We start from the raw sequence: 144,179 nt of genomic DNA, 5'->3' as shown, positions 1-144,179 counted from the left end.
TGTCTACTCTACAATGAAAGATAAAAACATGTTTGGAATAGTTTCAGCCCAGTAGTTCATGTAAGTGGACTAAATTAAATAAAAATTTAATTTATGCATTTAGCAGACCCTTTAACCCAAAGCGACTTACAGTGCATTCAGGCTATAAATTTGTACATATCATGTGTTCCCGGGGAATCAAACCCAAATGTTAAAACCCATATATTTAGGCTGAATATCGATATACGATATATATAGCAAAATCAAATGAATAAATAGTAAACAGGTTTCTTCACCTGGTTCATAATTAAATGCTCAGCTGTTCAAATAACAATAAAATGTAAAAAAAAAAAAAAAATACTGTATAACAATAGGACAGGAGTACCTTTTTTTTAAAATCAAAGCTCCATAAGGTGCACATTTAAATAACTAAAAATATCTAAAAAATAGCCTATTAAATAAAATAGGCCAATCATTTTCCGAAATAAATACATTTATGAGAAAAAAGTACAATATCAAATTTTTTTAGTTTTACAACTATAAATGGCTTATTAAAATCCAATAAAAGATTTTATTCTCCTTTCTAACAAATCCACAGATGCAAATAACGAACATTACAAAAGAATATGACAAACCCTAGTAAAGGGCAGCATTTACATATAAAGAAAGAACAAAATAAAGTGCTCAGTTTAAGAAAATTTTTTTTAAACATCAGCTTGAGATTACCTTTTCCTTTTTGTTACTCAATTTCTTATCTGAACAGTCTCAACCAGTTGCACAAGAAACAGATTATCAATTCAATAAACATTGAACAGTAATGCTGTCTTGAGGTAGACATTAGAAGACAGACAAGCGTATCCTCCTTCGTTTAAAGATTTTGTGCGAGAAACACCAGCCTGTCAACAGCATCCGGCTTCAGAGATGCTCTGTGGCAGGTCACGATATTGCCACTACAGCTGAAAACCCTTTCGGAGGGTGAACTGGTAGCTGGTACCAAGAGATACTTTTTTGCCAGGTGGCTCAGAGATGGACCACCTTCCACCACTTGAGAGGATCAGTGTCACTCTCCACACTTGCGGACTGAAAGTAACTTGACAGTTCATTTTCAATAGCCCCCCTCTTGGTTGGAGCAGTGGTGGTGGCTGTGTGCTTCTTGAAGAAGCTTGCCAGTCTCTTAGCTTTTGGTGCTACTGCTGCTTCTCCATCTGCAGGCTCAGGCACAGTGGGCACACATAGGCAAGGCGGTTGACAGCTGCTCTGATCAGCCAGTAGCGTCTCCACCTCCAAGACAGCTCTGTGCTTCAATGCATCGACTTTTTGACTTGGGATGTAGGTGGCCCTAAACCGAGGATCCACAAATGAAGCCATCTCCAAAAGGTCAGTAGTGGCTGGGTCAAAATTTTTTCCTGTTGAGGTACTCAACAATGCTGGTCTTGATCGATTTACAAAGCTCGCTATCACCCTCTTCACATGCCAGGAGACTTTCGTTAAAAAGGTGCAGCACAGGTTTCACATATGATAGAGTGACGTACTCCTCACCTGATAAAGCATCAGTAAAGTCCTGGAGAGGTTTCAGGACCTTTTGGACTGCTTCTAGGACCTCTAATGCTGTGTTCACACCAAACGCGAATAGAGCGTCTGGCGCGAATGATTTCAATGACGTCAATTCGCGCCGCGTTAACCAATCAGGAGCCTGCTAGAAGTCACTCATTCAACAGTATGTTCCTGCAGCCTCCGGTTGTGCAGGAATACCCTTCTCCACTCATTCAACAAGAGGAACGACTGATGTTGTCAGTGAGCAGTCAATCGGAGCTATATGACAAAAGTTCATTTTTCTATAGAGACAGGAATAAAAAGGACCTATATATATAAAAAAACATATTAATATATAAATTGAATAAAGGCCAAAGATAAGAAACGTTTCATTTTACCCCAATCAAATTATATTTTATCTTGAACCACTAAAGAGACATCAGAGCCAGCGCCAAATGTCAGAAGATCTAGCCAAGGTAAGGCTGCTCTCGGCGGATACATGATGACGGAGCTCCCACTGATCGCATGGAGCTCATCTCCGAGATCGGCGAAACACATTTTTTAAATAGACGCTGTCATTATAAATAAACCGCATATTTGAGTTTAAAACATCTACATTCTCGCCTGAAATACTTTTAAAACTACATTTCATGACACAATAACAGTAATATTTAGAAAATTATCCGAATAAAAATGGCGGTTGAAAATGCTGCGTGAACTCAGCTGGCAGAAGCCCCCCCATGACGCGAATTCGCATCTGTTGTGAAGTTAATTTCACGCGCGAATGAAGCGAATTACTTGCGCGAATGAAGCGAATAACCTCAAAATGGTCAAGCGGCAAACTAGACGCGGTAGACGCGAATTCTGTGTTCACACCAAACGCGAATAGAGCGTCAAATTCGCGTCTACCGCGTCTAGTTTTCCGCTTGACCATTTTGAGGTCATTCGCGCGAGTAATTCGCTTCATTCACGCGTGAAATTAACTTCACAACAGACGCGAATTCGCGTCATGGGGGGGCTTCTGCCAGCTGAGTTCACGCAGCATTTTCAACCGCCATTTTTATTCGGATAATTTTCTAAATATTACTGTTATTGTTTCATGAAATGTAGTTTTAAAAGTATTTCAGGCGAGAATGTAGTTGTTTTAAACTCAAATATGCGGTTTATTTATAATGACAGCGTCTATTTAAAAAATTTGTTTCGCCGATCTCGGAGATGAGCTCCATGCGATCAGTGGGAGCTCCGTCATCATGTATCCGCCGAGAGCAGCCTCACCTCGGCTAGATCTTCTGACATTTGCCGCTGGCTCTGATGTCTCTTTATTCAATTCAATTCAATTCAAGTTTACTTGTATAGCGCTTTTTACAATACAAATCGTTACAAAGCAACTTTACAGAAAATTATGTTTCTACAATATTTAGTAGTAGCTAGTAGTTTGTGCACGTTTGACAGGATTTTAGAAAAAATTAAAAATAATAATAATACAAGACGTAGTCAGCTAGATGATGAACTATCAATATTATTAATTAATAGTGATTATATGATGCAGTCACACATGTAGCAATAATTGTTAGTTCTGTTTGTTGTTTCAGGGTTAGCATCATCTGAGGTCCTCTGAGGGTCAGCATCATCTCTTCTCAGGTGTTCTGGATCCAGACTGGAGCTTGATGTAAATCCCGTGGCAAAACATAGAAAAAAATAGAGACATCATTAGCATAGCTGCTGATCCAACAAAGTAAAATTAGTTTAACCCAAGCTAAAGAATAAAAATGCAAATGCAACTACACTCACAATTTAAGAGATACATTATTCGAATGCTTGGCGAAAGAGATGCGTTTTTAATCTAGATTTAAACAGAGAGAGTGTGTCTGAACCCCGAACATTATCAGGAAGGCTATTCCAGAGTTTGGGAGCCAAATGTGAAAAAGCTCTACCTCCTTTAGTGGACTTTGCTATCCTAGGAACTACCAAAAGTCCAGCGTTTTGTGACCTTAGGGTGCGTGATGGGTTGTAGCGTGGTAGAAGGCTAGTTAGCTACGCAGGAGCTAAACCATTTAGGGCCTTATAGGTAAGTAATGATCATTTGTAACTGTGACGAGTGGGGCGGGGCCTCGAGACCGGTGGGACGAACAGGTGTAGTTCATCTCCAATCACTCCCCCGGCCTCGCTCCCATGTCCCTCGGCCCCGCCCCACTCGTCACAGTAACTGATACAGAACTTAATAGGTAGCCAGTGCAGAGACTGTAAAATTGGGGTAATATGATCATATTTTCTTGACCTCGTAAGGACTCTAGCTGCTGCATTTTGGACTACCTGTAGCTTGTTAATTGCAGAAGCAGGACAACCACCTAGAAGTCCATTACAATAGTCCAGTCTAGAGGTCATGAATGCATGAACTAGCTTTTCTGCATCAGAAACAGATAACATGTTTCGTAGCTTGGCAATGTTTCTAAGATGGAAGAATGCAGTTTTTGTAACATTGGAAATATGATTTTCAAAAGACAAATTGCTGTCCAATATAACACCCAGATTTCTGACTGTAGATGAAGTAACAGTACATCCGTCTAGCTGCAGATTGTAATCTACAAGATTCTGTGTGGTGTTTTTTGGTCCAATAATTAATATCTCTGTCTTATCCGAATTTAATTGGAGAAAATTATTTGTCATCCAATCTTTTACATTTTTAACACACTCTGTTAGCTTAGATAATTGGGAAGTTTCATCTGGTCTCGTTGAGATATATAGCTGAGTATCATCAGCATAACAGTGGAAGCTAATTCCGTATTTTCTAATAATATTACCAAGGGGCAACATGTATATTGAAAATAGAAGGGGACCTAGGACGGATCCTTGTGGCACTCCATGTTTTACTGATGATAAATGAGATGACACCCCATTTAAGTAAACAAAATGGTAGCGATCGGACAGGTAGGATCTAAACCATCTTAGAGCCTGCTCTTGAATACCTGTATAGTTTTGTAATCGATCTATCAGTATGTCATGATCTATGGTGTCGAACGCAGCACTAAGATCAAGTAAGACTAGAAATGAGATGCAGCCTTGATCTGACACAAGGAGCAGGTCATTTGTAATTTTAACAAGTGCAGTTTCTGTGCTATGGTGGGGCCTAAAACCTGACTGAAATTCTTCATACAGATCATTTTTATGCAGGAAGGTGCTCAATTGAGCAGACACAACTTTTTCTAAAATTTTAGACATAAATGGAAGATTTGAAATAGGCCTATAATTTGCCAGTACACTAGGATCTAGTTTTGGTTTCTTAATAAGAGGCTTGATAACCGCCAGCTTGAATGGTTTTGGGACGTGACCTAAAGATAACGACGAGTTAATGATATTGAGAAGCGGTTCTTCGGCTACAGGTAACAGCTCTTTTAGTAATTTAGTGGGTACAGGATCTAATAAACATGTTGTTGGTTTAGATACAGTGATAAGTTTATTAAGCTCTTCCTGTCCTATATTTGTAAAGCACTGCAGTTTATCTTTGGGTGCGATGGATGAAACTGAAGTGTTAGACGCTGTAGAATCTACATTCGCTATTGTATTTCTAATGTTATCTATTTTATCAGTGAAGAAATTCATAAAAGTCATTACTATTAAACGTTGATGGAATATTTGAATCAGGTGGCGTCTGGTAATTTGTTAATTTAGCCACTGTGCTAAATAAAAACCTTGGATTGTTGGTTATTTTCAATGAGTTTGTGGATATGCTCTGCCCTAGCAGTTTTTAGAGCCTGTCTATAGCTGGACATACTGTTTTTCCATGCAATTCTAAAAACTTCCAAGTTAGTTTTTCTCCATTTGCATTCAAGACTACGAGTTACTTTCTTGAGAGAGTGAGTATTACTGTTATACCATGGCACAGTAAGTTTTTCTCTAACCTTTTTCAATTTGATGGGGGCAACAGCTTCTAATGTATTAGAGAAAATAGTGCCCATGTTGTCAGTAATTTCATCTAATTCATGTGTATTTTTGGGTACAAATAGCAGTTGAGATAGATCAGGCAGGTTATTTGCGAATCTGTCTTTGGTGGCTGGAACAATAGTTCTGCCCAGACGGTAACGCTGAGACATATAGTTAATATCAGTTATACGCAGCATGCACGATACAAGGAAATGGTCTGTAATATCATCACTTTGCGGTACAATATCTATAGCAGTAAGATCGATTCCATGCGATATAATTAAATCTAGTGTATGATTAAAACGATGAGTGGGCCTGGTGACATTTTGCTTGACTCCAAAGGAATTCTGTATACGGCCCTGGTGGTCTATACACAGTAGCCAGAGCAAGAGATACATTAGATTTCTTTTGCATGTCTGACAGTGTAACATTTAGCAGAAGTATTTCAAAAGAGTTAAACCTGTATCCTGTTTTCTGGGTAACATTGAGAATATCACTATATATTGTTGCGACACCTCCGCCACGACCAGTCTGACGGGGCTCATGCTTATAACAGTAGTTTGGTGGAGTAGACTCATTTAGACCAAAATAATCATTTGGTTTTAGCCAGGTTTCAGTCAAGCATCAAAACTATTTTCTGTGATCATTTCATTTACAATAACTGCTTTGGGTGTGAGTGATCAAATATTTATGAGCCCAAAATTTAAAAATTGTTTTTGTTCATTTACTTTACATTTTTCTGGTTTAATTACGATAAGATTTTTTCTAGATCCTACATTATATTTTGACCTCACTATTCGGGGAACAGACACAGTCTTAATAGTTTTTACAGCGCAAGTACTTTTATCATTTAAGCGGGTGGAACAAAACTCATCATAATAGTTATTAGAGAATTGTCTTAATAGTCACATGGAGCGAAGTGTCCTGGAGATGTTGTCAGAGAGCAGCTCCGCTCCGATTCTGCTGGGGTGTAAGCCATCAGCACGAAACAGCCTAGGACGCTCCCAGAAAAGATTCCAGTTATTAACAAATAGCAGTTTCTGTTCTTTACACCATGACAACAACCATTCATTTAAAGCAAAAAGTCTACTGAACCTTTCGTGTCCTCGTCGATACGTGGGCAGTGGTCCTGACACGACGATCGTCGCCGCGGGCGGCGTGCTGCGAACCATCTCGATCAGGCTCCTGAAGTCCCTCTTCAGGGTCTCCGTCTGCCGCAGCGTGGTGTCGTTAACCCCGGCGTGAAGCACGACCGCTCTGGGGCTCTCGTCGGCCTTCAGGATCGCGGGTATCTGCGCAGAAACATCGAGAACACGAGCACCAGGCAAACAATGAGTGTGCACTTTACCTTCGGCTAACGTAGCACTTACGTGTTGGACGATGGAGTCCCCGATGATCACAGCGTCGCGTCCTGTCTCGCGAAGGGGAGCGAAGCGGTTCCGGATGGAGATGTCGAAGGCAGGAGGGGGAGAAGTCGTCGCCCGGGACCCGGCTCGCGTCCTCCGCTGTGGATGCACCCAGGGTCCGTGGTGTCCCGGCGTCGCAGTGAAGGACATCTGGGAAGATCGCGTCCTGGGTGCACCGGGCCTGTGCAGAGAAACACACGGAGTAGACGTGGTGGGACTGTTAGCAGCACGCTGCATACTTACCCCGGACTTGTGAGCGTCAGCCCGGGATGATTCCAGCGCGGCTCACCGCTCTCTCAGCTGGGCCTGCCTCACCTCCAGGTCGCGAATCTGCTTTCCCACGGCCTCGAGCTCGAGCTGCACAGAGTGGAGACATTCATCCGCCATTAAAGCAAGTAACAGTGAGTACAGCAGTGGTAATGTGTGTGAATAGAGTATTAGCAATGTAAGCGCAGTTAGCTGCAACCACGCTTGGTGATGCTAACGGGCTAAAAGCTAATAGCAGTTAATAAATAAAAAATAAATAAAACTAGTGATAGCGAGGCGCTCTGATTGTTTTTGTTGTAGAATACAATAGAGGATATATTCACACATTATATAAACGGAAACGATGATGTATAAAATTGATTTTTGAGTTAAAAATATTCAATGAAAACAATATAGTGATGGAGCTCGAAACGCAGTACAGCCGCCAACAATATTTTATCTTTGTTCAAGATAAAATATAATTCGTTTGGGGAAAAAATGAAACGTTTCTTATCTTTGGCCTTTATTCAATTTATCTATTAATATGTTTTTATATATATAGGTCCTTTTTATTCCTGTCTCTATAGAAAAATGAACTTTTGTCATATAGCTCTGGTTGACTGCTCACTGACAACATCAGTCGTTCCTCCTTGTTGAATGAGTGGAGAAGGGTATTCCTGCACAACCGGAGGCTGCAGGAACATACTGTTGAATGAATGACTCCTAGCAGGCTCCTGATTGGTTAACGCGGCGCGAATTGACGCCAAAGTTCAAATTTTTCAACTCAGGCGGCAGACGCGCCTTTGCATTGACTTAACATTGAAATCATTCGCGCCAGACGCTCTATTCGCGTTTGGTGTGAACACAGCATTAGACAGGACTTTGGCCAGTGCTCCTTCCTGCTCCAGGACTCTCTCTATCATCTGCTGCCTGGATCCCCAGCGTGTGGCAGACTCGGTTATGAGTTGGTGACTTGGCAGACCCAGCTGAATCTGGACTTCAGCAAGATTTCTCCTTTTCTTCCAGCTGTACGAAAAACAGCTTACAATTCTTTTGCACAAAGAAATGGCCCGGGTGACACGCTTGTCATTCATGCCATGTCCTGTCAGAATCATAAAAAACTATTAAACAAATGTGCTTATGTGAGAAATTTGACTCTGGTTTCACTTTAACACATTCATACAACTAATCCAAAATCAAGCTTTAGAAATATTCTACATTAATATTATTTTCTCGTTTCATAGTTTATTTTTTTTATCAACACCAGTACTAATCATAAATATCAAATATTATATTATTTTTTTCTGAATTTTAATCATGTAAGTGATTTTTTATGTATTATTTTTGTATAATTTATAAATGATGACTATACTGTATGTACATTTACTCATGTTCCGTTCTTGTTGTTCTTAGTATTTAATATTTATGCTATTGTTTAATGCTACTTAACATTTCTACTCCACTAAAAACTCCATAATGTTTAGGCATATGTGTCAACATTAGTTTCTAGTTACTTTGCAGTTTGCTATTTTTAATCCAGAGAAAAAACTAGAGTCTATCATAATAGCTAAATATATGTTACCTTGATGATAACAACAGGCTAACCAGCATTTTAAAGTCATAATTACCTCACCTTTACCAGCTGTAACATTAAAGTGGTAAATACATCAATGCATCACTAATTCTTCTCCAATAACGGAAACCTAATAAATATGGTTCTGAAATCTACCATTCTGTATTGTAAATGATTTTACATTTAGCACTTTAAGTTTTGTGTTTTATTAATTTATTTAACCTATATTTAACAATACATACTGCATTTCAATGGACACCTGGCCAAGACAGCAGCATAAAACACAAAGTTGCAGACAGACACACAAAGGAAAATAAGGAAAAACTAAAATTTTAATATGTTTTTGATTAAAGTAAAATATCTGAATACTCCTTACATCACTGCACTCACCAATAGCCAAGTGCAGTCTGTGACCGAAGCACTGCATCCTCAGCCACACGTTCAGCTCAACCACTTTGACGATGTTGCTCCCGTTGTCGGTTGTTATAGCAACCAGATACTTTTCTTGGAGTTTCCAGCTTGCAATTGCGTCCTGTTGGGCCTCAGCTATGTGCTCACCGGTGTGATCCTGGGGGAAATAACTTGTTTGCAGACATGCTGTTTTCATCTCCCAGTCTTGGATGAAGTGAACTGTCACACTCATGTAAGGCTCACACGTCCTGCTCGACCACATATCGCTGGTCAATGCAAAATGGGTCAGGTTAGCGAGCCGGTCACACACACACACACACAAAAGTGAAAGGGACGTGACATTCAGCCAAGTATGGTGACCCATACTCAGAATTCGTGCTTTGCATTTAACCCATCCGAAGTGCACACACACACAGCAGTGAACACACACACACACACACTGTGAACACTCGCCCGGAGCATTGGGCAGCCATTTATGCTGCGGCGCCCGGGGAGCAGTTGGGGATTCGATGCCTTGCTCAAGGGCACCTAAGTCGTGGTATTGAAGGTGGATAGAGAACTGTACATGCACTCCCCCCACCCACAATTCCTGCCGGCCCAAGACTCGAACTCACAACCCTTTGATAGGGAGTCCGACTCTCTAACCATTAGGCCACGACTTACCCTACGACACACACACACACACACACACACACACACACACACACACACACACACACACACACACACACACACACACACACACACACACACACACACACACACACACACACAAATATTTAGAATAAATACTGTTATTTATACTTTTTATTTATCAAAGAATCCTTAAATAATATCACAGGTCCAAAAAAGCAGCACAACTGTTTCCAACATTGATAATAAATCTGCATTATTTAATGATTTATGAAGGATCATAATGATGCTGAAAATTTAGCATGGCTTTACAGGAATAAATTATATTTTAAAGTATATTAAAATATAAAACTGTTATGTTAAATTGCAATAATAGGCTATATCACAAAATGATCGTTTTTTCTTTATTTTATAAAAAAAATTTATTATCTGTTCACATCTTATTTTTTATTATCTGTGTGTTGTTGTTTTCTCCGTGTTCTGGAAGCTTGTGACACTAAAACAAATTCCTTGTATGTGCAAACATACTTGACAATAAAGCTCTTTCTGACTCTGATTTGTGTAATAGCGATACAGTAGTCCTACTACAGTACAAATGGAAATGGTTACTTTTCAATTAAAGATAACTTAAGAGTTAATGGACTGCTTTGGGTGCTTGACACTTCATTTGTCATTTTTTGTTTTAAGAATGATATTCAAGGTTAAGAGTACGCTGTAATTTATTTAAATTGTTTCATCTAGGTATTTAACAACATTATCTACATTAAAGAAAGACGACTTTCCTTATTGATTATGTCTTCCCTCACGTAAAATGCACGTTTTCTTCCATGGCTGGATGTTGGAATCACGTTGTTTGCATTCTCCCAAACTGATTAGCTGAAGTCGAAACGCGGACGTTAAAAACCTAACTCCGTTAACGCGAGTCCAGCTCGCAGAACCGGGAGCGAGAGACCAGCCGGTGTTCTAACGGAACACCATAACGGCTAAGCTCACAAATCAAACACTTGTCAAAAAAAGAACAAATGATTCTCAGCTTAGAGTTTGATATTCGTATGGACTAGGTGGTCATATGGCATATGCCTTAAATACGGGACAAACTGCGTTCTGTATAGCTTTCATAATGCTTGATGCCTTAAATACACGGACGATTCCATATTATACAGAATGGTTGGCAAGCCTAAACAGTGCATACTTTTAGGTTAAATTAATTAGCTTTTTTAATTCATCCATTAACAAATTGCCAGCAAAACATTTACAAAGCTATAAAAAAAACTCATCTACACATAATATGTGATTAAAATCCCAAACTTTCATAAAGAAGAGCTCAAATTTATAGCTAGCTTACCTCTTATAGTTAGCCTCTGTTAGCTCACGGTTGTGATGATAATGGACTTATTCCCGTGACACTGAACCATTTCTGTAAAGTAAATATTTAACAGAAGCATGTCAATTACATGTAAGAAAGTGTCAGTAAAAGTTGTATTTATTATTTGTGTAATTTTAGGGATTAAACTTACCTGAAAGCAGTAAAAACAACCGTGAGAGAGGAGGAAGTTTGCTACTTGTCAGTTGAGCTGCCGCCCCGTTTCCATGGTAACTCCCTCCACACAGTTTAAATGCGCCTCGAACGCGCGCAAATCAAACACATTACACAGCGTTTACATATTAACTTGTCCTGACACTTGATAACATATTGTTTAAGTTGATAGTAGGCCTAAACTGAATTAGAACATAGGATCTATATAATATAATATAATATAATATATAATATTATAATAGCTTTAAAAATGGTAAACAGTGTAGAAACTAAATGCATTGCTGCACTACAAAAACATATTGATTCAAAGTTATTTGAGGCATGAATATAATTTCACAAGTAGCCTATGTAAACACACACGCAGCCTATGTATTTTTAAAATATATTTTCAAAATATATTTCAATATATTTAACATTGCTTCACATATATGTGAATATATTACCTTTCCGTATGGGATATCCTTTCAAATTGCACATCAATTCATTAAATTAAATTTTTTTACGTCCATTGCGGTGTTAATTAGGTTTAATTTCCTTTTCTGTCTTGTTGTTTTACAGGGAGCAGTAACGTTAGGCCTAACGTACATAAGGTAGTCTAATGGAGTTACGTTAAGTAAGTATAATGTCTCTTATAAAGTCCTAAATAGCAACATAAACAAAGATTAATATAGCATAAATACAATACCTCGGCTACACACGCTTATCAAATCTCGTTATCGTTAATGTATGGCTGTTCATAACTGATGGATTTCGGTATAGGCCTACTCCACGCTGACAGGTAACGTTACGTTACGAGACCGCTTCGCAAACAATATACATTCGCTTATAGATTATTACAAAGATACAGTCATTCTTCTGTCATGTTAATGTTACTTGAAAAGAATAGATTATATATATATTTAGGAAGAGTTGCGCGTCTCACACACGAGCGGCGCGAGCACACAGAGAGAGAGAGAGAGTAGGGTAGCCTACTCTATAGTATGTATCCATAAAGATGATGACACTGTCAGATGTAATCAGACATCAATAGTTTAGCAATTAATTATGAAAATTTATAGTGAATGTAACAATATAGCCTAGAAAATATTAAGGTAACTTATTTGTGTAATTATGTTTTCTCTTGACTGTATAGTTAATTTGTATAAACATTAATTCATACAAACCTATGTAATATTTAAGTGATAATTTCTTTTTTCTCCCTTTTCCATTCTCAGATATTAAACCATATACTACATTTTTTTTAAACTTTAGTTTTAATCCATTAACATAATGTTTGTCTTCTCTCTTTTGAGTATTGATTGCCATCTAGTCCTGATCGCAGAGTTAAGCTCCAGTCTCAATCCTGTGCTGCTGAAGCAGCTGATCGAGGTCTTCAGGATCACCACACACTTCAGACAGGTGTGTGGACAGACCGGAGATAAACTCTGCAGGATGCTGGTCCTCTGTTGTAAGTGATCAACCTAGCAGTCATCCTGCGTCTCTTCTCAAAGGTGTCAAAATAAAAATACATTTTAATTTATATTGATATATGCAATATTTCACTGATATTCATTGATGTTTCCTCTTTTTCTCCATTTAGTTTGTGTCAGATGCAGATACAGAGTCACTAGGAACAGGTCACTGCATCTTTTGTCATGTAAGAACACTTTAATTTATTTAAAGCTGCATATTCATGCATCAAGTTAAAGTCATTAGTTAATTTTTAAAGCGCTCCTTTTTCCAAAAATGAAAGGTCTATCATTTATTTATACCTGTATTACTTACTGTATTACAATAATAAGCTATTTTTATCTGTGACTCAGACATCCTGTTGGGATAAAGTCTCAAACCCAGCGAACACCGTAGCGTTAGTTTATAAAAGTGGTAATATTTAGGGGTGTACTCGACTAAGGATTTTCATAGTCGAATTGGAATTTTATAATCTTGCCGATAATCGATACAATACTTTTTTTAAATAATTGTGCTCTCATTATAACGTCATGTATATGACAGTAAGTATTAATGTTCTGCATGTTTTAATGTTATTTAATGTTCTGCATTTTTGCATTCACCGTACCATGAAGCGCTTTACTGCAGCGCGACTCAACCGAATGCATCTTATACGAGATAAATAATATATACACTATATATTTAACTGGCTGAAATGTTTTGAAATCACTTGTACCCTACCCGAGTGTAAGAAATCCAGTCTTTTACTCTGTCTGTGTCAATTTGAGTCTTGTTAAAGTTTTAAATCCCTGCCGCCAAGATGCTTCTCTGTTGGTCTCGGATTATAGAAAGTGAAACTCAAATCTGTAGGGGTGGTTGGATTTGTTCATGCACGTTAAAATATTTAACGCTTCTTTTTCAGATTTGTATTTACAGCATTATCTTAATAGGCTGAATATAAAGTTATTGGGTGAACACTGGTAGTTTTATGTGAAATCAGACATTTGAGCATTTATAGCCAAAATGGCATGATCATAACAGCCGTGAATATTCAACTGTGAGATTGGCAGTGTTGGGAAGGTTACTTTGGAAATGTAATAGGTTACAGATTACAAGTTACCCTGTTTAAAATGTAATAGTAGTGTAACTTTTTCAATTACTTTATTAAAGTAATGTAACTAATTACTTTTGAGTACTTTTTGATTACTTTTCTAAATTTGTGAAAATTAAAGAATAATAAATAAAAGCATATACATCAACTTAAATACAGTTATCTAATAAGCATGTGACGTATTCTGTGTACTAAACTCCTGAAACATTGGTGTTTCTTTTAAACTGCTGTCTCTCTGTATATGATGATAGTTTTCTCAAAATAAGTAAAATGGACATGAAGTGACACAAAGCAGTTCTAGAAATGATGTTTATGTGCTCGTGTACTCCTATATTGAGGCAGCAGAGGTTGAAAACACTGCGAGCTTCAGTAGGCCTATGTGTAGTAAATCAAACCATGTCTTTGCCATTCATTTACAGGAGGGGCGGACTGGGAAAAAAATTCAGACTGGAAAATTCAAACTCATACAAACAAATTCATGAACAAAACTATTTTTTGTATGGACCTGACATAAAAAAGGTTTAAATCTTTAATTTGGGGACATGCAAAATAATTAAAAGTTCTCTCCTGAACTGCACCTTCACTTCCATTTTTCTCTTCAGTCTCTTTATTTTGCCCTGTTATCCATCTCTCTCGTGACTTTAATACTCAAGATTGAACAAAACTATACTTTACAATACTCTACAATACTACAATATTTTTATAGAAAAATCCTAATACTGTACACGAGTCATGTTTTTCCCTTACAAAAAATTACCATGCTTTTATTAGCCTATATAAAAGTAAAATAACCTTTTTTTTTTTTTTTGCAAATGGATTTGTATTTATTTTTAAATAAATACATTTGTAAAATAATTTTACATTTTTGGTTATCACAGTTAAACAATAGTAACCATTTTCTCTGGATTTATAGTTAAATATTAAAATGTTAATTTTCGTAAGGGTTGTGTTGTTGTCTATCGTAGCTCCCCCTAAACCTATAAAAAAAAATCTGATTATTTTTCAGCTAAATTACTAGCCTACTGTAACATTACAACAGATAATAATGATGTCCTTTATATAGTATTTTGAGTGATGACTGATGAGCAACGTGCTGCTGCTTGATTAATTAAATAAAAAAACAAAGACAAAAAAGCATCTTTACAGATGAAACTGACCTAAAACCCTGAACAGAAGTTCTGCTTCTTTGCTCCAGCACTCCACTCCACTCCACTCTATTCTCTCTCTCTCTCTCTCTCTCTCTCTCTCTCTCTCTCTCTCTCTCTCTCTCGCATTGATTACTCTGAGTCTGATCCAAACCGTTTGGCGGAGGCGCGGAGAGCGCGCGAGTCATGGCTTACAATTCATGACTTATTAGAGATTTAATTATCAAATGGCGGATTCGCAAATGATCGCTTTAGTACATTCGGCAGGCAATTATACAATAATTATATTAAATAGTGGGGCAAAATCGGCTGCCAGGCCATCGGGAATTGTCCCGGTTCTCCCGGTGTCCAGTCCGCGCCTGATTTCCACAGACACGCAGAATGTGCAAGTCATATATCGCATTTTTGGGGCTTAATATTCACAGACACTAGTCCATGTCATGTTTTGATTCAAGTGTACTGACTTACTTTTGATTTAGTCATCCAAAATGTGGGATGTTCCGTCCGCGTTAGGCATTCCGTTTTTATGACTGGATTCTACGAACCAGACTGTATTTCCGCATCCCGGAAATTATTAGGGCGGTATGTCTCATAATAGTCAGTGCAATTTGGGAAAGAAATCAGTTAAATCTGTATGTGGATGTGTGTAAATATTCAAATGTAATCCCCTTTGTAATCGTAAAAAATTTCATAAGTAACTGTAATTTAATTACTCATTTTTTCTTAGTAATTGTAACTAATTACAGTTACAATAATTTTGTAATTAAATTACGTAACGCCGTTACATGTAACTAGTTACTCCCCAACACTGGAGATTGGTGGTCGAATCGGGCTCCTTCTATCGAATCATTGAATCGTTGACTATTCAAGGTCACCCCAGTAATATCGCAGTGTTTTGCCAGAATATAATTCAACCTTGTGTTAAAACAAATTTTAATTATGTACTCAATAATGCCTTCTGTTGTTGAAGTGGGAAAAAAATTAACACAACACACGCATATTGGATATGGGTATGTAAGTGAGTCAAAGTCTTCAGAACTGAAATTTGAAAATGTTGTAAATTAATTATTTTAGTCTTTCATTCAGTTTTCCCTTAATCTCAATCTCAATCGACCACTGCTCTCTCATTGTCTCATTTACCGTAGTCATTCTAACTCTGTCACTCTCTGTGTATCTCTGCTATCAGTAAAGCATACATTTATTTATTATTAACATTAAAAAATGTTCCACAAAAAAAACTATAAGTGCCCTGGGAGACTTCCCCAGGAAGGTTTATATATGTATATGTATATATATGTATAAAGAAAACAACAATTAAAATGTAAACATGTGTGGATATATATATATATATATATATATATACACTGATTCATTTGAATCAGTTCGTAGCGGGTTCGCGAATCATTTGAGTCAGTTTTGGGATCGCAAATCATTTGGATCAGCTCGGGAGCTCGCAGCGGGATCGCGAATCATTTGAGTCAGTTTGGGAGTTCAAAGCGGGTTCGCGAATCACTTGAATCAGTTCGGGAGTTCGTAGCGGGTTCGCGAATCATTTGAGTCAGTATTGGGATCGCAAATCATTTGAATCAGTTCGGGAGTTCGGAGCGGGATCGCGAATCTTTTGAATCAGTTCTGGAGTTCGTAGCGGGTTCGCGAATCATTTGAATCAGTTCGGGAGTTCGTAGCGGGTTTGCGAATCATTTGAGTCAGTTTGAGAGTTCGGAGCGGGATCGCGAATCATTTGACTCCGTTTGGGGATTGCAAATCATTTGAATCAGTTCGGGAGTTCGTAGCGGGTTCGCGAATCATTTGAATCAGTTCGGGAGTTCGTAGCGGGTTCGCGAATCATTTGAGTCAGTTTGGGGAACGCAAATCATTTGAATCAATTCTGGAGTTCGGAGTGGGATCGCGAATCGTTTGAATCAGTTCGGCAGTTCGTAGCGGGTTCGCGAATCATTTGAGTAAGTTCGGGAGTTCAAAGTGGGTTCGCGAATTATTTGAGTCAGTTTGGGATTTCTTTTTTTTTTTATTATTTTTATTTTTTATTAAACAATACAAGCATTAAAACATTAATACAGTAGCCTACACTTAAAATAATAAAGACAAAAAACAAAAACAACAATACACACAGATTTGTTTGTTATGCCAGGGTAACAACAAGAAAAACGAGGTAATAAAACTACATCTTAAGAAGACACAAAGGACGAATATAAAGAGACTGTTTTCATAGCTTTCAAATTAACAGAACTTCGGATAGTTTCCACATACTTGTCCAAGTCCAATTTGAATAAAGAAAAAAGAGGTTTAGAGCCAGTAAACTTTTGTTTATGAATGTGAAATTTAGCTAACAGGAAACATAAATTAATTATGTAATATTTTCCAGTATTCTCTTTTGAATAGTCAAACAATCCAAAGAAAGCATCATGAAAACAAAAAGAGAAGTCACTTACAAAATAACACTGAATGAATGCCAAAAAGTCTGACCAAAATTTTTCAGTGAGCATTGCCAAAATAAATGAATAAAGTCTTCTTCAGGAGAATGACAAAAACAGCAACTCACGTCAATGTCTGACTTATATCTCCTAAGAAAGGCTTTAGTTGGGTAACATTTGTGAATTAACTTAAATGTTATTTCTTTAACTTTTTTTATAAGCAGATATCTATGAGGCAAGGTCCATACTTCCTCCCAAGGTATATTCTCCACAATGCCATTCCAATAAGGTATTATGTAAGGAATTGTTATTATCTCTCTCTGAAAGAGAGCTCTAATTTTATAGTTATTTTTTTGTTGATCTGCAGAAAAGCAAACATTTCCGATCATTGTGTCAGTTAAATTCAGAGTGTAAGTACATGGCCATGGAAATGTAGTACCTTGGAACAGAAAAGACACACCAGATGGAATGGCATTGAAAACAACAGCATATTCATCAGCAGATACAGTAATATTATATTTCTGTGAGAAATCTGAGTAGTTGTAAAGTCTGCCTTGTGAATTAAACAGCTGTCCAACTAAAAGAAGATTGTTTTCAAACCAGTTGTCAAAGAAAAGTGATTTATTCTTGTAAAGAATATCCTTATTGTTCCATAAATAATATCTGTGCGGAGAAAAGTTATGTTTGTATATTAAGGACCAGGCCAAGAGCATCTGCTTATGGAAATTAGAAAGTTTGAAATTTGATTTTTAAAACATTATAATTACAAAGTAAAAGGAAATTCAGGCCACCAACTTTAGAGAAAATATAATAAGGGATAATATTCCAAAGTGAGCAGGGATTTTTAAGAAAATTCTTCAGCCAATTAATTTTAAAAGTATTATTTAGGGTAGTAAAATCTACAAAATCCAGTCCCCCCCATTTAGTTTGGTTCATTATTACAGATTTCCTAATATAGTGAGTTTTATTTTTCCAAACAAAATTGTTTAACATGCTATCAATTTTTCAATGTTCCTTTATCAACCTCCAAGGAAAGAGCAGCATAAGTCAGTCGAGACAAACCTTCGGCTTTAGAGAGTAAAATTCTTCCTCTTATTGATAAATCTCTCTGCAGCCATGAGTTGAATTTTCTTTGGGTTTTCACTAGTAAAGGGTCGAAATTTATTTTGCATCTTGTTTTTTGGTCTTTATTAATTAAAATTCCTAAGTATGTAACTTGATCTTTCACAGGAATGTTACAAATAGAGGGAAGATCACAGCGTTTGATTGACATTAACTCACACTTGTTGATATTTAAGCAGAGACCTGACGCTCTGGAAAAGGACTCGATCAATCTCAAAGCTAAAGGGATCTGAGAGGCGTCTTTCAGAAACTAAGTAGTGTCATCAGCCAGCTGGCTAATAATGATTTGTCTATCGTCAATTGTGATACCTTGCAAATTATTAGTAGAGATATGCAGAGCTAAAAACTGAGAGGCAAGTAAGAATAAATATGGAGATATAGGACAGCCTTGTCTTACTCCACGTGACAAATTGAATCTTGGTGAGGTTCCAAATTGTAACTTAATAACAATATTATTATTTCTGTATAATGTCCTGATGGCTTTGCAGAAATGATCTCCAAACCCAAATTTGTCAAGAGCTTGAAATATGAACTTGTGCTCAAGCGAATCAAAGGCTTTGTAGAAGTCTAAGAAACGCATGAAACTGTTATTAGGAATGAGATTCTCGTAATCTAGAAGATCTAAGATTAATCTTATGTTATTTGTAATATGACGTTTCTCCATAAAACCTGATTGTGATTCATCAATAATAGAGTTAAGGACGTCTTTAATTCTTCTTGCTAAAACTGAAGCTAAAATTTTGTAATCATTATTTAAGAGGGTGATTGGCCTCCAGTTTTCTAGACACTCTTTATCTTTGTTGGGTTTGGGTATCAGGGTGATGACTCCTTGTGTCATGGTTGGTGGAAGTGCTTCCAATTCAAGACTTTCTTCGAAAACTTTTAATAAGAAAGGGGATACATTTTTAACAAACATCTTATATAGTTCAGCGGTTAGACCATCACTGCCTGGACTTTTATTATTTTTTAAATTCTTAATTGCCTGTTCAATTTCTGATTGAGCTATATCACCATCACAAGCTTCTTTTTCTTCTAATGAAATAACTTTAATTTGATTGACAGAATCAAAAAACAATTTGGCTGAATTATCACAATATCTTGATGTATATAATTTATTATAGAATTTGGAACAATAAGTAGCTATTTCTTTAGGCTTATCAAGAACTCTATCATTTGTTTGGAGACGATCTATAGAGACATTCATAGCATTGGATCTTTCCAACCTAAAGAAATCGGCTGAGTTCTGTTCTCCTTCTTCCAGCCATTTTTTCCTGGATCTAACATATGCTCCCTTAGCTTTGGATCTGTACAGGTCATCTCATTTATTCTGTAGATTAGAGTATTCAGTGTTTTGAGTCTCTGTCAATGGTTCCCCAACTGATAAAGAAGAAAGCTGTGAAAGAACTTCATCTTCAATTAATCTGTTTTGTTTTGCTATATTACTTCCAAATTTTCTTAAGAATTTCCCTAATTCATATTTTAGAAGCTCCCAATTCCGTCCATAAGATTTTTCTAATTCAGCTCTTTCCCAGTAAGTTTGGATTAACTCAACAATCTGCTCTTTAACCTTTTCATATTTAAGAAGAGAATTGTTAAGTTTCCAAAGTGACGCTTTAGAAGTATTAATTGTAGTATTTTGTGATAAATTAATTGAAATATAAATGGCATTATGGTCAGTCAGTGGACTGTTACTAATATTAACAGAGATATTATTATTCACTAGTGTTTTAGAGATCAACCAATAATCGATTCTAGACTGCCTTGAACGGTCTTTGTTACACCAGGTGTACTGTATTACATCCGGGTACATTTCTCTCCATATGTCAACTAAATCAAATTTATCCATAAATGCTATAAGATTTGAGTTTGGAGAAGCTGCTTTCCTTGGAGGGTGTCGATCTAGCATGTTATTCATTACCATGTTAAAGTCACCACCTAAAATCAGAAAGGCAGTAGGATATTTTCCTAATGCAGATGAAAGTTTATGATCTAGCGTTTTTAAGAAAGTGCAGTTTTCCCCAACAGAGTTGTATCCATAGATGTTGATAATAATTACTATAAACTGATTAATAACTACTACTATTAGCAGGAAGTGACCTGAAGGATCAATACTGGTTTCCAGAATACGACCATTAAAATGATTCTTCATAATCCCTACTCCAGCAGAATATTCTGACCCGTGTGACAACCATATTTCATTGCCCCACTGTGACCTCCAGAATTTGGAGTCTTTAGCTGTGGAGTGACTTTCCTGGAAAAAACAGAAATCTACTTTGTGCCTCTTAGAAAACAAAAATAAGGCCTTCCTTTTCAGTTTGGGATTTCGGAGCGTGAATCATTTGAATCAGTTCGGGAGTTTGTAGCGGGTTCGCGAATCATTTGAGTCAATTTGGGGTTTGCGAATCATTTGAGTCAGTTTGGGGATAGCGAATGGCACTACAAACAAATGCAACAGCACAGCAACGCGCTGCAAACATATGCAACAGCACAGCAACGCGCTGCAAACATATGCAACAGCAATGCACTACAGTACAAACATATGCAACAGCATAGCAACAAACTACAAACATATGCAAAAGCACAGCAACGCACTACAAACATATGCAACAGCACAGCAACGCATGTAGTGTATTTTCGTCTGCCATGTATCTGAGGAATCACACAGTCTCTGGGTTTTGTTTCCAGAAGAATGATTTTATTTTCAAGAGAAAATAAAACCGAGAAAGCTCTGCAGAACAGTCTGTCAGTCTGTGTCAGTTCTCTATTTTATACAGTGCTCCTGAAGGCGTGCCCATGTTCAATACATTTCATTCATATGGTTCTGTTTATCAACTCTTTTATCTTTTATGGATGTGTCTCCAGCTTGATTTTAGGATGTAGAATTTATTTTAAGTGAAACGAGGAGGCCTAATCATATATTTTGTCTTATGTCAAAACAGGACATGCAACTTTACTATGCTGTATTTTGGTAATGTCTGTACCAAGGAGGTCTCATCATATATTTAGTCTTATGTCCAAATAGGGTGTGCAGCTGCACAATATACTATACCCCTGATCTCTCTGCAGATTCCATTCTCAGGCAGGCCTCTACATACAGTCAGATGCATGATTATAACAGTAGAATAACTTGATACATAAATGGCTAGATTCACATTGATTATGCCCGATTAGTTTTCATATTGACCAATAAAAATCTTCTTCACGCACTACAAACATATGCAACAGCACAGCAACGCACTACAAACATATGCAACAGCACAGCAACGCACTACAAACATATGCAACAGCACAGCAATGCACTACAAACATATGCAACAGCACAGCGACGTACTACAAACATATGCAACAGCACAGCAACATACTACAAACATATGCAACAGCACAGCAACATACTACAAACATATGCAACAGCACAGCAACGCACTACAAACATATGCAACAGCACAGCAATGCACTACAAACATATGCAACAGCACAGCAACATACTACAAACATATGCAACAGCACAGCAACACGCTATAAACATATGCAACAGCACAGCAACGCACTACAAACATATGCCACAGCACAGCAACGCGCTACAAACATATGCAACAGCACAGCAACACGCTATAAACATATGCAACAGCACAGCAACACACTACAAACATATGCAACAGCACAGCAACGCGCTACAAACATATGCAACAGCACAGCAACGCGCTACAAACATATGCAACAGCACAACAACATGCTACAAACATATGCAACAGCACAGCAACGCGCTACAAACATATGCAACAGCACAGCAACACGCTATAAACATATGCAACAGCACAGCAACACACTACAAACATATGCAACAGCACAGCAACGCGCTACAAACATATGCAACAGCACAGCAACGCGCTACAAACATATGCAACAGCACAACAACATGCTACAAACATATGCAACAGCACAGCAATGCACTACAAACATATGCAACAGCACAGCGACGTACTACAAACATATGCAACAGCACAGCGACGTACTACAAACATATGCAACAGCACAGCAATGCACTACAAACATATGCAACAGCACAGCAACACGCTACAAACATATGCAACAGCACAGCAATGCACTACAAACATATGCAACAGCACAGCGACGTACTACAAACATATGCAACAGCATAGCAACGCGCTACAAACATATGCAACACCACAGCAATGCACTACACCCATACATGACAGCACATATAAAAAAACAATGCCTTAAATTATAGAATTATTATTTTATAGAACCATAATATTAATGTTAAGTTTCATTAAACACATAAAACACAATGTAAAGGAATGATCTTTAAGTTACTTTAAAATATAGACTTTTAAATTAAGATTAATGAATAATAGTATATTATACTATAAATTAAAACAAATAATTTTTCATATTATTAATGAATAGTGTTTTCATAATTGTTTGAGTGTTTTCAGAAGTTAATTTCACCCCAAAAATCACATGAAAAATACATTATTATAATAAATTATTATTACATAATTAAAATAAATAATATAAAATAAAATTATCAAATTAAATCAAAATTTAAACTATGCCAAAATATAAATAATAAGAATAAATTAATTTAATTTTGCCTTATTTCATTAAAATTATATTCAAAAGTTTAAGTATAAAGGTACAAAATATCACAAAGACTTGGCAAACAGCTGTATAGCAACTGCCTAGCAACACCCTGACAACAGGCTTTGTATAGATAAGCACAAAAACCAATGCATTTATTAATGTAATCACTTACAGAATCGCTTATATTTTGGTTTAATATTTATGTTGTTAAGTTCCAGACGGTTACATTGCGACCTGAAATGAACTGTTTTACCGTACACTGACCTTAATACAGTATGGGTGCAGTTATATTAGATTAGCAGATCTGCAGAATTCTGTAATATGATTGACCGATGCTTCTATAATGACTGATAATTATACATATACAAGAGCATAGCAACGTGCTACAAACATATGCAACACCACAGCAACATGCTACAAACATATGCAACACCACAGCAACGTGCTACAAACATATGCAACACCATAGCAATCCACTACAAACATATGCAACAGCACAGCAACGCGCTACAAACATATGCAACAGCACAGCAACATGCTACAAACATATGCAACAGCACAGCAACGTGCTACAAACATATGCAACACCATAGCAATCCGCTACAAACATATGCAACAGCACAGCAACGCGCTACAAACATATGCAACAGCACAGCAACATGCTACAAACATATGCAACAGCACAGCAACGTGCTACAAACATATGCAACACCATAGCAATCCGCTACAAACATATGCAACAGCACAGCAACGCGCTACAAACATATGCAACACCATAGCAATCCGCTACAAACATATGCAACAGCACAGCAACGCGCTACAAACATATGCAACACCACAGCAACATGCTACAAACATATGCAACACCACAGCAACGTGCTACAAACATATGCAACACCATAGCAATCCACTACAAACATATGCAACAGCACAGCAACGCGCTACAAACATATGCAACAGCACAGCAACATGCTACAAACATATGCAACAGCACAGCAACGCACTACAAACATATGCAACAGCACAGCAATGCACTACAAACATATGCAACAGCACAGCAATGCACTACAAACATATGCAACAGCACAGCGACGTACTACAAACATATGCAACAGCACAGCAACACGCTACAAACATATGCAACAGCACAGCAATGCACTACAAACATATGCAACAGCACAGCAGCACACTACAAACATATGCAACACCACAGCAACGCGCTACAAACATATGCAACAGCACAGCAGCACACTACAAACATATGCAACAGCACAGCAACGCGCTACAAACATATGCAACAGCACAGCAACGCGCTACAAACATATGCAACAGCACAGCAACATGCTACAAACATATGCAACAGCACAGCAACGCGCTACAAACATATGCAACACCACAGCAACGCACTACAAACATATGCAACAGCATAGCAACGCGCTACAAACATATGCAACACCACAGCAACGCACTACAAACATATGCAACAGCACAGCAATGCACTACACCCATACATGACAGCACATATAAAAAAACAATGCCTTAAATTATAGAATTATTATTTTATAGAACCATAATATTAATGTTAAGTTTCATTAAACACATAAAACACAATGTAAAGGAATGATCTTTAAGTTACTTTAAAATATAGACTTTTAAATTAAGATTAATGAATAATAGTATATTATACTATAAATTAAAACAAATAATTTTTCATATTATTAATGAATAGTGTTTTCATAATTGTTTGAGTGTTTTCAGAAGTTAATTTCACCCCAAAAATCACATGAAAAATACATTATTATAATAAATGATTATTACATAATTAAAATAAATAATATAAAATAAAATTATCAAATGAAATCAAAATTTAAACTATGCCAAAATATAAATAATAAGAATAAATTAATCTAATTTTGCCTTATTTCATAAAAATTATATTCAAAAGTTTAAGTATAAAGGTACAAAATATCACAAAGACTTGGCAAACAGCTGTATAGCAACTGCCTAGCAACACCCTGACAACAGGCTTTGTATGGATAAGCACAAAAACCAATGCATTTATTAATGTAATCACTTACAGAATCGCTTATATTTTGGTTTAATATTTATGTTGTTAAGTTCCAGACGGCTATATTGCAACCTGAAATGAACTGTTTTACCGTACACTGACCTTAATACAGTATGGGTGCAGTTATATTAGATTAGCAGATCTGCAGAATTCTGTAATATGATTGACCGATGCTTCTATAATGACTGATAATTATACATATACAAGAGCATAGCAACGTGCTACAAACATATGCAACACCACAGCAACGTGCTACAAACATATGCAACACCACAGCAACGTGCTACAAACATATGCAACAGCACAGCAACGCGCTACAAACATATGCAACAGCACAGCAGCACACTACAAACATATGCAACAGCACAGCAACATGCTACAAACATATGCAACAGCACAGCAACGCGCTACAAACATATGCAACACCACAGAAACGTGCTACAAACATATGCAACACCACAGCAACGCGCTACAAACATATACAACAGCACAGCAATGCACTACAAACATATGCAACAGCACAGCAGCACACTACAAACATATGCAACAGCACAGCAACATACTACAAACATATGCAACAGCACAGCAACATGCTACAAACATATGCAACAGCACAGCAATGCACTACAAACATATGCAACAGCACAGCAGCACACTACAAACATATGCAACAGCACAGCAACATACTACAAACATATGCAACAGCACAGCAATGCACTACAAACATATGCAACAGCACAGCAATGCACTACAAACATATGCAACAGCACAGCAATGCACTACAAACATATGCAACAGCACAGCAATGCACTACAAACATATGCAACAGCACAGCAACACACTACAAACATATGCAACAGCACAGCAACATACTACAAACATATGCAACAGCACAGCAACATACTACAAACATATGCAACAGCACAGCAACATACTACAAACATATGCAACAGCACAGCAACATGCTACAAACATATGCAACAGCACAGCAATGCACTACAAACATATGCAACAGCACAGCGACGTACTACAAACATATGCAACAGCACAGCAACGTACTACAAACATATGCAACAGCACAGCAATGCACTACAAACATATGCAACAGCACAGCAATGCACTACAAACATATGCAACAGCACAGCAACATGCTACAAACATATGCAACAGCACAGCAACGCGCTACAAACATATGCAACACCACAGAAACGTGCTACAAACATATGCAACACCACAGCAACGCGCTACAAACATATACAACAGCACAGCAATGCACTACAAACATATGCAACAGCACAGCAGCACACTACAAACATATGCAACAGCACAGCAACATACTACAAACATATGCAACAGCACAGCAACATGCTACAAACATATGCAACAGCACAGCAATGCACTACAAACATATGCAACAGCACAGCAGCACACTACAAACATATGCAACAGCACAGCAACATACTACAAACATATGCAACAGCACAGCAATGCACTACAAACATATGCAACAGCACAGCAATGCACTACAAACATATGCAACAGCACAGCAATGCACTACAAACATATGCAACAGCACAGCAATGCACTACAAACATATGCAACAGCACAGCAACACACTACAAACATATGCAACAGCACAGCAACATACTACAAACATATGCAACAGCACAGCAACATACTACAAACATATGCAACAGCACAGCAACATACTACAAACATATGCAACAGCACAGCAACATGCTACAAACATATGCAACAGCACAGCAATGCACTACAAACATATGCAACAGCACAGCGACGTACTACAAACATATGCAACAGCACAGCAACGTACTACAAACATATGCAACAGCACAGCAATGCACTACAAACATATGCAACAGCACAGCAATGCACTACAAACATATGCAACAGCACAGCAATGCACTACAAACATATGCAACAGCACAGCAATGCACTACAAACATATGCAACAGCACAGCAACACACTACAAACATACGCAACACACTCATACACTTGAAAAACCAAAGCAACACTTGGGACACCACAGCAACCATAAAGCAACACTCTGACAACATGCTTTGCAAGCATAAAAAACAATGCCTTTAATTATAGAATTATTATTTTATAGAACTATAATATTAATGTTAAGTTTCATAAAACACATAAAACACAATGTACAGGAATGATCTTTAAGTTACTTTAAAATATAGACTTTTAAATTAAGATTAATGTATAATAGTAGATTATACTATAAATTAAACCAAATAATTTTTCATATTATTAATATTAATGAATAGTGTTTTCATAATTGTTTGAGTGTTTTCAGAAGTTAATTTCACCCCAAAAAACACATAAAAAATACATTATTATAATAAATGATTATTACATAATTAAAGTAAATAATATAAACTAAAATTATCAAATCAAATCGAACTATGCCGAAATATAAGTAATAATAATAAATTATTTTCATTTTGCCTTATTTCCTTAATATTTTATTCAAAAGTTTAAGTATAAAGGTACAAAATATTACAAAGGCAAACACCTACGTATATAGCAACTGCCTAGCAACACCCTGACAACAGGCTTTGTATAGATAAGCACAAAAACCAATGCATTTATTAATGTAATCACTTACAGAATCGCTTATATTTTGGTTTAATATTTATGTTGTTAAGTTCCAGACGGTTACATTGCGACCTGAAATGACCTGTTTTACTGTACACTGACCTTAATACAGTATGGGTGCAGTTATATTAGATTAGCAGATCTGCAGAATTCTGTAATATGATTGACCGATGCTTCTATAATGACTCTGATACAACTCACATCACGTCATACCTTTCACAATCTAATTAAGATTATCAATTACCATCAGAGACCGTCATAACCTTAACTCGGAGCTTCAGATTTCAGATGTCAAAAAAGTACTTCAGTTAAACAATGCATTTGTTTTTATTATTATAAGAAAGCACAGTAAATGACCAAAAAGAAACTGGAGTGAACATCATTTAAGTATTTTACAGAAAAATGAGTCAGTGTCATTTTCAGTCTTTCCGAGAAACCCAATTTGAGTTTGACCACCAGTTTGATCACCATTGGGTGTATCCTACGAGAGTGAGTGACGCAGGTCAGATGCTGAGAGTCTTCAGTAACGTGAATAATCAGGTGTATAAAAGCGGCTGTCAGGAGACAGAGAGAGACAGACAGACGAGAACTGAGCCGAGGAAACTATTCTTCATCCATACAGGTGCCAGAGATCATCCGACCGTGAGTTTTCAGATTCTTTAGTCTTATTTGTGTAGAAACTACATGGGATATCTGAACTTTTATAAATGCGTTTCTTAATCATTATATATTATATAATGTTAGAAAAGTACAAAGTTTCAAACTTTGTGCATTTCAAATGTATGTGCATTTGTTAAAATAAAATGTTTTTGAGTTTTAAATTTACTAGGGAACTACATGGAATAGTTTAACTTTTATAAATGCATTTCAAAATTTTTGCATTTATTAAAATATACTATTTTTGAGCTTCTGTAAATTGGGAAACTAAATGGGATATATTTTTACTTTTATAAATGCATTTCATATTCATTATATACTTTCAATACTTTTTTACCTTTCATTTACATTTTACAAATGCATTTGTTAATCATTATATAATTTATATTATATAGAAAATTGCAGTTTTAAAAACATTTATGGGTAGTTGAGTGCTTTATTTACAAATCTTTAATGTTAAATGTATGAGCATTTATGAAAAGTTTTTTTGTGCTTCTGTTAACTGGGAAAGTACATGGGGTATTTGAACAATTTATAAATGCATTTTTATTGATTATATAAAACATATTATAAAAAATAAAAATAAAAATAGTTGGTTACTTCATTTACAAATTTCACTTTTCAAATGTATATGCATTTATTAAAGTAAAATGTTGATTGGGAAACTAGATATGTACACTTATGAATGCATTTGTTAATCATTAATATAAACTGAAAAAAAAACTTAAGATAACAATAATCACAGCACCTAAGATGAATTTTCCATTTTATATTTCATGTAATTTTAATGTAAAATCTCAAAAGAAAAGACAAATCAATCTGAATATTCAGTCTAATGCAGATGTTTGTTCTGACCTGGTTTAAATGTCCGCAGAAAGACATGATTTCACTGAGCAGCTGTCAGACGCTCCTCCTGATGGCCGTCTGTGGCGTCTTCTGCTGCAGGACTCTTGCACTGCCTGCCATCTCTGAATATCCTGGCATCAGGTGAGACATAAAACACTTTATTAATGTACAGGTATTATCGCTTATTTAATTAAGATGAATGCATAGTTTTCATAATTCTAGATTTGAAATTAAAAAGATTTTGTATTATCGTTTTCAAAATGTACTTACATTTTTTTGTTTGTATATTCATTTAATTTCATTCCAAAATCTCATGAAAAAAAAATAATAATGTCACAATGCAAAACTAACCCGAAATGATAAAGCAATATATATTTCTATAATTTAAATGAAAAATGTTTTATGTCATCCTTGGTTTGTTTTCTGCATTATTGTAGTTAATTCAGTGTAACTTCACAATTTACACACACACATACATACTGTATATTGGTTGGTAAACAGTCTTCCTTTTTTAAATAGAATTTTTATTCCTAAAATTCATACGTAAATGAATTGAATTTTTATTTGCATGAAGGACACATTTAGGATTTTGCATCTTAATTCTTTCCAGACCAGGTGCTCTGGATGAAGACGGAGAGGACGACTGGACGAGAGACCCGTCACTACAGGATCTGGAGGCGTATAAACTCCTGTATGAACTCGCAAACACCGTCGAGAGGTTCGTCAAAGCAACACCATGACATTAGCAACGGCTTCCATTTACTCTCTTGTAAAAATATTATAGATCCATTTCCAGAGGAAAGACTACAGCTGTAAAAGTGATGATGAGGAAGATCTTTTGTGGAGACAAACAGCTTTAAGTTTACGAGAAAGCACTGAAGACCATCTTACAATAAAATAAAAAGTGTTTTTAATCTGTATTCCTTTTAGACCATCCAGACATGCTGACGGACTATTCACGAGCGGATACAGCAAACTGCTCGGCCAGCTGTCTGCTAAAGAATATCTGGAGTCTTTACTTGCAAAGAGAGTCAGGTAAACAGCCATACAGTAGATGGCTTAAGTAAAGTACTGTACTGTTTTTATTATACATAAAATAATCTAAAAGAATCTAAGCAATATGTCTAAAGAAATTATGTTCTTGAAGTAGACATTACAAAAATTGAGGTTCTACTTCCTATGAGATTTTATGTAGGCGTTGCACCAAAAATAGTCACCGGGTGACACCCAAACTCCACTGAACATATAATCCTTTCTCCATTTTTATAAATTTATATCACAATATTACAGTTATCACAAAATAACCTTGAGACTCAAAATAACCTTGAGACCTTTCCAACAATATGTTTTGTCAAGTTTAGGAAAGGTTTTGATTAAGAAATATTGTAGTCAATTTTGTAATATGACGCTTGACACTGCCCACTAGTGGGAGGAGCCTACAAAAAGGATTTAAAGTACCATTTTCTTGGTAATGCAATTTTAAATTTCAAAACGATTTCATATGATGAATTCTGAGTGTTTAAGCTATCGAATTATACCTATTTTATGAAGAGTACTAAAATATGTGATAGGGAAATCAAAGCCACATATCTAAATAAATTATGTTTCAAAATTGAAGTTGTTATTACAAAAATTAAGGCTCCTGTGCAATTTTGTTTAGGAGCTATACCAACCCAAACTCCACAAAAAAACATAAAAAAAACAAAAAGGCCTTTCCAATGATACATGCTTTGTCAAGAAAACAAAAACAAAAAACAAAGGCTGTGATTAATTAATATATATATATATATATATATATATATATATATATATATATATATATATATATATATATATATATATATATATATATATATATATATTACACGTCTAAATAAATTATGCTCCAAATTTGAGGTTAATATTACAAAAATTGAGGCTCCTTTGAGATTTTGTTCAGGCGAAATACCAAAAATAGCCACCAGGTGAAACTCATTCACCAGGTGAATGCATTTTCCAGACATATTTATACATTTTGTCACAATATTAATTTTCTCATAAAATAACCACCAAACATGTAACCTTGAGACTCCGACTCTTCTAACGATATGTAGTTGGACAAGATTAGAAACATTCTTGATTAGTATTGTAGTACATTTTGTAATATGACACTTGGCACCGCCCACTAGGGGGAGGAGCCTGCTCAAAGGATTTAATGTACCATTTCCATGGAAGCACAATGTCTGTTTCAAAATGGTTTATATATGACAGCTAACAGGTTAAAAAAGTCTGGATTGCTAACTGAATGTGCTAAGCATCTTGAGGTAATGCGATATCTGTTGTGACGCTGATTTAATTAAGCTTCTAATAATGAGGCAGCAGGAGGTGAGTGTACAGCTTGGGTCATTTTTCTGTCTGTCTGCTGTAGTGATGAGCTGGATGTGGAGCAGATGCCTGTGAAGCGTCACTCAGATGCTGTCTTCACAGACAACTACAGCCGCTACCGCAAACAGATGGCAGCCAAGAAATACCTCAACTCCGTTCTGTCAGGAAAAAAGAGGTACAGCTTGAAAAGAAGTCGAGCTCCACTATTACTAGTGCGATAAAACAGCACAATAGTCACATAGAATCACACTGAAGGATCCAGAATATCACAGAGACTACAAGCAAACACCCGGAAAACCTTAGCAATCCGACGCTCATACGCTGACATTGACCGTGCGTACACAACACGCCTCTCTCTAAAGACAGCAAGCGATCGTAAATTCTCTTTTGCATCTTTTTGCGCTTGAATGGTCGAACACACACACAATTATGCCTAAAAATGTCCATCATGTGGAGTATTCACAAAAACACAGTTGGGTATCTATTAAAAAAAACTGAAAATGAAAAATGTTTGTCTGTCAGTATATTGGATCTGTGCAGTCAGTCTTAAAGTGACAGCAGCCTAATTTATCATTATGTCATTAACGTTAATCAAACAACAAAAGACAAAGACAAAGTCTTGACTGAATCACTTTTGGATCATTAATTAGATTATATCTGATTCATACAGTGAAGGCAATTCAGTGTTTTAGTTATAAAAATAAAACAAAAAACATTCTTATACTGTGGTATAAGATTTTGGTCATATCACCCACAACTAATTTAGAAAACATAAAAAATAAAATCCCCCCTCTTTTGCAATGTGACTGCTTATAATCTTTCTTTATAGAAAATATTATCTATTTTGATCTGTATTAGGTGATGCACTCCTGTTCAAACGCTGCCTGTGCTCTTCGACATGTAAGTGCGTATATGTCTTTTTTAAGTGTATGGCTTTTAAAATTAAGAATTATGGCTTAATAATCAATTTGATGTCTCTGATTCATCTCTTCAATGTCAAATCTGATGTAATGCAGCTGTTTTCCTTGTATTGTGTAGGTGATGTGGACGCACAGCTTCAAGATTTCGCCATCATTATATATTCAAGCTTACACAATCTATTACAGCTGAAATTGAGTTAACAGCAGTGAACACAACACAAACTGAACGAGCGTGTCAGTGAATGAATCAGTGTGAATGACACGCCTGTTTGTTGTTGGCTGACTAATATTGTTATGTCTAGAGGAATCTATTTTGACTGCAGTCATTCTTGATAATTGAAATTAAACTAATTAAAATGATCATGTTTGTTTTGTGCACTGCTGTCATTCCTTCTGGTTAACTTTATTCTGTGGTCAGTTTCACGATGTCATCAAATCACCAGAAAAATATCTGGCCGATGTGATTCTTTAAATCCATTTATAATATGAAAGCTTGATTGTGTCACAGGATTAATAATAATAATAATAATAATAATTACTTTTAAATTAATTATTCTGACTTTTTTGGTGCAATTCCTTGTCAACACATTGTGAGATACACAGTAAACTCAGAAAAAGTCAGGATTGCAAGATGAAAAACATTGTTAGTATTTTTATTATTGACAAAAACTATAAACTGATGCTAAAATTGATAGTGCAGACATTTTTGTAACTTGTAATATACTTTAAACCCGCAATTCTGATGAAAAATAAAAATAAAAAAATGAGACAAATAATCACGGTTGTAATTTTATATATTTTTTTCCCAAGTTTCCATAAATTTTTCTAGGTTCAATTATGAACAGTTTCCACCCTAAGCTTGCTTTATTTGTTTATTTATTTTTACACATAACCAAACATGCAAGGGGTCAACAAGTTTACCAAATAAGCCAGGCTTATTTCAGTAAGTCTGATTTATTTTGAACTGATTCAACTGACAATAAGATTATTCAGATTATTCTGAAATAAACCTGGCTTATTTGGTAAACTTGTATTATGAAACAGGCCCCAGGCGTGTGTGTACAAATAAATAAATAGTAAATAAAAAGTGCAGAAAAGCATAGTTCATATTGCTTTCAAGCTTTTATGTTTAAATTTTGTTTCAATTACTTTTTAATATCAGTCTTAAATTGTACAAACATAGGTATTACTGTATTATTATTAATATTACTATTCAACCATGACTGCAGTATCACCATCTATCCAACAGAAGGCGGCAAATCACCAAATATCTGGAAGAGCATCACGCCACACTATTCATTATACAGTATATGGGCTTCACAGTAAGCACATTTGGCAATATCCTGTTTGCACAAAACTGGGAATAAAAACAATTTTTCAATACAAAAAACTGGGTTTTAACACCAAACCAACAACTTCCTCCAGTAAGGAAAGGATGAGTGGTACAAAATGCCACACTTCCTGTTGTGTCACACGTCTTTGCAGAGTAATCAGGAATCTAGTGCATGCAATCATTTTCACCGACTGAATACCCAAAACACCCTAGCAGCTGCCAGAAATAAATACTGTCAGTAGAGGTTTTGAAGCAGTGTCTGATGCTTTATTTGGGTTTGGGTCAGTCCTACAGACAAGCAGCTGAAGGTGAGTCTGTGAACCTAACGGTGAGTGGACAGAAAGCAGGACGCTGACCTTTGACCCTGCAGTGATTATGCCCTTCTGCTGCTGATAGTGGTCAGCTCTCACTCATTGAGAGCAGTCCTGCAGATAAGAGCCCTGACGCTCTTTGAACTTCTGCTGTGGAGAACAGATTTCAGCTGTTGCAGGTAGGGCTGCTTTGACTTTATACGCTCTCTATTAATGTGCATTTTGTGTTTTGAGTGTGTTGACAGATAGTCAGGAAACAGATTTTATTGATAGGTCGATGACTGACACATTACCAATCAACACTAGTGAAATAAGTAATCTTTGTCTCCTTAAACTGATTTTCTTTTTCTCTTGACATAAAACGTGTCATCCACTGATGTCAAATAAAACATATAAATACTATTATATTTTCTACTCTCTATATTTTTATTCTTTAATAAATTAATAGTATATATATATATATATATATATATATATGTTAGTTTAACATTACATAATATTTTAAATATATATATATATATATATATATATATATATATATACTTAAATAGATATATTTTTTTAAACATATGATCATTTATGATGCTGAATATCAAATGACAGATAAATTAACTATTTTTACAATGTAAAGTAGAAAGGATTTTTTTTAAAAATAAGTAAATTAATTTAAGATTTATTAAATATTTATAATTATTTTAAGTGACTGGCATTTTTTTCCTTTTTGAAGAAAACATAATATGCATAATGATAATTGTAATATTAATTATTATTATTATTATTAATTGCTTTGCTATCTAAATAATGATATTTATTGTCATCTTTATTACATGTGATCAGGTTTAAAATGATACACAATTGTTAGTTACAAATTTAAATAAAAAAATGTTAAGCAGACAAGAATAAATAAATAAAAAAAATTACTTTTTAATGCCATCTCAATAGATATTCATTATGAAAGCATAATATTTAATATTAACGTTTACTATTATGATTATAAATGATCACATTAATTTTGGTCCATTATGAAAGTAACACCATTTATTCTTATTATCATTAATTGCTTTGCTACATGAATAATCACATTTATTTTCACCTTTGCTCTGTGTGATTGTTAAGCTTAAAATACTACACATCTTTCATGTTATTGAGCCAAAAAATATTAATACTATTATGGGTTTATAATTGCTATTAATGATCATTTCATCATAATATTCCACAACAGCACAGACAGAATGAAAGTGTAATCAATACTGTTAATTTGGCATAAATGATTAATGGATATGAGTGATAATCACACCCCTTATGGGTGTTTAATGAATCTCCAAACTTTCCGTCTGACAAACAGCATTGCATCACAGACAGAAGGGTATTGATTTATTAGCTTTGCTTTTCAGGTGAAACTGTTCCTTTTCCTCATTGTGACATTCTGTGTTGATCTATCAGTCATTTAGTAAAGCTGTTCAAGGCTGATTCAAACATCTCATGTCTTAGTAAATAACACTTTTAAGGTATTTCAGCAAGTTCAAACTCTTTCTGTGGCTGTTCACTGTCACCGAACAGATCGAGGCTGGTTTGTGTTTTCACTCAGACAGCTAGTATTTGGTTTCTTTGAGATAGCAGGCAAAGATTTGACACCATCGTGACATATACCTTCAAAACATTGCATTAATAGTGAATCTGCACTTTAAGAGAGGGCAGACTGCTGGAGTTTCTCAGTTCAGCTCAGTAAAGGTGAGAGCTGAGCGTTTATTGATCGACTGTCTTTTGTAAATGGAGGGTGAAGTAGATATGTTGCTCATGTTTCACTAACATACTTTTGTACTCTTGTGTCAATGTGTCGTGTAAAATCCTGCAACATGACACATCAGTACAATAACAAAAATCAAGAGAATGATTTTTTCCTAAAGCTGCTTTGTCTCGAGACAAACATTACACACACAAAAAAAAATAAAAAAAATAATAATAATAATTGCATAAATAACAATTGAGATTTTAATTTTTTTTCATTGTGTCGTTATTTTCTTGATATTTTTGTATATATAAAACATTTAATGAAATGAAATCAAATACATTCTTAATTAAATCATATACAAAAATGGGTGGGTAATGTGATTTACTGTCATTAAATAACACATTAAACAAATTATATATAATAAATAAAACTGATTCAGACTGAAACCAAAAGACATTTAGTAAATATATGTCTCAAATATATGTCTGGCTCGGCTCGGTGTTCATCTTCAGTTCTCTCTTCACAGCAGTTCAGTCAGTGTACTGTTTGAGTAAATGAATTACTCCGGGATATTGGTTTGTTTGAACTCAGAGGGAGTGTCAGCCACATTAAACAAGTTAACCGCTTAAGTCATTTGTGGATTAATGCATATTAGAGATGTGAACCGTTTAAAACGATTCAGTTCGATTTGGTGAACTGCTTCGAGAAGATCCGGTTACATCGATTGATTCGTTCGTGAACCGGATATCACAAACTGCTTTGTTTTGAACTCTCTCACAACAGACACGGAAGAGAAGACAATGCTGAATAAAGTCATAGTTTTTGCTATTTTTGGACCAAAATGTATTTTCGATGCTTCAGAACATTCTAACTGACCCTCTGATGTCACATGGACTACTTTGATGATGTTTTTCTTACCTTTCTGGACATGGACAGTAGACCGTACACACAGCTTCAATGGAGGGACTGAGAGCTCTCGGACTAAATCTAAAATATCTTAAACTGTGTTCAGAAGATGAACGGAGGTCTTACAGGTTTGGAACGACATTAGGGTGAATTATTAATGACATAATTTTGCTATTTGGGTGAACTATCCCTTTAAGTCACTGGGGTATATTTGTAGCAATAGAAAATTATCAGTTTTTCTTTTATGCCAAAAATCATTAGGGTATTAAGTAAAGATCATGTTCCATGAAGATATTTTGTACATTTCCTACCGTAAATATATCAAAACGTAATTTTGGATTAGTAATATGCATTGCTAAGAATTCATTTGAACAACTTTAAAGATGATTTTCTCAAAATTTAGATTTTTTTGCTCCCTCAGATTCCAGAATTTTAAATAGTTGTATCTCACAAATATTGTCCTCCGAACAAACCACACATCAATGGAGAGATGATTTATTCAGCTTTCAGATGATGAATAAATCTCAGTTTCGACAAATCGACCCTTATTACACACACACACACACACACACACACACACACAACGGGGTCTCAAATCACTTTACTGAGCTTAAATCACCACCACCACCATCATCATCATCATCATCATCATTTTAATAGTTAATCAGTGTACATTAATGGTTTGAGTGATGTGTGTGACATCACTTAACTAATTAATATAGAATTAAAACTATATAAAGAGACTAAATAGTTAGATTTTTTGTGTATAAATAAATAATACTGGAAACTACTTGTTTGGCAGGGAACGAAAACATTAGCTGACTCCTGAAAATGAATAAATAATACATTCTATCATCAAATTACATGGCAGGTTTTCAGTTTTCAAAATGCTGAAAACATGCCATATTTACAGATTATGAATGGGACCAACTACAATATTATTAATTCAACTGAGAGTAATGTGACGCATGCCCATTTATAATTTTATAATGATAAATTATTGTAAAATGTCAATATTGGCAATATCCCAAATTTACTGGAATGCTCTCCACATACACAGCAATTCTACGCGATCTAAAGTAGTCGCACAGTATCTGTATTGATGCCTATTTTGGATATTTTTATTATTAAAAATATATATTTCTGTACAATACATTACTAGCACTAGAGGGCAGCATGAGTACAACATGAGTTCAGATTCACACACAGTTTCATCACAGCTTCAGTTTCAGCCCTATGGAATGATATTGCGGACATTATTCAAAAGGCATTGCAAATTGTATTTGCAATTGCATTTTCAATTTGTGGACGCATAAAATGTGACATAATCCAAACGCAAATGCAAATCGCGCATTACCGTTTTCATTTTCGATTAAGTGAACGCACAGTGTCTGCCAAATTTAAAATGGAAATGCAAAGTCCGTTTGCAATTGTGTTTTCCATATCTTACGAGCTATGAGCCTGTCATATTTAAATAGCAATATTAATTACCACATTTGCCTTTTCACTCTCTCTGCACTGTGCATGTAAACTGCCAAAACTCAAATGGAATCGCAATACCTTTTGCATTTGAATTTCCAACGTCTACATGGAAACCTGTCAATCAAGTGACAGGGGTGGGGCCATTTTATTGGGCGTGTTTGCATTGGGAAGTGACGATCGTACTAAAATGTACCATGTTTTTACTAGGGTAAATATGAGTTAACGATAGTGTTTATAATTAAGCCACAGTAGCCACAAATGTACAGTTGTCTGAGACGTTATGAAATGTTCTTTAATATCATGAACCATAAAATGTTCAGTGTAGCTTGGTAGCTGAGTGGTTAGTGACCGTCATCTCTAACGCATACCATCTTTTAGCGCGTGTTCAAAACCCGGGCCAACACAGACGTTCTTTATTTTTTTGTTTATCCTACTAACTTCAGCCGCTGATTTCGGACTTGCATCAGTAGTTCAGACTTTGTGCATTCGACTCAGGAGTGTGATGTCTGCGAGGACGCAGGTCCGGTAATTCTGCAAACAGCAGCGTACTTGATAACATGTCAGCTCGCCTTGACTACTGCAATTTTCCTCACTGTATGATCGCCCGTTTGGCGGCTGAAGTTAGTAGGATAAACAAAAAAATAAAGAACGTCTGTGTTGGCCCGGGTTTCGAACACGCGCTAAAAGACGGTATGCCATTAGAGATGACAGTCACTAACCACTGAGCTACCAAGCTACACTGAATCAGCACCAGATCTGTGACCATCTTAACTTGTGGCCTGTGTTTACCTATTATGAAAATAAACAATAGCAGAACACTGACTACATTTTATGGTTCATGATATTAAAGAACATTCATAACGTCTCAGACAACTGTACATTTGTGGCTACTGTGGCTTAATTATAAACACTATCGTTAACTTATATTTACCCTAGTAAAAACATGGTACATTTTAGTACGATCTTCACTTCCCAATGCAAACACGCCCAATAAAATGGCCCCACCCCTGTCACTTGATTGACAGGTTTCCATGTAGACGTTGGAAATTCAAATGCAAAAGGTATTGCGATTCCATTTGAGTTTTGGCAGTTTACATGCACAGTGCAGAGAGAGTGAAAAGGCAAATGTGGTAACTAATATTGCTATTTAAATATGACAGGCTCATAGCTCGTAAGATATGGAAAACACAATTGCAAACGGACTTTGCATTTCCATTTTAAATTTGGCAGACACTGTGCGTTCACTTAATCGAAAATGAAAACGGTAATGCGCGATTTGCATTTGCGTTTGGATTATGTCACATTTTATGCGTCCACAAATTGAAAACGCAATTGCAAATACAATTTGCAATGCCTTTTGAATAATGTCCGCAATATCATTCCATATTCAGCTGTTCACCTTTCAATCATGCAAACACTTATTATTGCCGTCTGAACTGTTTTAAAGGCAGCCTTCTGCTGTTGTTTAATTCGTATTACGAAAGTTAATTGCAATCAAAGATCACCTGAGGATAAAACAATCACATCTGGACCCAACATCCCAGCAAACACATTAACATTGTGGCAATGTCTGTGCATTAGAACACTTACTCAAACTGCTTGAGTAGCTCCTCAGAAATTAACAAGGGAAGATGCGGAAATAATTACGCAAATGTCTTACCTCTGATTAAAAATGTCGTAGAATCCATCTCAACCATCACTCAAAATCACCAATGCTTTTTTAATTAATTAATTTGATTGACCAAAAAAAAAAAAAAAAAACTGCGGTATTTATGACGTCATTCCTGTTGAAGACAGATTGACTCATGGGATTTGTAGTCTCTGACAACTGCGTCTTATGTGCTGTTGTAGTTGTCATTATATTATAAATATTTGTAATTATTATTATTTTCAATCATTATTAATTGAAGATAAATATATCCGTTCTTTTTTAAAAGAATATTCATTTGTCATATTCAATAAAAATTATGTAATGGAAAAAATATTGAAAACATAATAATGATAACAATAATGAGAAGTGTTAATATTAATAAGTGACCCAAATATAAGTTGTAAATGACTAATTATAAGTACATAATATGTGTGTGTACTTTGTATAATTATTATGTATATATAAATAAACACACATGCATGTATATGTTTAAGAAAAAATATAGCATGTTTAAATATTAAATATATTTATATATAATAAATATAATTTTCAAAATATATACTGGTTTCAAAATATAAACTGTACTGTATGTTTGTGTCTTTATATATACATAATAAATATACACAGTACACACACATATATTATATAAACAAAAACTTTTAATTTGGATTTGATTAAATCATTTGACATAGGCTATATATACACACACACACACATACATATAATTATTATACAAATAAAAATATAAAAAATATATTTTTTAAAGCACTGCTATAATATTGATATATTTTATGAACATTGTGTAAATATGTTATGTTAATATGTACACATCATATCTCTCTGACTGCATGGAAAGCAGTGTTTTCTGCAGGGTGTGTCTGACTCTGTGCTGCTTTTCTGTGATTTACTTGTTTTCCATGGATGAATTTGCCAAGTTGTATTTCTGTTTGTCAGCTCTTATCTGCAGAAGTTTCTGTGGGGAAATCACTGGATGGTTTTCATCATACATAACTTACCCATAACTTATACGATATGTGCTGCTGGCCAAAAAGTGCTGTCGTTTCACATGTTAATATCAGCGGAGCAGGCCGTATATCAGGTCTCAGAGAGGAGTGTGTGCTGGGAAGATGATGGTGTTTGCTGGTACTGCAGAAGATCAGCGGTGGAGAGAGTCGATGTGTGTGTGTGTGTGTGTGTGTGTGTGGGCTGAGAAACGAACATGTTTCATGCAGAGACCTCAGCTGAACTCGTGGCCTCTGGAGAAAAGGCCCACTTCCCATTTCTGCAGAGTCTCGTGATCAGTTTGTGGGCTTCAGCATTTTTAAGATGCACAGGTTTCAGTCCTGAGGACTCGTATATACAGTAAATATGCTCAAATGCTTCAACAGTGCAGCAAAACAATGCTCATAACCAAAGTTTCCATGCTTCATTTTCATTTCACAATACAAAATCCCATTCTGTTATTGTAACAAATATACAATATTAATATAAATATTAAATATAAAATAAAAAATGTTTATTTGATAATGAATTAATAATATTTTTTACAAGTTTTTATTTGTTCCTATTTTGTAATTGTTTTTATTAAAATATTAAATTATAACATCATTACATAAATTAAAAAAATAAGAGAAAAATGTTTCTTTATAAATAAAGTGTGAATTGCATAATAAATATATTGTATTAATGACAAAATTGTAAACATTTATATTATAAAATTTATATCATATCACAAATAATGAAAGTATTAATTATCAATCAATCAATCAATCAATATATATATATATATATTAGGGGTGTAACGATACGCATATTCGTATTGAACCGTTCGGTACGAGGCTTTCGGTTCGGTACGCACTATGGACCGAACGGTTCGTTGGACTAATTAATTATATTTGGAAAATAAAACAAATTGTGAAATATAATGATATGCGTTCAACAAGGTAGCCCAATAACCCAAACGACGTAACAGGCAACGCCCCTGACACCCCCGAAGATGAAAAAAACACCAACTTATATGTTAATGTTAGGCTACTCAGTCAGGCGCTCGCTCACTCAGTAATACACGCTGAAGGCTCGTTGCAAAATGGCCAATGCGTTTAAAAGACCAGAAATAGAAGATCCTCCAATAACCAACAGGTCTGGTGTTTGGGTGCACTTTGCATTCCCTGTAAGCTATAATGGTGATGGCAAGAGAGTGGTGGATAAAAAAAACAACGATATGTCGCATCTAGGGTACACCAGCGGGAATACAAAAAAAAAAAAAAAACACCAGCGGTAATACTTGAAACATGTCAACTCATTTACGCCGACATCACCTTAGTGTGTCAGTATCTGGGAAAAGACGGAAAAATGGAGAAACATACATGCAACAAACTATTTAGACAGACATTTCCAACGGATTCAAACAGGGCAAAAGACATCACCACGGCGATTGGTAGGCTACATTTACGTTATAGCCGCGGATATGAGACCTTACTATTTACCATTGATTCTATCATCACCATTATAGCTTACAGGGAATCCAAAGTGCACCCAAACACCAGACCTGTTGGTTATTGGAGGATCTTCTATTTCTGGTCTGTTAAACGCATTAGCCATTTTGCAACGAGCCTTCAGCGCTTACTGAGTGAGCGAGCGCCTTACTCTGTAGTGGAAAACGTAGGTTTTAAGAACATGCTTAATGTAATTGAGCCCCGTTACAATATTCCTTCACGAGCCCATTTCAGACAGACCGTAATTCCTGCTTTGTTCCAAAAAACATGAGCCCTATAGAGAACCTATTGAGTAAAAACACACTCAATATAAAGAGTTATAGAGTTCCATATAAAAAGTTACATCTTTGTATTTGTTCATAACTAATATAACATTTTCATTTTTTTTATAAGGAGCTGTTTTTGTTTTATACAGTATGCTGCCAAGAAAACATCATAGAAGATGGGTAAAGAATAGCTCCATCATTGTTCAATGTAAAAAAAAAAAACATACTTTGTTAGTTTTAATAAATAAAACATTTTTTAAAAATCAAGGAAATTTATCTGCCAATTTTTTCTTTTTGCTGTATCTAAAACGTACCGAACCGTACCAATACACCAGTGTATTGTACCGAACCGAACCGTGAATTTTGTGAACCGTTACACCCCTAATATATATATATATATATATCGCCATTGTTGAGAATTTTCCCACTGAATTTCAATGGTTTGTGTTGTTCTTCAGACGTTGTGTTTTCTGTCTGTTGATGGTGCAGAGACTCAGATAAGCAGCATTATCAGTGTAAAAACCCTGCAGCCCCTCATTGCATATGCATGAAGAGAGCGTGGTCATATAAGCTCAGGGCGGGGCCTCTGACATAGGGCTCTATCGGGTCTCCTGCAGCTGTTTAAAGCAGAACTGCATTAGTGTTCAACAAGTGTTGTTTTTGAAAGTTAGTAAGTATTTCACTTCACTTTTTTATTTGAATTATTTGCTGTGATTGTGAAACTTTTATGTCTCATTTGGTTACTGTGGATTTAAACTTATGAAATGCTATGAAAGTTTACAATATTGCATGATATATGGTATGTATACATTTTATATTTTATTTTATGTAACTATAACTATAAAGTACAATGAGGTTCTCTATTTCAAATGTTTCAGTTAACTGCTAGTATATATATTTATATATATGTTTGTTTACATGTTTGGTTTAAACTTAATAATCATAAACTTCACTTAGAAATAACTTTAATTCTTGCATTATGTATGGTATTTATACATTTTTCTATATATTTTAAATTTTTGGTAATTATAAAAAATATGCATGCTTTTAATACTAGGCCACAACTTGTGTAAATAATATATTTATGTAATAGTACAAAACTTTTTTCATGATACATTTTAATATTATTTATTTATTTTCATGTCTATTTTAGATTTAAACTTATAAATAACTGTTTGTATTCTTGCATTATATATGGCATTACTTTTTGTAATTATATTATGATTCCTGTATCTACATTACATTAAATTTGAGGTATTCTTCACTTTTTCTATTGTACTCTTTAAAATAAAAATGCTTAAAAGGTTTTTCACTGCGATTCCAGAAAAGAACCATTTTTGGTTCCACACAGAGCCATTCGCAGTGGTGGACGAAGTACACAAATCAAGTACTTGAGTAAAAGTACAGATACGAATAATAAAATATTACTCCAGTAAAAGTAAAAGTACTCCTTTTTCAATTTTACTCAAGTGAAACTACAAAAGTTCTCAATTTTTTATGTACTTAATAAAAAAAGTACTGAAAGATCGATGTTTGCAATTTTATATAGGCTACTTAAATAAATTTTATATAAGCACATATTTTTTTTATAATCCTTCTGCTCAAAATACCTGGGATTTTTTCCATAATAACCACTATATGGAGTCAAGATATATTTTTGTTGTTGATATGGACTACGCTGACGAGAGTGATGTTCACTGTGAAGCTCACACTGTGATGTACCTGAGAGAAAACAGAGATGACCATCTGATTTTCACCAGTAAGAAAAAAGTATTTTAAAGTTTGTTGTTTTACAAAACATCACAGTTATATATGAAATGATAATAAGGCCTGAAGTTAGTAAGAACATTTTAAGGAAAATATAATTATATTTTCATAATGATTTTTTCCTTCTCAAACCTTGTCTGTGGTGCGAAGAGACCCCTGGCCAAACGGGGTGCATCTCTTCCCACTTGGATAATTACTGTAGTATCTGTAACATCACATCCTTTCTTTTCTCCCCAGATGTAATCTATCTATCTATCTATCTATCTATATATATATATATATATATATATATATATATATATAGGTGGTTGAATAAAAAATATTTGGACATTATTTATAAAAAATTACCTCAAGTTAGCACCAGCAAGCTTGTTAGCTAGACAGTTAGCATCAGCTAACATTATTTACTTATTTTCAGTACGGTTATGAATAAACATTCATGTCTGTCTACTCGTCTAGTTAATCCAAACAATATAACGTTACTGTTGATAAACAATATAAAAACAGACGTCACATAGGACATGGTAGCATAAAACTGTTAACATCACGGCAGCGGGGAATTTGAACATTCATGAGTTATTTTATTTAATCTGTGTTAGTTTAATGGTTAATCTTTTGCATCGTCTGCACTCGAGCATTTCAGTGGGCTTAAATAGATCACTCTTTACAGCGGATTTAGTTCCCAAACAACTGACAATTTTGACCTAAATGTGATTTTCAGTTACAATAATTAATCCTTAATTTCGACATTAAAACTTACTTTTAGCAACATCAGACGCACGCGCGCTCACAAGATCTCCCGGTTCTTACTTCTGGAGACTCGCACTAAACGGTTCATTTGAATCAGTGAGTGGTCGACTCCAGAACAGCTGCAGTCGGATCATTCTAATTCGTAAACGAATCGTTTGGTGCGATTTGCGATCCGATTTAAAAGTTTATTTTGAAAAGACTCAGTTCGTTCATGATGAATCAGACACCGCTTCTGCGTGTCGGAGCACGTGATATATTATAGGGAGTAACGATATGTTTTATGAAATGTAGTGAAGTTAAAAGTACGATTTTATGCTTTGGAATGTAGTGAAGTAAAAGCAAAAGTTACTCAAAATAAAACTACGCCAGTAAAGTACAGATACTTGAAAAATGTACTTAAGTAACGAAGTAAAGCTACTTCGTTACTGTCCACCACTGGCATTCAGTCAAAACAGGTCACTTTCTTACCTAGAATCTAGAATCTGAAGAACCTTCTTTCGCCACAAAGAACATTTTGTGAAACAGAAAGGTTCTTCAGATGTTAAAGGGTCTTAACTAAACGGTTCTTCTATGGCATCGTGAAGCACATTTACTTTTAAGAGTGTATTTATGTAGTTATTTATTTCGTTTACTATTATTTTTCCCGTCATGTGCCTGAACAAGTCCGTGTTGCTTCCAGGAGCTTGAACATTACAATCGCTGCTGATTACAGTGAATCTCACAGATATGGACCCCCAGGTGCCCAAAGACAAGTGAGTTGAAAGCTTGAATATCTCTCTCTTCTATCAGCCGCTCAGATTCAGATAACAAGAGCACAGAATGTTTCTTCTGCTGTAAAACAAGACCAAACACTAAATCTCTATCTAGAGTCACGTCAGATGTGAAGAGACATATCTAAGCCAAAGCATATGGCTCTAAATACTAAAAACAGATGCTGATATCACAAATACCTTGGTATTCTTTTAGAAAACTGTCTTTGTTCTGGTGCATCTAAGAAACCCAGAAACCTGCTTCAACAGCAGTCAAACATTCCTCTTCTCGTGACAGATATAATGGCGTGTGGTTGATTTTCTTCATGCTGGGTTTGGGGACGCTTCTGCCGTGGAATTTCTTCATGACAGCCACTATGGTAAGCACTTTATGACTTGCGTCACATATTTTGTGTAAAGTCATACATCTGGGTTGGTTTTAGCCATAGAAATGCAGTCCAGAAATGCTGACAAATGATTGCAAAACCCCAAAAGCAAAAACTACATCCTCATGCAACAGAAGGTCTGTACCTCTCAAGTGTTTTTTCATCTGCTTATCTCACAGTATTTCACCAGTCGTCTAGCAGATCCTCTAAGTGAGGGGAATTTCTCTGTCAACGCGACTGAAGAAGACTCGCGGAGCGTCTTACAGGCCAAGTTTAATAATGTGATGACGCTGTGTGCGATGGTTCCTCTGCTGGTCTTCACCTGCCTCAACTCAGTGCTTCACCAGAGGTCTGTTTCTCAAAAGAAACAAAATAAGAAATTAGTATTTAGTCATTTACATTGTCATTTTGCAGACGCTTTAGTATGCATAAAAAGTGAAGCCTTTTTTAGGACAGTTTTTTTACTTGAATACATGTATTTATTTGATTAATTTTTGAATTAATTAATTTTTATAAATTTTTATTAAATGTAAATATTTTGTTTGAATAAAGATTTATTTATAATATATATTTGTATATATTTTATATATTATTATATGTTTAATATATATTTTTAGATACCAAAAAATAAACATAGTAAATCAATACATATATTTACATGAATATTTTATTCATTTAAATAGATAAACATTTATTTAATTACAAATTTTTATTTTATTGATATAAATAGTACATTTGTTGATTAAATATAATTTACTTATTAATTGGAATTCATTTTCTATTTTTTTTTGAATGGATAATAAAAAAAATTTTTTTAAATAAGTATTTATATTTTTGTGCATATAGTTTTTACTTATTTATAAATAAGAAATCTAGTTTTTCTTATTATTATTATTATATGACTACTGTTTTTAATACATTTATTCAGTCATTTATTTTTGCACATTGATATTATTTGAATGGCAGTTAAACACAATTTACCTCCAAATTATATAAATAAAAATACAATTTAAAATAATAAAATAAAATAAAATAAAATAAAATAAAATAAAATAAAATAAAATAAAATAAAATAAAATAATGTTTGTATTCTTCCATTTAAGGAACATATAAATGTATATACTTTTCTTTTGGAATTAGGAGTAGATTATGAGGCAACCCTGTTTTTGCTCATTATGAGACTGTGATTGAATCTGCAGAATCCCTCAGAAGATCCGGATCGCAGGAAGTCTGACGGCCATTCTGCTGGTGTTCCTGCTTACTGCCATCCTGGTGAAAGTAGATTTGGATCCGCTGCCGTTCTTCATCATCACCATGATTAAAATCATCTGCATTAACTGTGAGACGCTACAACAAATGCATTACAACTTACAGAAGCAGAATGGGTTGTGAATGTGATTTGATGTGATGTATTTGTGCTGATCCCAGCATTCGGAGCGGTTCTTCAGGGAAGTCTGTTTGGGATGGCTGGACTCCTGCCAGCGTCCTACACCACACCCATCATGAGCGGACAGGGGCTCGCAGGAACCTTCGCTGCTTTCGCCATGATCTGTGCCATCGCCAGTGAGTCTGCAACTACAACACAATCACAGCACCACAAATCAGAAATCACTAATCTATGGTGCTTTCCATGCAAAAAAAACTACAAAAACAAACTCAAATCACACTTTTTAAATAGAATAATACATTTAAGCACCTAAAATACAAGCTTCGTTTTTTCTAGGGTAATTGTTTATATATTCATAAATGTAAGTGACTTAAAAAGACAAGAAATCTGTATTTTATACACACATATATATATATATATATATATATATATATATAAACTTCTGTGTAAATGTGTTTCCAGCAATAAAAAATAATTCATTTACATAGTTAAAATATAATTTAAATATATATTTATATTTTAACATCTATTTACTATACATCATTGAGTGTTAAAAAAGTGAAAGAATTTTGTTTAACTTACAACTAATTAATATATCATTTTATTTATTAGTATTATTTAAATCATATTTTTTAAACGAAGGGAATTCATTTTTTAAATAAATATTTTTATGCTTTAACATTTACGTATTTTCACCTAGAGTGTTACAAAAATTGAAAGTAGAAGATGTAGTTTATATATATATTGTGCTATTATATTGCTAAAACCACAATTACAATAAGACAATTCTAATATATTTATATATATATACCACCTTATTGTAATTTTGGTTGTAATGAAATTGATCAGAAACCAAAAAAAAAGTGAAAGTGATTCATATAAAGCTCATTTTCTCTCTCAGGTGGTTCTGCTATGCATGACAGTGCTTTTGGATACTTCATCACAGCGTGTTTCGTTATCTCTCTTGCAATTGCATCATATGCTGTTCTTCCTAGACTGGTAAGATCTGAGCGGCTGGAAAAACTGAAGACATTGATTTAAAGCTTTAAACATTAACAGTCTAATTCCTTTATTTTTCTCTAGGCGTTTTTTCAGTACTATCAGGAGAGTCAGCAGAGCAAACCATCTGAGGACGAGGAGAACAAGATGGACCTGTTGAAGAAAGGTGACATCATGCAAATTCAAATAAAACCAGATTGAATATCAGTCAAAACCCTGTTTTAAAGTTAAGCTGTCTGTAGATGAGGGGCTGAAGAGCGCTGGAGATGACGACAAACAAACACCGTCCATGCTGGCCATCTTTAAGAAGGTAAACGCACAATAAAATCAACAGCTGCACAGCAACAACACCCAGAACACATTGAAAACTGCATAGCATAGCTGCACTCCAGCAGCAGTCCACAAGCATTCACAGGATTGTGCTAGTGAGTTTAGCGCAGGTGAAAATGTGAGTTTTCTTGTATTTCTCTCTTCAGATCTGGGTTATGGCATTCTCTGTGTGCTTTGCCTTCACCATCACCATCGGCACGTTTCCTGCGGTCACCGTGGACGTTAAATCTACTATTGCTGAGGGCGGAAAGTGGGGTGAGAGTTCAATGAGTCTGAATCTTTAACATTCACAGTCTGATAATGAGTCTTTATTATGGAATAAATTAAAAAGAGGCGATTGTAACTTTTAATACTGTACCTCTGCATTTCTATAAATAAAAGTCAATTAAAAAAAGGTATTTTACTGTAATTGCAACATTTTATCCCACAATTCTGACTCTTTTTGCTTTTCAATATAGTTCAAGTTAACACCTCGCGATGCTTTCTTTGAGATTCTGAGTTTATATTTTAAAGGAAAAGAAAACTGAAATGTGAATTACCTTTTTTATTTTTGCCACTTTTTTCCCACCCACACAATTCTGACTTTTTACATTTTATTGTTTATATCTCACAATTCTGACAAATTCTGAGCAAAAAAATAAGAATTGTGAGATTTTGTATTTGTAATTTTTTCAACTACAAAAATAGAATGTTTTTCTATATCTTACATTCTGGAATGATAAACTCAGAATCCCGACTTATAATCTCAAATTAAAAATATGCAATCAAGATTTTTCTTTCTTAGAGTTTATATTTATTTTTGCCGGATTGTGAGTTTATGTTTTGCATTTCTGAGAGAAAAAAGTCAGAATTGTGAGAAACTCAAAAAAAAACCCAGGGAAAACCAATGCTGAATACAAATAACCACAGTGTGTTTTCAAGCATGAAAACAATCCAATCCAAAAGATATTTAGTCCATAATTAATCTGCTGCTGTTTATGCATGTACAAACTGTGAAGTTCATTTTAATATTAAAAGATTTCACTGTCTAAATATAAAGACATTTTGTTTGCTTCTTATAATAAAGCTCCTGTATAATGACTGGATTCTCTCTGTAGAGCTGTACTTCATCCCAGTGTCTTGTTTCCTGTTGTTTAACATGTTTGATTGGCTGGGTCGCAGCCTTACAGCAGTCTGGACGTGGGTAAGAAGCATTACACAACTTCATTATCAACACCACTTCTATTGTTTTCAAACTGCCAAAAAATCAAATATATTTTTATGAAACCTTTTGATTGCAAAGTGTTCAAGCACATTTTTTGCTATCATTGTGAAGTGTTTATGCATCTTACAGTATTTTTAGTATAAAGGACACTTGGTCTCATATTTTCGTAGGGTTCAAAGACTTGTTGATGGATTTATCTCTGGGGAGGATCGTACAAATATTATTATTTTGTGTCTGTTTTGCATTTATACATGGTTCTTTCAGAACAATAAATCATACAATCATGCATATATTCACAAAATATATGAGTCTTAGAATCAGCAGGTGGGAGGATTTACATAGAGTAATGAATACAGATGACTGGATGGATATTAGTTACTTTACTCCAATGCAGTCCATATTTATGCATGTGTTTAGTTTTTATTATCTGTCTCTGTCTCTCAGCCTGGTAAAGACAGTAAGCTGCTGCCGGGTCTGTTAGTGGCCCGTGTGATTTTCGTCCCTCTCTTCATGCTCTGTAATGTCCAGCCTCGCCACAATCTGCCCATCTACTTCTCACACGACGGCTGGTTCATCGGCTTCATGATCCTCTTTGCCTTTTCTAATGGATATCTGGCCAGTCTGTGCATGTGCTTCGGACCCAAGTGAGTAAAATACTGATAGAATATTATCCATGTTATTTGGACACATCAGGGTTATTATCATGAACTAAATGTAAAACCTTGGGAGAGAGAAAAAAAAACATGCTAAATAAATATATATATATATATATATATATATATATATATATATATATATATATATATATATATATATATATATATATATATATATATATATATATAACCTTCACATTTTTTATTTCAGCTAGTTGCCAAAAAAACATATCTGTTTTTTATAATTTTTTAAATTTGTGGAGTTTTCACCTCCACTTCATCAGCACTTACAAACACTAGAATGTGGTTTAATTCATGTCTATAATCTGAGGGTTTTTAATGCTTGTTCATGCATTATTCACCTGATTTTATTATTGCACTTTTTCTATTTGCATCTGCAGGTTTAAGTTACAAAACATATCTTCTATTTAAGATTTCTCCATCACTTCAGCAGCACTTACATACATCAAAACTTCATAGTTGTATTCCTTTCTAGATTCTGAAGGTTTTTACTGAGGAGTTTGTTTTTACTGTACATCATTTGTCTGATATATATTTAACATTTTATTACTAAAACATGGCGAATATGCATTTTTTTTTTTCTGGTTGATAATAGTACTTTCTGATTTATGGAGTGATCCCCTCTGTAAAAACTCTAAATAAAACACAAATTTTGAACCTGGCTTAGTAAAAAAAAAAAAAAAAAAAACAAAAGATCAGATTCCTTTTCTGGAAATACATGCAAAAGTGCTCCTTTAATTAGCTAATGCATCATTTGCAACTTGCAAAATAAACAATTGTCTTCATGTACTGTGATCAACTGGAGAAGTATTGTATGGTGATAGTAAGTTAGTTTAAATTAAAATCTGTCATGTCTTGCCTTATATATATATATTTATTTACAATTTTTATCTAATTAATAATAATAATAATTCATTACATTTATATAGCGCTTTTCTAGGCACTCAAAGCACTTTTACATAGTCAGGGTATCTCCTCATCCACCACCAGTGTGCAGCATCCACCTGGATGATGCGACGGCAGCCATATTGCGCCAGAACGCCCACCACACACCAGCTTACTGGAGGAGAGGAGACAGAGTGATGAAGCCAATCAGCAGATATGGGGATTGTTAGGAGGCCATGATGGTCAGAGGTCAATGGGTGAATTTAGCCAGGATGCCGAGGTCACACCTCTACTCTTTTCGAAAGACATCTTGGGATTTTTAATGACCACAGAGAGTCAGGACCTCGGTTTAACGTCTCATCCGAAGGACGGATTACATATTTTACACATTATGGAAAATATATGATTAATTTCCATGACTAGAAATCACACTTTTAAAATAAGACCTAAATGTGAATCCATGTTTAAAGATAAATTGTTGAGGGGTGAATTAAAATAAGAAATGTCTTGATATTACGTTGCTGTTAAAATCATGTGGCTGAGAAGCTCTGTGTTAAACACACACTCAGTGTCTGTTGTTTTTGTGGACAGGAAGGTGGACGCGAGCGAGGCGGAGACGGCTGGAGCCATCATGGCCTTCTTCCTGTCTCTGGGTCTGGCTCTCGGAGCGTCTCTGTCGTTTGTGTTTCGAGCGCTCGTCTGAAGTCTCGTGGACACACACCCAGCGCTCTGGACAGAGATGAGACTGAATGAGCCATAGACAGAACAAACTCAAAACATCATCATCAGGACCTGATCTTGAGCCCAAACTACACAGATTCACTCATGCTGGAGGCTTTAAATATTACCGTATTTTCCGGACTATAAGTCGCACTTTTTTCATAGTTTGGCTGGTCCTGCGACTTATAGTCAGGTGCGACTTATTTATCAAAATTAATTTGACATGAACCAAGAGAAAACATTACCGTCTCCAGCCGCCAGAGGGCGCTCTATGCTGCTCAGTGCTCTGTACTCTACACTGAAGACATAGAGCGCCCTCTCGCGGCTGTAGACGGTAATGTTTTCTCTTGGTTCTTGGTTCTAAATAAATGCGACTTATAGTTCAGTGCGACTAATATATGTTTTTTCCTCATCATGACGTATTTTTGGCCTGATGCGACTTATACTCAGGTGCGACTTATAGTCCGAAAAATACGGTATATTGTATTGCTCAAAAGTTTGGGCTCAGCAAGATTTTTTTTTTTAAAGAATTTAATACTTTTATTCAGCAAGGATGCATTAAATTGATCAAAAGTGACAGTGAACTTATTTATAATGATAAGAAAGATTTCAATTTTAAATAAATGCTGTTCTTTTAAACTCTCTATTCATCGAAGAAGAATGAAACATAAAATGCATCACGTTTCAACAATATTGATAATAATCAGAAATGTTTCTTGAGCAGCAAATCAGCATATTATACTGGTTTCTGAAGATCATGTGACGGATGAGTAATGATGCTGAAAATTCAGTGCTGTATCTCAGAAATAAATTAGATTTTACTATATATTCACATAGAAAACAGCTATTTTAAATAAATAAATGCAGCCTTCTTTTCTTTGCTGACCCAAAAAGTTTGAATGTTAGTCATTAACGCATTATTATTGTTTAAGGAATACTTGTCTTAACATATTTTGAATTATTAGTTCACCCAAAATCATCATATACTCACTTTGACAGTTTCTGGATTTGAACTGTTTCTTCAGATTAAATGTATAATATTTTTATAACAGCTTCCTTTAAAAGTATATTTTCAGGAGAGCATGTTATTAGAAGTATATAGAAGTTTATATAAAGTAAATATTGTATTATAGTCTTTTTTTATATAACCTGATGGACAATCATAGGGCTTTGTATGAAGGTGACATGCATTATGATGTTATATTTAATTTATATAAACAAATCAACGTGACGTTTTTAAGCTTTAAGCGCAATGAACAATCCCACTCTACCTCGCACCATATTGAACAACCTTTTTTCATCAACACTACATTACGAGACACCAAAGTGCCAAATATATGCTTTGTTATTAATAAAAACTGTTTATTTCTGCATTTGATCTCCATGTGTGTGTTTGTTGTGGTTGTTACAAACCCTCTTAAATGAAGAAAACACAATGATAAACAAGTGACGTTTTTCTTAGCTTGAGGTGTTTGTTGCAGTCATTTACTGACCTCCAAATTGCACAATTTTATATCATACAAGGTTAAGATATCAACTTCAGGTCAACACAGAATGGCCATTTCATATACAAGTTTGTTGTTTGGCAAATAAAAAAAAAAAAATTAACTTCAAACATAAGTGAAGCAGGCTTGTTGCTTATCACTTCTTTTGTAATGAAGTCTGATCCACTTTATAGCTTCACATGACGTGTTCCTATTTGTTATGTGTGAGTTTTTCCTGCAGATTTTAAAACTCAAATTTGATCTCAAATACACTACAATGAAAAAAAAAAAAGAGTAAAATCTAATTTAACAATTGCTCAAATTAAACAAGCCAGTGAAGATAAAAAATGCACAATCAAGTCATTCCTCTAACACCTGCATAAAAACAACAGAAATGAGAGTTTGCGGTCAACATTTGTCTTTCCAAAAGTAATTAATGCATATTTCACATATAGCTCAGTTTTAAGCTTCTAATGCTTACAATCAGAATATATTTTGTTAATTGGAAGCCATGAACCTGCCAAATTCAGTTTTTGTTTAATCCTTAAAAAGTGCTTTGTATAGCTGTCTGGTAGCTAAAACATGATTTTGTCTCCAGACTGACTGATACGAATGTGCATTCAAACTCATTTTTGCACAAGTGTGTGTATTCAGACAGTCTGAGGCTGAAACCAAGTGTTGCAGTGACACCTGACGCTCATGTGGTCTGTGTGAAAACCAGATGACAGACACAGGGGAAGTTACAGTGAAACTGCACATCTGTTAAGTGCAAATGTGTCATTGTCAAAATAATCAATGAAAAAGCTGTATGTATATTTTGCATATTTAAACAACATTTCTGAAAACGTGTAATACAAACCAATGTATCTCAATCTTAGTCCCCATGCTTTTTAGTTTGTTTATAAATGATCTACCATGTTGTTGCCCAGATGTTGAATGTCTGCTTTCATATTTATTCATCGGCTAAGTCATCTGCCAAGGTTGCAGCAGTTTTAAATAAACAAATGCAAAGGATATCTATATGGCTCCAGGAAAATCATCTTACTCTGAATGTTAAGAAAACTGTCTTTATGTGCTTTTCTAATAGAAAGCAAAAAGAAAAAGTAATACTTTGAGTAAATAATAAAGAAATAGAGGAGGTAGATGAGCTTAATTTTTTAGGTACTGTTTTAGACTCACAACTTCAATTTGATAAACAGCTATCAAAAATGGTAAGGAGTAAATTGTTTTAAACTTATTAGAAAATATATCTCAAATGAGGCAGCTCATCTTTTTATGCATGCAATGATCTTGTCCCGCATCTCATGTATTACAGTTTGGACTCAAACAAGTGATTCCTTAATCAAAAAAATTGAAATGTTGTATAATCGTGCTCTAAAAATAATGGATAAAAAGCCAAATCAATGGCATCATTGCAACATTAAAAGAAAAAATTTATATGCTAAGTTTTACAAATTTTAAAAATCGGTCACATATAAAATTGATTTTACATGACAGATTTGACTTGACATGAAGTCCTTTACACTGAAGGTAAAGTAGTGGTTTAAAATAAAGCAGAACTGCACACAAATTTAAATGTACGAACTTTTGTATATAAAAGTGTAATGTAAAAGAAATTTATTTTTTTATTTTTTTACTGTCCCTATACAAAAAAAAAACACTGCTCGCCTGTAGTAGGCATAGTTCAAGTTCACACATTATACAGAAATTGTCATGTCGAAGTAGTTTTTGTGTGAGGCTGCAGCGCCCCCTTGTGACCGGAAGAAACAACAGCTCAAGTGCACAGAATGAATGCCAACTTTTATTGATCAAGAAACTGAAGATGACAAATGCTTCACCATAAGGACGACCTTCGGACAGAAACAGAGTCAAAACAGATCTCACACAGGTTCTAGAGCAGTCCGTCTACGTCTCCTAAAGTGAAGCAGCCGCATGTGAGCGCAGACTAGAGGAACAGAAACAGGTTCAGTTCACATTTTGTTAAAGTTCGGCCCCTTTCAGACATACTGTACATTGGCATCACAACTTTTGTACAAACAACCTCTTGCATAATGCACAGCTCGTGTTCTTCTGCGCAAAATCACATCTCCAGTGTTTTCTTTCTAAAAGACATCGTGCACTTCATAACTTAAACGCTTAGCTTATAAAACAAAACGAAACAAAAAGTCATGATTTATTAAAAATCCATTGTTACAGCTAGCTTTGACACATCTTTAATACATGACTGGTATCAAATACTTCCAACATTTGCATCTCCAAACGGTTTCATGTACACGATTATACAAAACTACCCACGCCGCTCTTTACTTCACTGCCAAATGCTGAAGAGACTTCATTAACTCAATAAGAAGCCGGCGAGGGAGCCCTAACAACTGGACAGAACCAGAAACCAAAAAATGACCTTCTTGTGGATCTACAAAGCTTGCTTTTTTAATACCCTGTGCTCACGTTCATCACAGAAGATTCACACACTCCGCTCATCATCAAGACACAGATATACATCAGTATCTCCAGCATGTAGCTTCTTCCTCCAAACCAAACCACACACACACACACACAGCTACAGCTTTCATAGGTTACCATCGGTGTCTTCATCGAAGAGAAATGTGCAATCCCGAAGGAAAACGAGTAAAAATGACAAGATGACGAAGGAAACACACAGATGTAAACATTTTTATCGTTTGGAACATAAAAGAACACCTGAGGCTCTTCGATTTCAATTCTCAAGTCACTTTGTGCCATTTCAGTAGCAGTTATTTGCTGAATATTGCGTGTTCATGATGTAAACCGGTAACAGATCCTCCTTGAGATTCATCCTCATCACCAGCTTTTCTCACAAAGTCTCCAGTTTTTAACTTTTGAGGATACAGTAACAGAAACCCAAACAAAAATAAAAACCATCAGTGCAAAACTCACAATCAACAGAAATCAGAGTAGATCTGCCATCGAGATCTTTTTCAGACTCGATCGCTTGGACCTTTTAGGTCACAAAAACTACTGGAAAATGTGATTTTAGGTTGATAAATCAAAGAAAACTATCTTGTGCGAGGAATCGTGTGCAGCAGCAGGTGTGAAAACATGAAATACGGTCATAATAATAATAATTACAGACTTCGGGGTCGGGGTAGATGATGTTTTAATTTCACTCGAGAACAAATTAAACCATTACACTGATCGTTATTAGATTAAAAACGATCAACACTCATTTGTTCTGCGTGTGTCTCATGAATTAGGCAGATTCATACCTTCCTTCACCCGACTGAGGTCTGTAATGTACTGCAAAACGGATCTGTACACGTTGTGGACACACGTTTAATCCCTTAAACTGCTTCCTGTTTTATATTGACAATATGCCACTCTAAAACATGACTGGCTCCAAAAGAAACCAAAGCAACTCAGACTGGGATTTCCATCAGTTCTTGATGGACTAAAGGAGTAGTTCACCCGATTTACTGAAAATTATCCCAGGCTTTCCAAGGTGAGTTTGTTTCTTCATCAGATTTGGAGAAATGTAGCATTATGAATGCTCTGCAGTGAATGGGTGCCGTCAGAATGAGAGCTGATAAAAACATCACGATAATAATCCACAGCACTCCAGTCCATCAGTTAACATCAGAAATACATTTTTAACTCAAATATGAGTCCATAATCCATAATAGCGCTTCCTCCAGTTGTCATTTACAATATAGATTCACATGTTTGTAAAAGTGTCTTTATAATTGATTTGTTTCATACAAACATGCAGTGTTTGTCTTCTCCAGATGTGAACTGCTGGACTCGAGTGGCTGTGGATTATTGTGATGTTTTTATCAGCTGTTTAGACTCTCAATCTGACGGCACCCATTCACTGCAGAGCATCCATTGATGATACACTGATGCAATGCTACATTTCTCCAAATCTGATGAAGACCCACACTCATCTGCATCCTGGATGGACTGACGTTGAGGACTTGGTCAGCAATTGATCTTTATTTTTGGGTGAACTGTTTCTTTAAGACAGGTAGAATGGAGACCGGTTGTAACAAATCCCTAAAGTTAAGCATGATCACTTGATCGTTATCTTTAATGGATCAGAATGAAGGGTTATCTCAGCTTCTCCAGCGGTGGGTTTATTATTTCTCATGTAGCTCACTAGAACTGAAGCGACGTCGTTTGTTGCTGCTGCGAATCCACAGTCAGATGCTTCATGTGACAGCCACATTTCTCTTTATATTAGTACTCGACTCGGATTAGATCAATCTCACCAGGTTTAAATATACAACAAGGAGAGAGAGAGAGAGAGAAAAAAAAAAAAAAACAAGTCAGTCGTTCGTAACTAAACGCATTTCCGACGCCAGATTTCTCCCGAAACATTTCATACAAAAGCAGGCACCAAACAAGAGCCCGTCCTCGTTTACACCATCCAGGGAAAACTACAGGGATTCGGTTTCTAAACTCAGGATCTTCTCAAACGTCTCGGATCGTTGATTCTCCATCGCTTTTTTTTGCATCTAGTCTGTAAGGTCACGTTATGAGCGGTTTCTACTGCGCTACAAAGACGGGAACGTCAGTACTCCGTTGCAGGCATACAAACACATCCGTTAAAGGCAAAATAGCGTTAAAAATACCAAAACAAAAAGGTAAGAATATGGGTCATTGAGTGACAACACTAACACACAGCGCGTCTCTGGAAATACTGTACATCAGGGAGAAGTTCGCCGGAGTCTGTTAGTGTTCAGTCTAAAGCTGACGGATTTCAAGCCGATACGCTCTCGCTATTGCACGTTTCCTTTGGAATGCCGGATCCAATCGTTTAGGCAAAGAACAAGAAAAAGCGAGCAAATAAAGCCGGCGAGGAATACTATCGCTGTTAAGGCGTACCATGGGAGAAAGAGCGCAACGAAAACAGGACGTTTTCCCATCCGTTATTCCATTTCCTGAGGCGTTTTCTTATTTTTTATTTTTTATCCAAACTTGGATGTTTTTCGAAAAGGGAAATCCGGGAAGTCTTTGAGCTTCCGGACGAGTGTGTTCATGCAATGGTTTGTAAGCGTGTGTACAGTCCGAGTGTTTTGGCAGAGGTGGGTCTCTAAGGTGCTGATGTTTGGAGCCGGTTCTCAGCGTCCGGCGGGGACAGACAGACAGACGTGTGCGGATGAAGGCCTGTCGTCCTCTCGGCTCTGTTACTGGTGGACCTCGTTGGCGATGAGACTGTCCTCTCCGGACTGGAAGTCGGCCTCGTTTAGGCTGTTCCCGCCGTTGATCATCTCCTCGTCCTGCGAGGACTCTCCGCTGCCCGCTCCGGTCTCGTCAGAGTTTGGGTCCTGCAGCACCTGGGCGATGTACATCTGCTGCTGAAATAAATAACAGATGCATAAGAGTCGTATAAAAACTCCCATCTGATTAAAATGTATATGAAACGCAAAAACAGGATGCTCTGGTTTGATTCGTTTTCAATCTCACAGAGATCATACTTCGCCACCCAAAATCAATAAGAATAAGAATAAATATAAAAAAACAATAAAAAATATTAAAATGAAACGTGCATAAAATCTTTTTTGTAGGACCATTAATATTTTTTGCATTGTGCCAGTATTTCAGACACAAAGCACATTTTCATCCAAATAATAATAAAGCTAATTATTATAACAACAATTCAGACACATTTTTTGCATTATTAAAATCAGCAATTTAATTCAGTACAAAAAAAATTCTACTATAATGTATCACCTATATTTTTAAAACAATATAAATAGAAAGGTAATTTAAATATTATTATCATCATAAATATTATTAATAATAATAATAATAGCAACAATACATACAAAATGTTTATTTAAATCAGCTATTTGTTTCTGTACAACAAACACTACTATTATGTTTCAGTTTATAGTATTAAAAATACTATTAATTAAAATGTAGCTTAAATATTAATATTATTATTAACTAGGTATTTATAATTTATCAGAATTAATACCAACAACACTACACAATGTCTTAAAATCAGTAATTTAATTCTGTTCAACAAGTACTGCTATACTGTATACGTTCACTTGTACATTTAATTATAAATTAATTTCTTTAATTATATTTCTTTTTTATAAATTACTACATTGTTAAAATCACTTATGTAAATCAATTTTATTTTATACAAAGAACAAATACTACGCATATCTCAGTAGTACTTAGTGTACAAATAAAAAGCATAATGTAAATTAAAAATCATTTAAATGTATCATTATTAAGAAGTACTGAGAACCGCTGGAGAGAGGGGTAAATGTGCTTCAAGATTTCAAAAAGTTGTATTTTGTATACAGTCGTGAAAATGATGTTAAAAACGAAAGTAAAAATAGTATAAACAGCCTGTTCAACTCGAAGGTGAAAAATGAGTCCGAGCGTTCTCGTTTTAAGAAATCTGTAGTACCTGAGATTTGTTGGAGGGTGAGGATCTAGCAGGACGGCCGTTCTCCACTCCGTCGATCTCCGTGTCCTTGGTGTCGATCTGTAACGAGACACAGGTGTGGTGAGTGTCTCTGCTCCGGACAGGGGACAGTCTACCTGAGCTGAGCTCATACCTGCAGTCCTGTAACCCGTACCTTGTAGTTGTGTGCGCTGAGGTACTTGAAGTGACCGAAGCACACGTGCGACAGGCAGACCACGATGGTGATGATGAGCACCACGAAGGTAAACATGGACGTCGGGGTCAGAAACCCTGAGAAACCAGAGGAAGTGAGCCACAGCTGGATGGTTTTTACTCTATTCACTGTAGTATCTTCGTTTAAAGTAGGATATTTGTGACCCTGGACCACAAAACCAGTCATAAAGGCGAAGTTTTTAAAATTGAGATTTATAGAGATAGTCTCTCCATTGATGTGTGGTTTGTTAGGATCGGACAAAATCTGAAAATCTGGAATCTAATTATTGAGAGAAGTACCTTTAAAATGAAAACAATTTAAGTTCTTAGCCATGCATATTACTAAGTGAAAGTTAAGTTTGGATATATTTATGGTAGGAAACTGGTACAAAATCTGGAATCTGAGGGTGCAGAAAAATCTAAATAAAGAGGAAATCACTTTTTAAAGACGTTCAAATTAAGTTTTTTGCAATGCATATTACTAATACAAAATTAAGTTAAGATTTATTTATAGTAGGAAATTTACAAAATATGGAATCTGAGGGTGCAAAAATATCTAAATTATGAGAAAATCGCTTTTTTTTAAATTTTAGCAATGCATGTTACTAATTGAAAATTAAATTTAGATCTATTTATGGTAGGAGATATATACAATATATACAAAATATATCATCTGAGGGTACAAAAGTATCTAAATAATGAGAAAATCGCCTTTAAAAAAAACAATAATTCTTAATGCATATTAATAATAAAAAATTAAGCTTTGATATTTATGGTAGGAAATTTACTGTATATTGTATATGATGGTGCAAAAAAATCTAATATGGAGAAAATTGCTTTTAAAGTTGTCCAAATGAAGTTCTTAGCAATGCATATTACTAATCAAAAAATAAGTTTTGATATATTTACAGTAGGGAATTTACAAAATATCTGCATTGAACATGATCTTTACTTCGTATCCTTATGATTTTTGGCATAAAAGAGAAATGGATGATTTTGACCCATACAATGTAATGTTGTCTATTGCTCCAAATATACCTCAGTGACTTCTGACTGGTTCTGTGCTGCAGGGACACCTTAGTGTGAACGCACCTGTCCTCATGGTGGAGAAGAACAGCAGCCAGAAGAGGCACAGGATGGGCGCAGCCACCACCTGATTGACAGCTCCTGAGTGGATCTTCTTGTCGAGTTTGGAGGGCAGGTAAGCGTAGTACATGTTGTAGCGGTCCACCAGGTGCTTCAGGAGCATGTACATCAGTCCTGCAGGTGACCCATTATACTCACTTATATCACGTCTTCAGCCAGTGTCTTAGTTCACAGAAAACACTGCTCATATGAACTCATCTCTGCTGGGTTTCTGTCTCCGATAACATCGATTTCAAACCATTCTCCTAAACTTAAGAAGCTCTTAGAAACCAGCTTTAAGACCCCCTGCGGCTTTGTGCCAAAATAAAAGCTTGATGGTTTAACATTTGAAATTGGAGGTTATTGAGATAACCAAAAAATATTAGTAGCGCAAACGTAAACCGTAAACACACACACATATATAAATATATATATATACACACACACACAGCTTTATATATTTAATTTTAAATAAACACGCACACACACGTTTATATATTTGTAGTTCAATTTAAAACAATTATGTAACATTTTTGACACATTTACAATAATATTTATGTAATATTTCTTATGTTTAAAATCTTCATTCAATAACAATAATAATTATTAATATTTTATAACTGTAATACATGTATATCAACCTGAAGCTTTAAGATATACAAGTAAATAAATCATAATAAAAATTATAATTGAGATTTATGATTGCTAAAATAATACTGATCGCCATTTTTCTGATAAAAAAATGATTAAAGGTTAGATTCTACGTTCTAGTAAAGTTTTATTTGTGTGTTTTTGTAATTCTTATGAGTTTTTTCATGTCTGCATGTTATTTATTATATATCATGGCATTATTATATATTATATTAGATATTTAAGTACAACAACTTAAATGAAAATAAGAAATATTGCCTTGGTAATTAGCTTAAATTTAAAATATATATTTTAAAAGTTATATATTATTTCATTTAATATTTATTTTAAGTAACTTTTTTTAAAAAAAAAGTTTAGTTAATGATAATAACCCTGATACTAATGATATTTTCCAATCAAATGGTGTAGACCTACACACCAGCAAACAATAAGTGACATTAAAAAGTAGGAAATGGACCTATACTAAAATTATATTTCACCAGCTTACAGTAGCACACAAATATGAACCAAAAGGCCACAAAATCAATACTGTAATATTTCAAGCGACTAAACATCAGCCAGTGGTGTGTTTTGATTTCAGACACAACATGTGTGCAGACATGAGGTTAATCACTGCTCAGATGTGAACTACTGTGTCTGTCTGCGTTTACTGTGTGGGCTGAGAGATGTGTGTAACGTTTCCTCCGCAGAACAGCGATGAGTCACACACCGCCAGCTCCACCAACGCCTGTGCCTGTGTGTGTGTGTGTGTGTGTTTCTGAGAGACTTCTAGAAATAATGCGAGCATACAAAAGCTCAGCGACAGAAAACAAAGAGATTACACAGAGAGAGAGACAGTGCATAAGCAGGTGGTTCTGGTGGCGCAGCTTGCGTTTTTCCATTGTTGAAGATGCATGCAGACATGCAGCCAGCAGGAGGCGCTCTGCACACACACACACACACACACACACACACACACACACACACACACTCTCTCTCTCTCTCTCTCTCTCTCTCTTTTTTGGTCGTGTCATTCACATCATTTCTCCCTGTATCCTCTCTCTTTCACCCCTGTGGTTCGTCTGTGTCCCTCTCTCTGATTGGCTGTCGGTCTGTGGTTTCGTGAATGGGCTGATGTGGGCGTGGCCTGACTTACCGAAGGGGACGATGATTGGACAGGTGATGCTGTACGTCATAACGACGGTGAAAACACACATCATCCAGGCGTAGGCGGCTCCGAACTGAAACTCATAGGCTTGATGCTGCACACACACACACACACGTTATACAACTAAACGCATCACATCAAGGTCAACAGCAGGTAAAAATAACTCACTGTGGGTGGATGAATCTAAAAAAACTTGTCAAAAACAAAAAAATACATCCTTTGTTCAAAAGGAAATAAAAAATTATAATAAAAAAAAAAATATATATATATATATTTTTTTTTTTTGCTTTAAGGAAATTCATTTGTTTAAATTTTAATTTATTAAAATTAAGTTTATTTACCATTAAGATTTTTTTTAACCATTTTTAAGCACATTTTACATCTTTACTGCAATGCAAAAAATAAAATAAACGCATAAATAACATAAAAAAAATCAAAGAAATAAATAAAATAATTTATTAATTGATTATACATCATGGTAATATTTGTTGGTCTGTCTTTAATTAAAGCTGATTAAAATAAATAAATATATACATAGAATTAATTAAATATATATAAATGAATAAATTATTAGATAAAATTGAATGAATGAATGAGTGAATGAATAAAAAAAACTTAAAGATATTTAAATTGAAAAGTATTTTTACAATATATTTGTTGTTCTGCCTTTGATGCTGGTTTAAATAAAATAAAACAAATTAAAATAAAATGAAAAAATAATTTGATAAAATACAATTATTTGAATAAATTAACTAATTATGAATGAATGAATAAAATGCAATTAAATAAATGAATGACTGAATTAGGGCTGGGCGATATACAAAAAAAAATGATATCTCGATATTGTCAAATTTTTTACGATATTTGATATATATCTCGATATGTTTGCATTTGCATTTAAATAATAAAAAATAAAACATGATTTTCTTTTGCCCATTAAAAAAAAACCTATTTAGATTAAACAGCTAATTTAAGCAGTTAAAAAATCTAGACCAAGAGATCACTTACTGCTTTTTATTAAATGAATACATGTAGGCCTATATGTAACTGAAGCAGTGCAAATTAAGTAACAGTTACAGAGAGTGCATTCTGTCAACTTTTTAGTGCATGCAATTCACAATTTAAACTATGCAACTGGGATAAGTATTTTATTTTAATTTTTTTAACAAGTTTTTAAGCTAAGAACACAAGTCTGTCAACTGTCTGTGGTTTTAAGAGAAGCTCTGTGGCATGAAACTATGTTCCTACTGACACTAAAAACCCTCTTAGATGGGGAGCTAGTTGCTGAAGCACATAGCTATTTCTTATATATAAATATATATAAATGAATACCAAAGACTTTTGCATTCTCTATGTCTATATTATGGAAACTGGTAAACATATCAGTGAAATTCCCCAATAGTAATTCCAAATGGCCATAGCCTATGTTTCTCTATTCAAACATCAGCGGTCGAGTAAGTGCATTTATTTTGCGATCACAAACGCAAACAATACAGTTGAGATCTCACGACAGAACACAGACCGGCTGAACGACGCTTTTATTAGATCGCTCAATTCCAGCTTGTTAGTGTTTTCAGATTATCGTCAGCGGCTCTTCTGCAATGAGGAGTGAGCACGTGCGCATGGTTGCCAGATTGCTTAAAATAAGCAAACACTGGGCAGAAAATGTATCCTTGTAACAGTGGAGCTCTGATTCGGAGATTTAAACTCTTGTTATCTGGCAACCGCTATCATTACAGCTCTCGTAGTAGAGGGGCGTAGAGCAGTCAGCAGTTACAGGTTCCTTTTTTGGACATTCGGCGCGTTCTTTTGGGAAAGTATGCTTGAATTTGAAATATTCGATATTCCCGATATATTCAAATTGTACATCGTCGTCAAAATTATTCCGATATTATCGCTAATATTCGATATATCGCCCAGCCCTAGACTGAATGAATAAATAAATATATGTATAAAATACAACTGAATGAATGTTTGAATAAAATAAAGTAACAATGCAAAAACTATTTAATGATCCTAAAACATTTTCTAAAATGGTTTTCTTGTCTTTATGCAAAGTGTATTTTGAGAAGATGCATGCCCCTGTATGTTCCTGTCAGGAGCATTAATGATATAAGAGCGAGTGGTTTAAAAGGTGGACAGGTTTGTCTCTTCGTACCCGTTTAACGTTGCGTCTCTCCGCAGCCGATCGAGCCAAACACAGTCGGATCATGTACATGAGCAGACCTGGAATCCGCAGCAGATCCATGGCGTTTCCGATGAATGCCGACGCGATGACGTAATTCACAAAAAACGCTCCGTTATCAGGGAGGAAGACACACCTGAAATCAGATATGCACTTAATCAAAACCATAAAAATTAAAACCAGGTTTGTGAACATTAAGAAATTTCATGTAATTAATATATGAATATAAAATTTTTTTTTTTTTTTAAGAAAGCATAAAACTCGTGTGGAGCGTCAAGAATGTCTGTTAAATATTAAAAATAAATAATTAAAAATTCTGCAATTGCTAAGAAAGTTTAAGCAGTTTAAAAGAATGCAATGAAATTAAAAATACAATAATTGAAACATTCAGAATTTAATTTAATATAAGAATATTTAAATAAAATAAACAATTAAATTTTTTTTTTTTTTTGTTCATTAAAATATGTATATTTTAAATGAAATGCTACGAATGACAAAGTTTAAGCATTAAAAAAAAAAACATTCAGAGGTTCAATATATAAATCTAAATATTTAAATTATTACAACTATAACTCTTGGCTATAAAGTTAAAGCATTTCAAAATAAAATAAAATAAACGTACTCAAATCTGACGGTGGCTTCGGCCAGAAATTTTCTGTCAAACAGCCAGCGGAAGAAAACGTCCAAACTAACACAGAGAAGAACATGATCAAACTGAAGTTTAACAAGCCTTTATATTGAAGAGCGTTAGCAATCATCACCAGCAAACCAGTAAAGTTTAATACACTAAAAAGATAATTAAAGTAAAATCATGCACACAAATACTGAGCAGATCATCAGATAGTCCCAGGACGCATATAAATAATGGATTAAATATGCAATTCCAGATTCAGAAATCACAAATGTAAAGATCTCTGACTGTACAGTACCTGCTGAGACCCAGAGACGGCAGCAAGAGAACCATGAAGATCAGGAAAGTGTAGCACTTGTGCATCGTGGTCCTGTTCTCACCCGACCTGAGAAACACACAGATAAAACACCAGAGCTGACCCTGTGTGACCCTGGAGCACAGAGCCGGTCAGAACGCTCCTTGTTGTTGAACTGAGATTCATACATCCTCTGAAAGCTGAATAAATCATCTCTCCATTGATGTCTGGTTTGTTAGGATCAGACAATATTTGTCTGAGATGCAACTATTTGAAAATCTGGAATCTGAGGGAGCAAAAAAATCTAAACATTGAGAAAATCATCTTTAAAGTTGTTCAAATGATTTCTTAGCCATGCATATTACTAATCACAAATTAAGTTTTGATATATTTACGGTAGGAAATATTTTAAGGACCATTACAATGTTTTAACCATTGTCATATTCTTCATGACAAATGAGCACATTAAACAAAAATAAACAAAAGTCATATAAAAACACAAAACAAACCCAGAGTTAATAATTTATTAACTGATTATACATCATGGTAATATTTGTTGATCTGCCTTTAATTAATGCTGGTTAAAATAATACATGCATACATACATATAATAACATATATAAATTAATAAATGATTTGATAAAACTACAATTAATTAAATACATCAATAAATATAAACTAATGAATGAATAAAAACACTATTAAATAAATAAAGATACATACATTGTAAAGTAATATTTGTTGGTTTGCCTTTTAAACTAAAAAAGGCTAAACAAAACGAATGACTGGATAAAATGCAATTAATTGAATAAATGAATGAATGAAATGCAATTAAATGAATGATTGAAAGAATAAATGGATACATAAAACACAAGTGAATGAATGTTTGAATAAAATAGGGTAAAGCGTATTTTGGCTAAAATGGGTGTAATAATCATGAAAATAACGTCACAATGCTAAAATAATTTAATGTTCCTAAAACATTTCTTAAAAATGTTTTATTTTCTTTATGCAAAGTGTATTTTGAGATGATGCATGACCCCGTGACTTATACAAAATATCTTCATTGAACATGATCTTTACTTAATATCCTAATGATTTTTGGCATAAAAGACAAATCTGCCCCATACAATGTTTTTTGGCTAAGAGATTTAAGACTGCTTTCGTGCTCCAGAGTCATGAATGATTTGAGTCTTGTACCTGGTCCAGTGGGCTTCGAAGAAGGCGGAGTAGTAGACGATGGTGGGCAGCAGGGCGGAGAAGGCCCACAGGAGCAGTGTGGGGAAAAACTGGGTCACGATCGGGTTCTAGACACACACACACACACACACACACACACATCAGAACTCATGCTTTCATCCCTCCCTTCATCTGTCTCGGCACATCAGCAAAATAACAATAATAGTAATAATAAAAATAATAATAATTTAAAAAAGGAAGAACTTGACATCCAGGTCATCGTTCACTCCTAAATCTTAATAATACAAATAATACAAAAATATTCGTGAAAAATAAATAAAGCCCATTAACATGACCATTGAGATTTCTTGCAGTTTAAAGCTTAGTAGAGTATCAAAAAATAAATAAATGAATAAAAAATACTAGCTTGATTTATAATTACTCAGTTATTATAGTAATCCAACTATATATATATATTTTATTACTATTATTATTGTAAAAATTGTTAACAAAATGTATTATTAATTGAAATTGAATACAATTATTGTTAGTAGTAGTTTTATAATATTAGTCTTACTGTGTATTACTGATTCAGAACCTAGTTTAAAGGCAGGGTAGGTAATACATGTATAAACAACTTTCTTCCAAATTTGTTTAAAGTTTCTATATATATCAATGCATAATTCAAATGTAAGTACTCTGATAAAAAGAGTATAAAAATCGAGTGACTCTAGACCGTTTAATCTGTATTAAACACAGCTCATTATTTCCATTTCGGGACGAAACATAGGATTGGCTTAGGCGACTGTCACTCTCTCGCAACCATGGCAACCACCCTTTTGCCACACATGACCTGCCCACTTGCGCGCGCACGTTTGATTTGAGGAATTCAAGAGGCACGGATCCTAGGAATACCAAAACAATGGCAGAGAAACAGCAAGCAAAATTCACAGTACCAGCCTATGCAGTTAGTGAAGGCAAACCAGGCAAAAAAAGGAAGACAGTAACAGTACAAGAAAAGGCAATGAACAAAAAGTCTTTGGATAAACAAAGAAATAAAACGCGAGTTAATATAGGCGTGGCTTTCCAGCGATGGCGAGAACTGAGGGAACTCAAGGGGCTGAAAAGTGACTCCTTGATGGCTTTATTTCTGCTGGACAGGTAAATCTTGCTTTTTGTATTTTGATCATACATATTTTTTTCATGAAGCATGTGTCATTAGCACACGTAGCTGCGTAATATAGCTAACATAACATTACTTAGCGAGCCGTAGTAGAGGCTTTGGAAGGAGCCCAGAAGGGAGGGGGTGGAGTGAATGGAAATAATGAGCTGTCTTTAAAACAGTCGTGAGAGGTCTACAGACACTCGATTTTTATACTTTCTTTTTCAGAGTACTTACATTTTAATTATGTATTGATATATAAATAAAGTTTAAACAAATTTGGAAAAGTTTTTTATACATTTTTTTTACCTACCCTGCCTTTAATTATACATAATGATAATAATAATACAATGTATTGTGAAAAAGATGGTATATTATTAATATTGTCATTATGATATATTTTGAACTTACAGTGATTCTACATTATGATGATGGAGGCATAATGTATTGATATTATATATCATTTATTATGCATTACAAACTATTTATATATGAAAATTAATATAATTAATTCTTAAATGTACGATTTATTTAATGGATTATTATTTTTCTTATTATTCATTATCATCATTATTATAACAAAACTTAGTCATTATACATTACTATTAATAATAAAATTAATGTACATTAAAATAATATTAAATGTTGTTATTCTGATTAATTTATTAAGTTAATACATTATTATGGTTATTATTATTGCACAGAGATAAGATCGTTTTGAAAATAATGCAAATCAAAATGTCACAATGCAAAAATGACTGTTTGCAAGTAAAAACATATTTTCTTTATTTTTTGTATTATTTTGAAAAACGACAACACCATGTTCTCGTCTTTCACAATATGAGAGATGAACTCTAATTTTGGAGCATTTTTATAATGTTTTAGTGTACCGTTATTGATCGGTCTGTATGAACATCAGAAATGTCCTGAGCCATCATTTTCACTTTCACTGAAGAAAGAAAATGTACTTGAGGCTAGAAGTATGCTGGAGTTAGTGTCAGTCTTACGTTCAGATACTCCACAGGCTTGGTGACGTTGAACTTGTCCATAGTGGAGATGATGATGGCCGGAGTGGTGAGGAAGAAGAGGAGGAGGAAGAGGATGCAGTTAATGATGAAGCAGCGAAGCCACCAGGAAACTCCTCCCAAAGACAGATTCTCCCTGTGATCAACACACACACACACACACACACACACACTCAGCTGGCAGATAAAGAGAAGCAGAGGCTGCTGGGAATCCATTAACAGCGCATTGCTCACTTAATACGGTGTTTTTACAGTATGTGAAACCGTATTAGAGGCTATGAAATCAGATTTATTTGTATTTTTTTCCACAGATTCCTTTTCGTTTTGTTTTCCTGCAGTTTGTTTTTTACAACTTTTTTCTTTTTCTTTGAGTAATTATTGAATTTTTAGGGCTCTATGAAATCAGTTTTCCCCCCTCAAACTTTGTTTTATTTTTCCCCTAATTTAATTTTTGCTATTTACATTTTTCTGTTTTCTGATTTAATAAAGGTTGTATTAAATTTGATTAACAATAAACAGCTTATCTGGTCAATTTAATTTATAAAACTTACTATAATGTAATCTATTATAAAATAGTAGGGCTCTATGAAAGGTTTCATCTTTAAGAAAATCTGTGATTTACAATTTACTACAAATCTCTTAGCAAAAAAGTCAGTAATCAAATGAATGCATAAAACATTAACAATTTAATTGATTAATTAATAGTTATGAAATTTTGCATTGTACCATAAATCTAATTTTTATGATTGAATTATCAACAATTTAAGTTGAATAAATATACAATGTTTAGGGTGCAATGAATTAAAAAATGTAATCCATTTTAATTAAATTTTTTATAATAAACAGCATGAATGATCATTTTTAATTAATCAAACTTTAACAATAAACTGAACACATTTTACAATAATAGTGCCTAATGAAATGTTTTATCTGTTCAGAAATACCCTGTTTTGTCTTCTATTTTTTCTAGATTTATATTTAAAATAAAAAGGTTAAAATAAAAGCACAAACCGTTAAACATTTCATTAAATCATCATAATGACTGGATTCTGTGGTTCTGTTCTCTGCATCGCTGATATCATAGCGCTCTTCAGTACACATTATGAATCAATAATTATTTGCAGACCCGTTAAAAAAAAAAAACAATCTCGATAAACAGACGGTCAATTCAAGTGCTTTGCATAAAAAAAGCATCAACTGGATTTCACAGAGACAGACAGTGGGTGTAATGGCTCATTTTCCATGCATGCAGAAATCATCCGAGTATAAGAGAAGGACTGAGTGTGTTCCTCACCAGCGCACGTTCTGGGGGTCCGGTGCGTAGCTGACGCTCCAGTCATACACATGAAGACCGTCACTGAACTGAGAGGAGCGCGGCTCCTGACGACACTTACAGCCCTGACACTGACACGCATTAAAGTCCTTCAGGATGCTGCAGACGCACACACACACACACACACACACACACCGCAACAGATTCAAAACCAGAACATCAATACATTTAAAACACATCAGATATTTTAACCAATGCACATTCACTGAATACCTAAAAGAAGTAGCATATATAAATATATATACACAAATATATATATTGGCACTATTTAAATAGACTTATTAAATGTAGAGCTGTAATCGGGCATTTAAAGTTAGGCCCGACAGGACCCGAGCCCGACAAGTACATTTTGATTGACAGCTTTTTAAAAGTCCGAACCCGTTTACAGCCCGACATTATTCAAATGTGCACACGCACACAGCTCTTTTGCCTTTTGTCAAGAATGAGTCATGTTTTAACAATTTATTCCTAACTAACGTAGACTAGACCACTTGGAAGTTGGAATAAAGAAATAAAATAAGTCCTCTGTGACATCGTAACATCTCAGCGCTCTAAATAGACACAGGCTCGTTTAACCTATAAATAGACCAACGCACCAATAAAAATGAGTCATTCTAACAAATTAAATTAAGATGGGCATTTGGCAATAACGAAATTAAGATATAGGCTCCGCCGGATTTGCTTCGCCACTAGCAGCTGACATTTAATAAAAGATTAATATATACTCTGTCCACATTATGCATTTAAGACTCAATGAATATTTATTCATCATTTGAAAAACCTTTACTCACAGAGATTAGGCTAAGCCTGCATGTTTTTGTGGAGGAAAATGATTGAATCCACTGTAGATGTTTTCAGCGCGTTCCTGCGCTAACTGATGGTGCGTCATTATTCACTCATTATTCTCATTATAAACACGGTCAGAACTTTTCCACTCCTCAGACTTTGCTTTAGTTGCTTGTGCAACCAAAACCTAATCGCCAGAAGCAAGCCTCCGTTACACCTACTCAGCATCCATTTTGGCATCTTTCTCACGCTAATCGAAACACATCACATGACCGTTCGTTTACCTCACAAACCGGAGCACGAGCCCGACCCGAGCCCGCGGGAGATGATATAAATTAAGCCCGAACCCGTCGGGTCCCATCGGGTCCAGGCAAAGAACTTCAGCTCTAATTAAATGGCTTTTTAAAATAATTTATTTTGATTGGATTTTAAATCTAATAATTTAAATATTACATTTAAAGGGGCCATGAATTATTTATTTATTATTATTTTAATAACTTCACAAACACACTTATGTGCATGTAAAATATAATTTTCAAGCTTTATTCTTAATTTCATTGAACCTTTTTAACCTTCATTGTAAACCACTGAAATTATACGTTTTAAATAAACACTTTAAAAATATTAATACGAATATTAAGTATAATTAAAATATGATTTTTTTTCTCCACAATATTTGTGCACAATATTTTACGGCCATCTCATCCATCATTGACTGAAATAATAATGTGTGTCAATAAATAGCTCTTTGGAATACTTAAATTCGGATTGGATTCTAAATGTAATTATTATTTTAGTTATATTTAAGAACTTTGTGCAATATTTTATTTTCCAAATGACTTTTTTAGTACAAAGTAATATATATATTACAACATTTTACACAATCTTTGTAGCTAGAGCGGTTGGTTTTCTAAAGCTGATGTGTCATACTCACATTGCAGTCATGGCCTCGTTCTGGAAGGTGACGAAGGCCATTCCCAGAGGTTTGGTGTTGACTTTCTCCTTCTCCTTCCTGTACTCCTCTTTCAGTTTGGCCTCCAGTTTGGTGTAATAACTCACAGCCTCCTCCTGCAACACCACACAGACTTACAGCTCGACTGCATTAATCACACAGCCTCCAGAAACCATCTATTACTTCACTTCAGTTCCTCTGAATGATGCTTTTATTTCAAAGACACGCTAGAAGAGTTCATCAATCCCAGAGAACTAGTGCGGCTATAATTGATTCAAGTCATTTCATTTAAAAATATATATTAAAAACATTATTTAGAAATGATCAGATATGTTCTGACTCATTAAACGGCTATTTGGAATACTTGCTTTTGATTGCATTCTGATTCTAATTATTTGATTTTCAAATAACCATTTAAAAAGTTGTTTAATGAAACAATGTAACATTTTAAATGCAACTTTTCAATTGTTTTTTTTTTATTAGCAAAATACGTTTATTTATTCATTATCCAATCATGAAAACATTTTTTTTTTTACATGAAGGCCACCAATAAATATTGATGATATTATACTTCAGTAGATATGAATTAAATGAACAATTTTAAATAGCAGCCATTAAATGGTGAATGTTTATTAAATGATTAGATATTTAATATCATATATTTTAAGACACTTGTTTAATTAAAAGCAACCAATAAATAATGATATATATATATATATATATATATATATATATATATATATATATATATATATATATATATATATATATATATATATATATATATATATATATATATATATATATATATAATATGCATCAGTAGATATTTAAACATTAACTCATTTTATAGGATTTATTCATATTTTATACAACTGTTTACATGAAAGCAACCAATAAATGTCTAATTAATTAACATTTAAATACCTACTGAGGTTCAACAAACGATTTCAATTAAGTCAGTTTAAAAGTGTCATTATTTGTTTTTAATTGTTTACACGAAAGCAACAAATCAATGTTGACTATATTATACCTTTAGCACATATTTAAACATTAATAAATAATTTTAAATAAGTCAATTTAATAAGTCCTTCTTAATATTTTTACAGCATGAAAGCAAACAATAAATGCTAACTACTTAGTTATCTACTGAGGTATAATATAAACAATTTTACGTCAATTATTTAAGTCAAATAAAGTCAATTTATTAAATAATTTTTATTTATTTATTTGAACGTTGCATTGCATGCATTCACTGTTGATCGATATTTAAAAACTAAATAATGTATTTATCCTATAATATTTAAAATAGTTTATTACAATAACAATGAAACAATTATAACTACTCCGTTCACATAGTTGTTTATTTGTCTAAATATTAGTATAATAAGTAGTAATGATACTGTAGGTGGCAATCATACTCAGAAGCCCAAAGGAAGAAAGTTTGCTTGTTTGGTAAGTGATGAGTTTTCCTCCAGCAGTAACGCTTTGCACTGTGCATTGACAGCACAGAGGCATTGTGGGTAATGTGTTCATACCTCCTCACAGCCTGTAATGGCGCAGCAGCACAGATGACCGCAGGGTTTGGGGTTGATCATGGCAGGGATGTGCTCCTTAGCCATCAGATCCGTGAAAAACTTCTTACTGCGTTCAGTCTTCTTCCTGCAGGACACACACACACACACACACACACACACACACTGAAGCTCAGAGGAAACCTCAGCTCGTTTAACAGATCGATAAGAGGTCAGATCAGTGGATAGACTCATTTCTGAACCTAAAAGAGAAAGAGCTTCCTATCCTGAGCGGTCCATTAAAATCTAGAGCTGTACCTCTCGGCGTTGAGGGACATCAGTTTGGCCACATTGTAACAAACACGGGCTTCCAGTACGACACAGTTCTCGTACCCCTGTCTGAGAGACACAAATGAAGAAATCAACATCTCATACTCACTCTGTGATATCAGACAAACAGCTAACAGTGGTACTGTGAGAGTTTTTATTTTCGGAAATGCAAGAACTGCATCTTCTGAAGTCATTTGCGATGACTGGAGTTTATTAAGGATAAACTCCGTTTAAAAGATTTGCTGTTTGAAAATAAATTAATACTTGTATTCGACAAGGATGCATTAAATTGATCAAAAGTGTCAGGTAAGAAATTTATAATGTTACAAAAGAGCTCTTATTTTTAAATAAATGCTTTTTTTTTTTAAATAAATAAATAAATAAAAAATCCCATCAAATAATCCTGAAAAATAAAAATGCATCACCATTTTTTTTTACTAATGTTAAAATCGTGTACTGATGTATAGTAGTTAACATTAATCGGTTGCCTTCATGTAAACAATTGCTTTTAAAAAAATTTAATATTGAAGTACTGTAGAAGACCTCAGTTCTTATTCATTCATTAATTATTTTTCGCTTGCATACATCTTCAAATATGCCGTGGAGAATCACAGAAAGTGACCAAAGGTTTTATTCTGGACTTTTTTTTCTTCTTTTTTTTATGGCAAGCAAAAATATAGCGAAATTCGAATATAATTTTTATTTATCGAATAATTAGAGCAGAACGAATATTCGAATGTTCGACTATCCGTGCACACCTCTAATCGCTAAGAATATGAATAGAAATAATAAAAATTATTTGATATTTAAATATCCACTGAGGTACATATTTTTTATTATTATTTATTATTGTTACTGAATAAATGAAAGTAACTGGCAAATTCCTCTTTAAAATACATCTTAAAAGTAACATTATAAAATAAATGTAAAATTGATTAATCGAAATCAAATATTCCAAGGAACATTCAATATGTTTTTAATTAGAAATCTATACTTTTATTGATCATGCATGCATTATAATGTTACAAAAGATTTCACATAAATGCTGTTCATATGATCTTTCTATTCAAAGAATCCTGAAAAATAATCAGTTTCCACAAAAATATTGAGCAGCACAACCGATTTCAAAATTGATAATAATCAGAAATGTTTCTCGAGCAGCAAATCACTATATTATATTGATTCCTGAAGATCATGTGACACTGAAGACTGGAGGAATGATGCTGAAAATACAGCTGCGCATCACAGAAATAAATTACATTTCAACAGATATTTAAATAGATAACAGTTGTTTTAAATTCTACAAAATATTTTGTAAATAAATATTTTTTACTGTATTTTTTTGATCAAATAAATGGAGCCTCGGTGAGCAGAAAAGACTTCTTTTTAAAAACACTAGAGACGCCAAACATGTGAACGGTATTGTCTCTTTAGCTAAAGTCTCTCTATACACTTGCGTTGTTCATCATTACAGTGAACAGCAGCCGGTGATGTTTTCCTCTGATTTCAGCATTTTTCAGTCTGAGGAAAATGACTTTAGACACTCGAGTCTATTCATAGCTCCTCCCCAGCGCCTCATCACACTCATTTTTGGCAAGCGCAGACTCGGCTGATCGACCGCATGCCTCGAATTTAAAACGCTCATTTAGACAATTACGGCAGATGCTTGCAGAAGCAGAGCTCCTCACAGAACGTAGACATCCCTGACGCCCGCTAACATCCAAAGCACGCATGATTTTAATAATTTACATGATTTACAGAGTAGGATGCAAATGCAAAGGAAAAAATTGTGTTTGAAGCATAAAGAGGAGAAAAAGAGTCATCTTACTCAAAGTGCTGTTTTATATGGCTTTCTTCTGCATATTTGGAGATGCCGTTGATAAATAAAGTGCGTTTGACCTGAGGAGAGAGGGGAAAACATGATATTTGGGTTATTTACACATGCACAGACACTGGAGGACGTTGCAGCAGGGATCGAGGTTAAACGTTCGGCTCAGAAATGTAGGTCAGTGCTATAGACAGACTTCATGAATATTTCATAAGCGTTACAGCATGAGCTGCATACATCACAAGACTCCTCCAGATGGCTTTTTTGTGTTATTACTGTATACAAAATAAAGAAAACGCTCCGCCAATAATCATTTAATCACATTGCAAACCAGTATAACCCATACTGAGATGTTTAGCAAAATGTTCATGCTGCACTTTTTGCATTTAACCCACATAATGCATTTCAAATCTGCATACTAATTCAACATTAAGAGGCCACTTGGACCTAAAGAGTCGTTATTTCATCTAAAACCAAACTGAAAACAATTCAAAGTTTGGAATGATTTTATTAAATGAAAATTTTGAAAAATACTTTGAAATTTCAAATTGCACATGAACCATGATAAAAAGAAAAAAATTTGTACTTGCACAAACTTTCAAACTTTTTTTAAACAATTCAGTCCCAAAAATATGTGAGATATGAGGGAAAATATAAATAATTTAACCAAAGGTTTCTGACTAATATAACTTCATAGATAAGATTCTGAAACCTAATGGTACCCGGGTCATAAATGACAAACATGAAACTTTTTTTAACTGGTTATCATTTTTTTTTATAATAATTGTATGAAAAAAAAATGTGTTGTGTATTTTAAAGGTTTCAAATAATTAAGTGTTGCTCCCTTAGTATTTTTTTTTTTTTTTTATGCATCTCTTCCAGGTCAAAGCGGACCCTGATGCATTATGAGGGTTAAAATGGAACTGTTCCTTTAAACTGATGCGGTTCACATACCAGATCATCTTCTTTGTAGTGCATCTTGGATGTGTGGCGTCTCATGCTGTAGACGGTGAGGAGCAGGTACATGAAGGCAAATGATGTGTGCAACCATAAAAGGTTATTTCTGAATAATAGAGAGAAAGAGACACGTCCACTTTACCCAGAATACTCAAAATGCATCAGGACATCTTCAATTAAAGTGCATGAGGGGAAAGAGAGTTGAAGTATTTGTGCAATGAATAAAATGTCTCACCCAGAATTCAAGTTGGCGATTGTTGTGCGTCCAAAGCTGTATGGATTATTTTCTGAGAGAAAAATATAAATCCAACTTAATTTGTGCTTTTGAATGCTAACGAAAGACACTATCATTTTGTGAGCTGAACATAGTCACAGAATGCTAAAGAAAAACATTTTTTATAAATTGTTAAATATATATAAAAAAATGAAAAATAATAAAGTAATAATTAAAGATATAATTGCATAAACAACTAAAGAACTAATGACAACTTAAAATATAAAATGAGATAAATTAAAATAGAAAATCCAATAAAGAAATGAATACAAATAAAACAAAACTAAAAAAAGGATAAAATCGGAAATGATTAAGAGATGTAAATCAATAGAATCAAATAAAAGAATTAGACACATGAAACAAAACCAAAAATAGAGTACATGAAATTAAATAATATTTTTTTAATTACATTAAGCAAACAAGGAGACTTGATGACAGTGAGAAAATTAAACTAAAATACTAAATAAAATACTAAAACACTTAACTAAATTAACCAATAATACTAAATCCATAACAAAATAAAAACTATACTTGAAAATTCAAATGAAAACAGAAAATATAAAAATATAAACTAATTAAAAATATTAGAATAATAGTACATCAGTGATAGTAAACCTGGCCCGTACCTTCTAAGGTCTCAAATATACAAGAACTATAGATAAAACATTTCATCTTTTGATGCAATGTGTTCCATTTGAGAAGTGGGCGATTTCTATTGTTACTTTGCATGCCTAAATGGCTCATAAAACAACAAACTATAATACGTCTCTTTACATACTGCTCAAACATTTGCATCATGCCTGTTTCTGACCAAACTCTCTGTCCTCTGTGACTCTGTCCACATTGCTCCCATCTCTGAGAACTCATGCAAAGTGTTTTCATATGTTTGACCTCTTCCAATTAGTTTGTGTCTTTGGGTCGCTCTCTATGTCCTTTTTCCCTGCAACAGGCATCCAATTACCCAGCGAGCAGATAGCAATTCAATCTCATTACAGGAGAGGAGCGCCATGGATTAAACCTCTATGATGATAATCTACAGTGCACCATGCGAGAGCGTCTAATGATGGAGAGTTCTGTGCTCAGAAAAACAACCGGACGATAATTGGAGTCGTATATCTTTTAACTTCATCTTCGGCTGAAAAACATCAGCAATAATCACCAGCTCTTTGTTGCTGATACAATAACTTTGATTAAATGTGTGAACATGTAAACAGCCCACAAATACAGGTGATTTTTAGCCTGTGGTTCCACTTATTAATCCTGTAAAGGCTGACATATGAAATTTAAACCTTTTTTTTAAATAGAACCATTTATTGATCCTTCAAACTAAATCTTAAATAAGTTACATTAAAAATTAAAAGCTAATTAAAATAATAAACGTTTAAATTAATACAAAATATGAAATCTTTATACGTATAATGGAAATAGATTTGAAATGAAAAAGATAAAACATTTACTGAAAGTTAATTAAATCATAAAAAAGAAAAAAAAATACACTTAAATAATAAAATCATGAATAAAATGCTAAAAATAAAAACTATTTTGAGTAAATGAAACTCTGTACTTTATTATTATTGGCATAGAATTTTTTTTAAATAACATTATTATGTATGTTTTCTACTCAGGCTGATTTTACAGAGGAATGCAGGAACAGAAACGTTGAAATCGATTCTCCTAGGGGTGAACCAATCTTTTTTTTCTCTTGGTTTTAAGCCCTGCTTTGTGCAATAGACCAATATCGGTATCAGTATCGGCCAAAAGTTGCTTGTTAAAATCGGTATCGATATCGGCCAAAAGTTGCTTGTTAAAATCCGTATCGGTATCGGCCAAAAAAAACTTACATCCGTGCATCCCTACTTTACAGGGTTAATTAATCCTTACAAAAAGAACAGAAATGGCATATTTTCCTATGACATACAATACTGATTAAAACGAGCCAAAATTAATAATCAGCTATGAATACATTGGTCACTGATATATCATTAAATACTAGTAAAGTAAATACTTTTAAGTGAATAACTCTTTCTATCACTTTATAACCTCTAATTGACCTACAATCGCACCGCTGACCTCTGACCTCTCTGATGCAGGACTCACCCAGCAGGTTGCCTGAGAAGTTGACCGGCAGAACGATGCCCACTGACAGCACACCCACCACAACCAGCAGACCGATGATGTGTCGCTGGAACGACAGGTAATGAACGGCATCTTCACCACATTTCTCCCGGATCTCCTCGTCCCTGCGGGGAACGAGACTCATGTTAGTCACCACTCATACTTCATGATAGAGAGAGCATATAAGTTCAGTTACCAAATCAGAAATCAAGAGACTACAATGGATAGTCAGGACAGCTGAGAGGATAATCGGTGACCCTCTGCTCAGCCTCCAAGATCTTTATATCTCCAGAGTGAGGAAAAGGGGTAAGACAATAACCTTGGACCCCTTACACCCAGCTCACACTCTCTTTGAATGGTTGCATTCTTTGTTTTCTTAAATTAGTGTTATATTCCATCTCTACTGTGTTATTTCTATGCATGTCTGCATTATATCTGTACTAGACGTGTACTGGTATTCTGTAATGCAATAAATCATGACAATGAAGAATATGCACAATACTGTTATAGTGGGCACTTCAAAATACAGAGAATAATTGTTTATAACAAATTATTCAGAATTTTGAATGCATTTTAAGAATACTTTTCCCATCAACTGGTCACAACGCACAAAACCGCTGTAAGCTGCGTGAAAAATGCGTGTGCACTATGATGAAAACAAGCAAGGATGAGAAGTGAGACACTTTGGATAACGGGCATATTCACTCTCAGACAGCAGATGGCGCTAAACACAATGTGGCTGTTACCCTGGAAACCCTGTAAACAAAACAGGTTTCTGTTTCGGAAAGTGTTTAAATAATTTATATAGCCATTCAGATTAGTGTATATGCTATGCTGTACATCACAAAACCAAATACTTAAATATTTAGACTTAATAGGCTTATATTTTCAAATATGCTCATGATATTGATTGATGAGCTAACATAAAAAAAGGTTATCCAGCTGACAAAAACTGTTTGAGAAACTCTTGTACAGAAAAATGCAGTACAGGTCTAGCACTCTGTGTTCTGTTGTGCTGTGCTATTGATATTAACCACCTCACAGTAAAGCAAAAGAGCCACTTACTTTATTCTGAATATGGCCGTCAACCAGGAACAGAAGCCCTTCAAAGAAAGCACATCAAACAATGAATGCGTGATGAGCGCAGACACGCACACATACAAACAAAATAATTACTGCATGCATTAATACTTCTTTGGGGTTTTATGGCTTCAACATATCCGGCCAGGCCTATAAAAGGCTCTTTGTGAGAGTATGTGAGGATGCCTGCTGATTTCTCCAGCAGGATTAGAGGTGAACACAGGTGAAGACAGATAGAAGATGTCGAAGTCCTGCACTGATCTCTTAAGAGGCTGGAAAACAAGCTTAAGATAACATCTCAAGGGCTGATTTTGGTTGGTGATGTCACCTGTTAAATTTTCCTGCTGAAATCTCCTCCTACACATGTTTTTGGAGGCGAAAATCACACATTCCTCTCTAAATTGGTGATTTACCGATATATTGCCAAGGCCGATATATCGACCGATATTTGCCATTTTTCAATTATTGGTATCGAACAATCAGTTTTTTGTCTGTGCCCAATGTGTTGATATTTCCAAGGCCGATAAAATATCTAATATTTGACATTTTTCAATTATCGGCACTGGACATTCAGTTTTTGTGTTTGGCCGATGTGCCGATATAGCCATGTATGATATATCGGCTGATATTTGACAGATTTTAAACTACTAGCCAATCAAGTTTGTGTGTTTGGCAGATGTTTTGATATCACCATGGCCGATAAACTATATTGCATTTTTCAACTATCGGTATTGGACAATCAGTTTTTTCTATTTGGCCGATGTGTTAATATTAACAAGCAATGGTGTAATGATACATGTATTTGTATTGAAACGATTGCTACGAGGCTTACAAACTGAACGAAAAAGAAATATTTCCAACATTGTGATGTAACCAATTACCCCAACCCCCTTATTAAAAAGCATACCGAACCGTGACACCACTGTGTCGTATCAAACCGAATCATAAATTTTGTGAACTGTTACACCCCTATACAAGACTGATATATCAGACATTGTTTGTCATTTTCTAAACTATCAGCCAATGCGTCAAGATTAACATCGCTGTATGGCAGATGTGTTGCTATTGGTATTCTTTAAAAAAGCCAATACGTTTTTGTGTTTGGCAGATGTGTCGATACAACGAAGGACTTTTTTTTTTAACTGTTGGACAATCTGTTTTTTTTTTTTGGCATGTGTCATGTTGCCAAGGCCAATATTTGCCATTTTTTTCAGCTGTTGGTCAGTTTTTCTGTCAATATCAAAATTGCTGTATGGCCGATGTGTCAATATATTATTTTAATTAACAATTAAAAGCAATAAGTAAAACAAGTTTAATATAGGATTATAGTTGGATTATAAATGATGCAACATTTACTTTTAGCCTGCACATCTCAAATGTAATTTTTGGCTCTTCGTATTAAATTTGTGCACTTTTTTTATCATTTAAATAATTTTGACATTTATTTAGTTACAAATTGTTTTGCAAATATATAATTTAAAAAAAATACTAATTTTATTATGTTTGTTTTTAGTTTTTTACATTCTATAAATTAAGTATTGTTATATATCAGCTATATATAACAATATTTTGGTCAACCACTACTGTAAATCACTTCAAGGGATCCTGAGGTTTCAGTTTGAGGGAGTTATTTGGAGGTTTTGTTGAGTCAGTTTCTCTCCTGAAGGCTTCTGGGGAATTTCAAGGACGCCGTCCGAAATGAGCACAGAAACGCTGGTTCATCATGACTGTGATTTAAAACAAAATGATGGAGGGAGGAAGTTCTCGCCCTCTATGATGGCCTTTGTTTCTTTCCGAGCATATAGAACATTGATGTAAGGTCAGTGTTGCATGGAAAAATCAATAGAGTCCATGTGGAGTGAGAAGGGCTGGGAGAATCGCTTTGGGAAACGTGTAATAAAGACACTGAGTTTGATCCAAAGTCAAACTGCCAACTTGTACTGAAAATAAATAGTTTCACGAAATGAATTACTTTAACGTCCCTTTAACTTGGCTTTACTTTCAGATACATTTACTAAAAAAAACCAAAAAAACAAAAAACTTATGCTCACCAACGCTACAGTAAAATCAGGAATACTGTGAAATAATATTACAATTTAAAATAGCAGTTTTCTATTTGAATATATATTAAAATGTTATTTTATTCCTGTGATCAAAGCTGAATTTTGTGTCACATGATCCTTCAGAAATCAATCTAATATACAGATTTGCTGCTCAAAAAACATTTCTGATTATTATTAATGTTGAAAACAGTTGTGTTGCCCAGTATTTTAGTGGAAACTGTGATACATTACATTTTTTCAGGGTTCTTTAAAGAATAGAAAGTTCAAAAAGAACAGCATTTATTTAAAATGGAAATCTTTTGTAGCATTATAAATGTCTTTACTGTCACTTTTGATCAATTTAGTGCATCCTTGCTGAAAAAATGTATGGATGCAGATGGGAGGAGGGGGCGGGGCCAAAGGAGTGAATGACAGGTGTCTCACATTATCTCGCTGTTCGAAATCCACTGAGCTGGAGACGGAGGTGAGACGTTCATATCGGTCTGGCGTTTCAGAATGAAGAGCTGAAGCCACACTGTACACAAACACAAACAATAGACAGAACGCAGAAAGAAAAAGAGAAAGAATAAAATGAGAAACACTTGCTCAGGTCTTCTGAAGAGTTCAAGTGGATGTCTTTGGTTATTCTGAAGGCCGAGTGGAGCCAGACAGTCAGAAAGCCTGAATATTCAGGTCCACTCAGGCAAATATAGGTCAGTCTCATCTCAGGGTAGATGGGATATTAAATATATACAGGCTTGAGGAACAGAGGATACATCTGTAATTCACGTTTCCCTCTGTATGCTAAAATATATTAATCCACAGTTGAGATGAAGCCTAATCTCCCAAAACACACTGCAGTACAAACACAGATCTATACAACCTACTTAAACTCAGTTTTGAGAGTTTAGAGGCTACAAACATATGAATCATTTAAATCCAAAGTCATTTATTTGCTTTAAAATTAAAAAAAGTAACAAAAATAAAGTCTGATAAAATTAGGCTGATATATACACATTTCCTTTTTTTTTAATTGTCCAATTATTATAAGACAAAAATAAAATAAGCTTATTAAATTGATTACTCTTTACAAATACATTTTAGCAACTTATGCAGTTTAAAATAAAAAAGTAAAAATACACAGCAATTGCTTTAAACAGCAATTAAAGATTCAGATTAAACTATTATATAAATCTCATATATTTCTTGATTTTTTTTCTAATATAAATTTTTTATATGGATAAGCTTATCAACCCAATTACTCGTTTATGAACACACTTTAGCACCTAAAGTCATTTATTTACACTTTTAAATGATTGCTCACTAGCATTGAAGAAAGTTTCATACAGAGCTGTTTTAAAAACTGTACTTGAGGACATTATCTCTGATGTTACTAGTTCCTAGTTGAAAACCTGCAGGTTTAAAGGGCCAGATCCTCTTTTTCTTTGTGAAAAATGATTCCAGAACAGCACTGACACAGTTTGAAAAATGACCCTGTCGAACGCATTATTACCTGCTGTAGGTCTGGATGACTGACAAACTCATTAGACTAACAGATTACGAAGGATCCGTGAGGGACGCAGGAATCATCCTCTCTGAAGCACTGCTGCGTCTCAAATGCAGTGATAAGAACATCGGTTCAAAAGGTAACTGGGTCAGAATGAACATCCCTGAGTCGAGCGTTTCCTGACCTCACACTGAACGGAGTCCAAGCTCTGTTTCTACACTTGTTTTAATTCGTCAACACATCATCTGTCAATCAAATCAAATCAATAAGACAGCAGTGATTGTGCGGCAAAAAACCCTGCTGATGCCATGAACAGACTCTGCTGGTTTAGAGCTAAAACGAATTAAATTCTATACAGCTTGTGATTTATACTGTGTGTACTACGTATAGGGATAGCACAGAAGTCACTGGACTACTTTAATATTCTGTCTGGACTACTTCAATGAGGCGTTATAGTTGGGTTATTTTATTTATTTTTTTGGTCCATTTTGTGCATCCCTACTTTGGAACATAATGAGGGTGAATACAATTCTAACAAAATTTTTTTGGTGGGATATTCCTTTAAATCCATTTGAAACGGTCTAATTTGCTGATTCAGACCACTAGGGCAACTCTGGGAGAACAAGGACACCGTCATCTACAGCTGCTTTAAAATAACTCAGCGGCTCCGCTGTGGAGATCAGATCCACCTATGATCACCAAATCACTCTAAATGAGGAGATACACATTCACAAGGACAGGATGACTCACAATACTCAGGGGTCTCTTTGGATCCATTTTTGGGGTCACAACGGGTCAGAAAGACACGCTAAAGCTCTTTTACCTGCGTACAGGCTCATAGTTACTCCTTTCCTTCCTCCTACTGTAGTCAAATGACAAACGTCACAAAAAGAGACATGAAGGGCAGGCGGTTATTGACACTTGTGTGTTAGAGGCCCTTCGGAAAGCCAAATTTACACACGAGTCAAACATCACACACACACAGCAGAGGAATATTAATAAGAGGTGAGCAGTGAGAGAAAACACTCAAGAGAGCAATCACACACAGACCTTTAAAGCAACTGTGTTAGAAAAAGGTCAAAGGTGAGGAACCCCCACAATTTTACACACACACACACACACACACACACACACTAGTTTATCAGAAGAAGTGAAAGGTTAGTTCTTCATTGATCAGAATAAAGCAGAGGAACAATAACTGAACATACTACTCCCGCTCCTCCAGACCGCTGAATCTTCTCTTCTGTCTTGGGAAGGAAAGAAAAAAAAATAAGAGGAAGGAAAAATAAGCTTGAATCCATTCAGATCAATAAATCTCAGAAGACTGCAGCTGTCAGAGCTTCATCTGTGGAAATAGAGTGGTGTTAAGTGAGAAGTTGAGATACATGATATATCTGAGAAAATAAAGCCGATATGGGTTTTTGGGGAGGATACGAGAGTGAAATTAGGGAGTAAAAAAAGTATATATACAGTAATAATACAGTATATACATAAACAGAATATATACAGTCGTGGCCAAAAGTTTTGAGAATTACACAAATATTAGTTTTCAAAAAGTTTGCTGCTAAACTGCTTTTAGATCTTTGTTTCAGTTGTTTCTGTGATGTACTGAAATATAATTACAAGCACTTCATACGTTTCAAAGGCTTTTATCGATAATTACATGACATTTATGCAAAGAGTCAGTATTTGAAGTGTTGGCCCTTCTTTTTCAGGACCTCTGCAATTCGACTGGGCATGCTCTCAATCAACTTCTGGGCCAAATCCTGACTGATAGCAACCCATTCTTTCATAATCACTTCTTGGAGTTTGTCAGAATTAGTGGGTTTTTGTTTGTCCACCTGCCTCTTGAGGATTGACCACAAGTTCTCAATGGGATTAAGATCTGGGGAGTTTCCAGGCCATGGACCCAAAATTTCAACATTCTGGTCCCTGAGCCACTTAGTTATCACTTTTGCCTTATGGCACGGTGCTCCATCGTGCTGGAAAATGCATTGTTCTTCACCAAACTGTTGTTGGATTGTTGGAAGAAGTTGCTGTTGGAGGGTGTTTTGGTACCATTCTTTATTAATGGGTGTGTTTTTGGGCAGAATTGTGAGCAAGCCCACTCCCTTGGATGAGAAGCAACCCCACACATGAATGGTGTCAGGATGCTTTACTGTTGGCATGACACAGGACTGATGGTAGCGCTCACCTTTTCTTCTCCGGACAAGCCTTTTTCCAGATGCCCCAAACAATCGGAAAGGGGCTTCATCGGAGAATATGACTTTGCCCCAGTCCTCAGCAGTCCATTCACTATACTTTCTGCAGAAGATCAATCTGTCCCTGATGTTTTTTTTGCAGAGAAGTGGCTTCTTTGCTGCCCTTCTTGACACCAGGCCATCTTCCAGAAGTCTTGGCCTCACTGTGCGTGCAGATGCGCTCACACCTGCCTGCTGCCATTCCTGAGCAAGCTCTGCACTGGTGGCACTCCGATCCCGCAGCTGAATCCTCTTTAGGAGACCATCCTGGCGCTTGCTGGACTTTCTTGGACGCCCTGAAGCCTTCTTTACAAGAATTGAACCTCTTTCCTTGAAGTTCTTGATGATCCTATAAATTGTTGATTTAGGTGCAATCTTAGTAGCCACAATATCCTTGCCTGTGAAGCCATTTTTATGCAACGCAATGATGGCTGCACGCGTTTCTTTGCAGGTCACCATGGTTAACAATGGAAGAACAATGATTTCAAGCATCACCCTCCTTTTAACATGTCAAGTCTGCCATTCTAACCCAATCAGCCTGACATAATGATCTCCAGCCTTGTGCTCGTCAACATTCTCACCTGAGTTAACAAGACGATTACTGAAATGATCTCAGCAGGTCCTTTAATGACAGCAATGAAATGCAGTGGAAAGGTTTTTTTGGGATTAAGTTAATTTTCATGGCAAAGAAGGACTATGCAATTCATCTGATCACTCTTCATAACATTCTGGAGTATATGCAAATTGCTATTATAAAAACTTAAGCAGCAACTTTTCCAATTTCCAATATTTATGTAGTTCTCAAAACTTTTGGCCACGACTGTATACATAAACACATTTTTTGCAATGATCACTCATATGTGATGAGCAAACACTTATTACGTGAATAATAATAAACTTTACTATCCAAAATGAGTTCGATATTAGTGCAGTGAACAGTAAAGTTGAAGTTTATTCAACTTTAATTTACTTTAGTTAAATTCAACTTTACTCTGTTGAATTTTATTTCACTTGACCGTAGTGCAAATTTGTGAATGAACGTTCCTTCACACACAGACGAAACTTACTAGAGAAGTGTCAAGTGTGACATTTTATAATTATATTTTATATTTATATTAATGCATTTAGCAGACGCTTTTATCCAAAGCGACTTACAGTGCATTCGGGCTAACAGTTTTTACCTAACGTGTTCCCTGGGAATCAAACCCACATTAAGTCCACTTTACAGGGCACTTACAGTTGAATAAGAAAAAGCTTGAATTCTGCCTGAACAAGAGACCTCATTACTGAAGTAAAATTGTTGACTGTCAAGTGTCAAGCTGAAGGGATTCCCCGAATTTGGTGTGGATTTGCCGTGCCATTATGGATAAATGGCTGTTCAAAGTTTCAATGGTTTTCCATAGACATAAGCTTTTAAGTGCTTCGTCCAGGTCGCCAGTAGCAAACAACGGACAAATGGGTCTAAGTAAGTAATTACACCATTTCATACACCAATTACTAAGTAATTACACCATTTCAATAATTTTATCTGCATTATATGTTCTGTAGAAAAAAATATATATAATTATATCAGGGGCATATTCGCAGATACAGATATATCGGCGACAGGCTCATATTAGCCAATAATATGGAGAACGATATATTGGTCAGGCTCTACTGAGAACATATCAGTATCTCCTAATATAGTTTTAAGATGGCACCATGTGCAATTACAATACTTTATTGCAAAGGGATAAAAATGTAAATAATATATATAAAAAAAAGGTCCAGTACAGTCAAATCCCAAAACATAATGACAAATCAATCCTAGTGTGCACAGTCAAAAACTGCAATGCACATACATTTCTGTGATGTTTCAATGAGTCTAGAATACTCATTTATACCAACAGCTGCTTAAAGCAGTTTAGTTACTACACATTACAGCTGTGCTTTGGCTTCAACATTGGCATGTAAATCTGTTTATGAACTGTACAGTCACAAGAGCATAAACTGCAGTCTCGTGTTTACAAGTCCACTTGGGAAACACAGAATCAGCGATTTGAAGGGTCTCTCCTCTGGAGTGTGTCGCTGTAATTACGGACAGACACTGTGCAGTCAGCAGCACTCAGTGGTTCAGAAACACTGTAATCTGCAAACCACATCAATATACAAAAGTCAAAGGCATTTTTAAATTTCCTTTGGTTCATAGATCACCAGATTAAACAGCAACTCTTACAAGCTGAGTCTTTAAAATGATGAAGCCTATGTGGCACTTATGTAACCAAGTAAAAAAAAAAGACAATTCCTCTGTCTATTTCCAGCAACCCTAAGCTGCAAATAATACATGATTGATTCAATAGAAATGATATGAGGGAACATTTCTGGCTCCATTCCGCACCAGTGAGGGAAGGGGGGAAAAACGCTAAACAAAGAAAAGGAAGAGGAGGAAGAGCAGAGTGAAAATAGAAACTCAGTGATGATGTGCACCGACAACAGCAAAAACAGCAAATACACTCAGTGATAATGGAATGATGCAGAGGGCTTGTGTGAGTGTTTTTTTAATTCACTTCCTTCCCTGCCAAAGAAATGTCAGTGGATCATGAAGGTTTTTTGGGTGCGTTTAGTTGCACCTGCATATTCAAGCTGTTAGACTGGGCGAAAGCACACGAGGGATGTACAGATGGACGAAGACCATATATACACGAGTCAGAACCTGAATTATAAAATATCTAAAATACTAGCGTCATCAAGAGACAATCCTGAAAGAACATAATTTAGAGGATTGTGATTTATTAATTCATTTGGCACACATGATTCAATTAAATGTCTGGCCATGGCCTGTTTCTACTAAAATACATTAATTCTGAAAGCAATGCTCAAACTTAATGAAACTTGGTTCATATGAACCTCAGGACCTTTTGAGAACACACACCAATTTTCATCCAATTCCGTCCAAAGGGGGCGCTATAACTAGGAAATCCTTATGAATCTGCAACTTTGATCAAGTTCAGTTCTTGGAAAAATGTTATGTTCTACCAAATTGTGGTCATTTTCTCAACTTTTGCTAATTATTTGCCATTGCAAAATTTGGCTACAAATTGAGTTGTTGAGCTGTGTTTGTTTTTATTTGGTATAAATAGAGCAATGCGCATGGGTCTGAAAACCAAAAAAAAAAAAAAAAAAAAACAGACCTAAATTTCATCCCATGAGACACAGAAGTACTATTTCATCAGTAACCAGAGGTGGTGGTCTTTCTGCTTACTCAGATGTGTTTCTTAAGACCTGTAGTTAGCAGAAAGTTATGGTTAATCTCAGTGATTTTCCTCAAACATCAGGTTTGTGGCCATTATTGGCCACTTCTAGCCACCACAGGAGGTACTCTATGAGAGGACTTTATTGATTGGATGAGATGATGTCCACTGATGCTAGTCATTTCAGTTCACAGTGTGGAGCAGGGATTCTGGGGATTTTCTCCACATCTGCCAAACCCTGTCATTTTTCAGACTGTGTACATGGGACTCAAAAACCGCAAGGATATAATGCTCTCTTTTTACCCCCCAGAGTTTTCTTTTCTTGGCATTTTTCAAGTAAAACACCATACACACCTTCTACAAAGAATATAAACAAGAATTGAAGATTGCAAACCAATTAAAATTCATTCAGTTTGACATCCAAATGTCACCCATAAATCAGGCAGGTTTGACAGCTACATGTCCTTACCTGTCAGCATCGGTCACCAGGGCCAGACGGCCGTAATCCCATGCCACTTTCCGCAAGATGGAGAAGACAAAAAGAAGAACCTGAGAGACGGTGATACATAGACAATCAGAGACAAGTCAAGCTAATACACAAATTGAGTTAAAAGAAATGTGCTCAAGGACAAATGTTTACAATCATATTGTAAAATAAATCAATCCTGTGACATGAAATTGTCTATCCAATAATGTGAAAAATCATACTTCTTAGGTGAAAAAAAATCTTGAAAGAAGATAATTTAAAGGAATTTTGAATTATTAATTAATTCAGCATGCAAACAAAAGCCAATTAAATGTTTGGCCATAGCCTACTTTTACTAATGAATGTATCTTCTGAACACAATGATCAAACTTAATGACATCTGGTAAATACGAACATCAGGACAATATAAGGGAACACGCCAACTTTGATCCAATTCCATAGTCCATAGGGGGCACTATAACTAGAAAATCCTAATTAAACTGTGGTTTTGATCAAGGAAGTTCAGCACTTGAAAACAATAATTCTGTTCTACCCAGCTGTGGTCATCTATTTAGACCCTGATGATAAAAAAAATTACCAGATTAAAGAAAAGAAAAATGCAATTAATAAATTTGAGGATAAATCAATGCTTAATTGTTCTGCTGATGCGTTTTGGGGATTTTTATCAGGTTTATATTGACCTGAGCAGAGATGAAGAACTTGTTTGCCATTTACACTTATGTGCAGCTCGCAACTGAAGACATCAGTGAGTAATGTAGGTCAAGAGGGCAGCCAAGGTGCCGAGTTAAGGAAGCTGACAGAGTTAGTAGGTTAAACCATTGCTGTTATGTAGCTCTGACAGCCCGTCTACATTCAGAGTCCAAGGTCGCTAAATTATTTCATATGAAGAGATTGTGTAAATATAACTCTGACCAGATAACCAGGTCAGTCCATTGGTGCCAAGGTCAACATTCTAAAATTATGTTTCGTATATGCAGTATAGCACAGCACTGCAGTGTAAATTTAGATCCGTCTAAATGATAAAAAAAATGGCATGATTAATAGATGGATTAAGTTGACTGCATGTAGACAAGAAAAGTCTGAGCTTGTCATCTCTTCACCAGATCATCATGAAATGCCAATTCTCACCACTAGATGTATAACATAGATGTACATTTTAATAATTATTTTGCTGTTTTGAGGTATTTTACTGCAAATATCAAACTATTCTTGCTTTCTTCTACAGGGAGAGCAAAAAGACATCAAGGTGCACATTTTTCCATACAGGACACTTACCAGGAAGCACATAAAGTCTAGCGCGAGGACAGTGGGAACCCCTCCAAAGGGCAGTCCCTGCAGCACGGTACTGCGGATCCGGGCCGAGTAGCAGTAGTCTTTGGAAGCATTGCTGTAACAGTTGGCTTGACTAATACAGGTCGGGTTCCCAAAATTCCACATCATCATGACCAGATGTTTCACCACAATCACAGCAACATCCTGATGAAGAACCTGAAGAGAAGTTGAAACAGATAAGAGTATTTATACTCAAACCACACAAAGGTTTTTTTTTGTAAGAAAAATGCAATATTTATACATAATAATAGTAATTATTGGTTGACTGATATATTACCATATATTGGCCGATATCTGACATTTTTTAATTATCAGTATCGGCCAATAAGTGTCAAAAAACAGCTTTAGTTTTCTTTTCTTTTTTTAAAGAAAATTATATATTAAAGAAAATAAAATCATATATTTATACTTAAAAATAACATAGTAATTATTGGTTGATAATATTACCATATAGGCGTATTAGCCAATTTGTGACATTTTTTAATTATTGGTATCGGCCAATAAGTCAAAAACCGCTTTTATTTTGACAGCAATTTTTAAAAGAAAAAATAATATTTATACTCAAATAATAATAATAATAATACTTATTGTTTGGCGATATATTGCCATACATCAGCCGATATTATTATTTTTTTTATTAATTATCTGCATTGGCCGATAAGCATCAATAATGTTTTTCATTTTGACCATGCTAAGAACGGCAATTCCTGAGTTGACATGCAAGCATAACCTTAAAATCCTTCATTTTGACTATGCTAATTATTCATGTTTTAACTATTTAGCGTAAAAAAAGAAGAAAATGTACATATTTATTATTAAATAATAATGGTATTTACTAGGTAACCAATATACTGCCAAGGCTAATATATGGTCCGATATTTTACAATAAATTATCGTTATCGCCGATATGTGTCGGATACAACTTTTTGACAGCGACAGGAAGAGACTTTTATTTTGACAGTGCACCTGAGAGTAGATGTGGGCATAATCTTTAAATCCTCAATTTCAAGCTAAGCAAACTATTAAAGGTTTAAATGATTTCTTTGTGAAAAATACTAGTAGCTTAATTTTTTCATATTGATTCATTTTGATTTCTAATTTAGTAAATATATAGCCAAGACGGGTACACTGGCCGATATATGACATTTTTTAATTATAAGTATCGGCAGATAAATGTCAGTAAACATGTAAAATACATCTAAATTTCATTGCAGCAAATGTTACACTTTACTATGGGGGGCCATGCAAGCCATAATTCATTCTGGCACTCTCACACACATAATTCTCCATTCACATACATACATTTCTACTCACACACATATATTCTCCTTTCACATACATACATTTCTACTCTCACACACATATATTCTCCTTTCACATACATACATTTCTATTGTCACACACATATATTCTCCTTTCACATTAGGGCTGGGCGATATACAAAAAAAAATGATATCTCGATAGTCAAATTTTTTACGATATTCGATATATATCTCGATATGTTTGCATTTGCATTTAAATAATAAAAAATAAAACATGATTTTCTTTTGCCCATTAAAAACAAAAAACAAAAAAACATTTAGATTAAACAGCTAATTTAAGCAGTTAAAAAATCTAGACCAAAAGATCACTTACTGCTTTTTATTAAATGAATACATGTAGGCCTATATGTAACTGAAGCAGTGCAAATTAAGTAACAGTTACAGAGAGTGCATTCTGTCAACTTTTTAGTGCATGCAATTCACAATTTAAACTATGCAACTGGGATAAGTATTTTATTTTAATTATTTTAAGTTTTTAAGCTAAGAACACAAGTCTGTCAACTGTCTGTGGTTTTAAGAGAAGCTCTGTGGCATGAAACTATGTTCCTACTGACACTAAAAACCCTCTTAGATGGGGAGCTAGTTGCTGAAGCACATAGCTATTTCTTATATATAAATATATATAAATGAATACCAAAGACTTTTGCATTCTCTCTGTCTATATTATGGAAACTGGTAAACATATCAGTGAAATTCCCCAATAGTAATTCCAAATAGCCATAGCCTATGTTTCTCTATTCAAACATCAGCGGTCGAGTAAGTGCATTTATTTTGCGATCACAAACGCAAACAATACAGTTGAGATCTCACGACAGAACACAGACCGGCTGAACGACGCTTTCATTAGATCGCTCAATTCCAGCTTGTTAGTGTTTTCAGATTATCGTCTGCGGCTCTTCCGCAATGAGGAGTGAGCACGTGCGCATGGTTGCCAGATTGCTTAAAATAAGCAAACACTGGGCAGAAAATGTATCCTTGTAACAGTGGAGCTCTGATTCGGAGATTTAAACTCGTTATCTGGCAACCGCTATCATTACAGCTCTCGTAGTAGAGGGGCGTAGAGCAGTCAGCAGTTACAGGTTCCTTTTTTGGACATTCGGCGCGTTCTTTTGGGAAAGTATGCTTGAATTTGAAATATTCGATATTCCCGATATATTCAAATTGTACATCGTCGTCAAAATTATTCCGATATTATCGCTAATATTCGATATATCGCCCAGCCCTATTTCACATACATACATATCTACTCTCACACACTTACATTCTCCTTTCAAATACATATATTCTTGCTTTACACACATAAATTCTCCTTACACATACATATTTTTTTTTTTGCTTTCACACACATGCATTCTCCTTTTACATATATATATATTTCTACCTTTTTTGGTATCCATTACTTTCTGTATAAGCAGGAAGTCACTCTCAGACCAGGAAATACATGAGCAAGACCTGCTCAGCTCTTCCTCACAATTTTACAGTTATGCTATTTTCTTTTAAAGTCATCCTGTTTTCTTTTCAAGTACATATTTTAAGTTTTTATTTTTAACAAATCATTATGTAACCTACGTGTTCTACAGATCTGTGTACAAGTTCTAAGACACTGATTTTGATCGTATTAACAGGGCTTAACGCTAAAGACATTTTCTACTGGTCCGGTTCGGCCAGTGGTTTAATTTTTACTTTACTTGCCCTGGCAAAATTTTTACAGGACTTGCCACAATCAATCAATCAATCAATAAGACTAATTGTTTTCATTGTTGACTGTAACATTGTATTGTAATAAATAATAACCACTTTGCACAAATAGGTACAATAGTTCAAAGATAAAACTGAAATAAACCATGCTTTTTCAGGTCTTTCAGGTAGTCCTAACTATTCCAGTTAAGGATGCACTGATCAGGATTTTATTTATTTTACAATCAAATGAGCCGATTCCCATTGTCGTTGCCAATTTATTTAGTTCTTATTTTTTTTTATTTTTTTTTTTACATTTATTAAATGTTTATTTTGCTCTGTTACTGGCCAAACTAACCTTGAGCAAACAAACAAACAAAAAAATATATGCAACATGAAGCAAGTGCACAAAACAAAAACACCAGATTGGCTGAATTAATTTTTCATTATTATTATTAGTTTTATTTCCTTAATTATATGTGTGTCTGCACTATGTTTGTAATTTCTGTACTGGAAGCTCCTGACGAAATTTCTTCTGTGTGTAAACACTTGGCAATAAAGCTCTTTCTGATTCTGATGAAAATGCTAATTCAATCTCTGACAACAGGTGGCGCTTATAGATCACTAATCTAGCACTGAGTTATTGCTGCACGCAGAGCTGCAATTGAAAAATAATAATTAAATAAGTAAATGAAAATCTAAAAATAAATAAACCGCAATGAGTCTTGAGTTATTTAAATAATATAAAGATATCGCTGTCCCTAACTTGCAACCTCCCACTTTATTCACTTCCTAAATTAAATGAAAAAAAAAAAAAAAACCTTGGACGCTTATAATAGATCTATCTGGCAACACGACTGAGGCTGAGCTCGCGTCCTCAATCACAACTCGCTCAAAGGACGAGGCCATGTAACCTTTTCACAATAATAATATTTATTTATTTTTTAAAACCCAGATAGCTTGCTGAAATACATCTGCGGCTTCCTCATCTACCTCAGCCATGCTGTTCAAGACCTGTCACGGTGAGACTGATCGCGCCTAGCCTGCCTTCCGTTTCAAACGCCTTCCGTTTCCACTATACTCCTTCCGTTTCCACTATACTCCTTCCGTTTCAACTAAACGCCTTCCGTTTCCACTATACGCCTTCCGTTTCAACTAAACGCCTTCCGTTTCCACTATACTCCTTCCGTTTCAACTAAACGCCTTCCGTTTCCACTAAACGCCTTCCGTTTCCACTAAACGCCTTCCGTTTCCACTATACGCCTTCCGTTTCCACTATACGCCTTCCGTTTCCACTATACGCCTTCCGTTTCCACTATACGCCTTCCGTTTCCACTATACTCCTTCCGTTTCCACTATACTCCTTCCGTTTCCACTATACTCCTTCCGTTTCCACTAAACGCCTTCCGTTTCCACTATACGCCTTCAGTTTCCACTAAACGCCTTCAGTTTCCACTATAATCCTTCCGTTTCCACTATACTCCTTCCGTTTCCACTATACTCCTTCCGTTTCCACTATACGCCTTCCGTTTCCACTATACGCCTTCCGTTTCCACTATACGCCTTCCGTTTCCACTAAACGCCTTCCGTTTCCACTATACGCCTTCCGTTTCAACTAAACGCCTTCCGTTTCCACTATATTCCTTCCGTTTCCACTATATTCCTTCCGTTTCCACTATATTCCTTCCGTTTCAACTAAACGCCTTCCGTTTCCACTATACTCCTTCCGTTTCCACTATACTCCTTCCGTTTCAACTATACGCCTTCCGTTTCAACTAAACGCCTTCCGTTTCAACTAAACGCCTTCCGTGTCCACTAAACGCCTTCCGTTTCCACTAAACGCCTTCCGTTTCCACTATACGCCTTCCGTTTCCACTATACGCCTTCCGTTTCCACTATACTCCTTCCGTTTCCACTATACTCCTTCCGTTTCAACTATACTCCTTCCGTTTCAACTAAACGCCTTCCGTTTCCACTATACTCTCTCTCTCTCTCGCACATACATACATTCTTCTCTTACATACATCTATATATGTATGTGTGTATATGTATGTGAAAGGAGAATGTATGTGTGTGAGAGTAGAAATATATGTATAAGGAGAATGTATGAGTTTGAAAGCAAAAATATATGTATTTGTAAGGAGAATGTATGTGTGCGTGAAAGCAAAAATATATGCATATGAAAGGAGAATGTAAGTGTGTGTAAGAGTAGAAATGTATGCATGTGTAAGAAGAATGAAAGTGTGTGAAAGCAAGAATACATGTATGTGAAAGGAGAATGTAAGCGTGTAAGAGTGCCAGAATGAATTAAGTCTTGCACGGCCCCTCATACGTTACTTTAATTATATATATATATATATATATATATATATATATATATATATATTTTTTTTTTTTACATGTACTGTATCTCGTCATATTTATCATATATTTACATCAATCACTCACCCCTTTAAGGTATCGCTATCAGCCATCAGAAAAAAAGGCATATCATTTGACCGCTAATAATAATAATAATAATACTTATTATAAAATATTTATTTAAATTAGTATTATTATTACTGCAGTAAAACTGTACAAATGCACAGTCTCTGGCTTTTCTCCAACATCTCCCTCAACATTTAGAGTATTCAAATGGACAATAATGACTCTCTCATCAACACGAAGACAAAAAGCAGATATGAAAGCAGTCAGCATCATCTGACAGTCTCCTTGCCCTCATACTGAGTGCGATTATATAATACGGATTGTTCTGACGCAATGGAACACTAGACACTCTTTTGATGAGCGTCCAACTCCTCTCCTCCGTCTGAATCAGCCCACTCATCCCAGAGCTCACCTGCTCTCACACGCTCCAGCAGAAACAGCCATTCCCTCTGCGGCCCAGCGCCGCCAACACCTTGGCAGGAATCATGGGAAATCTAAACAGCCCACACAGATCCACGGCACTAAAAACAGGACGGTTCCTTTCAGCTACATCTAAAAACTGATTTCAGGCGAGCTCAGGGGAGTTGAGTGTTTGTGCCACAGATCTCTGTGTGGGAGTTTTCTGACTGGAGGTCAGAAGTTGTAGGTTTGAACACATGCAGGTAGATTCAATGCAATGTTGCCGAGATGGATGAATGTTTTACTTGCATAGTAACTAGTCGCAGTATCAGACGTGACAGCCACAGTTCAAACAGTTGCTGTAATCACTAGTTCAAACATGACTGGACAGAATTTGCATAACTATTATGACTGGCCAGCATCTATGAAGATTTACAGCAGTTAATCAGAAGTAAAAAAGGAAGATTTGCAGTAAATGATGACTTCAGTTTGGGTCAAGATGTTACATCATATCTAACAACAACAACAACAACAATAAACATTATTATTGTCATCATCATCATCATCATCATCATCATTATTATTATTGTTAAAATGCCTTTGAGTGAGTCGTAATAATATTAATAATACATAATATAAAGTAGAATAATCAAATTAACAATTATTGAAATAAATGAAAATACAACATACTATAAAAAATAAGAATGATTAATCATTTTTGAGTCCAAAAAAATATGCTGTTTATAAAAAATATTGAACAGGATAATTTTGGTACTACATAAATAAAAAATAACAGTATATAATAAATTAATAAAACTAAATAAATCATGACTTTTTTATTTTATTTGGGTGATCTATTTCTGCTGCAAAGTGGTAAAAGTGGGATTATATCTAGTATATGGAGCCAAAGGGTTGCACATTCAATGGAAAGTGTATTTAAACTGTGTTCCTTCAGTCTGGAGGAGAAACACAGATAATGCATGAGCACTAATCCTGAAACTCCGGCCCTTCTGTATGAGAAACAGATTGTGCTACATCACAGTTTCTGTGCCAGTAACGGCCGAGGATGACTGGATCAGCGCTGAAGAGACATGATCCAACCCCTGGCACTGTCCAAACACAGCACACGAGCGGCTAATGGGCTGAGACTCAGTGAGACGCAGGCTTAGCACAGACAGAGAGAGAGAGAGAGAGAGAGAGAGAGAGAGAGAGAGAGAGGATAAGAAGGTGAGGTCGGGCTGCAGCAGCACTGCGGTAGATTGTTCTGCTACACTGGCCTCAACTCTCCTTCAGCCTCCGGAGCAGTTACAAACACCTAGTGTGCTGCCTACATAGACAGCATCACAGACACACTCTACTGCAGGGCTCTTATTGCTGTATCATGCACATATGATGATGAAAACTAATTTTCTATATTATAAAATACTTTATTACTTATACTATGTGTGTGTGTACTGTTATTTAAACAAAATTTTACATTTATCCATTTTGCAGATAAATCCAAACGCATCAAATATATTAGCTTTTTAAATAAATTACATCAATTAAATACAAAATTAAATAAAGATTGAAAATAATAAAGGACACTAATGAACATAAACAAATTCATATGAAAAGTAATAGTAAGTAAAATGTTAAATAAAATTAATGCAAGAATTTCTACAATTTCTGTAGTACCAAATACTATAAACTAAATCCACTGACTGTCAGAGTAAAAATTGGCTGCTTTTAATTGCTCATATGTAAATTAGCATCTTGTTGTAGTGCACTTGTGCATAGTCAAATGTTCTTGATCAAAATATTCATCTTAGTAAGATATTAAATGCAAACAGTTGGTTTGTTTTGCAATAGGAATGCACCTAACGAACCTGCCACTTAATACTGTACAACAATATTGACAAGAATAAAAGAAAACCACCATGTTAACTTAAACACTACATGATATTATTTATATGTAACCTTTTAAATAAATGAGTTCAATAGGACATATTTAAATTAGGCCTAGAGTATATATTATAGTATAGACTTAGTACACAGCCAAAGCAGAAGGAAATGCAAAAAAAGAGAATATTTTTACATACATTTTTATTTTATTTTTAATGCTGTTTTTAATGTATGATGTTTGTGGAAAAATGTAGTCTATGGTGGTAGTATCAACTAATGAAATTAGTTTTATTATTATTATTATTATTATTTTTTATTATTTATTATTATTATTATTATTGGCTTTGTGATAAAAATAAAATTAAAATTAAAATAAATCTGAGAGACGGAAAGCCTGTGTGAATGTCCCCTTAGTAGCAAACATGCAGCTTTAAAAAATGCAATCAAAATAACCACAGACACAGAGAGCACAGCACAGACACCTAATAATGAAGTTTTAGCACAGCTGTAGGGAAGAAACAGACAACCTGTTGAGGTCAGACATTGCTTAGGTAATCTAAAGATGCGAGAGAACATGCTGACAGAAAGTCAAAGAAGCCGTCAGGCTGCTCCAATAACATCCTGAACATCCGGGGAAACTAAAATGTTCAATAGACTCACAGCTCATCATCTTTACAGCAAGAGATGGTCATTAATATTCTCCATTCATAAATGGAAAACAAACAGCGCAAGTGTGAGTGAAACTAACGCTGTTCTCAATCCAGATGGCAGTGCAATCATTTCCATTCATTCATATTCCATATGCAATACAACTCCAAGAGATTCTAATAATAAAAACGACATTAAAGATTAAAATGGTTCTTTAGGGGTTGATTCCAAATAAAGTCCTCAAGACAGACGCTCTGAGGTTCTTAAATGAATATCTTTAACTAAAGATGATTATATAAGACTCAAGAGAGTTAATTACTGACCGGTTGTGCAGGTAGAACTCATCAACCATTCTCAGGTCGAGTCAGATAGGACTGAAAATGATGATGATCAGTGAGTGAGTCAGCTTGTAATTCAATTACATCTCCAAATGATTCAGTGAGTCATTCTACTGATTCAGATCATTCAGTTCTAGGCTGACCACACTGGTCATGTTGAGTGTTCGCTGTTTTAAATACAAAATACATAAAAAAATAAAATAATATATATATTTTTTTTTTTTACAAAATAATAAAATATAAAAAAAGTTCTATAAATATTTGGTTCTTAAAAATCAGTCAGTTCTGATAAAATAAACCAAAAAATTGAATGAAAATAAAATATATTTTTCTAAAATAGTTCTTAAAAAAAAAAAAAAAAAAAAAAAAAAAAAAAAAAAAAAACTGGTTCCAGTATTAAATTTTTTAATGGTTTGTTTAAAACTGTAAAACCAAGATCAGCCAATGGGAGATGTCACTGTTACCATGGAAACAGGAGAAGGGCTGTTTTGTGTTTTGTAGGCAGATGCTAGATTTACTCATCTGACTCCATCATCATCATCTTCACCTCGTTCTTTCATCTCATCTTTCTGCTGGGAAATCATGTACTGTTATGGTTCATCCCTGAACTGATCAGTTTGGTTCAAAGCTTTGAAAACCTGACTGAAAATAACAGAGTTTACTCAAAAATAAATACTCACACTGACTTCCTTTCTCCCTCAGAGCACAAAAGGAAGTAATCTGAAGGCTTTTCATGCACTTACGATGAACTGGGACCGAAGCGTTTCAAGCAATGCTTCAAAATTCTCATTTATGTTCAGAGGAAAGACAAGAGTGAGAGTAAATGATGACTTCTCCAGAAACAGGCCAGTTGTTGAATCCGGTTAAACCAGATCAGGTCTTCATAGAGAATCAAGATATTCATGCATCTTTGTCCTGTTAACAATGACCTGTCAAGATGATGGTTTCTGACATCCAGCATGGTCTGAGGAGTCTGATCCCGGTCTCATCCAGAGTTCAGCCGAGATGAGATTGTTCTGAATTCAGTGAGTTGAAAAACAGCCAAGAGCTCGGCTTTAAATATAAAGGCAGCTTTGGTGTGAGGCGTTCCCTGAAGAATACAGCACAAGCTTGGCTGTGCTTTTTATTCATACTCTTTTTATGTTTATTTATTTATGTTGAACACACTAACCTAGTTACAGTTATAAAAAGCAAAAGGATGTTTCTATTTTCTCCTAATTTTGAGCCAAAAAGAGGAACGGGGAAAGTGAGAGGAGTTTGGAATTAGAAAAATTAGAGAGATCTCAAACCATCTCATAGCAATCCAGATCTTAATTCGTTATATTTACCAGTGAAAAACGAACAAAAACACAATGCACATGCATAATATATCAAGTAATTAAAACGGACTTCAAATCAATAAAGCATTGAATTTTCCTGCATCTTTAGTTGACACATAAAAGAGAGGGAGGGGAAAAAAAGTCAAGTTATCAAGCGGCGTAACAGGTTAATGATGTAGTCGTGTTTTCCAGTCCAGCACGTTTGAAGATTGTGTTATTTTAATTGTGTTTCATGCCCTGTATTATTAATATTGATCTCAACATCCTCGAGTCTATGAAGTTCAATCAGAGTCGTAAATGACTTGACCTGAACACTAACAAAGAGTTTGTAGTGCATCATATGATCTCAAATTCAATCTTCTCTAACTAGCCATGAAAAACACAATAACAACAAAACAAAGAGAGAGAAAATGAAGACAACGACATAGAAAAACAATTAGAAGGAGAAAACCATGAAAAGAAGAAGGAAACAAAAAGATGGAGAAGAAATGAACAAAAACGAACAAGAACTTCAATGAGAAGAACAACAACAACAGAAAGAAAAACGAGAAGAACAAGGAGGAGGAGGAGAATGACGAAAAGAGCAACCATGCAAACAGGGAGAAAAACAAAGAATGAGGAGCTACAAGGAGAAAGATAAGATGAGGAAAAGGAGAACAACAACACTGAAAACAGGTGGAAAAACTAAGAAAAACAAGGAGAAAGAAAAGAACAAGGAGAAATAAAGAAAGAAGAGATCAGTGAGGAGGAGTAGAAGAAAGGAGAAAGAAAGATTAAGTTGTTGTCAGCATCTGTGGTGTTAATGTTTTACCACGGCTTTCAGAAAATCACTGTTTTAAAAGCCCAGAATAAAGCACAATTACATTAACCATGTTAAACTCACACGGAGGAGCGTGGAAGAATAACTTGATTAACATCCACTTGTTTCCTGTTTGTAAGCTCTTCACGAGCATTTGCTAATTCAGAGGAAAACTCCCTCAGAGGACAACTGGACAAAAGAGCATTTAGTGTGAGCTGAGACGGACGGTCCTCAACCGAAAAGAGAGGAAGGGATTTCCAGAGAAGGAACTAAAAGCCATGAACAGAATGAGAAGCAGAGGAGAAAGAGAAACCAGGACAGGGTTTCTCAAAAGAATCATAAGCGCAGATCATAGAGCAATTAGTGCCGGTGGTTTCATCAAACTCTGATTATGTGCTTTCAATTCAACGAAAGCCAATGAGAACGAATCATCACAACGGATTGGACATCATTGTGCCGTGATTTGATAAAACTCTGGACGACTGGATACATTTAGAAGCAAAGTCTGATAAAATACCAAAATAAGCCAACTAAATGATTGGAGACATTCACGTAGCAGCAGACTATGGTTAAACAGAGTTGTGTTCAATCACACTTGAGTGACAATCACAATCTACAAGCTAAAATCAGCAGAAGTCACCAGAGAGCGACTTCTGAGTATAAGAAAAAGCACAATTATGGAAACATAAAGAGGCCATAGTCGTGAGTTTGCTCTCGGTGAATCATGTTGGCATGTTTTGGGTTTTAAGACAAATGGCAGAAAACTGTATTTCACAGTCGTAGGAGGAGACAAAACAGCAATAAATGAATACAAAAAAGAGATTTGATCACTTGTGAGAGATTGTAATTTAAAATTAAAATAAATAAAAATCCAGGTTTGCTGTTTGTTGGACTGAACATTTTGTTACAAATGTTACCCACTACTACTAATTATTATTATTATCATTTTTAAAAATAAACAATTACAAAAAGCTATTATGACTACTAAATAAAATTACATTGATATTTAATAATAAACATATTTTCTCTTTATTTATTTTTTTTGAAATAAGTAATTTTAAATGTTTAGATTTTTCACAGTAAAAAGAATTGTACTTAATACAATAATAAAATTTGTACTTATACAATAATAATAATTTTACTTTACAACTGTAAAAATACGGTTCTAACATTTGAAGCCATGAAAACCCATAAAGCTTCTCTTTTTGTTGTTCTCATTACAAGATAGATGCATCTCAATTGCGCATAAAATGTATCTATGAGAAAAGGAGGAAGAGGATTTTACTTCTGAAACCTGACTGTTATGCTGCTCTCTTTTGAGATAATCTGATCTGTTTAGTAATGTCCTGCACCGCTGCACTTATTAAAAACACGTTATATATCGAGTTATCTACACAGCATCACATGCCCCATATGAAATCTGAAACGTCTCCTGGCTCTGGTGCTGAAGCAATCCAATTAAAACTTTAAGCATTTTATTAAGGGCGTTCTCTTGTGCATTAAATGGCACGTCTTCCTTCTGCAAGCAGGAAACACTTTCCCAGCATCAGCGACCTGCCAAACCACTTGATAGCATCTGCTTTTATTGGATTATCAATATCTTGAAGCTGCTCGCAGATTTGGTGATGGCCGTGACCTCAGCAGACGTCTGGAGCAAGAGGAACTCCCTCATGAATTTCTCTTCCTGCTCTGCTGATCGCTACATTTCTGTCACAAGGTCAGGAGAAGCTTTTAAAGTCTAGCATGATGCTGGAAACATCAACGTCATGGGTTCAGTTCTCAGGGACCTTGCCCCTTGGATAAAAGCAGCTAAATAAATATAAATGCATGAAAAAAATACATCATAATTACTTCATAATTTAAAATTGAGTGACAATTAGAATTAGCTTCGTGTTTCAATACAAAATAGTTATGCAATAGGATTTGAGTTTACGTTAATCAAATGCATCTCTGCGACAACAGACTAGAAGAATGAAATAATGCGATTTTAAAATGTCACGTCACTTATCTTATCAAACAACCCAGAGACGCATAACTCTAGTCATGTGAAAATGGAAATGAGTGACTAAAATTGCCCAGCCAAAAACAGCAACTAGATTTTCACATTTTCTAAGGGTAAATGCATGCAGTGTTTGTCATGCCAATCTTGTACTGATGCAAATTACAGTTTAAACAACTAACTTTGAGCAACGGGGTTGATTTAATAAACATTAATTAGCTACAGGCTTTTTCTCAAGAACAGTTTAGAGGAGGAAGAACCAAACTGCTCAAACTGAAGTATGAAAGGTCACCTCTATTATTATGCAAACGAAGTAATGAGATGATTTGATCTTGTAGCTTATATTATAGAAGTGCATGCATTTTGCAATATCAAGGCCATAGGTTCAATCTCCATGAAGTGGACTAAAACTAAAATAAAGAATGATTAAAATGGCCCACACAAAAACAAGAACTAGATTTATATATTTTAAATGAATGATTGCAATAACGCAAAACCTGCCAATCAGAGTTCAAACTAACTTTGAGCAACATGCTTGATTTAACAAACACTACTAATTACAGGTTAGATTTTTTTTTGCTGTTTGCTCATTGTTTTAGGCAAACAACCAACGGACTCCCAAAGGAGAAAGCACCAAACTGCATTACGTGCAAGAGATACCAGAAGATCATCTCTACTATATTACCATACTGTAGGGATTAAATGAGTGGAGTTACTCGTTTTTATGAGCATTCATTTAGCAATGTCAAGGTCATGGGCTCGATTCCAGAAAATGCATGAAAGTTGTAAGTAGTGCTGGGTGGTAAACTGGTTCATACCCAAAACCGGTGTATATTTTCATTACGATGTAAAAAAATTTTTTTAATGTATATATATATATATATATATATATATATATATATATATATATATATATATATATATTAGGGCTGGGCGATATAAAAAAAAAAAAAAGATATCTCGATTAGGGCTGCAACTAACGATTATTTTGATAATCGATTAATCTGTCGATTATTTTTTACGATTAATCGATTAATCGGTTCATGTACTTATGTTTTAGTTTTTTCCATTTTTCACCAAGTAAATTATTAATAAATGGTCTTTATCCTTCAGCATAGATTTTTAAGAGATTTTAATAATTTTATCATATCCTCATCAAAAATATACCTGGAGTTGTTTTATTGTGTTAGTAATCCTTTGTCGAACTCTTCTGCAATCAAAACACTGACCCATACTCTAGCAAATTTCACAAGTAGATTTCAATAATGTTTTCACCATGGCAGTCCTTAGAGCTACTAAAGTAGTTTAACATCCCGAACAAAGCTTATTAAGGAATCTTTCAGAACATATTTTCACGAAGAATAAGAATAAAACAGAATAAAATTGCAGTGCATTGTATTTTATTATTTACTGGGAAACAGCTTTATAGCTTTTGCTGTGAAATTATGAACTGGTAAACGACAAACTGATCACAGAACATGTTTGTAAAGCTTTAAATGTTAACTGTTAAAAAGCAATGTTATCAGCTTTTACGACTAAACATTTGCAAACAACATTGTACTGGAGAATCTGCACAAATGAAAGTCTTAGGGGCCGTTCACAAATCGCGCCTAAAAACGCGTGGAAAACGCTAGGCGCACCGCTTTCTCCTTTCCAAAGCGCTCGGGCAGAAGCGCCCCTGAGGCGTCTGCCTTTGCTAAGCAACCATGACGTGCTCTCTCCTTGAAGACGCGGAAATTTCAGCAAAGGATAAATGGATTTGCAGCTCAAAAAATCGCTTGCAGTAGCTCTGCTACTAAATCCATATACAACTATGATCAGCTGTTCCTTTCATCTTGACTGAGCTTTTAACGTTGTTAAGGGAAAGGATGAAGCTGATTGGTTAGTTCTTGTCACATGACCCGCGGTGAGCTTGCTGCATTCTGAAAAGTTGAAATGTTTTTAACTCGATGCGGTGCGGTGTTGGAAATAACGAACTTAAGCGCGCAAAAGACGCGATATGTGAACGTCCCCTTAAACAGTTCAGTAGTGCAGAGTTTACAGGTTACTCTTCTTTTTTGAAGGCTCAAAGTAAAGTACTCCCACTTCATGCTGAATGCTGCAGAGATGCTGTTCGGGAAGCACGTGACATAAAACGAGGCCAGCTATTGGCTATTCGCTACTTCTCCCGCTGTACTGGCTGAGTAAAAACTCCGGTGGCTCATTACTGCCACACTTTGATCACCGCAGATTTGAAATATGCACGAAATGAGCCGCTTATGGCAAATAAAAGTTATTTAGCAACGAATCGATGACTAAATTAATTGACAACTATTTTAATAATCGATTTTAATCGATTAAATCGATTCGTTGTTTCAGCTCTAATCTCTATATTGTCAAAATTTTTACGATATTCGATATATATCTCGATATGTTTGCATTTGCATTTAAATAATAAAAAATAAAACATGATTTTCTTTTGCCCATTAAAAAAAAACTATTTAGATTAAACAGCTAATTTAAGCAGTTAAAAAATCTAGACCAAGAGATCACTTACTGCTTTTTATTAAATGAATACATGTAGGCCTATATGTAACTGAAGCAGTGCAAATTAAGTAACAGTTACAGAAAGTGCATTCTTCTTTTTAGTGCATGCAATTCACAATTTAAACTATGCAACTGGGATAAGTATTTTATTTAATTTTTTTTAACACGTTTTTAAGCTAAGAACACAAGTCTGTCAACTGTCTGTGGTTTTAAGAGAAGCTCTGTGGCATGAAACTATGTTCCTACTGACACTAAAAACCCTCTTAGATGGGGAGCTAGTTGCTGAAGCACATAGCTATTTCTTATATATAAATATATATAAATGAATACCAAAGACTTTTGCATTCTCTATGTCTATATTATGGAAACTGGTAAACATATCAGTGAAATTCCCCAATAGTAATTCCAAATAGCCATAGCCTATGTTTCTCTATTCAAACATCAGCGGTCGAGTAAGTGCATTTATTTTGCGATCACAAACGCAAACAATACAGTTGAGATCTCACGACAGAACACAGACCGGCTGAACGACGCTTTCATTAGATCGCTCCATTCCAGCTTGTTAGTGTTTTCAGATTATCGTCGGCGGCTCTTCCGCAATGAGGAGTGAGCACGTGCGCATGGTTGCCAGATTGCTTAAAATAAGCAAACACCGGGCAGAAAATGAATCCTTGTAACAGTGGAGCTCTGATTCGGAGATTTAAACTCTTGTTATCTGGCAACCGCTATCATTACAGCTCTCGTAGTAGAGGGGCGTAGAGCAGTCAGCAGTTACAGGTTCCTTTTTTGGACATTCGGCGCGTTCTTTTGGGAAAGTATGCTTGAATTTGAAATATTCGATATTCCCGATATATTCAAATTGTACATCGTCGTCAAAATTATTCCGATGTTATCGCTAATATTCGATATATCGCCCAGCCCTAATATATATATTATAATATATATATATATATTTTTTTTTATATTATTATTATTTTTTTTTACATGATATGAAACCAAAACAATGAACAAATGTAGTGTTTGTGGACTAACCGACACGGATTCACACACATTCCGTGTGAAAGCACAATGAGTCCGTACTGCAGACTGCATATGCACTGCAGGCAGATTATGCATATATAATATCCATTTTATGCAAGTGCTGTCGGGCTAAAATTGTCGCCAAAGGCGGCAACACGAGCAGTTTGCTCCAGCACCTTAGCCGCAAGCACGTCTTGGAATATCAACCAGCAGAAAATGCATTGCACACCTGATTATGCATGAAAAAACCCCCCCGTCATAAACCGGAAAAAAGGGTATAATTTTGAAAAAAAAAAAACGGTATATACATTTTTGGTCAAACCGCCCAGCACTAGTTATAAGAATGCATATCGTGAAAGCAATTTAAAAGGATAGTTCACCTTGAGTTGGTCCCCACTGACTTAAATAGTGTCTTTTTCCCAATACCATGGAAGTCAATGGGAATTAGCAACTGAAGGTGAATTATACTTTAGGTTTTTTCGGATAAAAGCATCAACACCAACCAGAAGCGCTAGGAGAAGTGTCATAACTTTCACACCATGAGAATGTTTCTAATGTAATTGCATGCAGAACTTGTCATGCAGAAATTGTTGCACTAATGCAAATTACAGTTCAAACTATTAAGTTTGAGTAAAAAAAAAAAAAAACACTATTAATTATAGGTTTGCTTTTCTATTAACTTAAAAAATATTTTAGGCAAAGAGCAAAATGTCTCCCAGGGGAGGAATCATCTAGTTGCTCAAATGTGCTCAAGACTCCAGGGGGAAAAAAATTAAAAATAAAACCTGTTATTATATTAACAAACTGTAATTAGATGATTAGATCTTGATGTTCCAGGAGCTCAAACAGAAAAGCATGCATTTAACGACATCAAGGTCACGGGTTCGATTCCCAGGGAATAAATGAACTGATTTAATGTGCACCTTATCCAAAGTGAGTTATTGCATTCAACTACATTTGATCAGTTCTTGTTTTCTTGGGAACTGAACCCATGACATGAGTGTTTTACTGTTTGAGTTACAGGAAAGCCCAATGACATCTATAGTTATGCTTTTAGCAGACAAGTTTTATTCAAAGCAATGTACATTGCATTCAATGCATACAGAATGAATGAGGGATTTATATAGTACACCCAAAGCACATTACAATCATGAGGGGGTCTCTCCTCAACCACCACTAGTTGCATTCCCTGGGAATCGAACCCACGACCTTGGCATTGTTAGCACCAAGCCTGCTACAATGACATCGAAAATACACTAATAAAAACTTGGGTCCATCTGTCACTTGTGCATGTGGCTTTGTTTTGCTCAGCATATCAACGTTTAATAATTTGCATATTCCATTTATATTATCCTTTCTGTTATTTGCATTAGGCATCCGTCTGTATCAGAACAACGTCCATTTTTTTTGCAGCAGTCCCTCAATGCAGAACACAAGATCCAGGGGCGTGGATGGATCCACATCTAGGGGGTGGAGATTTGTTAGGTTTAGGTTAGAGATGGGTGAGATGGCCCCCTGCTTCTTGTGTTTTGCAGTGAAAACCATCTTGTTTTTTGGGTCATGACACACCAGTTGAGAACGGCTGTCAGTAAATAACAAGCATGCAGCATGACACAGCAGTGAGGATCGCCGCTGGCTGGCTGCAGATCAGTTGTCAGCGCAGCTGCGTCTGTCAGACACATGGGACGTCATGTGACCACACACACTTATCTCACACGGACAGACTCTCTGCTGGCGAAAACATGACGTTTCAGAACTGTGATGGTATTTGTGATTATCATTAAGGGTTTGTTCTTTGGATGTACAAGCACAAAGTCTCAAATCAAACTGTTCAAGTGATTTGTGGGTCACTTTTTCGAGGATCCTGAGCCAGATCTGGAAAATTAGAGACTTGGGGATGCACTCCTTTAACTTGAGCCCTGGTAACCACACAGAATACCCTAGCAACCGCATATGAATGTATTTAAAGTATGATGACACCTACAGATAAACTTCTGATGGCATTATGTAGTTTTTATAGTTAAAACTGTAATAGTTAGCTAAGGTTCTAATTAATATTTTAAATTAGTTTTTATTTTCATATTCTAATTCTAGTAATTGTTTTAGAAATTTTTTTGTGTTTTTAAAATGTTTTTTTTTTTCTTTTTCAAGTTTTGGTTTGTTTTATTTAACCAAAAAAAAAAAAATTTTTAATAATAAAAATAATAAATAAAAAGGTGACATAACACACACATATATATATATATATATATATTTATAAATATAAAGTGTGTCAAGTGTTTTAGTAAGTTATGTTTTTATTCCTTTTCTCTTGTAAAAATGTTTTATTTTATTTTATTAATATGTAAACATTTTAGTAATTTTGTTTTGTATTTTTGACATTTTTAATAGATAATTTTTTTTTTCATTTCAGTTGTTTTATTACATCAAGTTTAACAAAAAATTCAGTTTATGTATTTAGTTTTAGTAAAACTTGAAATTAGGTGCAACTTTGGCAACAACCTTCAAGCTAAATTATTAATTCATTGAAATTTGACAGTGATATTGCTATTTAATTCTATAGAGGACATGGATACTAATGTGTCAGTTGGCTAAATCTCTGAGAAGCAGGTGAACACAGATCTGCAGATGAAGCTCAGGAGGGTTAATAATAATGCCCACAGGGTTTTTCCAGCACAGGGTCATCTGTCATTATGAGCAGCTGCTGAGAGACGCACCTCTCACACTGACGCTGAAACACAAGTCTATCCTCTAGAAAAGTTCCTCATTAGCTGCTTCAGACTGAACCTCTATCCACATTCAAACTTTACTTCTGGCCAGCAGTGAAACACAGTCAGGCATTAAAGTGGCTCTAAACAGTAGAAGAAAAAATGTCAAATATATTTTATACATTTATATACGCTTTACAGTGAGAGAAAAAAAAGTGAGAAAAAAAGTGACATACAAGTACTGTACATAACTCACATTAAATATTATATTTAAAAATATAGAATTTATATAAATTATATTTTGTGTGCTATATATAAAAACTATTAAATATATATTTTATTCTTTACATAAAAAAGAACATTTAAAATAAATTAGCTATTAACTAATAGTACTAATAATATATATATATATATATATATTCCTTAAAAACACATATTTCAATTACTTTAATATATAACTTTATATTTTCAGCCCCAAAAATGACGTAATAGTTTTTATTAATATTTTGAATTTGATTACAAATAAAATAATTTATATAAGCACAAGTAATTTATATTAACATTTATATAAAAATATATATAATAAATACTTTCAATAAATAAATAAAGTAAGTAATTAAATAAGTTGTGGGTCAGATATCAATTTGTGCAACACTAGCAGCGCAGAATTGCAAAAACACCATTGGTTTTAATCAATTTCTTTAATCGCTTAAACAAACAGATTGCAATTCAGTTCGACACCACTAGCAGAACATAAGCATGTTTCTCAAAAGACTTACCAGGAAATCTTTTGAAAAAAAAAAAAGGGTTCAGACCATTGCTGAAGATGATTGAACATGACACTTTCATAACCTGTTTTCAAGCCAACACCTGAGACAGAGAGAGCAGACCGTATTAAAGCTGATAATCATATTATCCAAACCTGATTTACAGTCAGCTGTGAATGGAAACCAGCGTGTTCTACACGTTTACAGCCCGCAGGTCAAACCAGAGACCAAAAACATAAGCACAAGGCACTGAATCAAACCAGCACAATTTAAAGGAGTTTTTCTCTTCTTCTCTCTCTTCAAGAGTTAAAGATGCACAAACTGACAGTCTGGTTAATCTGCATGCACTTTTGATTGACAGCACTCTCATTACAATGGTAGGACATCATCACAGCAGTAACATAAAGAAACGGTCTAGACACGAACACATGCTTTCAAACTAATGACAGCAACATAAAACCTGCTTGGATTCACTGAATTTCAACATTATTGCTCGATCAAGCTTGTGTTCAAATCACTATAAAATCCTTCATAAGAAACTTAAGGGAGATCCAAATATGAAAAATGATCCCTATGTGTCCACCTGATAATCTCATTGCACTCAAAACTATAGAGATATAAAAGAAATCAATGTAGAAATCACTACTGGCCACCAATTCCATCAACTTCTTCAATTATAATATTAACTAAATAAATCAAACCTATAGGACTGACCATATTAATCCATGAAAAAAAGAGAAAAGACTGAAGCATTGCCTAAAATAATATAGCAGCAAACCATGGGGAAGACTAAGAGTGCAATTTATTATCTACAAATAAAAATGCTTTAAAAAAAAAAAAAAAAAAAAAAAGATATTTTATTTCCAATAATAGTATATTTGTTGTATAATATTTTAACATTTTGTTTTTGCACTAATTTTTTCTTTTTTTTAAATTAAGTTAAAATGTACCAGAATAATACATTAAAAATATTATAAATTAAAAAAAACATACAGAAATGTTTTCATTTGCTTCTAAAATATAATTAGTCATGCATTCATCCATCACATCAAAACAGATTAAAATATTATATATTATTCGCAGGAAGAGAAAGGCGATTAAACAAAAGATAGATTGTCCTCTCAGGCTGGTGGGAGTGTGCGTTACACAATAAAGATGTGTTGAGTGCAGCTTTAATGAATCGCGCCGATAATAAATACACATAATGTAACAAACCGCGGATACAATGTATCGCGTCGCGCAAATGAACGCGCGCGGAAAAAAAAATACCGCGAGAGAGAATTACAACACCACTGCGGCAAATATTCACAAATGAACGGAATAGAAATAAAGACTTGTGTAACCTGTCAATCCGATCGGATTTGCTGTCTCTGCTGTTTTCCTCTGCTCCAGTGACAAGATCCCAAACAGAATAAATCCGCTTCCAAATCCACCGCGGCACAAATGAGCTCTAGAACACCATTTAATAATATCCTCATCGGAATAAAAGCACACGCACTTCTTGTCTGGGCTTTAATTTATCTGAAACTGCTTTTTTGACACAGGTGCGGGCCGTGCTTGTTTCTTTAGAAGACAGCACAGACGGACCGAGGACGCATCGCGAATATAAATACCGGTTATTTGGAGGCTTAATATATTCAGCTGTGAAGCGGCTGAGTGTGAAGAACCGTTTTAAAAATGGCGGCCCGCGTGGCTACCTTTCAGCGTAAAAGTCCTGATGGTTGGCTGAAGAAAAAGGGGAATTTGAATTAAAAGCCCTCGATACACGGCTTGCATGTTTTTTTTTCAATATATATAATTTGTTATTCAGTTACAATTAATTCACCTATAGGATTTTTGCTGTAAAGAGCGTTTTAAAAACGTTGGTTTCTAGACAGAGTGTGAATCGGACTTAGTGAACAAATTATTTTGCATTAAAACACGAAATTTCCGTTCTTTAAAATCTCTTTAATATCTTTTCAGGAGCCTGACAGCCAAAAGTAAATAAATAAATCAAATAAAATAAATAAAAAGATGTCCTAAGATGTTGTTTCTTTACACAGGGATTAAATTATACAAAGTAAAATACGTGAATATGTGTCTCCGACCTGAAATACTGTAGGATCTTCATTAATTAAAAGACAATTTTATTTTAAAGTTCATGGTTTTTGAGAGGTGAAAGACGACAAGAAATCGTCTGATCATTCTCAAACTAAGCTCATGTTTAACAGAAATGTGATCTCATACTGACATCTGCTACTGAAGGGAGGAATTGCAGGCTGCTAATTGTTCTAGTAAAATTATTTATTTTAATAATAATAATCTACATAATTAATTAAGAAGTATAATTAATATATATATATATATATATATATATATATAAATAAATAAATAAATAAATAAATATATATATATATATATATATATATATATATATATATATATATATATATATATATATATATATATATATTATAAGTGAACATTAAAAAAACTGACAATTATTGAGCTGCATGTTCATTAGATAAGGGTATATATAAAATAATTGGATGAAATGCTGTATCAGATGCTCCATGCTCACATGAGATTCTGCCAAATGACAGATAAACCTATCTGTGATGAAATACTGTAAAGACTGACTGTACTCTATCATTGTGTCTCTCTATCTATCTATCTATCTATCTATCTATCTATCTATCTATCTATCTATCTATCTATCTATCTATCTATCTATCTATCTATCTATCTATCTATCTATCTATCTATCAGCATAACTGTTATTTGGTAGAAGCTTCAAGACTGGAAACTTTACATGGGAATTAACATTAATTAATATATGGGAACTAATGGGAATAAACTGGAAATTTGCAAAGTTGCAGGAACTGGGGACATACATGTATTGAGAATTTAGACATTGACATAAACTGAGAAAACAATCTTGCAGCATAATCTTGGTTAAAACAACTTTTTAATTTTTTAAAAATATTTTAAATAATTGGGAATATGAAGCTACATGGAAAATGCAGAAGAAGCTAGTCGGACCCGGCAAATTGCATCACGCCCTGATGTCACATGTCGTTTCGGGATCTTTATGGGTTGTGTGTGAAAGCATGCACATATCCCGGGTAATCACTGGCAGTGTGAAAGTGCAAAATCTAGCGACCTACCACCTTTGTTTCATCCGCGAACTTGATAATGATGTTGGAGCTGAACTTGGCAGCGCTGTCGTGGGTCAGCAGAGTGAAGAGCAGCGGGCTGAGCACACAGCCTTGTGGGACACCTGTGCTCAGTGTTGTAGTGCTAGAGGTGTTGTAGCCGACACAGACTGACTGAGGTATTCCAGTTAGAAAGTCCAGGATCCAATTACAGAGGGAATTGTTAAGAACCAGAAAGTTTAGTTTATTAATGAGCTGTTGTGGTATTATTGTGTTGAATGCTGAGCTGAAGTTGATGATCAGCATTCTGACATAGGAGTCTTTATTTTCTAGGTGGGTAAGAGCCAGGTGGAGGGTGGAGGAAATTGCATCGTCAGTTGAGCAGTTTGGACGGTATGCAAACTGGAGTGGATTGAGTGTGTTGGGGAGGCTGGTTTTGATGTTGTGCATAACTAATCTCTCAAAGCACTTCATCATGATTGGAGTCAGTGCTATGGGATGGTAGTCATTTAGACCGAACACAGGTAATTTATTTGGTAACGGTATGATGGTTATGGATTTGAGACATGTGAAGACGACTGCCTGTCTCAGCGAGGTGTTGAAGATATCTGTTAGGGCATCTATCAGCTGTGCAGCACAGTCTCTCAGGACACGGCTAGGAATGTTGTCAGGACCCACAGCCTTGCGTGGGTTAATCCTAGACTGGGTCTTCCTTACGTCAGGGTCTTCCTTGGCCAAACTGTGATGAATTTTTGAACCGGTTTGGAGAGTTTCAGAAGTGGAATCAGCATAAAAGAGATGTGATCCGAGTATCCTGGGGGCGGGGTACACCCTATTTTAGGGTGTTTGCATGTTTGGATTTTCATACAAATGAGATGAGAAGGAGCATCTCAAGGGGTTTTCCCTTTAATAAAATGAATACTCAAATGCACAATTCCCCAGACAAAGTTCCCATGGAAAGTTTCCAGGAAAATTTCCGCTACTTTGTAACCCTAATAGATTCTCATGTAAGTGTAAACACAGACAGACTGCATGACATCCTTATACTTAAAAACCATAAATAAAATTGCAAAACCACTTCCCATTTAATTCCTGTATCTGTACATCTCCATCAGATGGCAAAATTCATAAAAGCACAAGACTGACTGTAGTTGAACCAGTGTCCAGCGAGGAGCAGCTGAGTTGAGCACAAAACGAAAACGAAAATCCATCAAGATCATTTAGTACACTTACAGGAGAACAAGAAGAAATTAATATACAAATACCAACACCAGCAGTAGCAGTGACTGGGGTCTCCGTTCAGCCTGCTGTATCAGTTTATTTATATTCAAATTTTCTGAGATACTGAATTTTGGATTTTCCTTAGTTGTCAGTTATAATAATCAAAATTTTAAAAATAAATAAACATTTGAAATCAGTCTGTGTGTAATGAATTAATATAATATACGAGTTTCACTTTTTGAATGGAATTAATGAAATAAATCAAATTTTTGATGATATTCTAATTATACACACACACACACACACACACACACACACACACACACACACACACACACACGCACACAGCTGGTAAAATAAGTATTGAGCACATCACCACTTTTCTCAGTAAATATATTTCTAAAGGAGCTGTTGACTTGAAATCTTCACCAGATGTCAGTATATGCAAAGAAAACAAAACAAATAAGTTTAGAAATTGTTGTGTGTAATAAAATGGGATGACCCAGTGAAAATGTATTGAACACATGAAGAAAGGGAGGTGCAAAAAGGCATGGAAAGTCAATACACAACAGAAATCTATCAGTAATTAGAAAGCAATCCTGCCCCTGGATTATTAAATATTAGCTGGTTTAGTCCCAACATTTACTGTACAGTCCCAGGATGAAGATGAAAAACGGGTGGACATTTCAGCAAGACAATGATCCCAAACAAAGCCAAGAAAACTCTCAGTTTTTTCAGAAAAAGAAAGCAAAGCTGCTAGAATGGACAGCCAATCATCTGACTTGAATCCAATAGAAAATAAGAACTACTGATCAGAGTTCATAGAAGAGGCCAACAGAACCTTTAATACAGTATTTGAAGACTGTGGAAGAATGTGCCAAAATCCCTTCTGAGCAATGCATGTGGCGTCTTGAAGCTGTCTTTACCAACAAATGCTTTTGTATGATATATTACATTTCAGTTGTACAATGATTTTTCCTTGTGTCATTCCATTTTATTACACATTACTTAACTTCTTAATTTCTAATTGTTTTGTTTGCTTTGTATGTATGGATTACTTGGGTTGTTACCGACATCTGACATAATGTCAGTTATTTTTTTCTCCAGGTTTTTTTCAAAATCAAAATCTTTAATATGCTTACCATTTGTGTTTTTCACAGGCTCGAGATGCTAACTTAGAGAGTTAGCGATGAGACACTCCAGAGTGGCATTTATCCTGAACAATGTGTCTTATTCAGTGCTTTAAGTGGGCCGGTATTCACCATTTCCAAATATAGCTCTTGAGCGTACCGCCACCTCTCCCAGAATGTGCCCAGAACGTGCTTTTAGCGTACCGGTACATTCATTTGGACATCTGTTTTAATAGAGGTTTTAATCCTTTGCCTGCGCTGCCGCTTTTCAGAGCGCCCTTCACAATGCATGCTTTCTAATTCGTCCCACCGAGAGCAGAGACTACATTACCCATACACCCTTGAGTTTTACAAGTGAAAAGCGCATGCGTCGCTTTTGCCGCTGTCAGTGTCAACAACTCAACGTGGCCGGAGAGGGTGTGTGAAACACGTACACTCAGACGCAAGCTAATGAATTAAAGCAGTAGCTCTTTCTTAGGGTATTTTTTCAAAATCCTTTTGCACATTTTATTTATGTTCAGTAGTTTTTTCTAGCTCAAGCAAATCCACAAACTAATAAATGGACTTATTATTAAGGTCGCCTGTTGACTGCTGTATATAAAACCCCTTCAATATAGTTGTATATGAGAGTTGGAATGAGAGGAGTCATCAAAAAAAAAAAAATCGCTATAATAGAGTACCGGCACCTCTTTTGGGCCACTTAAAGCACTGATTTGAGTCAGTTTGGGGTTAGCAAATCATAGCTGTACATGGATAGGCATTTTTAACTAATTTAGTAGCTAGTTCTAATTACGTTTTCCAATCGTGTTTAGTTGTGATATGTGAACTCGTATTTTTTGTTTTAATGATGTGCCTTTTAACAGTATCAAGTATATTCAAAAACTAAACAAATCGTGCCTAAAAAGTGCACGCATCTAGGCTAATGTAAAGTTACATGATGAAGTCATACTAGTGCGCGTGTGCATTTTGAGTGCGTTCTTTCACTGCATTATTCTGAGTATTTATGAATGCATGTGAATGATCACAAAATTCAAGATATGGGGGTTAGAAAATGTGTATATTTATATAATTTTATGTAGTTAATCAATATCACACAAAGAGTGCCATTTCACTTTTTCTCCAAAAATCAGCATGATTAAAATGTGATATTAAGTTACTACAAACAATAATTTAATTACAAATACAAAATGTTGCAGAATAATGTAATAAATGAAAAATAGCCTAAAGAACCTTTGTGCCAAAAGGGTTCTTTCTTGTCATTATAGAACCTTTTTAGCATAAAATATTTAGCATATTTTATTTGTTAACAACATACTTTTCGTACCTTAAAATCAGTAAATGTTATGAAATTAGAGAACTAAGCCAATAGTACCGCTGGCGGTGTTATTTGATTTGGATGGGAACTTCAGATTGTGTGTGAATCATTTGATTAAGTTCGGGAGTTCAGAGCGTGATTCATTTGAGTCAGTTTGGGAGTTCAAAGCGGGTTTGCAAATCATTTGAGTCAGTTTGGCAGTTCGGAGCGGGTTTGCAAATCATTTGAGTCAGTTCGGGAGTTCGGAGCGGCTTCGCGGATCATTTGAATCAGTTTGAGAGTTCGGAGCGGCTTAGCAAATCATTTGAGTCAGTTCGGGATATGGGGCGGGATAGCGAATCATTTGAATCGGTTCGGGAGTTCGTAGCGGGTTCGCGAATCATTTGAGTCAGTTCGGGAGTTCGTAGCGGGTTGGCGAATCATTTGATTCAGTTTGTGGATCGCGAATCATTTGAGTCAGTTTGGGAGTTCGGAGCGGGTTCGCGAATCATATGAGTCAGTTTGGAGATCGCAAATCATTTGAATCAGTTCGGGAGTTCGGAGCGGGTTCGCGAATCATTTGAGTCAGTTTGGGGATAGCGAATCATTTGAGTCAGTTTGGGAGTTCGGAGCGGGATCGCGAATCATTTGAGTCAGTTCGGGAGTTCGGAGCGGGTTCGCGAATCATTTGAGTCAGTTTGGAGATCGCAAATCATTTGAATCAGTTCGGGAGTTCGGAGCGGGTTCGCGAATCATTTGAGTCAGTTCGGGAGTTCAAAGCGGGTTCGCGAATCATTTAAATAATTTTGTTGATCACGAATCATTTGAGTCAGTTCGGAAGTTCGGAGCGGAACGCGAATCATTTGAATCAGTTCGAGAGTTCGGAGCGGGTTCGCGAATCATTTGAGTCAGTTCGGGAGTTCAAAGCGGGTTCACGAATCATTTGAGTCAGTTCAGAAGTTCGGAGCGGGATCGCGAATCATTTGAATCAGTTCGAGAGTTCGGAGCGGGTTCGCGAATCATTTGAGTCAGTTCGGAAGTTCGGAGCGGGATCGCGAATCATTTGAATCAGTTCGGGAGTTCGTAGCGGGTTCGCGAATCATTTGAGATTCTGAGATTGAGATTTAGTACTGCTTCAGACTCTGAGTTCTAAAAGAACAGGGTCAGAATCAGCTGACACGATAGCTGACATCCCACCAAGCCGGAATGATATCGCTGGAGGTCAGACGCAAGCTAATGAAGAAATGCAGTAGCTCTTTCTAAGGGTATTTTTTCAAAATCCATTTGCACATTTTATTTATGTTCAGTAGTTCTTTCTAGCTCAAGCAAATCCACAAACTAATAAAAGGATTTATTATTAAGGTCGCCTGTTGACTGCTGTATATAAAACCAATTCAATATAGTTGTTTTTACCTCAGGGGATGAGGGGAGTTATCAAAAAATAAAAAAATAAAAATGGCTATAATAGAGTACCGGCACCTCTTTTGGGCCACTTAAAACACTGGTCTTATTGTATCGGCCTTGCAATCATGACAGTGGTCATTATCATTCGTTTTACAGTTCTTTGAACAGATGTTTTATTCTGCTTCAAATGCATCTACTCATTCTGTCAATGATACTGTCAACTCAATTCAATGATTTTGCAGAAGAAATGAAAAATATTTTCCAGACCCTCTGAGGGAATGATCTAATGAACGCTTATGTTTCATTTCTTTTTGTATTTAATGCTGGCAGACTGATCTGTTTGATTAGCAGAAAGGAAATGCTTTACTTTCACTTAATCCTTTTTTTTTTTTGGTAAATGACACATTAAAATACAGCATTGCACTAAAAACATTAATTGTTCTGGTCATCTATAGGGGCTTTCGCACTGGAGGAACCTTTTCATAGTTCCTAGAACTACTGACTCACTTTTGCAAAAATATCTAAAATAAATTGTCAGTTTATTCTTAAACCAATCAGTGAGCTCGAATAGTGGAAGCATAGTTACAGTTTAATATTTATATTTTCTTATTTATATATGAAATTATGTTATTATGTTATGACATAGACATTTTTACAAACATGAACAATATTATTAATTCTTTTAAGAGTAATTGGCGGCCCACCTGCAATACCATCGCGATCCACTAGTTGAAAACCACTGCTGTAAACAGTAGAGCGCGTGAAGGAGAGATGCGAAGGCACGAACACTGTTCAAGGTCTCTATTCATTTGTGCTTGTAGTAATTTAAAATGGTAACATCAGTGATAACTCCAGGGGAGAACTATTTTCATTATATATTTTTATAATATGTATTTAGCATTTAGTTTTTTATGCCATTTATATCATATATTTGATGATGAATATATTATTGTATTTTAAACAGTAGCAGAAACCTGTTTTTAACCTCGAAATAAAGCACTTTCCCCGTGTAAATGGCTGTGGGGACAAGCAGTTTTGTGGTGCTTGGAATTCCATATAATTGATTAAAAAACATATATTGCCACATTGTACATTTTTACATGTACGTTCTTAAGCTGATTATGCTTAATAAGCCTAAAACGCATGTGGTCATGAAAACGATTTTTAATTTTTTTTTCTAAAACATGTTTTGCCTCTTACCCTGATTTTGCGCGGCATGTAAACGCTCCGGTTACTAATCTAACCTCAGTTCCCTGAGATAAGGGAATGAGCGCTGTGTATGGGACATCTAGGCTGTAAAATCTGGCGAATGTGGATGGACCAAGTCCAGGAGGAGGCCATTCCTTTAGTGGAGTGGGCCCTCACACCTAAGCCAAGACTATTAGCATAGTCTATTAGCATACTATTAGCATCAATTATCCAGCGGGATAGTCTAAGGCCTATTGACAAGTCCCAGATTGGTATGGTCTGAGGACAAGGAGGGTTAAAACTCCGGACGCCATTCAAGAACTTAATGATCAGATCATTTCTATCGAAATGCCAAATCATGCCTTTGCCTTTGAGAGAAGATATTGTCTCAGTGATATTGGCCCCGGGGCTGTTACTGAGAGCTGCACTAAGTCGGGGAACCAACCCGGGTTCCTCCAGAGTGGGGACACCAAGAGAACTGTTGTTTCCCTGACCCATTTGATGACCTGCGGAAGCAGGGCTATGGGGCGAAGCATATAGGCGAGTATTGGGCCAATCGTAGGCCAGAGCATCTCGCTGTATTGAGAAATAAGTTGGGCAGTGACAGCTGTCATGTGAGTCGAAGAGGTCTACCTCTGCATCCCCAAAAACAGACCAGATTTCTTGAACCATATGAAGATGTAGGGTCCATTCTCCTGGAGCCACATTGCCTCTGGACAGCATGTCTGCACCATACATTTGATAATATTTAAGCTTTAATAGGAGAAATGTATTATTTTATTTTTATTTTACATCATTTAATATGTTAATAATTAACAGATAAACAATGAATGAACTGCGCCTAAGAGTTGGTGTGTTGCTGGGAAAAACGGCTGCATAAACTGTTTAGCATTAAAAAGTTAGTCATTTATTTAATTCAGTTATGAAATGGTAGACTGGTCGTATTAATGGTAACAGTATAGACACAGTCTTTAGATGGTGGGTAAGTTTATGCAACTGGCCCGTGAATTCATCCAGCTAAAATGTTGAACCAGGTGAATGCCAACTGTGGCATATTTCCTGTGACCTTCTCGATTTTTGGTTATGGTTTTTAAAATGACAGTGTCACACAACTTTTCCAAGCTCATATCTGCATGAGCTTTTATTAAATGAGAGGTAAAATACTGTATAGCGATTGATTGATTGATATCTGACATCACCAACAAAAGATACGGGAAATGTTTTCTCCTCCCTTGCATGTTTTTCTATATTAAGTGATTTACATGGAACCTGTCCTTATCTGTCATTTGGTAGAAGCTCATGCAAATGTCAGCACAGGCAGGTACTAAATGAAAAAATATATTTAGTCAAAATAGGAAAAATGTACACATCTTTATTCTGTTCAAAAGTTTTCACCCCCTTAATGCATTGTGTTTCCTTCTGGAGTAACAGTGAGCGTTTTTCACTTCCTAAATGCCCAGGTGTGAAGTATAATAATTGATATAAACGAGAAGAAAAGCAAGGGGAAAGGTGCCACCTGTTTTATATAAATAAAAAATACAAAACTAATTGCATATTACACAAATATGTTATGAATGCATTTGTTTAATTTAGTATTAGAAAGTAAGGAAGGCAATGTTTAAGCCTCACACATAAGGGTCTCAGCTTATTAACATGCTCTACTGTAGAAATGAGTGCAGATGACATCAGCATCACACACAGTTCCTTTAAACACCGACTTGAGATGAAAAATAGTTTGTGCCCAAATGACACACAGACTTATTGTAGCATTGCTATAGGACTATCACTCATAACATATATATATATACTGTATTGTTCAAGATGCTGAGTGTGAAGTTATTTGAAGGAGCATTTCTTCAGAAAGCTGCAAGCCACAATAAACAGCACTAATCAGGCACACAGTATTATCAATACTCAATTATACATTGTGGCATTCAAATAGCTTGAATAACTCAACCTCCACTACACACTTAAAAAAAGGGACTCACCTGAATTTTCAGCATCATTCCTCCATTCTTCAGTGTCACATGATCTTCAGAAATCATTCTAATATGAAGATTTACTGCTCAAGAAACATTTCTGATTATTATCAATATTGAAAAACAGTTATGCTCTTTAATATATTCAGAAACCATGATATACAACCATTCAAATGTTTGATGTGTGTTATTAAATAGAAATGACTGTTTTCATTCAGCATATAGGCCTTGAATTGATAGAAGTAAAACATTTATAATGTTGCAAAAATATATATTTCAAATAAATTATGTTCTTTTGAACTTTATGTTCATCAAAGAATCATAAAAATGTTTCCAAGAACTGGCAAAAATGTTTTTTTTTAATTTGAATAAGAACCATTATTGGTACTGAGTACCAAAAAAATTATTAAATAAAATCCAACACTAAATCTGCATGTTAGAATAATTTCTGAACTATCTGAAAATTTACAGGAATAAACTACATTATTAAAATGTGTTAAAAATATATTAAAATATATTCAAACTGAAAATATTTATTTAATATTTTAATAATATTTCACAATATTACTTTTAACTTCATATTTGATCAAATAAATGCATGCAGCCTAAAAGGATTAGTTCACTTCTAAATTCATTTCCTCATAATTTCCTTACCTTTATTTATTGTCTTTCTTTCTTCATTCGAAAAGAAATTAAGTTTTTGAGGAAAACATTCCAGGGTTTTTTTTCTATATAGTGGACTTCAGTAGGATTCACTGGGTGGAAGGGTGGGTCGAAAATCTCCCATCTCATTTTCTCGTTCAACTTCAAAATCATCCTACATCACAGCAAAAGTGACTGTAACTCAGATTTGCCGGTTTGAAAACGGATCCGGTGTGGAGTCAAATGCTGTCTGGGTGGAAAGCCCAAACTGTTTTGGTACTCTGAGGATGCCGATAATTTTTTCCGTGACTATTTACCCTTTACTCGACTGTGGGATTGTGAGTGTTTTTTTTTGTTTTGTTTTTTTTAACTACGTGACCATTTACCCTTCATTCTATCTTTGTGACTGCATCCTACATCGCAGCAAAAGTGCCGACCCAGTGTTTAAAAAGTGAACATGCAAAGAAGTTCAAAAGCCCTTTACAAAAAAAAAAAAAAAAAAATGACACGAGAGTGAGTAATTAATGACAGAATTAAGTTTTTTTGGGTTGCTTTTAAGGACAACACCAACATCCTCTGGTTCATCAGAAGCATGTCGTTTGAGAACGTAAATCCCAACAGTGGTGTCTTCAGTGGCCTCATTGATGCAGTCTTCATTCATCCCTGCACAAAACAAACAAATGTAGGTAAATATACGGAAGTAAGTCCTATTAACAAAGTCCTATTGAGAAAAATCTGGAAGAACACACACACACAAAAAAAATGTTTTTAATTATTTCTGATTTATCTGGAATGACAAGATTTATATTTTGAATTATGTGTAACTTAGTCAAAAAAATAAAGATTTTACCATAATAGAAAAGTAATTTTTTTATAGGTACAAAAATGTACCTATAAAATATACATTTTTTATAATCAGTTAATAATTAAAAGACAACATACAAATTCAAAAAGTAAAGATGAACAGATGTTTTTTTATGTTTTGTCAAAGGGTAAAGAAAAATGCAAAACAAAAAGAAAACAGACTAAATCTAATGTTCAGAACACTTCTTCATTATTATTAATATTATTATTATTATTATTATTGTGATAGACAGCGAATAAACCAAATTAGCCAAATGACATGACTGCCGCAACAGAAAGAGTATATTGTAAATTATGTATTTAATATTATATTTATTTTCAATATATTATAAATATTTCATCCTTGAAGAGATTGTGAAATTGTTTCATTGGTCTTGTGAAGAATTCTAATTTGTTGAGATAGTGAATTGGTGGGTTTTTGTTAAATGTTAGCCAAAATCATCAATATTAAAGGGTCAGTTCAGCCAAATAGCAAAATTATGTCATTAATAACTTACCCTCATGTCGTTCCAAACCAGTAAGACCTCCGTTCATCTTCTGAACACAGTTTAAGATATTTTAGATTTAGTACGAGAGCTCTCAGTCCCTCCATTGAAGCTGTGTGTACGGTCTACTGTCCATGTCCAGAAAGGTAAGAAAAACATCATCAAAGTAGTCCATGTGACATCGGAGGCTCAGTTAGAATGTTCTGAAGCATCGAAAATACATTTTGGTCCAAAAATAGCAAAAACTACGACTTTATTCAGCATTGTCTTCTCTTCCGTGTCCGTTGTGAGCGTGTTCACTGCAGTGTAGTGATATCCGGTTCACAAACGAATCATTCGATTTAACCAGTCAGCAGTCAGCCACGTTAAAAAAGTTAACAGCTTAAGTCATTTGTGGATTAATGCGTATTAGAGATGCGAACCGTTTAAAACGATTCAGTTCAATTTGGTGAACTGGTTCAAAAAGAACCGGTTAAATCGAATGATTCGTTCGCTCAGTGTTGTGAAAGCGCCCACAACAGACACGGAAGAGAAGACGATGCTGAATAAAGTCGTATATATCATATAAATGTTATTAGCAATAGTAGTAGTAGTATGAAAATGCAATATTAATAAATGCAATACATTTTATAGAGGTTTTGCCCATGTAGTGAATTTTTTTGTGAGTGTTTTTTTTTTTTACCTGAAACATTAGGCCTATTCTAAAGTGAAAATATTGGGAACCCATTAGTAATTAATAAAGAATTATCAGATAATTCTGCAGGACTTACTTAGAACCTGAAACAGAATTCTAAAGTGAACCTATTAGTAAATAATAATAAACTACATCATTTTTACTAAAAAAAAACAAACTATAAAAGTAATCATAAACTTTGTAAAGTACACGACACAACTTGTTTACAATGTTTATTTCAGATGAGAACATTTCTTAATACAGCATATTTTATTCCATTTTAACATGTATACTGCCCACATTTTATCTAATTTAACAAACATTTCATAATCAAAAGTTAAACATTTAGAAGCAAACAAAATCCATATTTCATTTCCATTATAAGCTAAGAAGTGGGCTGTAACAAAGTTACTACTGTAGTAGTACTTTGTACTTTGTCCTTTTACTCAAGTAATTTTGAAAACTAATAGGCATACTTATAATTTTACTAGAGTAATATTTTATTGGGGTATCTGTACTTTTACTCAAGTACTTGATTTGTGGGCCACAGCCTGATTATTATAGTGATTTGTTGCGTATAACTGTTCATTAGCAGTTACTTCATAGTTATTTTTCTTGAACCTTAACTAGTAGATAATTAATAGTAGTTCTTCAGGAGGTATCACAGAATATATTAGTTACTGATTAGCTAACTGTTACTTAACACAATCATAAAATTTTATTACATACTGATTAGTTAACACATCTTCCTTAGTAGTTAACAGTAGTGAGTTAAGTGTTAGTGAATAATAACCTGTTAGTTCTTCAATAATTCCTTATTAGTTATGCAGTAAGTAATAAACAGTAGTCTAAAGTGTTACCGCAGAGTGTTAAAGTGTTGGTAATTGACCAATGTAATAGTTCAATTTATTGTAAAGGGTTTAGGCTCATGTAGCCAGAAGTTTTAAGATGTATGAATATGCTCTTAAGTTTTCTTGCCTCATGGGTTTACATTATCTTGACAAGCAAAGCAATTCAACATTAATTTTACATTGTGCCTGTGAAACGCTAAGGTACCACTGTAGTAGTTTTGTGCATGCATGAACGTCATGTAGGGTGATCACATCTTTGTTTTCCAAAAAGAGGACAGTGGGTGTGGTTGGTTGGTGGTTAAAGTAGTGTGAAAATATGTCATTTTGTTATGAATATTGATCATAAACACAGATAAAAAGCATACTAACAGTGTCCCTCCTTCACAAAACGTAACATCTAGCACATCTAGTTTTATCGTAGGCAGAATGCTAAATGTTTCAATACAAACATTTCAGTCAAATGTAATTTAAGCAAATTTTCAAACCTTTAACCCAATGGTGAAAATCAACCCATTAACAGTTTAAAAGTAGCCATAGGGAAAAAACACAGACTTGGCCACCATGCATTAAACACAAGCTGCATCTGACTGATCACGGGTATTTGCTTCTCAACAGATCCTGAGCTTATTGACAAATATCTGATCTTACTTTTCACAGAGCATGCATGATCGTATAAACAGAAGTGAAAGTGAACAGTGAGCACTTATTTAAAATAGATTTAAATATTTTGCATATTGATAGATGCTCCCCAGATGCACAAAAATTATGCAATATTCAAATTGTTTGTGGGAGCAGGCGGTCGCGCTGTTGCGCTGTTTTGTGTTTATTTTATTATCAAAGTTTTCATCCACCGGTTCCTGCCTTCTTCTTGCCGAGATTGTGAAGTTTGTACTGCGTTACAATGGTCACTCTAACATCATGGAAACGTACAACACAAAGTACCTCACATGGGAAACACTTGATGTTATGTGTAAATACATATAAACAATTTAAATCAAGCAAGCTAGTATACACAGGCTACAAAGCGTTGGCAAAATAATTCCAGAGGAAATAATATTGATTTTATGTAAACTTCTTGCAAAAAATAAATTCAAGCACTTTTAAGGACCTGTGTAGCCTAAATGTATGCTTATTTTCAATAACTTTCCAGGGCCTTGAAAATTTTGTTTAGATTCACAAACTTTCAAGGATCGGTGGGAACCCTATTAATAAAAAAATCATATGGGTGTCTGAGTTCTCTTTATCGTTCAATTAATTGCTTTTCATTTCCAAGTAGGGAAAAGATTAATCTCTCTTTTTTTAAATCCCTAATCTGTATTATAAACTATGTGGATATTATTTATCAAACTACAACTGATACCAACTTAAAACCTCTAAACATTGCTCACAATTCTTTAGGTAGTTTTGTTTTGAGATGTCCTTATTAAAGTCATGATTGTATGTTGTATGAAGCTCTTGACTGGCTCCAACCTAAATCCTGAAGGCAATATCACTGGTTTCAGTTTCTTTTCAAATATATTTATTTTAATTGTCCCTCTTATTTGGTTCCATCTATATCTTCTTCCCCCCTTCGGCATATGCAGTATCCATATTTTCTTGTTCCTACACTGAGAAACCCGATAAGTTCTGAATACTCCACATTTTTCTGGACACTGATTATCTCAAATGATTTAATTAAGCAACTCAAATTTTTAAAGTTCAAAAGTCAAACTAAAAGCTTAAATTTGTTATTACTTAATATTTAAGTGCAGTGTACTTAAAATTATTTTTAATCATACGAAATGTTTTTTTCATTTACCAATTATTTTGAGGCAGTGGTGCTTTATTAAATACAAATACTAACAAAAAAACTACACTTAAGTATAAAACACAAACACACATTTAACTGTGGCTATACAATTGAGGATTTATATTATTTTTTATTCCGCATGAACTGTTTATTTCTGAATGTCAAACACTGAAAGATCATTTCATCAAAACTGCAGTGCTTGCAGGACTTGTAGTAGTTTCGTTATCCATTATAACAAAATCAGCAGAAGAGGTGATTGTGTCAGTGATGTCTGGCTCGCAAAATTCAGAGGGTAAAACTTTAATTTCGGAGACTAAAAGTAGACATTTCTATTTACTGCCAATAGAGTGGGGGAACAATAACGTCAGAACTCAGAAGAGTAATTCGCCGTGTATTCCTTCTAGATTTTCCTGTGGGGTTTTCTAATGGGGTTTTTCAATTACAATAAAGCCTGTTTTTAATATAACTTGACAATACTTTTACGTTTTGTTGCACAACATAAGTTATGTAACCCTTTTACCACCCAGCTCGTTATGGTAAGGGAATAATAATTTTGTTTTTGCCCCCTTTAAACTCTAAATACCAAACTGGCAAAAGAGACATTCCAATGTATTAAACTCTAGGGATAAATATGATCCTCAGGGGGGCGCTGTTGCGTGAACACGATGTGGACGCGTTTTTAGTGAGCTCCCCACAGGTGAAATTTCAATTAAATAACAATCAGACCTAGAAGTTTATTTAGTTTATTCTTTCACTTGGATATGATTTATGAACACACTGGCAAAAAGTTAGTAGATACTGGGTGTTTTCATGGCAGCTCCGGGCAACAAACGAGGTGGCAAAGAGACACGGGCTAACACGGCTAGCTCGGCTGACTCGAGAGGTACAAACGAGGGGGAGACACTTTCAGCTGAAATATTCAAACAATCGCCTTGTCCTAAGATCGAAAGTGCGATCAGTGGTCTACAATCAGACATCAATGGTGTTAAAGAAGAGCTGACCTCAGCTGTTGCCACAATACAGCAATCTCTAAGCTCACATGAGGAGCGGCTGCGCGCTGTCGAGGACTCTGCGACGGCCGCGAGCGACACCCTTGCACATCTCGAAACTACCGTGGCCAAACAGATCGAAGTTAACGCTTTGTCTCTCAAGTGCGAGGATCTCGAAAGCAGATCACGGAGAAATAACATCAGACTGATCGGAATCGAAGAGGGAGAAGAGGGTAACCGTCTGACGGAATTTGTCTCGAATCTTCTACGTGACCTGATGAACTTGGAAGAGAAGCCGCTGCTAGATCGAGCTCATAGGTCACTCCAGCCAAGGCCAAAACCTGGTCAACCTCCCAAGGCCCTTCATTATCAGGGTTCACTTCTACCACATTTGTGAACAGATTCTCCAAAGGGCACGACAAAATGGAAAACTGGCCTATAAGGGTAAACCCGTCTTTCTCTTCCCAGATCTTACAGCAAACGAGGCCAAGAAAAGAGCGGCGTTCGGTGAAGTACGCAAATGTCTGCGCAATGTTCAAGGTGCTCGATTCGGCTTCCGTCATCCCGACCGAGCACTCTGCCAGGTAAAACTGAGCAGCTTTTCACGGATTCACAGAAAACGATGGAGTACATAAAAAACACAATTGACACGAACGAAAATCAATTTCATCGTAACTGGGAACACTTTGTTTTTACTGTCGTCTTTTGAGGACATTGTTCATCCCGCTATCTCGCAAGGTACATTATCTTTGTGATGATCCGACAAGATTACACTTTGTCTTGACCAGACTGTTATTATTATATTGTTTTAATTATTATTATTATTATTATTTTATTTTTTACTCCTAAACATGCATTGGACTGCAGTCTACAGTTTGTTTTGAAACTGATTTGATTTTGCCACTCATGGCTTTATTGTTATTATTAAGTTCATTATTTACTGTTGACTGGATAGATACTTACGCTGTGGTCTGTGTACTTAATTTATGTTTGTTCACCTGATGATGCGCTTAGTTTAGTTCTTGCTAGTGTATCCTAGACGCGAATTATGTCGTCTGTGTTTTCGTGCCTTATGGGGTTTTGTATACACCTGGTTCGGGGACGTGTTGAAGTGGGTGGGGGTTACAGGTTTGTCGTTTTTCCAGAATTCTTTTGTTTTATTTTATTCGTTTTTTCTTTCTCTCTTCTCTTCCTCATGTTGTGGCTATATACTATACAATGCACAATCCAAAAATTATTTTTGTCAATTTTCAACATCTCTGTATATATCTTCAATAGTTTTCTCTCCCCTGTGTATCTATAAGCAGGGTAATTAATTTTGTTAGCTGGAATGTAAAGGGTCTTGGTCGTCCTTCCAAGCTTAACAAAGTTATTACTCACCTGGAAAGCTTACAAGCTAAAATAGTATTTATGCAAAGTGGCAAGAGCCCTGGGCCAGATGGCCTTCCAACTGATTTTTTAAAGAAATTTTCTAGTCAATTAGCTCCCCTTTTGTTAAATATGTACAATGAGTCATTTGAATTAGCCTGTCTTCCCCAAACTCTACGAGAAGCCTCAATTTCCTTAATTCTGAAAAAGGACAAAGATCCCCTTATGTGTAGTTCATACCGCCCCATATCTCTTTTAAATGTAGATGTGAAAATTTTAGCCAAAATTCTTGCATTGCGATTGGAAACAATTCTTCCTAGTATAATTTCTACCGACCAAACTGTTTTTTTTTTTAAAACGGTTATCAGACGGTTATTCAACATTCTCTATCATCCCATGCCTTCATCTGTACCTGAAGTTTTGATTTCAGTTGATGCAGAAAAGGCATTTGACAGGGTGGAGTGGGATTACTTATTTCACACTCTTCAGATGTTTGGTTTTGGACCGAGTTTTATCTCTTGGATAAAGTTATTATACCAAGCCCCACTTGCCTCAGTTCGTACCAACAATATTTCCTCTGCATATTTTCAGGTTAATCGTGGCACTAGACAGGGTTGCCCCCTCTCGCCTCTTTTGTTTGCAGTGGCAATAGAGCCTTTGGCCATCGCTTTGCGTCAAAATTAAAAAATAGCTGGTATAATCAGAGGAGGACGAGAGCATAAAGTCTCTCTGTACGCGGACGACTTGCTCTTATATATTTCCGACCCGTCTGAATCCTTTCCTCATGTACTCAAAATTTTTGATATGTTCGGAAGACTCTCCGGTTATAAATTGAATTTACAGAAAAGTAAAATGTGTCCCATCAACAATGCTGCCCGGGAATTCTCTTTCTCTTCTTTCCCATTTAAGGTTTCCCACTCATTTACATCCTTAGGTATATGTGTTTCTAATACCTTTTCTAAACTTTTTACTGAAAACTTCACCCGTTTATTGGAGCGGGTTGAACAGGACTTAAAGTGCTGGGCCCCACTTCCTTTATCAGTCGCAGGTCGAATAAATTCTGTCAAAATGAATGTGTTTCCTAAGTTTACCTATCTGTTCTAGTGTATCCCTGTCTTTATTCCCAACTCATTTTTTCGTAGGCTGGATAGCAGAGCCGTGCACAGACCTTTTAAGGGGCATGTGCTGAAATTGAAAAAGGGCACCCACCTCCCTTTTTTTATATCAAGATTATTTAGTAATCTGGAGGTAATTCCCCCACACCGGTCTCCATCACATTCTCTTGATCTACACTAGCAGTTCCATACTGGCTTTCTTCTCTTGCATCTCCTTCTGGTAACTCTCCTGCAGAGGCTCCTGTATATTGTTCACCAGCAAATTCTTGTACATCATCTATCGCTTCTCTCTCTACATCTGAATTACTACTTCCATCCTTTTCTTCTTCCCTGCTACAAACTGGCCTAATCCATGAAGTAAGTGAGCTGCTACCCTTGGCTACCTGCTGTCGCTCCCTCTCCTTCTTTTTCTTATTTCTCTCTTTACGGGGCATTGCACTGCAACCACCAAGTAATCAAAATTTATGTAAGTCCAAAAAAAGTTTTTTTGTTAGTATTATTTGTAGGGTCCTGTGTTTGTGAATCACTCTTGTGTACTCCCTCTTTTTTTAAATTGCATTTATAGAGAAAAAAATACTTGACTCATACATAAACATGTTAACCAAAATAATACAAATTAACTTATAAAACCAAACAGAAACCAAAATCTTTTTTATAGAACTTTATGCACTTTTTTATGAACTTTGCAAAGAAAATATATATATATATATTCTCTTTTTTAGCTATTCTGATTGGTTTTATAAGCTAATTTGTATTATTTGGTTAACATGATTATGAATGACATTGAGAAGAGGGGAAGGTGAGCAATGAGTCAAGTATTTTTGACAAACCTTTTTGAAATATAATTTAAGTAATTATGTCCAATTCAATTCCAGATTATAAGAAACTATAGCCATACCGTTACTATAACATATCCAACATGTATCCGGCTACCTGGCAAAAATTTGATACTGTGGTGGACCAGGGATGTTGGTCTCTTGAAGGTCTCTTATTCACTACACTTTCCCTAAGATAAGCCAGCAATGAAAAAAAAAAAAAAAAATAGTGTGAAAAGTACAGTTGCAGTGAAAAGTATTTCTGAAGGATCACGTGACACTGAAGAGTACTGAACTGGAGTAATGATGCTGAAAATTCAGCTTTGATCACAAAAATAAATTATTTTAAAATATATTCAAATAGAAAACAGTTATTTAAAATTGTAAAAATATTACACAATATTACTGTTTTTTTTTGTTATTACTACATTACTGTAGTAAAACCATGTTTTACTACATTTTATAGGCTACATGTGAGGACAAGCGGAGAGTATACCATAACATGATTAGCCTAAATGTTAATAAATTAAGTATATCAGCAATCATAAATCAAAGAAGAAATTTCATAGAAATATATGTTATCTAGGTGACGAGGATCACTCGTCGCTTTGTGTAAGTTCCAGTACGAAACAGCGCGGGGGCGCACCTTTTATGATTTTCCGATGGTAAAAACAATTTATATGTTGTTGTATTACTTATCAATATATAGTTTTTGACCAGCGAATGTGTGCAAATGTGAAATTTTTTTTTTCATCACATTACATTTTCATCTACAGGTTACAAACTAGTTTTTGTAGCTATATAGACGGAGCGCTCAGTTTTTCCTGTGGTAAAATGCATTTGGCCAAAATCGCATTTTATAAAAGATGAAATGCTACTATAGACGGTTTCATCGGGCGCACGCGCCTGGACCTAAGTTAACTTCCGGTCTGTGTTGTGTATATCGGTCTGGCTGCAGTGCCTTCTACAAGCGCAGTTAAAGTCAAGGCGATGAGTAGACTGAAGTTGGGGTCAGGTGGTTGTGCTGCGGGATGTGTTTCCCATACATTTATTTATTTTTGGAGACTCGCCACAATTTTAAAACTGATCGATTTTCAAAAAGGCTTCATTGAATAAACATGAGTAACGTTACGTAATGCACGTTTAATAATAATAACTCCATACATTTATATGTTTAAATATCAAAACGAGGCACAGGTGTTTTTATATCGCTGTATTTCTGAAGGAAGACTTCAGAAGGAAGATAAAGCAGCGTGTGAGCGTACCAGCTCTGCTTTGTTTACAACTGTTACTGGGGAAACCTCTATTTCTCGCGCTTTATGTCTATGCTTTAAAACATCTCCTGCTGGCAAAGAATGAATTTGCATTTTCATTAAGTCATTCATTAATTCATTAAGACATAGTGTTTAGTAGTAGTTATTCAAACAACCAGATATATATTTACCCTTCGCAAAACTTTTTTTAGCTCAGCTGTTGTCTACTGTGCGGCTGCTGTGGAACTTCAGTTGATTCAATGAATATAGAGGGGGCGGAGTTATCAGCTTACGGACAGCTTGAGGATCGAATAAGATTTACACAAGCTCGTTTTAAGAACTTTCATTTGCTAAATATTTGTAAAACAGACGTAAAGGGTGACCAATAGCATTGATAAAAAAAATAAAATAAAAAAACACCACCAAAAAAAGGGCACTTCGGAGTATAAGGGCAAAAAGGGCATGTGCTCTGCACAGGTTGAGCCCTACCTGTGCACGTGCCTGCTGGATAGCGTTCTCACCTCATTTATATGGAATGGCAAACCTGCTAGAATGAGTAAAAACCTTCTACAACGTCCTAAGCCACTGCGCGGAATGTCTTTGCCTAATTTTCAATGTTATTATTGGGCTTCAAATATTCGCCCTATACTGCACTGGCTTTACGAAGATCCTGGAGCTGATGCCTTGTCATGGGTAGCAATCGAGTCTGCCTCATGCTTACCTTCTTCCCTAGCAGCTTTAGTTTACGCTCCTCTATCCTTTCCTGGTGACAAATTCACTAAAAACCTACTTGTAAGATCTACGCTTAAAATCTGGAAACAAGTGAGACGCCATTTTGGCTGACAAACTATGTCCCCTAAATCCCCTGTTCATTCTAATCATGTCTTTAACCCCTCAATAATTGATAAGTCTTTTACATCTTGGCATGCTAAGGGCATTAGGGCTATTAATGACTTATACTATGAGGGGGCTTTCTGCTCATTTCAGCAGATATGTGAGAAGTATAATATTTCAAAGAATAATTTTTTCCGTTATCTCCAAATCCGGGACTTTGTTCGTAAAATGTTCCCCCAGTTTCCTGCTCCACCTTCCTGTTCTCCATTTGATCATTTATTGGAGAGTCCTCTAAGATGGAAGGGCATTATATCAGCACTGTGCTGTAAAATCTTGACCCCAGTCTATACATCCCCCTCACAAATAAAATCTTGGTGGGAAGACGATTTAGAAATGGTTATATCGGATGAGGTATGGGAATCAGTCCTATACAGAATACACAAATCTTCAGTCTGTGCAAGACACGGACTGTTGCAATGCAAAACTGTTCACCGTGTACATTGGACAAAGCTAAAACTCTCTAAGCACTTTCAGCATATAGATCCTGCTTGTGATCGCTGTAGATTTACCCCAGTATCACATGCACACATGTTTTGGTCCTGTATAAAGCTTAGGGGCTTTTGGGCTACTGTTTTTGACATTGTCTCTGGATTCTTGGGTAGAATGATCTCACCTTGCCCGCTGATAGCTATTTTTGGAATTACTCCTGTAACATATAATCTTACAAAAATACAATCTGATTGTATAGCTTTTATCATGCTCTTAGCCAAACGATTAATATTGCTGAAGTGGAAGGATCAGAGGCCTCCAACCCCAACACAATGGATTTGTGATGTCTTCTTTTTCCTAAAGTTGGAAAAAATCAAACATTCTATAAGAGGTTCATCTTACCAGCTTAATAAAGCTTGGGACCCTTTTAAGCAATATGTCATGGAACATGTTTTTATTGTCGGACGTAGACTGATTCATTGTTCTTGCATTTTTCCCCCCTTCAATGAAACTTTTATTTTATTTCACAGATTGTGCACTTTAATTGTTTTGCCAAGCCACATTTTTGATTACTTGTTTTAGTTGTAATTTATTTCATTGTATTAAGTTGATCTTGTCTTTTGTTTTGTTTTATTTTGTTTTCCTCTTTGTAATATTGTCCTAAAACTCATAAATAAAGCTTAAAAAAATTATCCTCAAATTTAAAACACTAATTAGAGGTTTCCCAGAAATAATATTAATTAAATAACTCAAAATATGTACCTTTGGTTACCATGTAACTGGTGAATACATTTTACAGTGCTGAAAGGATAAACACACACAATAAATTCATTTTAGGGATTTTGTATTAATTATACCAAAATACAGGTCATACAATTTCCCAGTTAAAATGTGAGACCTTAGATGTGTTAATCACATAAAGTCCACCTGAAAACCCAGAGATCTGCTAGTTTATGTTTCCCTTGTAAACTGAAGTTGCGTATAAGAACTCGATCTTCAGGTAACAGGTGTGTGAACTTTCTTTTCAGATCATATCTTTGTTTGTTTCCTTTATTTTGTTTAGCTGCAGCAGACTCAACGAGTTCATAAGCAGCTTTTAGTTCTTTTCTCATGTATGTTACATATTTGAGGATAAGTTATTTTGCATGTATTGTTGCTGGATATTCCAAAACATAAATCCACAGGCATCCTCGCTTCACACCCAAACATAAGATAGCATGGTGAAAACCCAGTGGCTTCGTTAGGTGTGCAATTGTAAGCGTGGACTAATATGCAATGTGTTAACTCCATTTTCTTTTCTTGTTGGGCTCAAGGGTTCTGAGTAGTCCTTGATTTATCAACACAGAGGGAACTAACAATTCATGAATGAGATGACTTTCAAAGTCTCTACCCTGATCACTATGCATGCGTCTTGGCAAACTGTAATGGACAAAATATTTCTCAAGCAAGACTTTGGCCACGGTGGCAGCTTTCTGATCTTTTGTGGGGAAAGCTTGTGCATACCAAGTGTAGTGATCTGTAATGACCAGGAGATTCTCTGTGTTACCAGAGTCCAGCTCAAGGGACAAGAAATCCATGCATAGGGCAATCACTTGAGGTGAAACAGCAGGTGAAATAGTGCGGCTACTATTTTTGGAAGGGTTTTTCTCTTTATGCACCTCACACAGTTTTTGCAGTGTTCTTCAACGTCTGATTTCATTTTAGGCCAATAAAACCATAAGTCCATGAGTCCATAAGTTTTGTCAATGACCAGAATCATCATGGAGTGCTGGAATGGAATTGGAATTGGAATTTTTCTGGCAAAACTAGTTGTGAACAGTGATTTCGGTGGAACAGTAATTTGATGCATGACATCTTTTTGTAGCTTTAGTCTTTAAAACTCTCTTAGTAATAGGGAGATTACTGGATTCTTTGACTTGACTTGGTTTGTATCTGCTTGCTTTAAAGCTTTCCATATTTCATTGAGTGCAGGATCTTCTTGTTGCGCTTTTGAGATTTCAGCTGGACTGAGAATAGGCATTCCTTTGAGACTAAGTGTGGACAGATTACAGTAGGCTTTGGGTAAGGCTTGCATGGATAAGCCTACATGATCAATGTGTCTTTCAGGACAGGTACTTTCCTTTTTCATTTTAGATAGCTGACACATAGCTCTGACGCCATCTGCGGAAATGTCTGTCCAGTGCCAAGGTGTGGATGTCTTGACAGGGCATCTGCGTCCATATTTTGGACTCCTAATCTGTACTTGAGACTGAAGTCATATGTTGACAGAGCTGCCAGCCAACGGTGGCCTGTTGCGTCTAATTTGGCAGAAGTCAACACATACAGTACAGACCAAATGTTTGGACACACCTTCTCATTCAAAGAGTTTTCTTTATTTTCATGACTATGAAAATTGAAGATTCACACTGAAGGCATCAAAACTATGAATTAACACATGTGGAATTATATATGGAATTATATACATAACAAAAAAGTGTGAAACAACTGAAAATATGTCATATTCTAGGTTCTTCAAAAAACACACCTTTTGCTTTGATTACTGCTTTGCACAGTCTTGGCATTCTCTTGATGAGCTTCAAGAGGTAGTCACATGAAATGGTCTTCCAACAGTCTTGAAGGAGTTCCCCGAGAGATGCTTAGCACTTGTTGGCCCTTTTGCCTTCTGTCTGCGGTCCAGCTCACCCCTAAACCATCTCGATTGGGTTCAGGTCCGGTGACTGTAGAGGCCAGGTCATCTGGCGCAGCACCCCATCACTCTCCTTCTTGGTCAAATAGCCCTTGATGCCTTCAGTGTGACTCTACAATTTTCATAGTCATGAAAATAAAGAAAACTCTTTGTATGAGAAGGTGTGTCCAAACATTTGGTCTGTAATGTAGGTCAAAGGGTTGTCTTGCGTCAACATGTAGCACATAGGGTTGCTGGGAATTTGCAAAAGCCAGCACAGGAGCATTTGTTAGTATTTGTTTTAGCTCCCCGAAAGCATCTTTGCATTTGTCATCCCACCGACAACCAAATGTCTCTGAAGGATTGAGATAGGTTTGTTCATGCTTTTTCTTGGATCTTTCCGCATGAGGCGGAAACAATACAGGAGTTGATTTAAAAGGAAATGTAACTTTGGAATAATCTTTGACAAAGCGTCTGCAATATCCACAGGATCCGAGGAAGGATCTCAAGGCAGTTACAGTAGTTGGTCTGAGCCAGGTAGTTACTTCTTCTGCCTTCTTGTGACACAATGTGGTTGACATAGGACACTGAGGGTTGACAAAACTGGCATTTCGCTAACGACAGTTTGAGGCCCTCCTCTTTGAGGCAGTCAAGCACTTTTAGCAGTCTCTGTTTGTGCTCTTCGAGTGTAGCCCCAAACACAATTAGGTCATCTAGATAGACCAACACCTCCAGCATATTCATGTCACCTACAGTGTTTTCCATAATTCGCATAATTCGACAGATGAAAGCTGTCTTTTCTTTGTCCGACTCACCCATGGGCACTTGGTATTATCCACTTCTGAGATCTAGGACACTGAACCATTTGCTTCCATTTAGACAAAGTAAGTGCATCCTCAATCCTGGGCACTGTGTACTGATCAGGGATAGAGCGTTTATTTAACGTATGGTAGTCCACACACACATGCGGCGGATGTTCCCATTTTTCTTTCGTACAACCACTACAGGTGATGCATATGGATTGCGTGACTCTTCGATTATGCCAGCTCCTTTTAGTTCTGACAGGTGCTGTCTGAGCGCTTCGAGATCTGCAGGTGGAAAGCAACAAGATCTTTCTCTAAATGGCTTGTCATCAGTAGTTTTGATAGTATGTTGCAAGCTTTTACTGCAACCCACATCAAACTCGTGAGTGGAGAAAACATCTCTGCATTCTATCATTTTGTCGACTAGTCTCACTTTCCATTTCTTAGGAACAGGTGAGATTCCAAAGTCAAAAGAAGACGGGGTCAGTTTCTTTGAATATGTGATGCTTTCCTCTTTCTTTACAGTAGGTGTTGGCAGCACGTCAACTGGGAAGACGTAGACAATTGGCATACCTCTGGCCAGTGTGATCTCTATTGATGAATTGTTAATGAACCTTGTTTCTTCTATAAAATCATCAGATATACCAGAATAACTTGGGTACTTTGGTATCCCTCAAAACTTTGGCACACCTCTGACGTTTGCTACACCACCTGGGCGTATTGTTATTGGCTTTTGTTGGGCAAACCATACAGATCCTATTTTGTGGCTGTTAGTTTCAGGTTTGGACTTTTAGATTTCCTCCATAGCCTTTCTGAAAGCATGGATGTGGATGTAATGTACTGTTCTGAAGTCTTTTTGAGAAATCTTCTCACAGTATATTTCATGACTGGGTCAGGACAGACAAGTATAATTGCATCAATGGTCTCTGCATTGCCTACATCGGCTCCCCTGAACTCCAGCTTGAGTGACAAATAGCCATCATACGGGTAATCAGCAGGACTGAGACCCCATATTTGTAAAACACTGATAGGTGTCAATGGCAAGTGTGTCAGGCATCTGTCGTAGAAGGATCTGTAGAGCAGAGTGACTTGAGAACCAGTGTTGAGTATGGCTATAGTGTAAATACCATCAATCTGGACTGATACAGCAGAGCTGAGCTAGGGCCAACTAAGCCTTTAGGGATAGTTTCTTCCACTTCTTTCTCGTTTTGATGCTCTTGGAACGTGCCTTTAACTCCGGGACGCCAGGCCGTTCCTCTACTGGACCCTGTGGTAGTTTCCCGACTTCTTTGTAAGCTTGATAAGGGCACCTCAAGGGGCACTTCAGTCGTGGAATTACCAGTTCAAGACTCGAACCCACAACCTTGGGGTTAGGAGTCAAACTCTCTAACCACTTGGCCACAACTTCCCCTTTTTGTGTATACAAGTGTGAATTTTGTGGGTGAGGCAATGTATAATTGTAACTACACTTAAGAGATGTTATGGATATTTTTATGAGCAGTTGCATGCTTTACTAATAGACCCTGCAATTCTTCCATTTGTATTTTGGACTTTCTGTATTAAGTGTGATAAACGTCATGCACTCTGTCTGTGTATGAAAATAGGAGACTGCCAAATAAGGAGAAATGCAGGGACGTTTTGCAAATTTTATGCAAGGCTATAAAAGGCCAGGAGAGCTTTGTGTGGGGCTGCACTCCAATGGTGAAGACTTGCTTTTATTTTCATTTTTTTATTACATGTGAGTTATTGTCTACTAATAAAGTGAAGCCATTACAAATGGTGATGCCTTAAATGTTTATTAAAAGAAAAGTCACTTTATGAGTAACACATTATTCTGGAACTGAATATTCCTTTCGAGCCTCAAGAAGTCTGAACTCAGCTGAGCAGATTTGGGTTCGATCTCAGAGGTAAGGGTAAATGATTTGCAGCTGTTGATGAGAATATGTAATGTGCATTAGATGATATGTGGATTTCCCTTGGGATAAAAACATAACAACATCCATATCCAAAATACAAATTTTGAAGCAGTTATGTCAATTTTTTGAAAATGTATTTTTTAATAAGTAGCTAGATAAGAAGGTTTAGAGTATGTGCAGTTTACAGTGCAGAAAAAATACTTAGAAGTATCGTCAAGTTATGTTTACCACAGGCTTTATTTTATTCATAAATTGAAAAATCCCAAAGGAAAATCTCAAAGGAACCCGCTGCGAATTACACTTCCTAGTACTGACTCTATTTGCTAGTTCAGATCTATTAATCTATTAACTTAATACTTACATTTCATGTCCCGAAGAACCGTTCTTTTCACACATGTACACTGGGAGGGGAAGGGCTCGTTTCATGTTGACATCATGTAAACAATTTTTTTTTAAATAAACGTTAAACAAGCAGGCCAACTTTATTTTATATACAGTGGAGATAGTGATGGAGATAGTGTTCTTGAATTTGCACTCACCTGAAGATCAAACATTTAGAATATCATGCAACATCTGTGAAATCTTGCTGGTGTGTGCCACTTTCTTTGATATGGTAACACTCAGCACAAACCTAGAAATATATAGCGCTTTAAACAAAATACATTGCGTCAAAGCAACTGAACAACATTCATTAGGAAAACAGTGTTTCAATAATGCAAAATGACAGTTAAAGGCAGTTCACCATTGAATTCAGTGATGTCATCTCTGTTCAGTTTAAATGGTGTCTGTGCATTCATTTGCAACCAAGTCAACGATATCGCTGTAAATGAAGTGACCACAACTAAACAAGCCAGAGGCGACAGCGGCAAGGAACCAAAACTCCATCGGTAACAGAATGGAGAAAAAAACCTTGGGAGAAACCAGGCTCAGTTGGGGGGCCAGTTCTCCTCTGACCAAACGAAACCAGCAGTTCAATTCCAGGCTGCAGCAAAGTCAGATTGTGCAGAAGAATCATCTGTTTTTTGTGTTCTTGTCCCGGTGGTCGTCTGAGACAAGGTCTTTACAGGGGATCTGTGTCTGTGGCTCTAGTTGTCCTGGTCTCCGCTGTCTTTTTAGGGCTGTAGAGGCCCTTTCTAGGTGCTGATCCACCTTCTGGTCTGGATACGAACTGGATCCGGGTGACTGCAGTGACCCTCTGATCTGGACACAGACTGGATCTGGTAGCTACGGTGACCTCGGAATAAGAGAGAAACATACTTATATTAGCATAGATGCCATTCTTCTAATGATGTAGCAAGTACATTGGGTGTTATGGGAAGTGTTCCCGGTTTCTTTTACCTTATTAATGCAGCCTAAAAATCCTTTAGCAGATTTGGATATTAGAAGCATATTAGTGTGTTATGTGTAAGTCAGGTTAAAGAGATGGGTCTTTAATCTAGATTTAAACTGCAAGAGTGTGTCTGCCTCCCGAACAATGTTAGGTAGGTTATTCAAGAGTTTAGGCACCAAATAGGAAAAGGATCTGCCACCCGCAGTTGATTTTGATATTCTAGGTATTATCAAATTTCCTGAGTTTTTTGAACGCAGCGGCTGTGGAGGATTATAATGTAACAAGAGCTCATTTAAATACTGAGGTGCTAAACCATTCAGGGCTTTATAAGTAATAAGCAATACTTTTAAATCTATACGATGTTTGATAGGGAGCCAGTGCAGTGTTGACAGGACCAGGCTAATATGGTCATTTTTCCTGGTTCTAGTAAGAACTCTAGTTTGTTTACTAAGCATGCAGAACAACCACCCAATAAAGCATTACAATAATCTAACCTTGAGGTCATAAATGCATGGATTAACATTTCTGCATTTGACATTGAGAGCATAGGCCGTAATTTAGATACATTTTTGAGATGGAAAAATGCAGTTTTGCAAATGTTAGAAACATGGCTTTCTAAGGAAAGACTGCTATCCAATAGCACAACTAGTCTCTAACTGATGACGCAGAATTGACAGAGCAGCCATCAAGTCTTATACAGTGTTCTAGGTTATTACATGCAGAGTTTTTAGGTCCTATAATGAACACTTCTGTTTTCTCTGAATTTAGCAGTAAGAAATTACTCGTCATCCAGTATTTTATATCGACTATGCATTCCATTAGTTTTTCAAATTGGTGTGCTTCACTGGGCCTCGAAGAAATATACAGTTGATTATCATCAGCGTAACAGTGAAAGCTAACACCGTGTTTCCTGATGATATCTCCCAAGGGTAACATGTAAAGCGTGAAGAATAGCGGCCCTAGTATTGAGCCTTGAGGTACTCCATACTGCACTTGTGATCGATATGTTACCTCTTAATTCACTGCTACAAATTGATGGCGTCATATAAGTACGATTTAAACCATGCTAATGCACTTCCATTAATGCCCAAAGTGTTCTGGTCTATGCAAAATAATGTTGAGGTCAATAGTGTCGAACGCAGCACTAAGATCCAAAAGCACTAATAGAGCAATACAACCATGATCAGAAGATAAGAGCAGGTAATTTGTAATTCTAAGGAGAGCAGTCTCAGTACTATGATACGGTCCTGACTGGAAATCCTCACAGATACCATTTTTTAACCTAATTTTGGATTAAAGTTAATACTCTTAGCAGCTAGTTGTTTGAATACAAACAAAATAAAAATAACATTTACCAGGGCATTTCCCAAAAAAGCATTGTATGGCTGAGATGATTGTAGAGACATCTGCCACCACATGGTCTCAACAATCAACTTAGCTCACAATGCTTTTGAGAACCAAACCCTTAAGCATTGCAGTTAACTGCAGCGACAATCAAACTTCGATTACTGAAAAAATGCAAGCTGACGTTAACGTTAGTGCCCTTCTTTTACATTAAATTTGGAATTCAAAATGTGCATTCAAAAGCACTATCTAGGAAAATGCCGCACTTTACAGTGCTGTGTAAAATCAGTGTTTCCCAAAAATGAAAACATTCCTTTATCATGATATTCTTACAACACTCAAAAAGCAAATACAAACCCGATTCCAAATTTTTTTTGACACTATACAAATTGTAAATACAAAAAGAATGCAATGATGTGTAAGTTTCAAATTTCCATATTTTATTCAGAATACAACATAGATGACAAATCAAATGTTTAAACTGAGAAAGGGAAAAATAAGTTCATTTTAAATTTCATGGCATCAACACATCTCAAAATTCTGGACAAGACCATGTTTGTCATGATCATCAGCTGGAGTGCCCATGAACTCCTATAGAGGGCACTCCACTCAGGACTCTGGCATCTTATATTTCCATTCCCAACTCCATTTCCCATAATCCTGTGCTT

The 144,179-nt window shown here is 35.3% G+C and overlaps 3 protein-coding genes and 1 long non-coding RNA gene across 13 annotated transcripts in view; 3 read left to right on the top strand and 1 right to left on the bottom strand.

The window, feature by feature from the left end:
- The first annotated feature begins 28,274 nt into the window (after positions 1-28,274).
- Positions 28,275-32,939, top strand: LOC132126519 (VIP peptides-like). The gene is made up of 7 exons (XM_059537795.1): positions 28,275-28,424; positions 29,314-29,426; positions 29,896-30,003; positions 30,216-30,320; positions 31,693-31,824; positions 32,508-32,549; positions 32,688-32,939. The coding sequence occupies exons 1-6, from the start codon at positions 28,290-28,292 to the stop codon at positions 32,509-32,511; spliced, it is 597 nt and encodes a 198-aa protein (XP_059393778.1). The 5' UTR covers positions 28,275-28,289; the 3' UTR covers positions 32,512-32,549; positions 32,688-32,939.
- A 2,977-nt stretch (positions 32,940-35,916) lies between these two features.
- On the top strand, positions 35,917-52,595 carry LOC132126275 (equilibrative nucleoside transporter 1-like). Of its 5 annotated transcripts, none has more exons than XM_059537437.1 (13): positions 35,917-35,944; positions 45,942-46,014; positions 46,310-46,391; positions 46,577-46,746; positions 47,597-47,736; positions 47,826-47,960; positions 48,686-48,783; positions 48,868-48,949; positions 49,026-49,093; positions 49,260-49,368; positions 50,211-50,296; positions 50,762-50,961; positions 52,471-52,595. In XM_059537437.1, exons 2-13 carry the CDS (start codon positions 45,989-45,991, stop codon positions 52,580-52,582), a joined length of 1,308 nt encoding a protein of 435 aa, XP_059393420.1. In that variant the 5' UTR covers positions 35,917-35,944; positions 45,942-45,988; the 3' UTR covers positions 52,583-52,595. The 5 variants fall into 5 exon arrangements, with proteins under 5 accessions (XP_059393420.1, XP_059393419.1, XP_059393422.1 ...); XM_059537436.1 differs by lacking the exon at positions 35,917-35,944 and adding an exon at positions 43,193-43,411; XM_059537439.1 differs by lacking the exon at positions 35,917-35,944 and adding an exon at positions 43,193-43,415.
- Positions 52,596-59,195: 6,600 nt separating this feature from the next.
- On the bottom strand, positions 59,196-113,612 carry LOC132126290 (CSC1-like protein 2). 6 transcript variants are annotated; one of them, XM_059537462.1, is made up of 24 exons: positions 113,280-113,612; positions 92,047-92,259; positions 90,754-90,833; positions 86,023-86,061; positions 83,752-83,842; positions 81,251-81,288; positions 80,168-80,310; positions 78,032-78,083; positions 77,794-77,902; positions 76,840-76,910; positions 75,000-75,080; positions 74,706-74,829; positions 73,150-73,283; positions 71,391-71,528; positions 70,079-70,232; positions 67,931-68,037; positions 66,734-66,820; positions 66,427-66,492; positions 65,778-65,940; positions 63,608-63,713; positions 61,789-61,956; positions 60,638-60,774; positions 60,487-60,564; positions 59,196-59,416 (listed from the first exon to the last, which is right to left on the bottom strand). In XM_059537462.1, exons 2-24 carry the CDS (start codon positions 92,212-92,214, stop codon positions 59,246-59,248), a joined length of 2,505 nt encoding a protein of 834 aa, XP_059393445.1. In that variant the 5' UTR covers positions 92,215-92,259; positions 113,280-113,612; the 3' UTR covers positions 59,196-59,245. The 6 variants fall into 6 exon arrangements, with proteins under 6 accessions (XP_059393445.1, XP_059393447.1, XP_059393449.1 ...); XM_059537464.1 differs by having other exon boundaries at positions 59,196-59,413; XM_059537466.1 differs by having other exon boundaries at positions 59,196-59,413; positions 60,659-60,774.
- Positions 113,613-140,735: 27,123 nt separating this feature from the next.
- The window catches only part of LOC132126776 (uncharacterized), a 7,792-nt gene continuing 4,348 nt past the window's right edge, over positions 140,736-144,179 (top strand). Inside the window, exon 1 of the long non-coding RNA XR_009427453.1 lies at positions 140,736-140,828. This is a non-coding gene — a long non-coding RNA (uncharacterized LOC132126776). The remainder of the gene's footprint in view (positions 140,829-144,179) is intronic.

The sequence above is a fragment of the Carassius carassius genome, chromosome 44 (genome assembly GCF_963082965.1).
Source record: "Carassius carassius chromosome 44, fCarCar2.1, whole genome shotgun sequence".
NCBI classification, from domain to species: domain Eukaryota; kingdom Metazoa; phylum Chordata; class Actinopteri; order Cypriniformes; family Cyprinidae; genus Carassius; species Carassius carassius.
Note: the sequence above shows the minus strand (reverse complement) of the source record. Positions and strands in the feature narration are given on the sequence as shown.

Excerpts from the sequence above, each read along its gene's own strand:
- LOC132126519 (XM_059537795.1), top strand. The coding sequence starts at position 28,290 with ATGCTGAGAGTCTTCAGTAACGTGAATAATCAGGTGTATAAAAGCGGC. Across the intron at positions 28,425-29,313 it reads GTGCCAGAGATCATCCGACC|AAAGACATGATTTCACTGAG; the intron begins GTGAGTTTTCAG and ends AAATGTCCGCAG. Across the intron at positions 30,321-31,692 it reads TTACTTGCAAAGAGAGTCAG|TGATGAGCTGGATGTGGAGC; the intron begins GTAAACAGCCAT and ends TGTCTGCTGTAG.
- LOC132126275 (XM_059537437.1), top strand. The coding sequence starts at position 45,989 with ATGGACCCCCAGGTGCCCAAAGACAA. Across the intron at positions 48,950-49,025 it reads GATGGACCTGTTGAAGAAAG|ATGAGGGGCTGAAGAGCGCT; the intron begins GTGACATCATGC and ends AGCTGTCTGTAG. Across the intron at positions 49,094-49,259 it reads TGCTGGCCATCTTTAAGAAG|ATCTGGGTTATGGCATTCTC; the intron begins GTAAACGCACAA and ends TTCTCTCTTCAG.
- LOC132126290 (XM_059537462.1), bottom strand. The coding sequence starts at position 92,214 with ATGATGATGTGGAATTTTGGGAACCCGACCTGTATTAGTCAAGCCAAC. Across the intron at positions 78,084-80,167 it reads CTTCTCAGGCAACCTGCTGG|AAAATAATCCATACAGCTTT; the intron begins GTGAGTCCTGCA and ends TTTTTCTCTCAG. Across the intron at positions 68,038-70,078 it reads AGCCTGTGGAGTATCTGAAC|AACCCGATCGTGACCCAGTT; the intron begins GTAAGACTGACA and ends GTGTGTGTCTAG.